Source organism: Pyrus communis, chromosome 15 (genome assembly GCF_963583255.1).
Source record: "Pyrus communis chromosome 15, drPyrComm1.1, whole genome shotgun sequence".
Classification (NCBI taxonomy): Eukaryota; Viridiplantae; Streptophyta; class Magnoliopsida; order Rosales; family Rosaceae; genus Pyrus; species Pyrus communis.
Window position 1 is genome coordinate 81,581 of NC_084817.1, and position 114,570 is coordinate 196,150.

The 114,570-nt window shown below is 38.1% G+C and overlaps 10 protein-coding genes and 2 pseudogenes across 16 annotated transcripts; 9 read left to right on the top strand and 3 right to left on the bottom strand.

Annotated features, from left to right (window-relative positions):
- Positions 1-21,239: 21,239 nt before the first annotated feature.
- Positions 21,240-29,538, top strand: LOC137717769 (WAT1-related protein At4g19185-like). The gene is made up of 7 exons (XM_068457246.1): positions 21,240-21,722; positions 22,098-22,160; positions 22,265-22,381; positions 22,528-22,813; positions 27,330-27,485; positions 28,742-28,893; positions 29,082-29,538. Exons 1-7 carry the CDS (start codon positions 21,517-21,519, stop codon positions 29,293-29,295), a joined length of 1,194 nt encoding a protein of 397 aa, XP_068313347.1. The 5' UTR covers positions 21,240-21,516; the 3' UTR covers positions 29,296-29,538.
- Positions 29,539-38,209: 8,671 nt separating this feature from the next.
- Positions 38,210-41,188, top strand: LOC137718380 (ABC transporter G family member 14). Of its 2 annotated transcripts, none has more exons than XM_068457918.1 (5): positions 38,210-38,501; positions 38,640-39,444; positions 39,573-39,812; positions 39,887-40,059; positions 40,167-41,188. In XM_068457918.1, the coding sequence occupies exons 1-5, from the start codon at positions 38,322-38,324 to the stop codon at positions 40,821-40,823; spliced, it is 2,055 nt and encodes a 684-aa protein (XP_068314019.1). In that variant the 5' UTR covers positions 38,210-38,321; the 3' UTR covers positions 40,824-41,188. The 2 variants fall into 2 exon arrangements, with proteins under 2 accessions (XP_068314019.1, XP_068314020.1); XM_068457919.1 differs by having other exon boundaries at positions 39,573-39,764.
- A 1,793-nt stretch (positions 41,189-42,981) lies between these two features.
- LOC137717631 (uncharacterized zinc finger CCHC domain-containing protein At4g19190) lies at positions 42,982-47,004 on the top strand. The gene is made up of 7 exons (XM_068457052.1): positions 42,982-43,268; positions 43,397-43,459; positions 43,591-43,742; positions 43,840-43,962; positions 44,530-44,731; positions 45,549-45,666; positions 45,759-47,004. Exons 1-7 carry the CDS (start codon positions 43,032-43,034, stop codon positions 46,565-46,567), a joined length of 1,704 nt encoding a protein of 567 aa, XP_068313153.1. The 5' UTR covers positions 42,982-43,031; the 3' UTR covers positions 46,568-47,004.
- Positions 47,005-50,316: 3,312 nt separating this feature from the next.
- LOC137718004 (uncharacterized) lies at positions 50,317-50,781 on the top strand. The gene has a single exon (XM_068457529.1). The coding sequence runs from the start codon at positions 50,317-50,319 to the stop codon at positions 50,779-50,781; it is 465 nt and encodes a 154-aa protein (XP_068313630.1).
- A 1,121-nt stretch (positions 50,782-51,902) lies between these two features.
- LOC137718558 (uncharacterized) lies at positions 51,903-53,351 on the top strand. Its single transcript, XM_068458110.1, has 2 exons — positions 51,903-52,259; positions 52,674-53,351. Exons 1-2 carry the CDS (start codon positions 52,059-52,061, stop codon positions 52,902-52,904), a joined length of 432 nt encoding a protein of 143 aa, XP_068314211.1. The 5' UTR covers positions 51,903-52,058; the 3' UTR covers positions 52,905-53,351.
- Positions 53,352-57,332: 3,981 nt separating this feature from the next.
- Positions 57,333-64,521, top strand: LOC137718007 (F-box protein SKIP31-like; annotated as a pseudogene).
- A 10,061-nt stretch (positions 64,522-74,582) lies between these two features.
- On the top strand, positions 74,583-82,731 carry LOC137717764 (ABC transporter E family member 2-like). 5 transcript variants are annotated; one of them, XM_068457235.1, is made up of 13 exons: positions 74,583-74,709; positions 75,189-75,305; positions 75,911-75,996; positions 76,090-76,187; positions 76,269-76,386; positions 76,499-76,588; positions 76,931-77,235; positions 77,349-77,544; positions 77,622-77,807; positions 77,904-78,173; positions 78,898-79,143; positions 79,239-79,371; positions 82,372-82,731. In XM_068457235.1, exons 2-12 carry the CDS (start codon positions 75,203-75,205, stop codon positions 79,356-79,358), a joined length of 1,818 nt encoding a protein of 605 aa, XP_068313336.1. In that variant the 5' UTR covers positions 74,583-74,709; positions 75,189-75,202; the 3' UTR covers positions 79,359-79,371; positions 82,372-82,731. The 5 variants fall into 5 exon arrangements, with proteins under 5 accessions (XP_068313336.1, XP_068313332.1, XP_068313334.1 ...); XM_068457231.1 differs by lacking the exon at positions 82,372-82,731 and adding an exon at positions 79,447-79,792; XM_068457233.1 differs by lacking the exon at positions 82,372-82,731 and adding an exon at positions 79,447-79,792 and having other exon boundaries at positions 74,608-74,709; positions 75,156-75,305.
- LOC137718011 (U-box domain-containing protein 15-like) lies at positions 80,133-82,454 on the bottom strand (annotated as a pseudogene).
- Positions 82,732-83,760: 1,029 nt separating the features above from the next.
- LOC137717293 (BTB/POZ domain-containing protein At2g30600) lies at positions 83,761-89,760 on the top strand. 2 transcript variants are annotated; one of them, XM_068456600.1, is made up of 13 exons: positions 83,761-83,990; positions 84,719-85,619; positions 86,041-86,370; positions 86,600-86,830; positions 87,178-87,339; positions 87,901-88,113; positions 88,196-88,243; positions 88,328-88,386; positions 88,483-88,615; positions 88,708-88,782; positions 88,879-88,935; positions 89,178-89,246; positions 89,399-89,760. In XM_068456600.1, the coding sequence occupies exons 2-13, from the start codon at positions 84,822-84,824 to the stop codon at positions 89,615-89,617; spliced, it is 2,394 nt and encodes a 797-aa protein (XP_068312701.1). In that variant the 5' UTR covers positions 83,761-83,990; positions 84,719-84,821; the 3' UTR covers positions 89,618-89,760. The 2 variants fall into 2 exon arrangements, with proteins under 2 accessions (XP_068312701.1, XP_068312700.1); XM_068456599.1 differs by having other exon boundaries at positions 83,762-83,990; positions 88,855-88,935.
- A 191-nt stretch (positions 89,761-89,951) lies between these two features.
- LOC137717294 (small nuclear ribonucleoprotein SmD3b) lies at positions 89,952-91,801 on the bottom strand. Its single transcript, XM_068456601.1, has 5 exons — positions 91,600-91,801; positions 90,905-90,957; positions 90,725-90,791; positions 90,581-90,637; positions 89,952-90,241 (listed from the first exon to the last, which is right to left on the bottom strand). Exons 1-5 carry the CDS (start codon positions 91,756-91,758, stop codon positions 90,182-90,184), a joined length of 396 nt encoding a protein of 131 aa, XP_068312702.1. The 5' UTR covers positions 91,759-91,801; the 3' UTR covers positions 89,952-90,181.
- Positions 91,802-92,257: 456 nt separating this feature from the next.
- On the top strand, positions 92,258-98,349 carry LOC137717482 (1,4-alpha-glucan-branching enzyme 1, chloroplastic/amyloplastic-like). The gene is made up of 14 exons (XM_068456864.1): positions 92,258-92,683; positions 92,869-92,979; positions 93,341-93,551; positions 93,666-93,735; positions 93,835-94,104; positions 94,276-95,182; positions 95,322-95,438; positions 95,812-95,874; positions 96,324-96,431; positions 96,984-97,085; positions 97,306-97,373; positions 97,460-97,541; positions 97,692-97,808; positions 98,009-98,349. The coding sequence occupies exons 1-14, from the start codon at positions 92,567-92,569 to the stop codon at positions 98,177-98,179; spliced, it is 2,514 nt and encodes an 837-aa protein (XP_068312965.1). The 5' UTR covers positions 92,258-92,566; the 3' UTR covers positions 98,180-98,349.
- A 1,620-nt stretch (positions 98,350-99,969) lies between these two features.
- Positions 99,970-101,357, bottom strand: LOC137718717 (uncharacterized). Its single transcript, XM_068458260.1, has 2 exons — positions 101,086-101,357; positions 99,970-100,974 (listed from the first exon to the last, which is right to left on the bottom strand). Exons 1-2 carry the CDS (start codon positions 101,240-101,242, stop codon positions 100,238-100,240), a joined length of 894 nt encoding a protein of 297 aa, XP_068314361.1. The 5' UTR covers positions 101,243-101,357; the 3' UTR covers positions 99,970-100,237.
- Between the last annotated feature and the right edge of the window lie 13,213 nt (positions 101,358-114,570).

Here is a 114,570-nt window from a genome sequence, read left to right on the forward strand (position 1 = left end):
ACACTTGTTTCTTTAGGAGCGAGTTAGAAACAATGAAGGACGAGAAAAGTATTCTCTAGTCAAAATTCGATTGGATTTATAAACTTCGGAATTGTACTCATTCATGGACGTAATCATGGTGTGCTTTAGGCAGTATCTTTCATGATTAGACGGTCCATAAAAGCGAGCCAAAGATCCATGGAATCCTCGTTCATGAGGTACTTCCCTTGGTAATGCTTCAGGCATAAGTCTTCGAATGAAGATCATGGCAGAGGCTTATTCAGCTCTTCCATGCCATTATTAGCTACAATGGTTTCTCAGCTTCTTGATAATCAAGTAGAGATTCACGTCTTGTACCCCACATAAAGTGGTTTATATTAAAAGCATCCAAATCAGGAAAATTAACTTGTGACGGTTCGACAATCCACTAAATTGGTGGGAACAAGATTGTGATTGGTGCTATGAGAATGAATCATCCATAAGCATCAAAGTTAGAACATTCGGGTTCTAAGACATGGTTTTCATGAAAAACGTCAGGTTTTCATGGGTGTATTGTTTTATGAAAACTTCGGGTTTCAAAGGCATTAAATTTGAAATTACAGGTTCAATTTAGTTTATGAACATTTAGTTCATAAAATAGAGATTCCTGGAAGAACAAAGAATGCAATATGCTGATTTAAGTGTAGTGGATTTGAGTTGCTTCGGGAACTCAAGTGTGAGCGCACCGGAACCAAGAAAGTGAGTCAACTGTTCAAAGAAGAGAAATAAAATATTTAATCGTTAATGTCCAAAAGTGATCTTCAGGTCAATAATTTTGGATTCATTATCATATTAATGAACTGCATGTCACTTTTAATTAATTCAATAGTTCGGGACCATTCAAGGTTGATTGTAGAAGCAAAATAATACAAAGTTTCAAGCCATATTTTGGGTTAGATGGATGCGGGCCATTCGAAAGAAGAAAAAAAAAACCCAAAAAAATGATTAGGGCTGTGAAATTGGGTACCAAAAATAAAAATTTATGGGTCCGGGCTAAAAAAAAAAAAAAGAAGCCAAAAATTGGCTTTGGGCCGAGAAACAAGGGTAGCCCAGCATTGAAATTGGGCTTGAGTTCCATGCACAGAAAAAAGCCCAAAAAAAAGGGCTGATGTCTTGGCTTGGCTTCAGGCCAACTGGGCGCGACTTGGCTTACAGTTTTGGTGCGGCTTACCAAGTTTTCCTTTTTTTTTTCAAATTTTTAGGGTTTTCAGAACCCAAGAAAAAAATCATGCTTCTATTTTCTTTTGATTTTTTTACTCACAAATTCCACATAGCATAATTGCGTATTGCATAAACAAATATATATGTTGACAAATATATGAACATAAACAATATATATATTGGAAGGAAAATATAAACATAGGGGGGTTCATGCATCATGGGGAATGTTTTCATGCTTCAAGATCGTTTCAAATATCTTACTTTATTTTAAGCATAGCTGATTGACAGAAAACAATAAAAGCCTTTGAATTTGTAGAAGATCCTTCTTGGAAAGCCGGAATTGCATCTTCAATGCGTTGTGTCACGTTCAACAAATAAAATTAAATTGAATCAATAGCATGCAGATCAATTCAATAAAATAATAAATTAACCATAAGAAGAATGATTAAAACATAGTACTCCCCTAATTGAAGATCAAACTCCCTTTAGCGTAGCTTCAAGAGCGTGTTGATAACGTGTTGTAGGCATAATTTAATGAACAATTATGGAGGTTATAGAGAGAGGGTGCGGCAATAGTAGAAAGAAAGAAAAAGATGTGTAATTGTGGGATGTGTTTTATTCCACCTCATTGTGCCTTTATTTATAGTAGTAGGGAAGGTTAATTCCTTACCCTTTTAGAATTACAACTCTAATAGGAATTAGACTACTAAAGGGAATTAGACTAATCTAATAGGATTGCAACAAATGGTAAATTATGAATAAATAAAAGATTTATATATATGTATATATGGCCTTCTATGACTAGATTTGGTTTCAATCGGTTTGGTTTTTTCTAAAATCGACAACCAAACTAAAACTACTATTTAATTCATTTTTTACAGGGTTTTTTCCTTAGTTCCTTTTTGGTTTGGTTTTTTTTTTTGGTCTTAGTTTGGTTTTTTTTTTTTTTAAAACCTAATATTCGAAATTGGAAGAAGTTAAAAAAAAATTCCTGCGAGATTGACATTAATATTCGATATATAGATATTGAAGTTGAAAAAAATTTCTCTGCAAAATTTTTCTAGAGATCAATTTTCATCGGACGATCTGCTCATCCACATATTAGAAGACAATTAAAGTAAAATCTTTATTCTAAAGTCCTAAAAATTGCAAAATGGACAAATGTTTTTACAGTCGCAAGAAGTAATAAAAAAATATACAAGAGAAATCAACCAAGCATTCCAGTTGGTACAGAGGAAGAAGATGGGAGAGGAGAGAGAGAGAGATAAAAACAATGTTAGGCGGCAGGGGGATAAAAAGCGAACATGGAAAGATAGGTTAGGGTTTCTCAAGGCTTTGACTGTTTAAGAAGTTTGGACTGAAGTTTTGAGTTTATGAAGGCTTTTTCAATTTCCATTTGGTTTTTTTTATTTTTTTATTTTTTTGTTCAATTCTTTTGTAGTTTCGGTTTGGTGCACGGTTCTCTTTTTCTTTATTTTTGGTTTTTCGAGCCCACTTCTATGTAGAATACATGTGATTCAGTATTCTAGATCCCTTTCCCCAAATTAATATAACATTTTCCAATCTCCCTCTCCTTTTTAATAATATTTTAAGTTTTTTTAATTGACATCCCACATTTTGGTGAAATTTTTCTAGGTGCCCAGTGCACCAAACAATTGGTGTTCCCTACAAAAGAACACCTGACACTTCGCTTGGGTTCCATCTTTTTGACATGTTGTCGTTTGCCGTTTGAGTTATCATCTTCCCGTTTAATTCGTAAAATTTCTGGAAAATAAATTCAAATAAAAACCAAAAAAAGTTAATTAAAAAAATTGAACCAAGATTTTCTTTTGGAGTCTCCGACTTCCGGCCCTACCCCAACCCATCTCTACCTTTCCCTCAATCCTTTCTCTTTCTATCTCATTCTCCCTCCCTATTTTCGTTCTTACCCTCCCTTACATCGGAGAAGAACACTATAAATTGTCGTCGACCACCCAGGGGCTTTGATCGGAGTCAACGATAGTAGATTTGAAAGTTGGAGTTGTCATTGATCATCCTCGAGCTCCATTACGAGGTAAGAAGGGAAGAAGAGAAAGTGAAGAGTATGAGGGAGAGAATTAATGGGGTGTCACCGGTGAAATTATCACTGTCGATGGAGGTGGGTCGTTGCCGAAAGTTCATGGTGGTGCTTAGTGGGTGTTTGTCGTGAGTTATTGGCAGGGGTGGATGATATTTCCGAGTTTCTGTTTCACTTTCGGGCATTGTAATCGACAAATTGGGTTTATTTTTGTTTAATTAATTTTCTTAAAAACTAAATCAGATAGATTCTTTAATGGGAAACGTGGCACCTTCCGATTGGATGGGTACACCAACTGTCCATGGTGATGTGGGATTCCCGTCACCCCAAAAAATATCTCCACATTTTGTTGACTACATCCCACATAAAATTTAATATTAAGTAATTCATATATCTTAATACAAAATGACTATTTAAGCCCTAAATAGTACACTCCCTTGTAAGAATTGCAGAACCCTTAAAGATGAAGAAGGAAGAAAGAACGCAGGAAAAAGAAGAAGAAACGAGAAAGAGAGACTTAGGAGGGAAAACAGATTTTAGAGAGAAGAAAAGACTTGTTTATTTTTCACTCACTCTACAGTTTACACAAGGACTGTTATATGTAGTTACAACACTTTCTTACTAAGCTTAGGACCAACTGCTATCTAACAACCTTATAACAAACTATGTAGGATCTTGACAAGTGTCATTCATTTCTGCCATAGATTCATCTTTCACTTGGAGGTTGGTATTTCTTACTTCACTATTCTTACAACCCCCCTCAAGCTCATGCGTGTAGGAGCTGAGCATGAGATTGCCACAATGCAACTGGAATAATGGCGCAGATAGACCCTTAGTCAAAATGTCAGCTGACTGATCAGATGAAGAAACATGTTGAATGTGGAGATCTCCTCGTGTGACACGTTCTCGCACAAAGTGGTAATCGATTTCAATGTATTTGGACTTAGCATGAAACACGGGATTAGTGGATAGAGCTATGGTAGAAACATTGTCACAATGTATCATCGGAGGCAAGAGCAAAGGAATGTGAAGATCACAGAACAATTGGCGTATCCAGGCAAGCTCAGCTGCAGTGATGGCAAGAGCTCGATATTCAGCCTCTGTGGAAGATCGAGAAACAGTATGTTGCTTCTTTGAAGCCCAAGAAATTGGATTAGAGCCAAGAAAGACAATGAAACCAGATGTAGATCTTCGATCGTTGGGGTCGCCAGCCCAATCTGCATCACTATAGGATTGCAGATGGAGTGGTCCTGATTGAAATCGAATCTCATACCCTGAAGTACCTTTGAGATATCGAATTATTCGTTTGACTGCAACTACATGGGATTCTATAGGATTTTGCATAAACTGGCAAGCTTGATTAACTGAAAACGCTATATCAGGTCAAGTAAACGTGAGGTATTGCAGTGCACCTACAATACTTCAATATTGGTCAGGACTGTGATAAGGTTTCCCATCATCTTTGATCAGTATGTGATAGGGAAGACAAGGAGTAGCACAAGGTTTACAATCTTGAAGGTCAACCTTGTCAATCAACTCCTTGGTGTATTTGGATTGAGAAACAAAGAGACCATCAGAAGTGTATTGAATCTGAAGCCCTAAGAAATAGTGCAGAACTCCCAAATCCTTCATATCAAATTCCATAGTGAGAGCTGAAATAACATTGGAAACCAACTGGGAATCACTCCCTGTGAGAATCATATCATCCACATAAAGCAAGAGAACAACCGTGCCCTCTGATGTATGTTTAACAAACAAAGAAGGATCGGCTGGAGATTGTCGAAACCCCAATCCAGGCAAAAAACTTGTAAACCGTTCATTCCAGGCTCGAGGGGCCTGTTTTAGACCATAAAGAGATTTTTGAAGCTTGCATACATAGGTGGAGGGATGACTAGAACTGTAAAAGCCTGGAGGTTGTTCCATATACACCTCTTCATTGAGGAAACCATGTAAGAATGCATTTTTAACATCCAGTTGGCGAAGAGGCCAATGAAACTGTGCTGCCAATGCTAGGATTAATCGAATGGTTGTAGGTTTAACCACTGGACTGAACGTCTCACCATAATCAATGCCTTCCTCCTGACTGTACCCCTTTGCAACAAGCCTGGCTTTGTATCGGGAGATGAAGCCATCTGCATTTCGTTTGATTCTGTACACCCACTTACACCCAACAAGATTTTTATGGGGTGGAAGAGGAACAAGGGACCATGTTTGCTGAGAATTTAAAGCAGCAATTTCCTCTTGCATAGCAGACTGCCACTCTTTCACTTTTGCAGCTGCTTTGAATGTTTTGGGTTCCAAAAGTGGTGAGGGGAGAGCCACTGATGCAGAATAAGCCTTGCGTTTGACAATGCCACTTTTGGAACGAGTCTGCATTGGATGCAGATTCATATGGATTGGAAGATCAACAATTAGATGATCTTGTTGGAAATCAGGATCATCAGGGATAGGGAACTGTGTAACAGCCTGAGGGCTAGACACTATGGGTGAAGAGGGTGACAGTGACATGGGATGATGCAGTGAAGATGGTTGAATAGATGCTGAAACTGTACATGATTGTGGTTGAAAACACTCTAAGGCTGTAGATGCAGACAAGGAATCTGTGGCACTAGATGAAATTGGACTCGAGGACTCTGAGGTTTGAGATGAAGATGAATGATGATGTGATGATGGTAAAGTGACATGATTATGCAATGAAACTGATGGTATGAGTGGTGCAGATGAAGGAATTAAGGACTTGGATGTGGATGAAGGCATAGAAGATATAGCAGATAATTTGGTGGAGTATGGAAACAGTGATTCATCAAAGAAGACATGTCTAGAAATATAGATTTTGTTTGTGATTCCATCTAGACAGATAAAACCTTTGTAGTTGGCTGGATATCCCAAAAATGTACAGGTTGTGGTTTTAGGTTGGAGTTTGGATGTGTTATAAGGTTTTAAGAGAGGGTAACAAGCACACACAAATACTTTGAGGTGTGTAAGAGGTGGAGAGTGACCAAATAATAACTGGTAAGGAGATTGCATTTTTAAGGAAGTACAAGGCATTCGATTTATCAGATAAAAGGCTGTGGAACAAGCAAAGAACCAGAATTTGGAAGGAAGTGTAGCTGTTTGCAATAAAGTGATGGTAGTTTCCAGAATATGTATGTGCTTCCTTTCTGCCAATCCATTTTGCTCTGGAGTGTAGGGGCAAGATTTTTGATGCAAAATACCTTTGGTTGTGAGAAAATGTTGAAATTGATGACTTATGAATTCACCACCACCATCACTTTGGAAGATTTTAATATGTGCAGAAAACTGGGTATGTAAGTAGGCATGAAACTTAACAAAGATTTGAAAAACTTCTGCTTTATTGCTTAATGGAAAAATCCATGTATATCGAGTACATTCATCCACAAAACTAACATAGTACCTATACCCTTCAAATGACAACACTGGGGCAGGGCCCCATACATCACTATAAATAACCTCTAATGGAGTTACAGACTTAGTTGCAGGAAAAGAAAAAGACAACTTTGTAAATTTGCCTTCCAAACAAGGAGTACAAATGCTGTGACAGGTATCTGTGAATGCAGAAGGATTGAGGTGTTGAAGCATTGCAGAGGTGACTTTATTGGAGGGATGCCCTAATCGTTGATGCCATAAGCTTGTAGTAACTGGTTTGGCTAGATAACATACATGTAATGTGGATGATGCAGGTGATTTCTGCTGTGGAGACTTAAACGGGATGGGGTAATAGCCAGCTTTACACAGCCCCTTGAGAAGAATTTTCCCTGTGATTTTGTCCTGAACCCAAAAGGAAATATCATCACATATGAATCTACACTGGTTATCCTTGCAGAGTTGATATATGGACAATAAGTGTTGTGAAAGTTTAGGAACGTGCAACACATTGTTCAGTGTAAAGATGTGGTTGGGAGCTTGCAGTGTAGATGTACCAATATTAGAAATTGTCAAACCTGCACCACTGGCAGTGGTTATTGTATCTGTGCCTTGGTAATGAGTAGCCATGTCAAGATTCACAAGTTCTGAAGTCATATGAGATGTGGCACCAGTATCTGCAACCCAGAACTGTTCAAATGATGAATAAGGATTGTGACTTGCTTGCATCGCAGTGAGATTAACTGAGGGTGGTCTCCCTTGATATGCAAAGTTGTTTTTGTGATAACATTGAGTAGCAGAGTGTCCAAACTTCCAACAAATTTGACATTGAATAGTTGCTCCATGTCCAGCAGGTGATGTATTGTGCCTTTGAAAACAATCTGCAGCCACATGACCTTTCTTGTTACAGATTTGACAAGTGGGAATCGCATTTGGATGATCAGGACAGGTGTGTTGAAAAACCTTGGGGGCACCAAGAATTCCAGGACTCGAATTGTATGGTGGAGAATGAAATCTAGGACCATTGTTATACTGGAATCTGCCTCTTCCTTTACCTCTGTAATGTGTCCCCTTGTATCCCCCAGAAGACATGGTATTGCCATAACTGCCATTAATATGTTCAGAGCCATTTGAAGAAGATGACCCTTGTCCAGAGTGAAATCCATTAGAAGTAGATCCACTATTAAAACTGTAGTCTTGACTTGAACTGTGATCAAGACTAAGAGCTTTACCTTTTTCAGATTGAGTGCTTGCAACCATTGCAGTTCCAAAAGACAAGGAAGATTCACAAGACTGTCCAATTATAGCTTCTTCAGCAAGAAGCTGTGATCGAAATTCTTTCAGAGAAATCTCATTCTCTCGGCCTCTAATAACACACCTAAATGTATTATAATCAGCAGACAACCCTTTTAGAGCAAGGATGATTATATCATCATCATCAAATCGAACACCGGCTGCAGCAAGATGATCTCTGGCATCTTTGATCCTTTGCAGATAGACAGACACTGAATCGGACCCTTTCTGTATGTTCTGAAGCTCTGTCTTCATCTGAAAGATGGTTGTTTTTGTAACTGTAGAAAACCTTTCTTTGAGATTTATCCACATGGCATGAGAAGTTGTACTGCCAAGCACACAGGAGATCGCAGTGGAGGACAATGTAGCGATGAGAAGCTGCATAAGAGCCCGATCATGCATTTTCCAAACCTGATAGGCATCAGTTTCAACCCCTTCAATATTCGCTTCATCAAGAAACCTTGGTGGACATTGCTTGGACCCATCAGCAAACCCAAGAATTCCATGACTGTCAAGCAGAAGATTAATCTGAAAACTCCATACAAGATAGTTTGAATCATCCAACTTGACTGTAACAGAAGACGACACTGTAGAGATGAGACTTGTAATGGGTGATTGCACAATATGCAATTGCGCTGTGGTAACCATTGGTGAAACAACAAGAGAGTATTTGACTTGGAACTTTTATCGAACAGTTGGTGAGCAACTGTATCGGAGACGAGGATCTTGAGTATCGGGACTTTGATGAGCCCAGAAATCTCAGAAAAGTTTACAAATTAGAGGGTTGAGAGAAAGAAATATATGTATCAGATACTATGTGGAAGCTTTGGATCGACCTTCGGCGAGGATACCATGTAAGAATTGCATAACCCTTAAAGATGAAGAAGGAAGAAAGAACGCAGGAAAAAGAAGAAGAAACGAGAAAGAGAGAGTTAGGAGGGAAAACAGATTTTAGAGAGAAGAAAAGACTTGTTTATTTTTCACTCACTCTACAGTTTACACAAAGACTGTTATATGTAGTTACAACACTTTCTTACTAAGCTTAGGACCAACTGCTATCTAACAACCCTATAACAAACTATGTAGGATCTTGACAAGTGTCATTCATTTCTGCCATAGATTCATCTTTCACTTGGAGGTTGGTATTTCTTACTTCACTATTCTTACATCCCTAAGTTCTTTTAACAGCAAAACCTAATAATAATTCAAGAACATGTTGAGATTTTTTTTGTTTTCGAGTTGCAGTCTAAAAGTTCAAACTTGAAAACATTTTTTGTAAATTCTGATATCACTAGTTTAAAGAAAATTTTCATAAGCTGGGGATGTAATTGCGATTGCAATCGCAATCGCTAATGTTGCAAGGAACCATGAGATTTTCCGTAAAGGAAATATATTGATGTTGATACATGCATAATCATTAATTATGAATCAGAAACTGATTCCATTAGGCAATTAATAATGTCTAGAAGAGAGAGTTGCATTTCTCTTTCTTTTCTTTTTTTCAGTTGAAAGAAGAGACTTCAAGAAGAGAAAAGCTAGTTGAAGTTTGAAATCTCAAAGCAAAATAGGATAACAATGTAAGAGGTCAAGCAATAACCAAATAGAAACAACTAAATTATACAAATAGCAGTACACTAGAAGCCTCGTATTTTATTTCCTGGAATTCGACAAACAGAAGCAATTCTTTCTAAGACTGGATAAATCTCTCACCAAGGCAGCAACGACCTTTATTTCCTTATGTGGGGTGTAAGGGTAGTGTAGGAAATTAAATGGGATGTATTAAGATAATTTTTAATTTAAAAAATAAATGTGGGGTGTTTTCAGTACATGGGGTGTAGTCAACAAAATATGATGTGTTAATAAAACAACCCTAATATTTTTTTCTTTTGAAAAAATGAGGCTAAATCTGAAAAACAACTTTAACTTTAAGGTTCAGCTATAACTACCTTAACAATAAAATCATTCAACAACTAACCAATTCATTTGTCCCACCCACTATTTTAAAAAACTCCTCCTAGGCGCTAGATGGCTGGCACCATCTCCATTAATCTCTAGGCATTTGAAAATTAAGAAGAACTATACAAGCTTAGGCGCTCGCCTAGCCCGTCTAGACTCGACTAGGCACTCGACTAGGTCACGTATCTCACTTAGACAACAAATAAATAACTTTCATTTGCTTTTTTTTTTTAATAAATTGTAAAAAATTTGTTAAATACTTAGATGAACACACATTATATGTTTGTTCCCCCATGTTTTCATTACCTTCTAATACTTTATAATCTATAAGTCATTTTATTTAGCGATTTATTTATCTCAATGAAATTATGTATTTTTTTAAGTATAGGCAGACACTTATTTATACGATTATATAATGAATTTATTTAAATCCACTTAGTCCGCTTAGGCGCTAACCCCAAATTGTCGCATGACTAGCGTCTAACGTCTTTTAGAACTTTGGTCTCACCCCACCCCCACCGCCACCACCTATCACCAACAACAGTTTCAACGCCAAATCGATGCCCACTCCAAGTCCATGCCGCACCATCGATCATCGACCATCGACCATCCCCTAATTATATTTAATTATCTTCGTTCTTCATCTATCTCTTCCTCATTGTGGAGCCAAACATAATCACAAGGCGACACGTGGATTTTTGGATAGAAGAGGACAAAAATACCCTTGAGGCATACCAAGATTCATACGCACAAGTAGCGGGCAATCATCCCTCAACCAAGTCAAAGGTGCCCAAAATAGGTAACAAATTCAAAACTATTTCATCCACCCTCATCCTATATTCTCCACAAGGTAATTATTCCATAACCCCCAAAACATTTCTTTTAAATTATGTTAACTAGTCAATTAATAGATTTATTACCTAATTAATCTATTAGTGACTAATTAACTACAAATTACACCCAAAAAATACCACAATGGCCGGTCCCTATTCTCCTAATAGGGCCGGCAATATCCCTATAAATAGCTCTCTATTCTCTCCAAAAATGATGTCCAAGTCTCTTGCAAAACTCTACAAAATTCTCCAAACAATCTTCCCTCAAAATTCTAACTTTGGCATTAGAGGTTTTTCGGCCAAAGCACCCCCCCCCCCAAATTCATCATGAGCGCTGAGGCTTTTTGGCCTTGACCAAATGTGTGATTTGTTTTGTAGGTGCAATTTTGTCCAAGAAGGAGAATGCGGAAATTTGCATCCATAAATTGGTGCTTTCATTGAGAGTTGAGTCCCACACTCGTAGAAGACTCTCGCATCCAAGGTTTTCTATTTTCTTGTCCATTTGTAGATTTCTCGTACGTTCTTATTATTAGAATTTTTATTTGCAAAAATTCTTTGATAAAACGTAAAAGAGAAGTACAATGGTTAGAAATTAAGAAAATTCAACAAATGAAAATTTCAACACACAAGAGATGGGACCACGGCGATCCATGAGGCTAAATGTGACAATAGGTGGAGCAATACCACTACCCTTAGTTTCCACCACGAGAACCACTGCGGTGGCTACCACGGTAGCCACTCGTGGCGAGGTTTATAATGTCACCACCACGGGCTGAGCCGTGCCATCCAAGGCGGCTCACAGCACTAAGGCCACGGCCTAAGCCATGTCATTCTACGCCCAATGCGTTGCCAAGCCGAGCCCAAGCCTCGCACCCTCGTGCATTATACGCCGAGCGGCCCACTCCCCGTGGCCTAACCTGCATACGCCAAGCAGCCCACTCTCGTGGCACAACCTGCTTCCGTTGAGCAACTTGCTCTTGTGGCCCAGCCTTCTCCCGCCGAGCAGCCCACTCTCATGGCCTAGCCTGCTCCCTTCGAGCGCCCACTCTCATGGCCCAGCCTGCTCCCGCGACATTCTAAGCAGCCCAAATCGGCCCAAGACTATCTCAACCATTCAGACCAACCATCAAGCCAGGGGCATTTTCACCACGTTTCTCCGCAGATTTAACATTTTCCAATTCAAATCTCATGCCCGGAACCTACCACACTTCCACTGCTTAAGGAGGCATATTCCTTCCAAGCTCTTCCAATCCAAATGGCGAACAACACTTGTCTCGACAAGTCATAAAGTTGACGAGCGCCCTTGCACAGCAGACAACCTTGGTGAATCAACTCTTGCAATGCACAGAGATCCAACGTGCCCCAGACGAGGTGTCCCAAAGAATGACAAAGGCAGAGGAACTTCTCCACTAATGTTCCGACAAGCAGCCACTTGACCAGTCTCGAACCGAGCGTTCTAATATAGTACACTCCTGACTGGACCCCCGAGATAGCGTATACTCCTGTCTTAGTGCGTAAAGGAGCGTACATTCTCAGTTAGGCCTACGGATAAACATACACTGACAGTTAGGGCCACACTCCGATAATCAACATGAGCAACCTTCTAGGTGAAGTGTTCATTCGCGGCAAGGCCCGCAAAGAACATCATCCACCTCACATCAGAGTAAGCAGCACAGCGAACGGAGAGAAGCAGTCACTCAATTTGGCTGAAGTTCAACCAGCAACCTACTAGTTACTCGCTCACCTGTTAGGAACATACCACACCCACTGCGGACGTGACATAAATGAGCCGAACACATGGAAGAGTAGCCTAGACCAGTAGGTCACGACCAGGGGCAGCCGAGAGTTATGCCACCCCCAACAAAGGCAAATTCAGGAAGAAGTAGAAAGGTTCCTGACTGAGCGATTGTGCAATTTTCAGCACAACGAAGCTATTGACAAGGGGCTCCGATGAGACATAACCAACATAAACGAGTCATCTTTCAATGACAAAATCGAGCAGACGTGACTACCCCATATAGATTGTTGGATATAAAAACTACTTATGTTCCGACAAATGTAGTAGCTCAACTTAATGGCACACCGGGGGCAGACGAGTACTAGAAGGACACACCAGCCCAACTACCAAGAACCAGTGGCAGGCTAAGGATTATTTCGATTGTCCCAGCAATCCAGCTTTCCTCAGCTGCACTCTAACAATGATTTACATGCTCTCCAGTGCGAGAGGATAAACTAATTGCTCTCCAGGGTAAGCTCTCCAGTGCGGGAATGCCACATAGCTTAAAAGATCGAATGCTTGAAGATCAACTAGGTAATAAATGGTTATGGGGCAGCAACCACTTTTACACTTAACAGTTCGCTCATCCGACACTTCATCTTCACCAACTCCGATCTTGGTAGCTCCATCCTTGACTGTTCCATCTACGACAGCTAAGAAATCAAACTCAAGTAGTTTCCTCATTTTTGCCAAGCAGCCCAGACGTGGCAGCCCAAACTGTAGCTTATGCCACGCAACTTCCTCGGCCCATGCCAAGCCAATCCTTGGCTTCAATCAAGCCGAGCAGCACAAGCAATGGCCCCTGCCAAACCACCTCTTTGGCCCATGCCAAGCTGACTCCTGGCCCCTGCCAGCCGACGTGTCACACCACCCTGACGGCTGCCCCGCGACAGCACTATCGACGAAGAAAACAAGAAAAATGAAATTTTTATTACATCAGTGCGGCATGGAGAAAATGAAGAAAGCAACGAAAGACGGTCCTTTCCACGGGCAAGATGTAGAAGATTGCTAGAGGAATGGGAACAAATATCCTTTAAGCTCTCTCTTGTAGGGTAGAATAAATCGCTCTTCAAAGTTGATTTAATCACCCACTTAAGGTGGACTTAAATAGACTTTGAGAGAAATTTAAATCTCTTTCCTAGAAGGATCTAATTTCCTATTAAAGAGGGAATCTACATCAAAATAGGAAGCGGTCCAAAGTTTCTTAAAGCAAGAAAATCTCTACACCTGTTGCCATTTTCTTTGAGCAACCAAACAGGTGTGGGGGCATTTGTGGAGCCAAAAATAATCATAAGGCGACAGATCGATTTTTGGATAGAAAATGACAAAAATACCCTTGAGACATACCGAGATTCCTACGCGCAAGCAGCGGGCAATCATCCCTCAACCAAGTCAAAAGTGCCCAAAATAGGTAACAAATTCAAAACTATTTCATCCACCCTTATCCTATATTCTCCACAAGGTAATTATTCCATAACCCACAAAATATTTCTTTTAAATTATGTTAATTAGTCAATTAACGGATTTATCACCTAATTAATCTATTAATGACTAATTAACTACAAATTACACCCAAAAAATACCACAAATGGCCGGTCCCTATTCTCATAATAAGGCCGGCCATATCCCTATAAATAGCTCTCCATTCTCTCCAAAAACGACGTCCAAGTCTCTTGCAAAACTCTACAAAATTCTCCAAACACTCTTCCCTCAAAATTCTAACTTTGGCATCTACGGTTATTCGACCAAAGCCCCCCACCCCAATTCATCATGGGCGCGTGAGGCTTTTTGGCCTTGACCAAATGTGTGATTTGTTTTGTAGATGCAATTTTGTCCAAGAAGGAGAAGTCGGAAATTTGCATCCACACTCATCATCTTTCTCCTCTATCTATTTTTAAATCTTTATGGTCCGATGTTGATGACACTTGCATGTAATTATATCTTGTTGTAGGCAAATGTGGCCAGCGTCAAAATGATAACCAACATAAAAATTCAAAGATTGAAAAAAGAGATGAGAGACAAGAGTGGCCATCACCAGTGTCGTAAGTAAACGACAGTGTGATCATCACCAGAGTTGGACCTCGACGCCAATTAATGTGGAAATGGGTTTGTGGATTTGTCGTTTGGGGTAGAGTGGGATGTTCAGATTGGTTTTCTTTTTGGGGTGTGATATAGACACACGCCTTTTTACTTCTTACACATTCTTTTAATTTTCAGCCGTCGGATTGGATGAATTGAAGAAAATCAAATGAAAGAAATTAACAAATATATGTAAGAAATAAAAAGGGGTGCATAGATAACACACATCTTCTATTTTAGTCCATGTTGCAACTGGAATTGGCTTGTGTCATCAATCACCTTGCAAATTTGGTATGCTAAGTGGTGTATCGATTACTAAAGAGAATCTTTCTACCCCACAAGTAGCCTGATAGCGTCCATAACCATGTGTGTCAATTGAAGAAAGACATGTTGGTAAGTATATGAGTAATTCAAAGTCCTTCTAATGTTTTTCAACTTTTGCAACGAACGTATGTGCGTGTGCTTACTGAATTTACAATAATACTAGTTGAACGCACACAACTAATTGGGTTAGATAACTAGTTGTTAGGGGGGGGAGAATGGTGAGGATTGAACAAACATCAGGTGCATAAACATGATTGTTTTCTGCTATTGCGGTAAAGCACCATATGCATATAATAAATCAAAGGGTTACACCATACATCTACTTTTTAAATTAAAATTTATCTTAATACACTCACGTACTTTCCAATACTGTCCTCAGACCCCACACTCTACATTTTTTTTCTCCATTTTTATTTATTTATTATTATTAAGGAGAGAGGAAGATTCAAAACTATTACAATAATTTAGAAAATGAAGAGTTTCAAATATGTGACGTGTGATAGAAACCCAACACCTTATCCATTAGAATATTGGATCATGTCAAACTCTTCATATGATTTTCTCATATACTCTATTCAACTTTATGCACATCTAATTTTATGTCCATTTGAGGGTTTAGTAAGTTGAAAATAAAGGGTTTAGGATAAATTTACACAATGAGGTACTTATAAGATTACAAATGAGCAATACTAGGAAATAATACAATTCTTTGTCTACAAGACAAGAAAACCTAGACCAAATCAAATCATATTAAAATTCTAATTAAATCATATCAAATCACTAATTAAATCAAATCTCTAAAACACTTTCCTTTTATTTTCCAACACCCTCTCAAACTCATGATGTGAAATCGTAAGTTTGTCTAAAAGAAAATAAGATCTAATTTGAAACTTTGTCAACACCATTTTCCCGTTGGACCACACATAAAGTAAGCCAAACGTGAACTAATGTTTTTTTTTTTTTTTTTTTAATTCCTATAAATAAATCTCTCGACAAATTCTATCAATTTTTCAGATTTTTGTCATTACAGATTTTAGATTTCGTATGTATACAATGGCAGAGCCACCTAAAACCTGGCCACTTTGCACTTTTGCATGGTTTTGAACTTTTGAATCAGTATGTATTGGAAGAAGTGCCATAAATCAAGGATTTGCTTTTCCATGTTTTCTGATTCCATGTTTGATGCTGCTTTCTTTTTCTTATTCTGTTGCTTTTTTTCTTCCGCTCATTTATATGAGCTCCTTGTACTTTGTTTTCACATATACAAAAATAGACATTCAAAAATTCAATATGGTATCAGAGCAGTGACCCTAACCGGCCTGTCTCTGTGGTGTTCTCTTGAGAGATTTGTGAGCTTCTTGTCCTTCAATCATGGCTGAAGAAAGCTTAGTAAATTTGGAAGGAAACGGCTTTCATGCTACTCCACCATCACCACACTCAGATATTGATATCAACCCAAATCAATGTCTTAGTTCTGTCTTGCTAAATGAGTTTAACTATCTTCCATGGGAGAGAGCAGTTTCTCTTGCTCTGGGAGGACGATCAAAGCTTGGTTATGTTAATGGTGCTATTCCAATGCCTGAGACTACCTCACCGGAGTATGATGCTTGGCTATGCAAAGACCAGTTGGTCATGTCGTGGCTACTCAATTCCATGGATCGTAAGATTGCAGAAATTTTTAGCTATGCTGAATCCTCCATGACTCTTTGGAAAAATCTCAAGGAAATGTATGGAAATCAGAACAATGCGGCTAGAGTGTTTCAGTTAAAGAAGGACATTGCTGGTTTGCAACAGGAAGGGAAGCCATTTGTGCAACATCTTGGAAAGCTCACCACTATGTGGAACGAGCTGAATGTGTATCGACCACACACCATCGACGCTGCTGTGCTAACTAAAAGAGCCGAGGAAGACAAAATATTCCAACTCCTAGCAAGCCTGAGCCCTGAATTCGAAGATCTTCGAAGCCATATCCTCATGAATCCCGAATTGCCTTCTTTTTCAAGTGTGTGTGCCACAATTCAAAGAGAAGAGGTTCGAAGGAAAGTCATGACCTTGGACATGAAGGCAAATATACCAGAAGCTAGGGCTTACTTCTCTAACCAAAAACTTGGTGAGGAGAGAGGCTACAAAGGAAAGAAAACTGGCTTAAAATGTAGCCATTGTGATGCTGGTGGGCACTCAAGAGACCGATGCTGGATTCTTCATCCAGAGTTAAAACCAAAGTTTCCTAGGGATAACAAAGGTGTCTCGAAAGGCTCGTACAACCCTTCTTACAAGGCAAATCATGTTGCCACAACTTCTTCTGATGGAGCACTGAAGTTCACCACTAATCCAGCTGCACTGATCAACGAGTTTGCTATGTTTCTTCACAAGAAACAAGGTCTTGGAGATAGTGAAGGACCACTAAATCAGTGTGACAACAATCAAACTGCACTACTAGGACAGTTTGCTGGCTTCCTGGCTGGAAATGAAGGCGTGGTACAAAGGGACATCCCAGGTATCTTACACTCCTTCTCAACTGCTCTCAGCATTGGTAATGTGCATGATTATTGGATTATAGATTCTGGAGCCACTGATCATATGACTAACCAGTCTACAAACTTGCATAAATTTGAAAAATTTTCTATTCCATCCCAAGTGTCAGTTGCCAATGGAAAAAATGCTATGGTTGTGGGAAAAGGAAAAATACATTTGATCTCAAGTGATGTCGAGTCTGAGGCTCTTTATGTTCCCTCATTCCCTTTTCAACTTTTATCTGTTAGCAAGATCACAAACTCATTAAATTGTCTTGCCATTTTCTCTCCCAAAAATGTGATCTTTCAGGATGTAGTCACCAAGAAGACGATTGGTGAAGGATTTTTCTTAAATGGTCTCTACTATCTTTCCAAGCATATTCAAGTTCCCAAGGTTTTTCAAGTCACTTCAAGCTTAGCTCAAGAACAACAACTTTGGCACCAACGTCTAGCACATCCTTCTGAAAAAGTTCTATCCATCTTGTTCCCAAATATGTGCAAAGTTACAAGTCCTTGTGATGTTTGTCATTTTTCTAAGTTTACTAGATTACCATTTACTTCCTCTTTGTCTAGGGCTAGTAACCCTTTTGAAATTGTGCATTCTGATGTTTGGGGACCAACTATAGAGTCTTTTGATGGATATAAATATTTTGTAACTTTTGTGGATGATTTCACAAGGATTACTTGGTTGTATCTTTTGAAATTTAAAAGTGAAGTGATGGAAGTTTTTCAAGATTTTCATAGACTTGTGGCCACCCAATTTGCTTCAAAAATTCATATTTTACGATCAGATAACGGCACAGAATATATGTCTCATAACATGTCACACTACTTGAGCATGCATGGTATATTACACCAAACAAGCTGTGTTGGAACACCTCAACAAAATGGGGTGGCCGAGAGGAAGAATAGAGATCTACTTGAGAAGACTAGAGCTCTTATGTTTCACATGAATGTGCCTAAGAAGTTTTGGTCTCAAGGAGTTCTTACTGCGGCATATCTCATCAATAGATTGCCTAGTAAAGTGTTGAATTTTAAATCACCTTATGAGGTCTTGAAAAATAGAAAGATCAATTTTTCCCATTTGAGAGTCTTTGGGTGTACATGCTTTGTTCACATTCAAACTCAAAATCGTGACAAGCTAGACCCAATGGCTGCCAAATGTGTCTTTCTAGGTTATTCATCTACCCAAAAAGGTTACAAGTGCTATAATTCAACAACTAGAAAAATGGTTGTTTCAAGGGATGTTAAATTTGAAGAACATGTTCCTTACTTCTCACAATCACTGGATTACTCTAGACAGGGGGAGCATTTGATGGACTTATTTCCTTTTCCATGTCCAAACGGAGAAGATGCAACATGCATTCCTAGTGATCATGTGCCGGATGATGTTAACCTTCACTCGGTGGAACATCTTGAAGATGAAAACCCTTCCTCATCAGAGATTCACAATGCACCCTCCAGTGATCCTTCCAACCATGATGTTGTTCAAATACCTGTAGTTCAATCTCCTACAGTTCGTCGCAATCCTACACGAGAGAGGAAACTTCCATCCAAGTTGCATGATTATGTGACCTACACTGCCAGGTATCCCGTGACTGATGTTATTGATTATAGCAAAGTTTCATCTTCTTTTGCTACATTCCTAAGTGCCATTAATGAAGCTCGAGAACCTCAAAGTTTTCAAGAAGCCAATCTTTACAGTGAGTGGAGAAATGCTATGGCAGAGGAGCTTCAAGCCCTCCATGAAAATAACACATGGACTATAGTGAAACTTCCAAAAGGAAAGAAGGCAGTGGGGAGTCGTTGGGTGTACAAAACTAAGTTTCATTCAGATGGCACAATCGAAAGGAATAAGGCTCGCTTGGTTGCTCGAGGTTTTACACAAACCTATGGCGTCGATTATAAAGAGACATTTGCTCTAATGGCAAAAATGAACACTGTTAGAGTATTGTTGTCGGTTGCAATTAACAATGCATGGCCTCTCTTTCAAATGGATGTTAAAAATGCTTTCCTGCATGGTGAACTTGAAGAAGAGGTTTACATGAAGCTACCCCCAGGTCATCCTCAATCAAACGATCCAGAAATGGTGTGCAAACTCCATAAATCCATTTATGGTCTCAAGCAAAGTCCATGTGCATGGTATGCCAAGCTCAGTCATGTTCTGGAAAGGGTTGGTTTTTGTCGAAGTATTGCGGATTCTTCCCTATTTGTTCGTTCCAACTTAGTGGGTAAACTAGTTGTGCTCATTTATGTTGATGATCTAATTGTGACAGGTGATAATATGTCAGAGATTAATGCTCTTAAACAGTATCTCAACAACAAGTTTGCTATCAAGGATCTTGGCACTCTCAAATACTTTCTGGGCATCGAGATGGCACACTCTCACAAGGGTTTCTTCCTCAACCAACGTAAGTATGTCATGGATTTTCTTCACGAAGCAAAAATGACAGATTGCAAGCCTGCTCGTACCCCCTTGGATAGCAACTTGAAGCTAAAAACTCACGGTGATCCAGTTCCCAATTTAAGTTACTATCAAATAATGGTTGGCAAACTCATTTATCTGACTATCACACGTCCTGATATATCATATGCTGTCAGCATTATTAGTCAGTTCATGCATGCTCCAAACACAGATCACATGAAGATTGTTCACCGTGTGCTTCGCTATCTGAAGGGTTCCATTGGTAGAGGGATCCTCATGCGCAATAATGGTCATACTCAGATCTCGGGATATACAGATGCAGATTGGGCAGGGAACTCTCTCGATCGCAAGTCTATCACTGGTTTTTGCACATTCGTAGGGGGTAATCTTGTCACCTGGAAGAGCAAGAAACAAAGTGTGGTTGCACGCTCAAGTGCAGAGGCAGAATATCGTGCTATGGCATCAACGGCATGTGAACTCACTTGGCTCAAAACTCTACTCTCGGATCTAGGGTTTCCTCACCCGCAACCTATGTCCCTTCACTGTGACAATCAAGCAGCAATGCACATCGCATCAAATCCTGTCTTTCATGAGCGAACTAAACACATTGAAGTTGATTGTCATTATGTTCGGAATCAAGTGCAGTCCAAGGTAATTGCTACACACTTCATTCGCAGTCATGACCAGCTAGCAGATATCTTCACCAAAGGACTGGCATTTACTACTTTTCATCATCTGCTATCCAAGCTCGGATCAATTGATCCCTTTGATCCAGCTTGAGGGGGAGTATTGGAAGAAGTGCCATAAATCAAGGATTTGCTTTTCCATGTTTTCTGATTCCATGTTTGCTGCTGCTTTCTTTTTCTTGTTCTGTTGCTTTTTTTCTTCCGCTCATTTATATGAGCTCCTTGTACTATGTTTTCACATATACAAAAATAGATATTCAAAAATTCAATAGTATTCCTTGTATATGGTTTTATAATTTAGCACAAAAATAATTATTGGCAGAAACATGAATGTCTTCAGATGTATGCCAGCGTCAAACTTAATTGAATCAACTGCAATTCAAATGCTTTCTCCCATTTAAAAAGCAAGTTAATTTTTGCATATCGTATTCTCATACTTCCTCACTTTCTTTTTTAAAATTTTGTGAGGCTAAATAGTCTTTTAGTATATAAGTAATTTAACAATAAGTTTTTTGTGTGTATTCAATAATAATATTTAGGGTGTTAATGAAAAAATGTAAATAAAATGTAGTATAATAAATTTGAAAACATAGGAAATAGAGTTGAATGGCCAAAGTGGGAAAAAACACATAATTTAGGGGTAAATATAAATTGATTCATTGAACCTAACTTTTGGGAATTTGGAGAGGGTAACAGGTCAGTCGTGACTTGTTCTTGACGTGAAATTGGTTTGAAGGCGGAAGATGAATTCCAATTAAAATAAAATGAAGAAAAAATACAAATATAAATGTCGTTGTTTTCACTGTATGGAAAGGGAATCTCGAAAACCAGCAAACAGCCTTGAAGACTAAGGATAAGGGCTTGTCTGTCCACAATCCACACACCGATTGAGTTTGATTCACACAAAACAAAATCCAACCACTTGTATCTCTCTGAACCCCCAACCAATTAACCCAATCTCTCCCCCGCTCCCCCTCTCCACCACTGGCTTAGGGAGAGAAAGAGAGAAAGATGGCAGCGGCGGCAGGGGTTGGAGTTGGTGGAGGTGATGTTTGGAGGGCACATGCGGCCATGGCAGCGGTTCAGCTCTTCAACGGAGGGTATCATGTAATTACCAAAGTAGCCCTCAATGTTGGCGTCAACCAGCTTGTATTCTGCGTATACCGGGACCTCCTTGCACTCGCCATCCTCGCTCCCATCGCCTATGTCCGTGAAAAGTAGGCTTTTCTCTTTCATCTAATCTATCTAATTTTATCAATTTCCTCACATTTGCATCATTCATTTCATACTCATATGCTCATATACGCATCGTGTGGTGTGGGTTGGTGTATTGGATGCTCAGACCATGACCATGAGCGCGACCATGATTTGATTATACTCCCAAGACTGTTATTTAGCTTGATTTTGTCTAATAATCTATTATCTATATCGACTGTAGTCCTTGTTTCTTGCATAGAGTTAATCTGTCATCTTGGAAATTAATTATGCAATTGAATTAATCTTCTCCATCCCTCCCCTGTCCTGTGCACATGGATCACGATGTTCACAATATCCTCTAACATTTCTCTTCTCTTGTATGCATTGCATTGCAGAAGGATACGACAACCAATGAATAGACGCATCTTCATGTCCTTCTTCTTTCTTGGGTTAACTGGGTAACATAAGATACTACTTATGGCCACATTCTGATTACTTATAATCTACTGCTACAATTGATGCATCACCCCCTTGACATTTGCTGCTTCTTTATATGAAATAGGATCTTTGGCAACCAGCTTTTGTTTCTTATTGGTCTTGGCTACACAAATCCAACATATGCTGCAGCCATACAGCCTGCTATCCCAGTTTTCACGTTTATCCTCGCTGTTTTAATGGGGTCAGTTTGAATTTTTTCAATTTAATCTACTTAGGTTGGTTCTATGTGCCTGTATATTTCTCTACACTTAGGGATACACGCATTTGCATGTTTAACTTGTACAAGATATTACTTGTTCAATATCATATGTGAACTTGTTCATGCAGTACAGAAAGAGTTAACTTGCTTAGAACTGAAGGGCAGGCCAAGGTTGGTGGTACACTTTTATGTGTTTCTGGGGCCATATTAATGGTCTTATTTCGTGGACCTCCTTTGATTGGATATACAGAACCAGACTTTGCAGCACATAGCGAAATAAGTGCCAAAGGTCAACCAGAGCCAGCTGGATGGTTGATGTCCAGTTTTCTAGAGTTTGGGCTAGATCACTTTCATCTTGGAGTTTTATGCTTATTAGGGAACTGTATGTGCATGGCCGCTTTTTTAGCCATTCAGGTGCATCACTATATACTTTTAACTTTATTTGTCGAATATAATTATGTCATTTATTTGTGAAGTGTGTTTTTTCTTCTTTTGAAGCGCTACTGGAGCTTGTTTGGTGCTATTGTCTTTAGTTTAGTGAGGGAGTTATGTATGTAACTTTGTCATCATGCGTTTCTCATTCTTGTGTCTCCCTCTCCCATTTTATTCTTCTTCTCCCTTTGTCTGTCGATAGAAAATCCTTCTCCCATTTTATTCTTCTTCTCCCTTTGTCTGTTGATAGAAAACAAGAAATTTAATTTATGAAAAAAAGTTAGAAATGATGGACAAGAATCCCATGAAAACTAACCTGAGGAGTACCGAAAGTTATCTTAACAGAAAGACAGTCCAACGAAGCCAAAACTGCACATTGCCAGAGTAGTAGCTTCTTAGCGCCAACTCCCTAAAATTACCCCGACAAGAGAAACTGTTTCTCAGACAAACCCACTGCGAAGAGAATGAAGCATAAACTCTCTTTTGAAGCATAAATTATCTTTTGAAGCATACCGCAACCGAGCAAGAAATTGTAGAATTATATTTGGACTTTAGTGGTACAACTTGTCTTGTACCAACTATATCTTGTCTTGTACCAACTATATTTCTTATAGACATAGGAAAAAGTTTGTTACAACAACAACAACAAAAAGCTTTATTCACTAAGTGGGGTCGATGTATGAATCCTAGAACGCCACTACGATCGGTTTTGCACCAAGTCTTTAGTTAGCTCCAAATACTCCATGTGGAGTCTTTTCAAGTCTTCCAGGTCTTCCTCTACCTCTTGTGCCTTGAACCTTTGTCTCATAATCGCATCTTCTAATCAGAGCATGTCTTTAGTTCACATGTAAAAACCACCTTAACCGATTTTCTCTCATCTTATTTTCAATTGCGGCCACTCCTATTGTACCCGGACATCCTCGTTCTTTATCTTGTCCTTTGCCCACATATCCAACGAAGCATTCTCATCTCCGATACACTTATTTTTTGCACGTGTTGATGTTTGATCGCCCTACATGTTGTGCCATAAAGCATTGCTGACCTTATTGTCATCCTATAAAAAAAATTCTTGAGCTTTAGTGGCATATGTCGGTCACACAACACACTCGATGCACTCTTCCATTTTATCCATCCAACTTGTATTTTATGGTTGAGATCTCCATCCAATTCTCTATTCTTTTGCAAGATAAATCCAAGATAACGAAAGAGCTTGCTCTTTGGTACTTTCTGATCTCCAATCCTCACCTTTATCTCATCATCTAGAACCCCATTCCTACTGAACTTGCACTCCATATACTCTGTCCTTGACCTACTTAGACGAAGACCTTTAGATTCTAACACTTTTAGCCAAAGGTTAAGCTTTATATTTACTCCCTCCTCCATTTCATCTATCAACACTATGTTATTTGCGAAAAAAAAACACTAAGGGATATCATCTTGGATGTCCCGTTAACTCATCCATTACCAATGCAAAAAGGTAAGGACTTAAAATCATATGGATATGGGAAAAATTTTAGTTTGTCCTTAATGAGTTCTTACTGTAGTCCTTGCCCCATCATACATATCCTTTATTGCATGGATGTATGCTGTTTGTACTCCTTTGTTCTCTAGAATCCTTCAAAGAATTTCTCTTGGGACCATATCATATGTTTTTTCCAAATATATAAAGACCATGTGCAAATCTTGTTGCATATTTCTATATCGTTCCATCGATCTCTTTAATAAATAGATTGCCCCCATAGTCGAGCACCCCAGCATGAACCCGGATTGATTGTCTAAGACCCGTGTCTCTTGTAGATAAGCACCAAAGTGCTTTTTCGCCACTCATTTGGCATTTTCGTTTTTCGAAATCTTATTGAAAAGGTTTTTGAGCCATGCTATACCCGTTTCTGTCAAGACCTCCACATTTTGATTCGTATATCGTCGGGACCCACTGCTTTTCTATGATTCATCTTTTTCAAAGTTATAACAACTTCCTCTTTCCTGATTCAATGGTAGAAGGAGTAATTTCTACACTCTTCCGAGTTACTCAACTCTCCCAAAGAAGTACTCTTTTCGTGTCCTTTATTGAAAAGATTATGAAAATTAGCTCTCCATCTGTCTTTATTCGCATTCTTCGTAGCTAGAACATTTTCATTCTCATCCTAGATGCACCTTACTTGCCTTTTTTTCCCTTACTTTAGCCAATTTATAGATATCCAACTCTCCTTCTTTGGTATCTATCTTCGCTTCTCTCACAGCTTTCTTCGCCTCCTTCGTAAATTTATACCTCTCACGGTTTTCATCGGTGCTATCCTTGTATAAGGATTTACATCATTCCTTCTTAGCCTTAACTTTTTCCAGTACCTCATCCTTCCACCACCAAGGTTCCTTTTGATGTGGAGCAAAACCACTTTATAGATACAACTAGCAATCAAATCCCACATTTGACTAATGTTCCCTCTGTATCCCAAACGCATTGGACACTTCAGGTCTTGTTCTTTTTTCTCTCTTTTGATATATGCATCTATCACCAACAAGCGATGTTGGTTAGCCATGCTTTCTTCTTGTATAACTTTGCAATCCTTACAAATTATATGATCCCCCTTCCTCATTTTTGATGACCCACTCTTGTAGGTGATCACATGGTCTTCTCTGTTTGTAAAGAAGGTATTGGATAGAAAGAGATCCATTGCAAAATCCACAATGGTTTCGCCTTCCTCGTTTCTCTCCAAAATCATGGCCATCATGGAAACCTCTGTAGTTGCTTGTCTCTTTGCCCATAATGTTCATTGATTAATTTTTTCGTCTGAGAGATTCCTTGAACCAATTCTCCTAAGATCTTCCCAAAATTTATCCTTTCAGACTCTTATCCAACCTAAGTTGAGGTGCATGCACACTAATCACATTGATATGCTCTAGTCCCTTCACAATCTTGATTGCTATAATTCTATCCCCGACCATCCTAACATCTACAATATATTTTGTTAAAGTCCTATCCGCGATGATGCCAACATTGTTTCTTGATTTGTTTGTGCTTGAATACCAAAGATTAAAACTTGAGTTTTCGAGATCGTTTACCCTAAGACCAACCCCTTAGTTTCCTACATAATACTTATCTTTCTCTTCAACTTAACTTTTACTCTCTTGAACCCCGCTCTCATGTCCTTGCTTCTTTGACCTCACCCATCTAGTAAGGTCAATATACTTCTTTTGCATCTGTTGACCCAAACAACTTTGAGTGGAGTTGTTCAAAAAGAAGTTTCTACAGCACCATTGCTCGTTTAACACTGCATAGGCAAAAGTTTGTTAAACTATGTAAATCTCAAGCAGACAATTCCTTGTGAATTGTTGCATGGTGTGTTTTCTCATGACAGTAAGATTTCAGTTTGCACCTGCAAAACATTACCCATCACTGTGTACTCTACTTAAAATGATAGAGCGCCATAGTAAGTCCAGCTCTTGAGGGTAACTCCACAAGCATTTTCCTAACGAGGCCTTGGTTCTTTTTTCACGACTTTGCAATAGCAAACTCTCGTCTGTACACAACTACTTTCCTGATGAGTCCTTTTCGTTTTGATGAATTTCCAATAGCTAACCCAAATCTATCTTTTGATCTCTATGCAACATCTCAGCTCAATAAAAGATCCTTCTTCCGCAGTTGCTCCTTTCTCAGAGGAAATCCCTGCTCAACTTTCTAACCTTCACCATCTTACTTGATAATTTTGAAATAGAAATGAAGAAGGAAGGAGGGCTACTCAAGATAAACTTATTCCAGTTTATGTGTGCATATGTAGTGTGCTTGGAAGTGTGCTTTGATAATCTCTATATCTTATCATATTTGGGCAAATTAGGATCAGGGTTGCAGAAATTGGGAGTTTGTGAAGTTAGGGTTCTAGAATTAAGGGAAAGGTTAAATCAAATTTCATTGTTAGGTCGGATCAGGGTTACATTGACTAGCAGCTCTGCACCAATAGGTAGGATCGGATTTAACTGTGTATTAAGTACTTGCTTCTTTGACATGCCTACTCATTTGCTGATTTTTTGTTGGAATTTTGGGACGCCTTCGTGTTATGTGTATTTTACATATCTGTTCTCCCCAATTCCTTAAGCCATCGTTTGAATTAGCCATTGGTCAAAGTTGGTGCATACTATTGTACTGAGAGGGTTTGACCTTCAATTCAGTTTGTTGAAAATGGTTGTCGAACTTGTGTTTGCTTTCATTTTTTTGAATTATTACATTAGTTGAGGGGGAGGGGATTCTTAACATTATTTGAAGGGAAATTCTTCCATTGACATATGACAATTCAAATACATATTGTAGCAACTCTGGCAATCGATGTAATATGAACTTTTGGTTTATTTTATTGAGAGGGGGCGGTGTAAATTTGAATCACTTCGAGAGGGTGGTAGATGACCTTTTATTAGTGCATTAATTTTTACTCAACCGCTAGGATACATACATACATAATTATAATAACATGCCTTTCAATTTCTGATAACATGTCATAACTTTCAGGCTCCACTTTTGAAAAGATATACTGCCAACCTGTCAGTTACAGCATATTCATACTTCTTCGGTGCGCTATTGATGGTGGTTACTGCATTATTTATGACAAACGAGTCAACAGACTGGAGCTTGACACACTCTGAGCTTTTTGCAGTTATTTACGCTGTAAGTTACAAATTATTGATATATATAGCCCAATCTTTTGTTATCTATGCAAAATTTCATCATCTCTCTTAATTCGTTCTGCCTACAAAGAAGGTTGACTGACTATATGTAACATGGTTTCATACTTGATGTACTAGTGATTTAAAAGATTAGAAACCATACATTTTGATAACAATCCTATGCGTCACATTCAACAGATAAGATGGTGTGCTTCTCATAAAATTCTAGAAAGATCATGTCATCTTGATGATAATGATGTGGAGTGGGCCCTACAAGGGTGTCCCTCGATAAGCTTATTTGAGGGATCCTGCTCCTTCTCTTAAAGAATATATACTCTAAAGTGGTTTTCTTTTCTTCTGTAGCATTAGACTTTGAAGCTCTGTTAAGTTTTTTCTTATTCTAAATAAGCAAACTAACATTGCTTTGGTTGGATTATTTTCCTGGTACAAGATAGAGGGGAAGATGTTGGGAAAGGGAGGAATGGAGCTGAGAGAAGAAAAAGATGGAGAAATGATGGAGAATACTTGAAGCTAAAATTTAAATAAAAATTATGTAGAAGTTGTAATTGGTTTTTACTAAGAACCATATTATATATGTTCTCATCTCTCCCTCTCTCATTTAGCATCACTCTCTTGACTCTGCCTTTTCTCTCTAAGTTATTTTGTTTGATTTTTAACCCTAAAAAAATGCGTCAAACCTTTCTACCCTTTTCCCTCTCTTCTTTCTGTAACACACACCAGAACCCCTGCAAGACCATTTTTCATCTTCAACATCAATGACCCAAATTAGTTCAACCAGAGAGGCCTAGGTATGTTGCATACTCCACCTTAACTTCCATTTCACTGAAAACTGCCACAACCAGCCATGTAAATCACATAGGATAATCAGCCACATATTCTTTTGACTCTGATTATATGAGTGTATTTTTGGTTAATCACTCATTAACTCTGATTGCATAACTAGGTCTCGTATCTGAGGTTCCAGAAAACTTTTATAACTCATGGTGATTATATCTATTGGCTCTTTGTGCTCCAGAAAATCCTCTACGTACAAGTTACATATCATGTAAATTTGCTGAAATTATTGTATCAGACAGTCGATAATAATGCTATTAACATTTCCTTTGAGTTCTCTGTGATATGATTTTTCTAGTATATCTAATGTGAATAAATATGAAGATGGGCACATTTAATATGGCCAGTTCAAAGCGGTTTCAATTGTTAGAATTTGTTAAATTATAACCCTTTGGTTTTCAGGGAACTGTTGCATCTGCCCTTAATTATGGACTGCTGACGTGGAGCAATAAGATTTTGGGGCCTGCTATGGTTGCTCTTTACAATCCACTTCAACCTGCAGCTTCGGCGTTTTTGTCAAGAATTTTCCTTGGAAGCCCTATTTATTTGGGAAGGTTTGCTCACATCAGATACTTGTGTGGAAAAATCCTTTTGGTCGTTGGCCATATATGTACTGTTATGCATTATGTTTAGTCAGCTATGATGTTTATTTTCTGTGGTATTATTCACTTGATTAATTATGGCCGAGCTGGCGTTTTGTACGAGTGCTGCTTATTTGGTCTCCTTTTTACATGTGAAACAGTGTCTTAGGAGGAATACTAATTATTGCTGGTCTGTATGTGGTAACTTGGGCGTCTTTGAGAGAAAGACAAGCAGCTTTGGATGCTGTTATACCTCACGTTGCTCGGAGCTCGGAACCTCTCATCCAGAAAGATGCAACGCTTAACAAGATACCATTCCAGAGAGGACTCATTTTCTCAGTGCCTTCCAGTTCAATACCAAAGTCGTCAGATTAAGAAAACATGCGATGGGTATTGACCAAAAAAAAAAAAAAAAACGTTTCTAGTTCAATACCAAAGTCGTCAGATTAAGAAAACATGTGATGGGTATTGACCAAACAGAAAACGTGTGATGGGTTGTGATGGGAATTTGGAGAGTAAACCAATTGAGGAGAATTGCTCAAATATCCATGTTTCTTTTATTTGTGGTCCGAATTTTTTTTCCCTTATGCATGCGTATGATTTAGCCGTGTTCTTTTATTATTATTTTTTTTATTACGTATTTTTATGAATAGGGAAAGACCGAAAGAGGGACGAGGTATAACACGAGCAATAGATACCAGAAGATAGATGGTGGATGGTGGATGGTGGAGGGTGGAGGGAATCGTGTTCTGGTGGTTCAGTTGTTAGTATAGTGGTCATGCTTACGTAGTACTATGCAATGCGCGTGCTCTCATCCCATCCCATGCTTATGAAGTTATGATAAATAATACTAATGCGAATATGTTTGGATTGGACTGGTTTGATTTTCAGGTCTCACAATGATTCATTCCAATTATCAGATAAAATCCCACTTACAACTGCGACCTTCTATTCCTATACCTATAAATAATAAAGGTATTTGCAGATTTTTCTTCTGATTTTGTAAAGAACTGTCAATTTTTTCTTGAAATTTAATTTTAGTCGATTAGCCTCGTGAGCTTTCATAATTGGCCAATTTACCCTCTAAGCTTTAATTTTAGTCGATTATCCCTTCTGAACGTTTATAATTCGTTAGTTTTCAATAATGAATTTGTTGGATTGAGCAATTACTTTTCTTATTAGAATTTACTCGTAGATCAAGTCATTAGGAAGGCTATTGAAATAGCATTACAACTCCAACATGTTGAAAAAGTGGACCATGGGGAAGATTCATAGTTGGCCACATTAGGGATATAATTCAAACAAAAAATGTATGGAGTAAACTAGCGGAGAAGAAGAAAAAAAAAATATGTTGTCCACATTAGGAGTAAATTACCTTTTTGTCTTCAAACAATTGCCAAGTATTGCACATGTGACTAAGATGGATGAAAATTTTCAAAATCTAATGTCGATGGGGAAATTAGCAAATTATAAAAGTTCAGGAGGGTAATCAGCTAAAATTAAAATCCAAGGAGAAAATTGGGCAATTATAAAAGTTTATACCGTAATTGGTTAAAATTAAAGTTCAGGAGGAAACTGACAGTTCATTACAAGTTCGGGAAGAAAATTAACAAATACCTCTAAATATTAACATCATCTGCATATTTTTTTGTTTTTCAAAATTTATTTGTATATACAGAGTCTTTAAGAGAAGGATTCCCATTTTTACCAAAAAATGGGGTTAGTTGTGGGGTCCTTCCCATTTTTTTAAAAGATGGGGATTAGTTGTGGGATCCGAACAGACTATTTTTCAAGTTGCATCCCATAGATCATCGTTGCAATATATTAGCCAATTAGGAAACACTTGAAGCATCTAATTGAGTTCAAAGAAATTGACGAACATTATGTTCTAAGAAACGTTGAAATCTTATCGTGACAATTACATGGGCAAATGTTTTCGGATTGAATTGAATTTTTACATAGATGATTTATGAATCGAGACTTATAAAATAGACAATTCGGATCGTTGAAGTTCAATGTAGACTGAGTCTCACAACTAATTCTCATTTTTTGAAAATAAAAAATAAGGAAAATTAATGAAAATGACTTGAAAACTTTGAGTTTTAATCAAAATGACAAAAATGTGTTGTAAGTGAATAGTACTAGAAGTAACTTTTTAAAGTAAAAATATAATTTTCGTTAAAAATGAATTATACCTAAAATGTTTTGTTAAAACTTCCTAGAAAATAAGATTCCTTCCCTCACTTGTATGCGTAGCAGCCTAGTCATTATGCCCCATTAGCTCGTTCTACATAATTATACACGTAGCAGCCTAGAACATATGAGTTGAAGTGGGTGTACTCAGCTAAAGCCAAAAGAAATAATCAAATATGAATCAAGTAACCACGAGTGAGAGAGGGACGCACACGCGTGGTTCTCTGCTGTCTACGTGTATAAAACATATATGGCTACCCTTTCCTTTGGCCCTCACATAACTTTGCTTACGTGTCAACCTCCTACTAAATGATTCTATCTCTCTGATTTGGACCCTTGGTTTGGTAGCCTGAGAGCAATTTTGAACGGTTCCGGTTAACTTTTTATCCAAAATGAGAACTAGCATAGTGTCGATGAAACTAAATAAAGGTTCTCTAATTTTGTGAGTTGCATACTTATGCATGGACATGTGCAACATGTATTATATATGTTGATTTTATGTCGTGCAATACATGTACATAGAGTAACTCTCGATATAGCACTAAAAGCAAGATATATAGACATCAATACTCCTCCAATTTTCATTGAAAGGAGATCCACACAAAATCGAAATTAAGTTGTGATTTAGTAGAACAGACATGTGGAATGATGCCCATGAACTTTCAACTTGCGCATTACATAGCCCAGCATCTAGCTCCTTCCGATAACGTGAAGGTATTCCATTCTACGCGCACATTAGTAAAGAGTAATTGTGTAAAGTAATTTGTACAACACCAAAATCAAAAGGGCACTGAAAAAAAAAAGAAGAAACACCCACAATATCCTACCCTACTGGTCCCTACCCATACATAAATCAAAAGGGCCAAGTACCCAATCCCAATCGCTGCTTTTTAAGTTTTGGCAGATCATCAGATCTCTCTTGCATTCTTTTTCACCGGACACCAATAATGTTGTCGTCCTCATGTGATCATTAAGATTTAAGATAATGGTAGTGTTATTTACACGTTATTTATTTATTTTATACGTTTTTTTTTATTTTTAATCATTAGATCGAATAAATTAAAAAATATCAAAGAATACAAATTCACTCAAAATGTGTAGAATGTAAAAGTAGATACATAAAAGATAAAAAGAATATGTAAATATCATTATTCTTATAGCAATAACTATACTCTCTCTTGTGCTTTAAATGACATCATATATGCTAATCATAAAATCAACTAAATCAAATAGTGATCTAGCTAACTCAAAAAAATCATTTCCATTTATTGGACTAATTATGTACCAGTCAACATTCAGGAGTGCTTAAGGGTTTAACATTTTGCAAAATAATTTTTCATTCTACATGATATATGAAAACGGTGAAAATTTTGTTTAACAAATTATTTTATAAAGATAACTCATAAAATGGAAAACGCATAAAACAATATTTAGTATAAGCTATGTAGAACATCACATTGATGTTTTCTTAGTTTTTCAAGAATAAATTTTTAAATATGGCATAAATGATAAATTGTAAATAGTCAAAAATCTTAAGAAAAAATAAAATCAGGTATGCTACCACCATCACTTTTTTCATCACCACCACAACATTCTCAATGCCATCACTCGTACAACCTCCACCATCTCACATTCTCACTCTCAAGTCCACCACCACCACCTCCCACCATCGCCACAGCCACCACATCTTCCACTGCCGTTATCCATGCAACCATGGCTACTATTACCGACATAGTCTCACCATAAACACCATCACATGCACCTCTGTCGCCACCACCATTAACAGCATCACTATCATCATATTATCGATTGTCTTGCATTCTCACCATTACTACCATCATCCAGCCACTATTGCTACTAACAGCACTCTCGTTGCAACCACCACCACTTCTACTGGACACATTTTCAAATCATAAAATTACAAAATTCTATTTATCATTTTCGTGGTACAAAAAAAGTCACTTCAAAATATGTTTGCAAAGCGTTACTGGACGAATCCTAATTAAAGCAACACATTATTTTTGTATTGTATAGTAACTCTCTATATGTAGCACGCGAAGCATATAATGATAAGATAATCATCACAATTAAGAATATCACCCAAATAACAATACAAAACAAAACAAACAAAAATAATCATCACAATTCACAAGAATTACCTACTTAATAATTACATCGATCATATGATAATCACCCCCATAAGCTACTGGACAATATAATAATGATGCATACATATGTACATAATAATGTAATTAAAGATAACATAAAATATGTGGGTTACCAAGGCCGCAATCAGTTGGCCGGTCATGTCCATCAAAGTCTTCCACACCACTGAGCTGATTCCCACGACACGCATCCCATCATACATACATGTATGTGATATCTATGTATATACATGTACGATGGGATACAAGCTAACACTTTCTCTACGCGTGTGTTAAACAAAGTATATATGGACGCGCACTGCAAAATACTTGTATATGTGCCAATATCCAACCACCATTTTCTGCGTTTATTTTATGTCCAGTGCTGCTCTTAGGGCAAATCCTTTTGATTCTTCACGGTTGGTTAACAAGTGGCGATTTTAAAATTATCGACAATCCACGTAAAGTTTATATATATATATATATATATTTTTTTTTTTTTAATTACAAACTACATTTACCACTTCAATTTATATTAAAGAGAGGAGAATAGTTTAAACTTTAAAAGCAGTGAAACGTCTTTAAGCACTAAAATAATTCATCACTAGGGATAATTTTACATTGTGAAAAAAAAAAAATATATATATATATATATAGGTGAATAAAATATTTATATTTTCAGCCAAAGTTTTCATTTGTACTATGGGATAATGGGTAGAACTAGAATGATTCTTAAAAATAAAGGAAGAAGGAGCACTGAGCATATATATAATCTGGCGGGGGCACCCCCACGAGTCCTCCACCAAATGATTTGCATTATGTATGTCATAGCTGCTAGGTAGGATCACATTGACACATTCGCATGTGTAAGCATTATACAAGCTTAAAGCTTTCCACTTCCACTTTCCACTTTCCCACCCAAAAACAAACAAATTAAGACTATTATAAAAATGAATCCCCACTCCATTATCATAATAAACTGGGTTGCATGACACGTGTGGATTTCCGAACTTCATTGCCCGAGCACACCTGACGAACAATATTGTTCCAAAACAAAACCCAGTCTAATAATTTATGAGAACTTGAGAAGGGGAGAGTAGTAGTGTAGATTATCATTTTGGACACTTGCATGCACATCTTTCTCTTTTACTTTTCTTATTGTGATATTTGGATCAGAAATATTGAGATAAAGATACGTGCAAAAGAAAGTTGTTAAAAGTGAAACTGTGTAAGTATATATATTATCGAAAACGAAAAGAATCCTTTCTGTCATCCACAAGATATAAAATTTCAATTAATTGCATGCTTTATGTAAAGTCAATAATAGTTTACAAGTTTAAGGCAATGTCATAATTAATTCATAAGCAACGAATACAGTTACCTAAAACTTTTATCTCTCCCACAACTTGTCAACTAAACTTGCGTCCGTCCCTTGCACCGATCATGTCTCTATATATATTTTTTCTTCCAAAACAATTAGTTCTATTATTTCATTACTAGCTAGAGGCTAGAGCATCGCAAATACTTTGGCAAAATGGAGCTCTTCATGTTATATTAGTAACTCCCTCACATGCTATTCATGTGGTTGATAAAGTTATTGCAGTGGAAGTTACTAATTTTTTTAACACACGATATTATCTACACTAATTTTTTTAACACACGATATTATCTATATATTAGTAACTCCCTCACAATGGGCTAGCAATAATGTGATTCAAATTCGCCTTTGGCGAGAATCAAACCTAAAACCTCTCATTTACACGTGAAGAAGAATACCACCAAACCGTAATAAGTGGCACTATTTCATTTTATTTATGAAAATTAATATAAACTCACTTAAGTAAAAAGGATCATGATCATATTACCCTCCTTTAAAAAGAATAAAATGACCATCATGTCGCTTTTGGTTTAGAAATTATCACATGATGGTCATTTTATCCAATTTGTTCATATTTTTCGACAAGTATCTACTGAATTTAAAAAGGTAAAATGACTGAATTTGTTCATATTTTTCGACAGGTAGAATTCGGTATGCCTTTGCTAAAAATTTACGTGGTCTCTGTTGGAATTGATTTTGGTGTGGAATGTGTGTGTGGTGTGAGGGTGATTTAGTAAGTAAGTAGAGTGTATTAAGAGATTTTAAAAGTTAAAAAGTAGGTGCGAGGTATTTTTAGTGTGTGAGTGTGTGGAACAATATGTGGGATGCTAATAAAACAATCCTATATAGGTATAAGTATACAATACTAGCAAGGGAGACGTGAGTTGTTAATAATCATTTTGTTTGGGTTTATTTGCATCATTTTTATTAAAAATAAGAAAATTGTTTATTAGTAACCGTTTTGATTTTTAAAAAAAAAATGAAAAGTGAAAAGTACATTTTTTTAATTTCTAAAACTTGCGTTGTTTTTGGATAACTAAACTACAAGTCCAAAAGATAAAAGAGAAAAATTTATATACAATTTCATAACACGGGGGCATTGTCGTATATTCTGTGCCATACAATTTTTTTTTATTTTTAAATATGGAATATATAGGGAAGGTATATATATATGTATATATATCAAAACGCAAGGGCATACTCGAGTGGAAGAAAAACTCGATGTCATTGTCATGGACAAATATATGAAATTTATATTCATACTCATGCACAGGTTGGGAGAGAAAGACAATGCTCTAAAATATGATGCTCGCGCCACCCAGCGTCAAATAGCCAATACTTTTGCAAATCTCTGAAATGAGAAAGGGCAGGCTAGGCTCCACCACGCAACCGGATCCCATTTACTCTTATCTCTCAGACTAATCTGATCAGTAGTGCTCTCTCAAAAGAAACTTCATTATTTTATTTTTATGGACACAACTTGGAATCTGATTGATGGCTTCTTCCTTTAATCATTCTTTGATTGATCTCTCTTATTCAGTTGATTATATTGGAGAGATTAAATTTGTAGACTAAATGACATGAAAGTTGATAATTGAATTATTACTTAAACGTTATTAAGCGTAATCATTCTTATTGATGATACATCATTTAATTTGTAATTTTATATACAAATTTAATCTTCCTAACATTAAGCGAAGTTTAAAAAGCAAAACAAAAGTGCGTACGTATGTGCGTGCGAGAGGAGATAAATTATCTCTTGTAACTTAAAACATCATATTATAATATTTATTAAGCTAACGGTATACTGTTTAAACACGGGAATGATTATTTAATAACCGGTGATATTATCAAGCCTAATTCTTTCTTGCGTGAAAATTTGTTTTGTGTGTATGAGAGGGAGAGAGGACTTTGTTTAGCATCTAACTTGAAAACTTTTCCCACCTTTTAAAATGAATATTATTGATATAAGATACCATGCAACCATAAAATACATCAGTCATAGCGAATTTCAGAGATACGAATGTTGAAAACTACAGACCCAAATCAATTACTATTTATTTAAAAAAAAATGGGGAAGGGAATATAGGAATATATTGATTAATTATTTACAAGGAAAAGCGGCATTACTGTGTCTCTTTAGTTTACTTAGAAATTCTTTTAGGGCAATTCAATTCACCATAGCTTTCTCTCGTAATCCCACAACTCTTCTTTTCCCTCCCAGCTTTTTCTTTTCAACTTATTCTTGCTGTTGAGAAAAAGTAAATTCTACAAATAGAGGCATGAATTTCTTATGCTTTATACGCTGACAAATAGAGGCTAATGATTTTCCAAAAACACAAAAAGAAAAATTAAAATGAACCGTCTTGACATGTTGATAAGCCTAAAAAAAAGGATGCCGGAATGAAGAGGAATGTGCTTTAGCTACTATGCATGAACGAGGTGATAGTCCCAAACCCCGGATCATTTCTTTGGCATTATCCCCCAATGAACTTGTTTAACAAAATCTAACATGACCGCACGGCCATACTGATTTTGTTAAACAAGATCACCATACTGTACCCAAATTAGTTGTTTGAATAAAAGGATAGACTAAGTTCAACTTGTGACAAGCTAGTTAAACCCAGTACCTAATTAGTCTAAACAACTTTAATGACGTGACAAACGGGGCCTTATTGATAATAATAATAATTGCATTCCCCTCTTCGAGTATGAGGTTGTTCATCCACTTGCAAATAACGTATTTTCAACGTAGAAATTTTATAATCGGAACCACTCAATCTCTTAATCTTCATTTGAAGATCATCTATATAAAAATTATTTGAATGGGTGATTGTTTAGTCATCTAAATGTATTGAATAAATCAATGGAGAAGATACCAAGTAACATAATCATGATGAACAGCTGATTTACATGATACATTTGGATGCCTAAATGATTCACTGATTTAAATAATTTTTTGTGGGGTTGATCTTCAAATGAAGATTAAGAGATTGAAAGATTCCAATTAAGAAATTTTTACAGTGAAAATACGTTATTTGCAAGTAATTAAGGGAATAAACTCATCCCCAAGGGGAAAATGTAAAGCATTCCTAAACAAAATTTTGCCACTCAGAAAAAAGTTTTTCAGCACCCCTCATTAGCGTATTATTGTTTCCAAATATAGAAAATTCTTAAGATGCAGATGTAATCGATAATTTTAACTATTTGAGTTACAAACTGCTTGCTTTTCAAATAAACTTACATATATATTTGATTTCTACGTACATCCACGATGACCATAATACTAATCAAGAATAGACAGAAAAGATGCCAATAAAGGGGACTAGCTTAGCTATATATAGGATGAGATTAGTACTAAGATTAATGGCTAATAGTTAGTGTTCGAATAAATTAATAGAAAAGGTGCGATTCCCACCATCGCCACATGGAATGGAGGTCTACATGACCATGGATGCGAGCACACAAGAGGACATCTTCCATCCTTCGTGTGTGACTCTGTGTGTGTATATATATATATGCATATCGAAAAGCTATATATTTATGTGCTCCCAGGCTCGTTCGCTTTGGGACACCAACTTAAATCAAGCCAACTCAAGTACGCCTACGTACTTGTGCCCTTCCCCAACCATCGCACGCAACAAAATTATCGAAAAAAGGATAAAATACAAACATTCAACTTTGCAATGTCTCTCAGCAGCATAGTGCCAAAACCAGCAGAATATGGCGGCAGCGACAGTACTTGTGCTACTGCTGTTGAAGGTTCGCCGGAGATGCCTGCTGGAACCCAGAACAAGGCAGCGCCCGCCACCCAAGTTAATTCGCAAGCTTTCCTACAACTGACGTTGTACCCTATAACTTTAAAGGTCTCTCATCATCATCTCTCTCTCTCTCTCTCTCTCTCTCTCTCTCTCTCTCTCTCTCTCTCTCTCTCTCATCGACGTATGTAAAAGTGACAATCCTGCTAAAATTAAGTAATTAATTTATTAGTAACTAAATTGCAGTTTGAGGAGGTGTTTTACAAAGTGAAAGTGGACCAGAAAGGGAGTAGGGATAGCAGCAGATCTAGAGAAAAAAGTATACTGAGTGGGATAACAGGTATGGTATGTCCGGGAGAGATACTAGCCATGTTAGGGCCATCTGGAAGTGGGAAGACGACCCTCCTTACTGCCCTGGGAGGGCGCCTCAATCATCAGAATAACAGCAAGTTCATGTCAGGCAATATCAGCTACAACGGCCAGTCATTCTGCGGCGCCATCAAACGACGAACGGGATTCGTTGCCCAAGACGACGTTCTGTACCCGCATCTCACCGTGACTGAGACTCTTGTGTTCACGGCTATGCTGAGGCTGCCCAACAGCCTAAGCCGGGACGAGAAAGTGCAGCACGTGGAGCACGTTATCAGCGAGCTGGGCTTGACTCGGTGCCGGAGCAGCATGATAGGGGGCCCACTGTTTAGAGGGATATCAGGGGGTGAGAAGAAGAGGGTGAGTATAGGTCAAGAGATGCTGATTAACCCGAGCTTACTTTTGCTGGATGAGCCCACCTCAGGGTTGGACTCCACTACAGCTCAGCGGATCCTGACCACACTCAAAAGGCTTGCTAGTGGGGGCCGAACCCTTGTCACCACCATCCACCAGCCCTCCAGCCGCATCTACCACATGTTTGATAAGCTCGTCCTGCTTTCCGAGGGCTCACCCATTTATTATGGCCCTGCTTCTGCGGCCCTAGATTATTTTTCCTCCATCGGTTTCTCCACGTCCTTGCCTAGTGTTAATCCTGCTGATCTTTTGCTGGATCTTGCTAACGGTATGTATGCATGTATGAACTAATTATTATATGCATGCATGCGTATATATGCGTATGTTAAAATGGTCAATCGATCCACCATCTCCATCGGATTGTTTATTCAAACTAATTACGTACGTTACGTCCAGGAATCGCCCCTGATTCCAAACATGCATGTGAGCAGCGCGAGAATACGAACACGGAACAGGAGCAACAGATGGTGAGAAAAGCTCTCATTTCTGCCTACGATAAGAACATTTATGCAAAGTTGAAAGATGAGCTCTGTGCTGGTTTGGAGGTCAACAACTACAACAATTACATGAAAGAAGCTGCTTCTGCAAGTAATTCCTTAAGCATATCCTCTCTCGCTCTCATTTTCCTAGCCCCTGGTTCGTTTAATTTTTATTTTCAATTAATAATAGTGGCTTTTGTAGTGCATTAGCTGATCATGCGATACCTGCAGAGCAATATTGGTGTACAAGCTGGTGGCACCAGTTCAAGGTGCTGCTTCAGAGGGGGTTAAGGGAGCGAAGGTACGAAGCCTTCAACAGGCTAAGGATTTTCCAAGTAATAAGTGTGGCCACGCTTGGTGGACTCCTCTGGTGGCGCACACCCACTTCTCACATTGAAGACCGTGTAAGCTACAATTCCTTTCTTTAATTTATAATGCATAACTCCATATAGGGTTTAGTGTGGCCACGTATTAATAATTTTTTAGTGTGTATATGGTTGGTTGGTTGCAGATCGCTTTGCTCTTCTTCTTCTCAGTGTTCTGGGGGTTCTACCCACTGTACAATGCAGTGTTCACATTTCCCCAGGAGAGAAGGATGCTGATAAAAGAACGATCATCGGGAATGTACCGGCTTTCATCGTACTTCCTTGCAAGAACAGTTGGAGACCTGCCGCTGGAGCTGGCACTGCCAACGGCATTTGTGTTGATAATCTATTGGATGGGAGGGCTTAAACCGGACCCCTTTACATTCATCCTGTCCCTGCTCGTGGTTCTGTACAACGTGCTGGTCTCCCAAAGCCTAGGGTTAGCCATTGGTGCCATTCTGATGGACATAAAGCAAGCCACCACTTTGGCCTCGGTTACAACACTTGTCTTCCTCATCGCCGGGGGTTACTACATTCAACAGATTCCCCCCTTCATCGTGTGGCTCAAGTACTTGAGTTATAGCTACTACTGTTACAAGCTTCTTCTTGGGGTCCAATACGATGAGGACGACTTTTATGAGTGCTCCAAGGGTGTCTTGTGCCGAGTCGGAGATTTGCCCGCCATCAAATCCATGGGCGGTCTCGAACACTTGTGGCTCGATGTCTCCATTCTCGCCTTAATGTTACTGGGTTACCGCCTTCTTGCTTATCTTGCACTCCATCGAGTGCGCTTGAGGAGATAATTAATCATTAACTTCATCGATCAATCATCCGAAGATTTTTCTCCTTCTTCAACTGATCGATCGTGCATCGAGGAGGAACGTAGCTGAAAATCATCAAATTATGTGGTGGAAATTTGAGTTGGAATTAATTAAAATCCTATATGCTGTAGCCAGCTTAATTTAATCGGCTTGATCGATATTAGTTACTGACTTGTAGAAGATCATTCTAATTTCAAAATAAGACATTGATTATGCTCAATCAGTTATAATAAAGAGAAAGAGAACATATGCTCTTCAATTTCTAGGTGGAAGCACACCCAACTGCCGGATCATTCAAAGAATGGTCGTCCTTGTAGTATAATATTATTGTCAATCAAATCTGAACAATATCCTCCTTCGTTAATTAGTGTAATAAAGATAATGTTATGGATGTCAAATTTTTAAACCAAATTTGCAAATCAAATTATGTGCCACCAATAGAAAATAAGCATATTAAACAAAGTAATAATCCAATCATTAGCATCCACATCATTGATTTAAAAATTAATCTTCCTAGCATTACACATTTTTACTTTTAAAAAATAATAAAAACATATGTTAAATTATCATTGGGTCAAAAAACACAAGGTACTCACTGTGAGACCTAAGTATTATGCTAATAATTATAGGGTTGGGCTATCCACACACCCTATCTACATGAGTATTTTTGTTCACCATCATAAACTTTGATGTATGCTCACTATATACCTAATCATCTATCACGTGTCCATTCACTTAACTTTGGTTAATTTTTTATAAAATTAAAAAAAAGTAACATTTAATATGAAAGTTAACTAAAGTTAGTTGAAATGACACAAGACAAATAATTAGGTGTATGGTGAGCATACACCATAGTTATGTTGGTGAGCAAAAAATGCTCCCCCTATTTACCTCCCAAATGACACACCCCTCTCAATTTCCAGCAGTCATATTGAATTAATTGAAGAATATCAAATGATATAAATTAACAAGGGGTATGTAAGAGGTAAAAATGGTATGTGGATAGTACAGTCCTAATTATAAGATAAGATGACTACTTATACTCAAGATGTATACAAGCGGATTATATATATAACTAATAAAAAGGGTTTCAAAACTTTAAATCTTAACCAAAACCATTCAAACAACTTTATTTAATATTTATGTAAAAAATAATAAGATATATATATATATATATATATATATATATAATTAGTCTGTCGCGTATCCCCCACTTTAGGCATGGGTGTAGAGCGGATTAATCAACTTGGACCATATTTGTTAATCTGACAACTATTTAATACATAAGACTACAAACGCTCGATTCATATTAAATACTCCTATCCGATGTCTTATACAAGATGCCAAACGAGGCACGAATGACTAAATAGTCTCCAATTTGATTTATATTTTGTAAAGTTAATGATAGGTAGGCTAAATTTGCAGACTAAATGATGTGTCACTAATAAGAAATAAGCATGTTAATCAACACTTAAGTAATAATTCAATCATCAACTTCCATATAATTTAGTTTACAAAATTTAATCTCCCTCGCATTATCTTTTTGTAAATATAATATTTAAAAGGATTATTGGCACTTTAAAAAATTAAGTTTTTTTAATTATAAAAAATTTAGAGCGCACAATTATATTGTTTGGGTGGCAATAACAATTTTTCTATTTGAAGAGAAATTGATAAAATAAACGGTATTGATTATCACATGAGCAAGTAACCGTATAAGGGCTCGTTTGAATGTGCTTTTAAAATGACTGAAACCGCTTTTGGTGAAAATGTTTTTGAAACTAATTCTTAGTAAAAATCCAAGTGAATCCTAGAAAGCACTTAAGTGCTTCCTAGAAGAAGCACGTATTTGGTGCTTCTTCCAAAAAGCACTAAATGCTTTTGGAACACAAAATCAATTTCACCAAAACCATTTCTAATCATTTTAAAATCACTTCCAAACGAGTCATAAATCTATTGATCAAGAAGCACTAAAGCCCAATAAGCTAAATCCGTATTTTAGGGCGCAGAGAATGGGCCTAGCCTATAGAATGCCGAAATTATTTGAGTTTCAATCGACCGATAGCGATTGGGGATCGGGCATCGAGATCGTGTACCAAAAGCATCAACAATCTAAAGGAAGAATACCCAGATTCTAATTCTATTAGGGGAAGAAATACAGAGAGTTAGAACTGACAAGAGGAAGGAGGGATGGAAGGTGAAGAGGAAGGAGGGATAAGGCTGAGTAAGAGATTTGCGGACAAAGGAGGAGGAGGAGGAGGAGGTGGGGAGGTTGATTACAAGAATAAGTCAGGCACGGCGTGGAGCCACTCGTACCTGAATCAGAAGCCATGGCACCCTCTCTCTTACCCCAATCAGCGCCGTAAGTGGATCGCAGAGCAGATCCAGGCCCAGCGTCAGCGTCGTACCGAGGAGGTCTCCCGCGAGGCACGGATTGCACTACCAAGTTCCAACCTTTTTTATTTCTTTATTTACTTTTGATTGTTTGTTGACTAAATTCAATTCTCTCTCTCTTATCTAATACCAATTACCAATTCTGTCATTCATTGGTGCAGTATGCACAAGAGCAGGAATTCTTTCGGCAGGCTGCTCTCGTCTCCAAGAAAGACAAGGAAAAGGTTCTCTTTTCTTCCCTTCTCTTATCTTTGTGTTTTCTCTTTTAATTTAACAACCGAATAAAATTCATACCTTCCCAATGCAAGGCAAAAGCAACATTTTTTAAGTTGATGGATGTATTGCATTGGTGTAGATTGAGACTATGAAAGCTGTTAGCTTTATGTATGTTCGACCGCCTGGTTACAATGCCGAAAGTGCAAAAGCTGCAGAGATTGCTGATGAGAGTGCAAGAGAGCACCCACAAACACAAGCTCTAACAGATGCTACTGCTACTTCCACTTCAAGGTACCATTTGCATTATATTCTGCCTTCCTATTTGATTGCAATATGTATTTTCTTTCAATTCATCTTTGTTAGGCCTAATTGTCTATTCTCTCGTTAGCCAACGCCCACCCGAGTCTTTGCCTCCCACTGCTGAACATGCCAAGAAATCAAGGCCTAAAGATGTGTTTGGCCGTCCTTTACCAACAGAACAAGAATTTGAAGTTTTGAAAAATGCTCCAAGGTGTGCCTGTTGCTGCCTTTTCAGTAAGATGCAATGTTTTTATCTTACTTTATAGTTTCTTAATTGACGTGCATTAAGATAATAACATGTTTTATAACTTGATAACGAGATTCATAGATTGTTTCTTCAGTGCAGCAGACATTTTCATTGTTTTACACACTTCCTTTCTGGACAGTTTAAACTATAAAGTCAATGGGTTGTTATTCTAGAAATGCATAAAAGAAGCTGTTACATCGCATTTGTCAGAATATGCAACTTTTTGAGTCAAGCATATCTATGACTGATACAATTTACAATTAAAATGGTGCTGAGGTATCGAACTGAGATTTCTGTTTCCTCACTGTTTAATGATGTTGAGGTACACCACATGAAATTGCTTTCACACAGCTAAAGATGTCAATGCCCCTCTCTTTAAATCATGTTTGAGTTTGTCTTGTTCGTCTTTTGCTATTCAAAGTGACTGAGGTTCACAGTTGGTGCATGTAAGGGTACTACTCTATTGTTTTCCTGATGATAACAAGGATAATGATAATAATAATAGTAATATTCATAATAATTCCTTTTAAGGCTGGAGACTGGTGTTCCTACGAGGGCAAAACCATTTGGAGTTGAAGTGCGCAATGTAAAGTGCGTAAGGTGTGGAACTTTTGGTCACCAAAGTGGCGACCGTGAATGTCCGTTGAAGGATGTCATAATGCCCAACGAAGAGAGCCGTTTGAAAAGGGACGACCCTTTGACTGCTATTCTTGCCCACACAGATCCTAGCGAGGTTAGTCTTTCGATGGCTATCTTGAAACCTACTAGGAAGGCTGCTATTATCCCTTGCTTACAAAATTATTTTCTCTCTTTCAAATGGGTGAATCTTTGAGGTAAGGTGCTGACGCCTTGCATGGCTAGGCTGGCATAAGCCTCAAAGCATGGGGCATCGCCTTTTAATTGTTTCATTTTATTTTGTTTGAATGAAGAAGCGCATATTGTATTTCCTACCAAATAAAATGAAGCATGAATTGTATTGCCGTCCAAGGTTGTTTAGATCCTCTGAAAAAGAAATAAGCTCACTAAGATTATTCTGTGAGAACTCTTCTACTACCTACCTTAGCATCTTTGGCCAAGTGAGTTGGGAATTCCAATAGGGATTTCTGCATGGATGGAAGGTTAAATTTATGAGTAAAATATCTAGATTAAAAGGATATGTTTGTAAGTAAAATATCTAGATTAAACCATCCAAAACGGTAAAAGTCTGCATCACACCTCGTAAGTCAAGTTGTAATAGGTTCAACTTGCAAGAGTCAAACATTTGTTTTAATAGTTAACTTGCTTGAAATTAAACCTCTGTTGCTCAGAATGCAGTTTATTATGGCTTGAGAACTGGAAACTTGGTATACTACCGTCAGGTAGAATATAAATGCAACTAATGTTGATTCCTAAGTTAGGAGCGTCTAGTGACTCTCAAATATTTCAACTATAACCAACTTCAATTTTATCCTTGACACTGCTGATGACAGATGCATTCTCAAATCATATATCATGCTAAAAACTGGGATCCTATGTTACTTGTATATAATTTTTATTTGCTTATTTTGCAGCCTTTAAAGTGGGAACTCAAGCAAAAACCAGGAATTAGTCCTCCACGTGGAGGGTTTAAACCAGATGATCCCAACCAACAAATAGTTGCTGAGGACACCATATTTGATGAATATGGAGGTATTTAGTTTTTGATTCCAGAATATGCATGACAACTTTTATCTTTTATCTGTGTTGCCTGTGAGATAACTGCAACTATATACATTTTGTAGGGTTTCTCAGCGGGAATGCCATCCCTGAGTTGCTGACCAACTTCTCAAGCAAACCCAGGTTCAAGTCCACAAAGAAGAACAAGCACAAAAAAAAGCAGTCATCACCAGTTAGTGGGGAAGATGGGTTTTCATCTTCTTATGAGGATGATAAGAAGTCAAAGAAGAAGATGAGCAAGGTAAATAAGAAGAAGCACAGCCATTCTGAATCAAGCTCATCAGAGATTCTGGAATTTGATAGGCATAAAGTAAAGCGTAGAGTCAAGCATTGTTATTCATGTGAGAAATCAAATCATGAAAAGCATCACAAAAGTATAAAGAACAGAAAGAAGCATTCTGATTCATCTGAAAATTCCGAGATTTATAGGCATTACAGCAGAAGGGACAACAGCAGTGTCAGGTGTACTGTTTCATCTGAAGATTCTGAGGCTCTGAAGCACCATAGAGATGTCCAGCGCAGACGCAAGCACTCTTTTTCATTTGAGGAATCGGATCATGAAAAACATCGTAGAAGTAGAATGATCAGACAGAAGCATTCTCATTCATATGAAGATTCCAAGATTGATAGGCATTGCGGAAGGGACGTGAGCAGGGACAGGTTAAATAATTCATCTAAAGGCTCTGAGTCTGATAGACCCCTTAAAAGTGTCAAAAGCAGACACCGGCATTCTAATTCATCTGAAGATTCTGACACAGAGAAGGAAAATAGACATAGAAAGAGCAGGGATAGGTACTCTTACTCATATGGTGAAACCGAAAATGAGAAGCATCATAAAAGTACTAACAGAAAACACAAGCGCTTTTGTACTTGAAGTTTTGGCTATAGAAGGATGGTAGAAAGGGTGTACAGTAGACACCCATATTGTTGTCGTCATCGTCACCGTCACCTCAATGCTTAGCAAGTGTAACAGCCATATTGTCGTTGTCATCTACACCATCACCTCTATGCTTGGCAAGTGTCCTGGTGGAAATGAGCTACTAATTACAAGCCAACTGATCTATCAGTCTCACGTTCCCGGTTCTGCCTCAGCTATGATGTTGCCGAAAAACAGGTTTTCTTGAAACCTCGAACAAGTGGACATTTCATATCGTTGTATTCATAGACATGGCTGTGATTCTCTTCTAAAGGATATGCATTTTGGATAATATGTTGATGTGATTTCAACTTGAGAGATGAGTGTTTCTTTTTCCTAAAAAACTTGAACGTAAGCGACAGTATGCAATCATGTACGGTTTCTTTTACTTTTGATATTTTCCTTGTTATGAGCAATATTGGTCCCTGTTCTTTAAAATGATAAAATTGGAGTATTGGGTTTTCTTTTTCAATTGGAGTTTCGGCCAGAGAACACGTATTAGGCCCCGTTTGGCATTTTATTTAATAAAAAAATGGTTTACTTTATGATTAAACAATAAAAAGCGATTGATAAAAATTAGATATTCCATTTATTTCTAAAGCAATGACAGCAACTCTTAAAGCCAACATATATGTTTTTAAAAGCTGGTTTTATAAAAAAACAGAATTAAGTTTTTAATGAATATTTTTAATTTCTGTATCACATTTATTATCTTTTAAAATCATATTATTTATTCTTCCATAAACATTTTCTCTTTTAAAGAATAAATTGGCCACCACCTCATACCATTACAACAATTAATCTTACATGATACATCAGTACCGTCATTACCACTACCGTTGTCCCCACTGCTGCCACCACAATCATCGTCGCCGTTGCCTCCACCACTACCACAATAACAACTGCCACTGACTCTAGCACCACTGATAACTCTAGACCCCAACCACCACACCCTATTATTGGCACCAACGCCATACTCTCACTATTGCAATAGCCATCACCACCACTGCCCCAACACCGTTGTCGTCGTCACCAGCCATTAGTATGTCCATTTTTTCATTATATATAAATATAATTACTTTTGTATTCATATTTACCAAACGGTTTTACACTTCTTTTCACACTCACAATACTCTAAAAATCCAGTTTGTTTATCAAACTCTCAACTACTTTATTATACATCTAATTATCGCAAACTGGCACATAGTCTATGAATTCATTACAATGTACACGACTTAGGGCCCATCTAGCGGGCAAGGCATACCACAAGCTTCTATGAGGACTTACAATGGGGGTTTTAGCTCTTTTTTTGTTTTTACAGATTTCCCGTCAAGAAGGATTGCCGACAGCGAGATTCGAATCTAGACCTAGGTCTAGCAAAGAGAACTATCCTTACTAACTCAACCAACCCTCGTTGGCATATGGTTAGAATTTTCGTTTAAATAAAAGAAAGGAAAAAGATAAGGAGATACTCATCTTTTATACCATATATATATGTAAATTACATGATGTGACAACTGATAACTGAATACCATTATTAATGGTTTAAAGAAGGAATTCAATTATTGACTGCTACATCATGATTCATGTGGCATCTAGGAGATATTATTTCACATTAAGACAAATTTAAGAACAGTACTTGATTTTTTGTTTAAAAAGTTGTGACTTCAACACACTATTTTTTATTTGTGCACATTTTCTATTAAAGTTGACATTTAATTTTCTAGAGGGATGTGTGAAATGAAACATGTTATTTGTGCAAAATTTTTGTAAATGTTGACATTTAATTTTGGGTAAATTACATTTTATCCCCTTAAGTTTGGGCGAAATTACAACCTCATACAAAATTTTAAAAACATTTCAATTCCATACATTTACTACCATTTAATTTCAACATCATACGTTCCATTAAAAAATCTGTTAACTTAACCGTTAAGTGATGATGTGGCACATATGAATTCACATTTGTGCTTATGTGGCTAAACAAACAAATAAAAATCAATTAATTAATAATAAACATAGTTGGCCCACCACCTAAATTAAAAAACAAATTATAAATATATAAAACACATCTCTCTTTCCCATCAACCTACCACCACCACTCATGCCAACTTATGTTGCATCCCACCTCCGACACCAACGCCATCCACGTTCCATCTATCCTAGCTATTCCAACTCTTGCTCTGCGAGTCCAATGACTCTTCCCCATATCCGAACCGAACCACCCTTTAAACCCATCAGTGCTCAGTTTGACTCGACCCACAAACCCCCTTTGCGACAAGGCTCCAATCCACTCCCAGATCTTACTGCCTTGAGCAACGCGGAGCACTCAAGCCTGATGACCGAGCTTCCCATGTTGCTCAGTACGAGAATGGAAGAGTGATTACTACAATTTGGGTTTTTACAATCTTAAATCGCATAGAGAGAATATTAAGGTTTTTACAAGCTTGAATCGCAGAGAAAGAAGATTGCATTGCATAGAATTAGGTGTGATTTTGGGGTTTTGGATTAGAGGACAAGGGTGCATATGTGGTTTTGGGGGTGAAGGCTGAGGGACGGATGGAAGAGGAAGGAATTAGGGTACAAATGTGGTTTTGGTGGTGAAGGGAGGGGACGAACTGAAGGGGAACAAATAGAGGGGGAAATTGAGGTATTGGTGGTGAAGGGAGGGGACAAACGGAGGGGACGAACATAGGGGAATGATTCAAGGTGTGGATGGATGGGTGGTGGGGCCCACTATGTTTTTTTATTAATTATTATTATTATTATTATTTTAGCCACATATGCACAAATGTGAATCCATATGTGACACGTCATCACTTAACGGTAAGTTAACAGATTTTTTAACATAACATATGATATTGAAATTAAATGATAGTAAATGTACGGAATTGAAATGTTTTAAAGATGTTGTATGAGGTTGTAATTTCGTTCAAACTTGAGAATGTAAAATATAATTTACCTTTAATTTTCTAGAAAAGCATGTGAAATGAAAGATGACGTGTGAAAAAGCACTACCCAAGTCGTAATTAGTAGATCAAAATTTAGTATCAATCAATGCCCCATTTTCTCTAAAATTTCAACCTAAGGCTGGCCAGAGGGCTCGTTTTAGCCCTCTAGCCTTCCAAGAAATTAATATTTTAATGAACAGTACATGACCATATTTCTTACCATCTCTAACCGAGGGCCAAAGGGTTCGTTTTAGCCCTATCACAAAAAATTATCTCCAACCGAAGGCCAAACATAATTTATTATTTAAAAACTACAACTTAAATTCAAAACCAACGGCTAAGTGACGTAAGTATGATGTCAACTAGTCATTGCACGCTGACATCATGCTGACATCAACTAGCCGTTGAATTTGTATTTTTTTGGGCTATAAATAGGGTGGATATTGGGTTATAATTCACACACCTTTGAATTCAATCTATTTCAATTCACTCTTTTTCAATTCAAGTTTGCAATGAATTCCAACTTTGGATCATTTTCGGATTCCAACTGGGGGTCTTCATCCAATTTTAAATTGGAAGAAAAATGGGCGCAGATGAGACGAGAAGATGAGGAGCCTGATGAAGAAGATGAAGCATGGCGCAACACACAATATGTGGCAGCCATGGCTGCGGCCATGGTGTGTCTGCCAACTGAGGAACAAACCTCAATAGGGTGGCTCTGTTGCTGGTCGATCTTACAAACCATGAAACAAAGTGATGACGCATGCCAATCTAATGAACAACTACTTCAACCTTAACTCGGTGCACACAGAAGAGGATTTTAGACGTCGCTTCCAAATGAGGGGTCATGTCTTCAAGCATTTACTTGATGATGTCCAGCAGGTCAATCTATACTTTCGACAGAAGCGGGATAGAGTAGGGCGCCCTGGTTTTTCACCTCATCTAAAGGTTGTTGTTGCACTACGAATGATGGCCTATGCCTCCTCAGCTGATTCACTGGATGAAACACATGGTATATCTAAGTTTACATGTCTTGATACTCTTACTGAATTCTGTAACACAATTGTTCAGCTTTACAAGGAGGAGTACCTCCGTGAGCCAAATCATGAAGATCTGAATCGGCTCATTCGCAAAGCTGAAGACTGTGGGTTTCCGAGCATGATAGGATCATTAGACTACATGCATTGGGATTGGAAGACCTGTCCCACCAGATGGCAATGAGGCTTCAGTGGAAAGTTGAGAAAGCCAACTGTTGTGTTAGAAGCGGTTGCCTCGTATGACACGTGGATCTGACATGCTTTCTTTGGAGTCCTTGGATCCCAAAATGACATTACAGTTCTTGGGTGTTCACCCATCTTCAAAAGCCTGACGGAAGGTAAAACACCTCAACTTGACAACTACATCAACGACCGTCAGTACAATATGGGGTATTACTTGGCAGATAACATCTACCCAAAGTGGGCGACACTTGTCTAAGCAATTTCAAACCCTGCGAATGACACCGAAAAATTGTTTACCTTACACCAAGAGGCATACCAGAAAGATGTTGAGAGAGCTTTCGGTATTCTACAAGCACGGTGGAAGATCATCAGCGAACCAGCAAGAGGGTAGAGTCGAGAAAATTTGGACTCCATCATGATGTCTTGCATCATATTACACAACATGATTGTAAAGGATGAGCAAGATGGGTATATTGATGGAGAGTTTGATGACGACCAAGACGATCTAAATAGGTCAAGAAGGGCTCGTGCAAAAATATATGATGGGCCTTATTTGCCTTTCAATCCAAGAATTGGTAGTATCTCTTTAAATGAGTATATGAGGCGCTATAGAATGATAAGTTTTCATGCCACAAACAAGTACCTACAACAGGATCTTATTGCACATCTTTGAGCCAAAAGAACCATGGAGTAGGTGCTTTAAGTTTTATGTTGTTAAATGTTTTTAAAAATGTTGTTTAAGTTTCATGTTGTTAAATGTTTTATTTTTATGTTGTTTAATGTTATTTAATGTTGTTTAATATTGTTTAATATTGTTTAGTATTGTTTCATGTTACTTAATATTATGTAATGCTTAATAGTTTAGGAAGTTATAGAGAAAAAAATAAAAATTTACAATTTTTAAAACAAATTTTGTAAAAAAATTAAAAAATAACAGCTAGCCGACGTCAGCTAGTTACCGTTGGTTTTCAAATTCTAGCCTGGTTCCGGGCCGGCCGGTTGGCCCTTTGGCCTTTTTTTTTCAGTGGGGCCCATGAGGCCTTTAGCCTGTTCATCGGTTGAAGATAATTTTCGTGCTATTTTTGGCCTTTTAGACCCTTCGTTGGAGATGATCAAGTAGGTAGTCGATAAGAGTCCAGGAAAATAAAGAGAGCCCGGCGGGCGGAGACAAGCGGAAGAGTAGAAACGCAACGCATCAAGAGAGAGAAGCAGCATAGATAGATTCGTAGGGTTTGATAAAGCAGGAGCAGTTTAGAGCTTTAGGTAGACTGAGTTTAGATGGCGGGTGGTAGCGGTGCCGCTAGGGCAAGCCGGTCGCTAATGGCGGGTGGCGGTTTCTCAGAGGCGAAAGTAATAGCAGCGAAAGTGAAGACGAAAACTTCAAAGTCAGAGTTGTGCAAGTTTCTGGGGATCCCAGAGCGCTCTCGCTCTCCCACTGCACTCTTAATTTCCAAGTTCATTGGCCTCTACAACCATCAGGTACTCAGGTTAGGTTAGGACTTGCTAGGGATTTCATTTCGATTCCCCTTTTTTATTGTATGCTATGATATGAAATTTTCTATCAATTTATGTTTAAAATTTATGGGTTTTGATTTTGTGCCCCCTAGTCATTTTTGTTTGTGCGGTATTCCTTATATATATATATATATCTTGCAATCATAGCATTAGCATAATACATTTGTTTGTTTGTTTGTCCGATTTATGAGTGTTGTTATTTCACTTGCACCACCGTAACAGTACCAGTACCATTAATATGTATTGTTATATGGGTATCTAAACCCTAGTGATCGGTGATTTTCCCTTGTTTCTCATTTTCAACTTGGATAATCTCCACTCCAGTCATATGCTTCCGAATGAATTATTGAATTTGGATGGTGTCGGGGAATGGTGCAGAGTCCCGGTATCAAGGACCGTAATTGGGAGGAGAACTTGAAGACGTTATTACATGGAAAATCGAGGGTTGGGGTCGCTGAAATCACCCGATTGCTCTCCCAAGAATTCACCTATTCTCGCATCAAAAGCACTGCCACATCCTCCGCCACCCCCACGCATTTGGCTGACCAGAAACTACAAGATTCCAATAAATCCAAGAAGACCAAAGGCAAGGCCTCCAAAAACAAGTAGCAACAAGATTCTACCCTGCTTGTCTATTGCAGCATTTTACAAGTACTTTTGATTCTTCTTCACCTTCAGGACACCTCTGTTTATCTGATTCCCTCCTTAAACAGATTTGGCACATCCACTCAACCTTTTCCTTCACTTGGAATAAATGTCACTGTATTTTTCAAGACAGAGACACAATCCATATTTAGTTTTAAGATCATGCATTTTACTTGAAAGCTCGAATTTCATGACCATTCAACTTACATTGCATCCGTCACAGAGTTAGTTTTTCCCTTTCCATCCCTAAGTCGTCTCAATGCAATATTATTTAAGTGAAATTCAGTGATTAATCTTTCTTGATTATGTATTGTATCTCTTGGATTAAGTTTTGTTCTTCTATTGTTTATCCTTCAGTTTGCTGTAAGATGTTACAACAGTTATGTAATGTTCTCTTTTAGTAGTATATCATATTCGTGTTTGCCAAACGATTGAATTATTGCATTAAGTAAGATCACATGAAAGTAATTGTTAAGAGGCCGCTTGAAGACCATTTCAATTTTAGTTTTTAGTTTTAATTTTTTTTTTGCTAGACACATAAGAAAAGTACTTGGGATAAATGCGGAAAAGTGAATTTATTTTTTTCCCCAATACAAAGTACGATCCAGTTGTGGAGCTTGCTGGGCACAGGCAGCGAGTGAGTTTACCAGAATGCAATACGAGGTCTTTTGATGATCCAAATTAGCCAAGGCAACCGCGATAAAATGTAGCCCTTCTCAGAATGTGAAGGGTTCAGGGTTTCGCATAAGCTGCTGAGGAGTTAATCAACGATCTGCCAGATTTTAGTTTAACAACATGGGCAGGTGGCGGTTCCAACTAATTCAAAATCGGCAGAGGACTGCTACTTGAACTATTTTCAGCTCTCCTAGAGGAGTGCTGCTGCTGCCAATGAGACCAGAATGTCTCCATTTTGACAACTTTGAAAGGTTGAGGCACCACATTTCGGAAAACCAAGTGGTTCCTTCAAAGTCCAAATCCGCCAGCAGACAATTAAAAGCTTGCAATGGAGGGTATCGGAATCAGTATAAGTATCAATAGGAATACTCCACAAGGCCGAGGAGACCCAATCAATAAAGCTCATATCAGATGACGGGGACAGGCTAGAGGAAAAATGAAGGGTTGAATGAATGACATTGGAGGAAATGTCTATGAAATAAAACTCAAAACTAAAAACAAGTTTACAATTTTAGTTGTTTCCAACTTTAATGCTGTTAAGAAAATTTTATTTGAACCCATTTATTTTAACTGTACACCCAACTAAAAAGTTGTATCCACTATACTTTCAAGTTTACCTTTAAATAAATAAATAAGAAAATGAAAAATTAGAATTAGATGCATTGTTTTAGACATTTATAGATTAAACATCTATTACTTTCCAACTTTTGATTAAAGTGTTTTCACCTTTGATTGAACTCTATATTTCATATATATTCTTGAGTTAAATGTTTTTTAAAGGAAAAATATAGAGTATACTTTTAATACCTAATTTTATATTGAGACAACATTTTTTAAACATTTTAAAAAGAGACAAAAGTAAAGACATCTGAAAAATGATATCATTAGCTTATTTATTCCTAGAGCGTAGGTTACCAAAATACCATTCATAGGGTATTTTTTTTCACACTACTGTTATCTCCTTCGCTCTCTTCTGTGTGTTTCTCTCATAACTACCATCACCGGCTTTGTGATTTAGCCAGTTTCTGCCAAACCGTACCACAAACACATACCCTCTGAGACATTCATAGCACTTTCCCTGTAAATTAATCGCCGACCGTTCCCCAATTGCTCCATCAATTTCTTCGATAAGAGATTTTATGGCTTCATATGATTTTTCTCTCTCTAACAAGCAAAAGCCGAAAGCAATGCAATATGCAATTTAACCAACAGCCAAAAGCAACGCAATGCAATCTGCAATTTAACCAACCAAAAGCCCAATGCAATCTGCAATTTCTCTCTCTCTCTCTCTCTCTCTCTCATAATAAAAATCATACGATCGTCGCCAATAACCTAATGCAATATGCAATTTAACCAACAGCTAAAAGCAAAAGCCACCGATTTTTTTGGAATCCTGCCAATGCAGAGATGCTCCAGATTTTGATTAGTCAACGCCATATGTTTCTCCAATTATTAGATTTGGAATTAGGGATCCGTGTATGAGTTGAGCTCCAACGGACCCAACAGTGATGACGCCCTCTACCTCTGCTTCTGCTTTTTGGCTTCTTTGACCTCCATAAGCTTGCTGCCAACGTCGAAGGTCTGTCTGTGTCTGTGTGTTATTGAATTCGGGTTTGTTTGGTTGTGGGAACTGGAATGAGCTAATGAATGAATTAATGACTGATTGGATTTGACAGATGACACATTGAATGCGTTGAAGTCCAATCTAGCTGATCCAAACAATACTCTGCAGAGTTGGAATCCAACTCTCGCCAATCCCTGCACCTGGTTTCATGTCACTTGTAATATCTAAGGCAGCCTTATTTGAATGAATGCAAACTCGCATGTTCTACTAACTTAGTGGCAGCATCACGATTCATACTTCTAAATGAAGTTGCATATTTTTTGTTTTTTTTAAAGTACCAAAGTCAATCAAGTTTCATAATTGAAGCCTCCCACTTCGGAGTATTTGACTAATTTATTAAAATTTAATGATAATTCTTGGCTCAAGGAGTCATGTATTTGAAATTATACAAGACTGATCATGCAAAAATAATCGAGGAGGGGTTGGACTGATGGCATGTATATAGTTTTGTTGAAAATATACAAATTGATTCTACTAAAACTATACAAAATGATTCTACTAGAAAAAATATACAAAACTGATTCTACATGTTTTTTAAACTGATTTTGCAAAAATAATCGATGATGGATTGAACTATTTTTGCAAAAATGGTCAATGACTAATTGAACTGATTCTGCAAAAATGGTCAAAGACAAGTTGAGCTAATTCTGCAACAATGGTCGAGGACGGGTTGATTCTGCAACAATGGTCAATGACTGGTTGGACTGATTCTGCAAAGATGGTTAAGGACTGATTGAACTGATTCTGCAAAATAGTCAATGACAGGTTGAATTGATTCAGCAAAAATGGTTGAGGATGAGTTGAACTGATTTTGCAAAAATGATCGAAGATGCATTGAACTGATTTTGCAAAAATGATCTAAGATGGGTTGAAATGGTTTTACAAAAACGATCGATAACTCATTCTGTAAAAAATGTCAAAGACGGGTTGAACTGATTCTACAAAAATGATCGATGATGGGTTGAATTGATTATGCAAAAACGGTCGATGACGAGTTGAACTGATCCTACAAAAATGATCAAGGACAGGTTGAACTGATTTTGCAAAAATGGTGGATGACTGATTGAACTAATTCTGCAAAAATTGTCTAGGACGAGTTGAACTGATTTTGCAAAAACAGTCGAATACGAGTTGAACTGATTCTGCAAAAATAGTCGACGACGGGTTGAACTGATTCTAGTACTAAAGAATACAAACAGCTGGCGTTGACCAATCAAAATCTGGCGCATCTCTGCATTGACTGGATTCCAGAAAATTTGGTGGCTTTTGCTTTTAGCTGTTGGTTAAATTGTATATTGCATTAGGCTATTAGGGACGATCGTATGATTTGTATTATGAGAGAGAGAAATTACATATTGTATTGGGCTTGTGGTTGTTGGTTAAATTGCAGATTGCATTGCATTGCTTTTGGCTGTTAGTTAAATTGCATATTGCATTGCATTGCTTTTGGCTTTTGCCTGTTAGATAGAGAAAAATCATATGAAGTCATAAAATCTCTTATCGAAGAAATTGATGGAGCAACTGGGGAATATCGACGATTAATTTACAGGGAAAGTGTTATGAATGCCTCAGAGGGGCTACGTTTGTGGTACGGTTTGGCAGAAACTGGCAAAGGAAACTACAACCACAGAGCCAATGATGGTAGTTATGAGAGAAACACAGAGAAGAAAGCGAAGGAGATAACATAAGTGTGAAAAAATACACTATAAAGGGTATTTTGGTAACTTAAACTCTAGGAATTAAAAAGCTAATGATATCATCTTTCAGATGTCTTAACTTTTGTCTTTGTTTAAAATATTTAAAATGTGTTGTCTTAATATAAAATTAAGTATTACTGTATTAAAAGTATGTTTTCCAAAAAAATACATATCCCTTTTTTTCCGTTCTCCCCTAGTATCCCACCTCGACCTTCTCCTCCATCGGACTCTAGCAAATTAGCAATAGCTTAGCATCGGGGATCCTCCCGAAAGACAGAAAGCAACCAAAAACGTTGATAATCTGCAAGTTTTCAAGCTTTCAAAGCTATTTTCCTGCTTCCATAAGAAATTGTCCGTTGAAATTCCACCATTTCCTTGTCTCCTTCCGCCGCCAACATGACTATATCAGAGGATGAGGACGAGAGTTTGGCTCGTTTCCTTGAATCGGAGGTGCTCCCTGAGGTTTTAAGAAGACAAGGTTTCTGCAACCATGTTCTGTCCTTCCGATTCGGTTTGATAATCCATTTGTCTTTAAACAGATTTTAATATGACAACGCTTTCTTTCATTTCAAAAATGTGATCTTTGCTTGCTATGGCTCAGTTTACTCTTAAAGATATTCAATTTTGCGGAGTTAATTTTTTAATTTTATTTTATTTTTGGAAATGTGAATGATATGATTTTTACCACCTGCAAAAGTAAAGATAAAAATACTTAAAAATACTTGCAAGAGTACAATGTTATCGTAGTATAACAGCTCAAGTAATGTCATTTTCATAAGGATTGATTAAATAATTTGTATTTAAACTAATTCTTAATTAACTATTTAAAACAAAGTTTCGGAAAGGTTGATTTTATGATCTAGAGTATTAAAAACGAATTTTAAATTAAAATAATTAAAGAAACCAATTTAAAAGAGAACAATCTTAGAAAATAATGATAAAATGACACTAGGTTCCACTATCACCTTAACAATATTATGTAGTTTTACCAATTACTTATGAATTACACATGCAACTTTGATGGTTAGGTTTTCCTGATGAATATTCTACTTGTGGCATTCAAGTTAGAACGTGTATCAAACATGCAATCTGTATGTGGCATTCAAATCAAATGTAAACATGCATGATTCATTACGCTTTGTGAGAATCTTTTGAAAAACCATGTAACCCCTAAAACGTGGCATTTACCCTAGGTGAACTTACAACTATCAATCAGAAGAAGCAATACTCAATTCTCCGATGACATTCCGATAGAATTGCATCCGATTACTTATCTAAACATCATAATGGTAACTAAGCTTTAAGATATAGAGACAGTTTAAACACATTGATTAATAATTCAAAGTATGCATGCATAATATCATAAGCAATTAAATAAAAACTACATATTCATGCTAAGGCTCAAGTCATTGCCCAAGCAAACGAAAATTAGTTATGAACAACCATAAAAGAAAATATTATTAAGAAAATAGATAGAAAACACCTTGTAAGTAAAAAGTCTGAAATTCTCCAAAATAGTGTGTTCCCTCCTCTCTAATGGCTAAAAAGCTTATTTATACTACTACAAAATAAAATCCTACCTAGAAAAGGTTTTCAAAAAACTAGGAAACATAATAGAATAAGATAACTAGGGAATAAAAGATTTCCTATTTAAACTGAAATTAGGACTTCTCAAAAAATCAGACTTTTGACTAACGAAATCAACTCTAATTTGGTCCCAAAATATCTCTTTTGAAAGCTGAAGACGTCTCCTACAAATCATCAGAAGTAATCTTCCTCGAAATATAACATCTTGACCTCCAAAATGCCTTAAACGTCGAGAAACATCAATCTGAAAAAGTTGCGCGCTGGGTTTTTATTTCATTGCCACGGTCAAACGGATTAGTAGAAAAATTTAGAATTTTGACACAATCATCTTGAAAGACTCACAAACATCTTTCAATTGGCATCACTCCAAAATTCATCCATTTGATAATTTTTTGCTTCAAAGGAAGTCGAATGTCCTACATTGAAATTACATAACCAAGTATCAAAATTCTACTAAAATAACCAATAAACTGTAACAAAGAATAGAATAAAATATATGGTATAATATGGAATTATTAGGAAGTACAATGGCTTGAAGCAATAAGTAACCGATGTTGTTTGGTTTTTGATTGCATGGTAGGAGGAGGAGGAGGAGATGGATGAGGATGAGGTTGAGGAGGAGGCAACAGAGGAGCTCAAAGCAAAGAAAATGCGACTAGTAGAGGATACGGCTGAGAAAGACCCTCAATTTCAGAAAAGCGCATCTTTTTCAGGGTTTTTTCAGTCAAAAAACGCCATTGGCTGCAGTAGTAATAGCGGGAACACGTTCGTGAGGATTGAGACTGGCATTTTTAGCAAAATCCTGTTGTGCCTTGGCTGATTATCTTCACCAACATACAAACCCACAGTTGAATAGTTTAAAATACAAGAAATAAAGACACCGAGAAATTTACGAGGTTCGGCAAAAACCTGTCTACGTCCTCGGAGAGATATTGCTCTTCACTATGAGAAAAACAGTACAAGTTACACATGAGTTAAATCGTTATAACCCAATCCCATATCCCTTGTACACCCACTCACAGAATTTTCCCAAGAGCCTCACTCTACCCCAAGAGTTCTTTCACAAGAGACCTTTCACTCTAGCTCTCTTGATTTCTCTCTGCAACTCTCTCTACCACCATAAGGCATAACAAATGCCTTAATATATAATGTTCAACTTTTCCCATGGGAGAGCCGAATACTTTCCCCTTGGATGCTTCTTTATGCTTTCTCATCATGATGCTTACTCATCATGATGTTCCTTCATTATTTTCTTATTTCTTGCTTTCGGCTTCTTTAACAAATGCTCCCAATTAAAACAATAGGAAAACCACCCCGTGGCTTTCACATGGACCAAATAATTATGGCTTTGAAAAAGCCACAAAACAAGGAACAATAATCCTCATCATGATGTTCCCTAGCCTAATTTGGCCACTATCCAACAATCTCCACCTTGGCCAAATTCGAAAACATCACAGAGACTCGAATCAACACTCACCATAAGCACCCAAAGTACAAACTAAGGACAACGGTAACTAAATCAAATTCCCTAAACTTTCTGGTACTCATAATGATCTCCACCTCGACTCAAACTGTACCAAAGTCCATTGGCCTTACGTACCAGCATGCACACTCTGAATCAACCTCGTTGGTCCTGTTCCGATTCAGTCACTGCCAATGCATGTGCAGCTGCTGCAAGAAAAAAAAAACATTTAGCTTCAGACAGGATCTCGACACATCCTCGTCTCCTCCAGCAGGTTTTCCTCCTCTTCGTTGTCTGCAACTTGGAAACTTGTCAGTGCACCCATTTCCAGCAACACCCGTCGAGTCAGACAAACATTCCTCACACTTCTCATTCTTCAGGACCATCTCATCACCTGTGAATCCCATAGCTCCACCTGCTGCAAAACCCCTGCAACACTTGAGACTATACATCACTAGGAGATGTGTTGCTTCTAGTACCTAAATGGCATACTCGAAGTCTTCCGCCACAAAATTGCTGTTACCTGGACCAAGATCATCCTTTCTTTTTCTCAAAGGACAATTTATCCTTTTATGCCCAAATTCTTTGCAGTCATAGCATTGTGGTCCCTTGCCTTTGGAGCTTGATTTGAACCTGCTGTCTCTCTCAAATCCTCCTCCCAATTTTCTTCCATGATTCCAACCTTGAACAGCTAAAGCAGTCTCGTGCCCACCATCAACAATGGTCTTCCTTTTTTGTGTATCATAAGACACCAAAGAAGCCTGCACCTGCTCCAAACTTACTGTATCTTTTCCATGCAATAAGGTTGTCACAAGATTCTCATACGAATCTGGAAGTGAGTTAAGAAGTAAGAGAGCTTTATCTTCTTCCTCAACCTTAACATCAATTTTCCTCAATTGATCCAAATATCCATTGAACACATTCATGTGGTCCATGAGACTCCCGCCTTCATCCATCTTCAGCTTGTACAGCTTCCTCTTCAGATGTAACTTGTTGGTCAAATTCTTAGCAATATAGAGTTTTTCCAACTTCTCCCACAGTGCAGGCGCAGAATCTTCATCCATAACATTGTTGATAATGTTATCAGCTATGCAGTGTCGAATCGTGCTAACACAACGCGACTCCAGCTCCTCCCAATGGTCATCTGTCATTTCTTTAGGCTTCCCATCTTTTCCCTTCAAAGCTCTAACCAAGCCTTGTTGAGTCAAGACATCCTTTACTCTCATCTGCCAGAGAGTAAAACTGCCATTCCCATTAAACTTCTCAACTGAAAACGACATGTTTGTAGTCATCATGGTGAATAATAAATCTGAACCTTCAATGAACCAAAGCTTCCAACAAAGCTCTGATACCAATTGTTGTGCCTTGGCTGATTATCTTCACCAACATACAAACTCACAGTTGAATAGTTTAAAATAGAAGAAATAAAGACACCGAGAAATTTACGAGGTTCGGCAAAAACCTGCCTACGTCCTCGGAGAGATATTGCTCTTCACTATGAGAAAAACAATACAAGTTACACATGAGTTAAATCGTCATAACCCAATCCCATATCCCTTGTACACCCACTCACAGAATTTTCCCAAGAGCCTCACTCTACCCCAAGAGTTCTTTCACAATAGACCTTTCACTCTAACTCTCTTGATTTCTCTCTGCAACTCTCTCTACCACCATAAGGCATAACAAATGCCTTAATATATAATGTTCAACTTTTCCCATGGGAGAGCCGAATGCTCTCCCCTTGGATACTTCTTTATGCTTTCTCATCATGATGCTTCCTCATCAGGATGTTCCTTCATTATTTTCTTATTTCTTGCTTTCGGCTTCTTTAACAAATGCTCCCAATTAAAACAATAGGAAAACCACCCCATGGCTTTCACATGGACCAAATAATTATGGCTTTGAAAAAGCCACAAAACAAGGAAGAATAATCCTCATCATGATATTCCCTAGCCTAATTTGGCCACTATCCAACAAATCCCTCCTGAACTCTTCCCTCACATCCTCAAGTTCCTCTCTTCTGAAGATCCTATTGCTTGCTCTCTCGTCTGTAGATTTCTAAGTTAGGTCGCATCCGATGAATCCTTATGGCGCCGCCTGTAAGTAACACTTACATGTCTTTGTACAACTAGTTGTATTTTCCTATGTTATCTTCCCAATTCAATTAATTTACCGCAATGCAATAATTGGCTGATCTATTAGCAACACCCGTTTGCATTTTTAAGAGCTATACATAACTGTTATTTAACATATTCATTCCCTAGTGTGCCCTTGTTGATTCTTCAACGATGATAAACGCACTGTATTTACTTCATCCTTTTGCGAATAATGTGTTTGTGCGGCTATGTGCAGGTACTGCGCGATGGGGTTATTTGCCCCCCTAGTAGAAAGCTGCGTGAATGTCCTTGGAAAAAACATTATATTCAGGTACTTCTATCTTTTTTATTTACTATTGATTTAGTCAGCCATAATAATTAGGTCTCGAACTAGCCATCCCTGTGAGTGGAACACGATTCCTCCCACTTACAAGTCTGGGAATACCACCAGGCCGTAGTGAATCTAGTGATAGTGATGTTTTTTTTTTTTTTTTTTTTTTTCTTTTTGGGTAGTTGCTGCTGCAGTCATCATCGGCATTCATAAAAAGTACTTAATTTGTAGTTTGGACTTGAAAAACTGAACTTTTCATACTGCGTGCACTTACATGAAACCTGAAGCTGCTTTGCAGCAGCAACCTAGATAAGTGATATTAGCCTGAACAAAATTCTTTCTCTTTTCCAGCGTGATGAGGAGGATACGGTGCCTTGACCTGTGTGGTGTTGCTTCACAGGTAACTCGAGCTACCTTTGCCTTAACCTGTGTGGTGTTGCTTTGTGTGAGGTTATGAGAAGAGCCTGCTCTTATGCCTTGACCTATGCGGTGCCTTGGCTTTTATGCTTCTTGAAACCTTATGCATAATTGTTTTGTCTTGGTAGACTTACTTTATGAGACATTGGGTCTTAAAGCCTTCAGCGTTTTGCTTTTCTCTTGGGTTAACTTCAAGATCTTTTTGTCTTATTTTCTCAGTAGTTTTCTAGTGCTGAATATGTCGTGCTTGACCTTTACTTTACATTCAGTTGTAACATGTGGGACTCTCTCTATCTCCTTCTACTTGTATACCTTTATTGGTTTAACTTTCATATTTGCTTGTGAAGGTAAATGATGACGGGATAATTCTTGACACAACAGTAGCTGATCAAGTGTCTATGTGGAAAAGTAGTAGAGGCCTAACTGATAAGGTGGAAGCTGATCATGCTTGTTCTGGTGAAAAGTGCACTTACTTCCAAATTGGAGACGTATTTGTTTGTGAGAAGACTGGCCAGGTTCATGGTAGGTATCAATGAATTTCATGCACCTTGTGTGTTCATGTGTGAATTTTATGCAGGACTGAAGTCTCATCCAATTATTTTTCATGTTCTCTTCTTCAGTATGTGATGATAATAGCAGAGAAGTTGTTATGGATCCGGCCAATGAGCTTTGGGTCTGCACAATATCTGGGCACTGTTTCGATGGGTTTCTATCACCGGAAGAAATGGAGTCAGATGCTGTGAGTGGACATCTCCTCTGCCTTGCAATTTGTCGTCATTATACAACAATTTGTCATCAAGTTGCCCCTCAAATTCTTCCTCATGAGATATTTTCTGGTTAATGTAAATAGTTAAAACTTAATTGTGTTAGGCTTAATTATTGATAATTTGGTATGCCCCTTGAAACTCACTTTTAGTCTCACTTTACCCCATTAATCTGAAAATGTGCTACTTAACCCCTCAAACATCAACTAGTTGTCAATTCCGTTATCTCATTTCTTGTAAAAAATTTCAAATGCAATAGGTGATTTGGCTAGTTGTTAGCCATGTAGTGAACAATTTGTCTCATTCTGTTTATATAGTTGCTAATGCTTGGTCATTTCCTTTAAAAAAATAGATTCAGGAGCAGCAGCAAGGAACTGTGACAGACGAGGCAGAACCATTCCTGGGATCTGGGCGCTTTGGTAATCAAGTTGCCTTTTTGTTTTTGTTTTAGAGAAGTGGAATGTCCTTAATAATTTTCTGTTTTTGTGGCAGCAAGAGCTTATATGATGGGATATAATTGTGTTGATGAGAAAGAGCTAGAGGATGCTTTGAGGTTTGCTTGAACAGAATAAAGTCCCGGTCCCATATAGGTTGGAGTGAAATTCTTGGGTCAGGCACATGGACCGCATTACTCATGTCGCTGGCACACTAAGAAAAAATAGCAGGCCCCTTGCATTTGGCCCAACCCACCCCAAGACTAGGAGAGAAACATGGCCCAGTATATCAATGTCGAAATACAAGTGGTTAGATACTTAAAATTTTTTCTCCAATCACTTGTATTATGACACTTGGTGCACCGAATCGTGTCCAATATACTGGGCCGTGTATATCAGTGTCGTAATACAAGTGGTTGGATACTGAAATTTTTTTTTCTAACCACTTATATTATGACACTTGATGCACCGGATCATGTTCCCATCATATTGAAAAATTTCTCCCAAAAGTCACTACTGACTGACTGAGTGTGGAAAGCCAGCCGCAACACTAGGTGGGTTGTCTTTATTCTCTTGTATTAAAATAAAAAATATGCTTCATTAAAGGAAAAAAAAATGGTCAATGCTCAACGTTGTATGCATATTACAGTAGGTATACTGTTGTATTATTATTATCATCATTATCAGTGCCGTGAGACAGATAGAGATGCATGGTGGTTGCTGTTGCTGTATATTTGGAATTGCAGTTAAATTAGCGTTAGCTTTGCTGTTCCTTTCTTTTCTTTTGGGGTGTGATTCCATTCCTTTATACATCTGTGTAATCTGATATTTTCTCTTTTTATTTTTTTGAAAATTAGAAATATATCATTACCAGGGCAAAGATTCCAGAAGTACATAATGAAAGGTTACAACGAGGCAAGCAACATTACAACAGACCGGGTAGTGCAAGGGGATAAGATGAAACCAGACTCAAAAGAGCTGGAAAAGCCTCCCACCTGCCATTTGATATCTCACCCTTAAGGCAAGAAATTGATTCAAGGGAATCAGATTCGACTACCACAAAATTCATACCTATAGCAATGCCCATCTCGCAGCCACGTCGAATTGCAAATGCTTCTGCCACAAAATTACCAAAAGAATTTGATTCTGCATGTCGAATAGCAATGCCCATCTCGCAGCCATGTCGAATTGATTCTGCATCTGCGCGCTGCAACAAAATTACCAAAAGAATTCCACGCAACCACCCCAGCATATCCCACATTCGTATTACCCACCCAACTAGCGTCGACATTTAATTTGACATACTGAGGAGGCGGTGGAACCCAACGGATCTGCACAAGGGAATCGGGTCTGACGTGGACAACAGTTTCAGCCGAGACCCTGGAGGCCTCCTAAAAAGCACAGAAATTCGTAGGAATGGCAGCAAGCACTTGTCGCGGAATAATAGGGTGTTGTTGGAAAAGGAAACTGCATCTAGCCTTCCAAATTTGCCAACACGTGAATGCAACATAGGACAACATTCTTTCCAAATCAGCCTTTGAATTTCTAAAAGAGTTGATTAGTGCCGTGATCCAATTCACCCAAGTTGTGATCTGATTCCGGTTAACTCTGTAGTTAAGCAAGCCACCAAACCACATTGGTTCCACCCCACGGGCAAAGAAGAAAGAGGTGCTCAATTGTTTCCTCATGAGATTTACAAAGTGGGCACATAGGTGAAGGAGCAGATCTCCTCCTAAAGAGTGTCGCCATTATTGCCAGGGGCATTATGCATTGTCTTCCAAATGAAGCATCAGATCTTTGGAGGGGTATGAAGCTTCCACACAACTTTCCAAATAGATCCCGGTATTGACAAAGAGGAGGAAGATCCAGGATTAACCCTCGGGATGACCCGCTCATAAGCGCGATGGTATCCCGATTCAACGGAATAGACCCCACGCTTATCAAGTGGCCACACCAGTCTATCCCATATACTCGGATCACCTAACTCAGTTTCCAAAATTGCATCATATTCAACCGTTGAAATGAAGGGTTTTAAAAAGTCAATATCCCATTCTCCATTTGCAGGGCTAATTAACAACTCTACCCTAGTGTTTCGACTAACCTAAATAGAACCACTAGGGAAATAGTGTCCGTCCGGTAGGGTGAAGAGCCATCTGTCTAACCAAACCCGGGCTTCCTTCCCATTCATTACCTGCCAATGTGCATCCTTCAACAATAGATCCCTACCCGAGAGCAGGCTTGACCAAGCCCAAGAAGCTCTTCCACCACACTTGGCATCGAGGGAAGAGCAGTGTGGGAAATAGCGGGCTTTCAGAACCCTCGCCCATAATGAGTTAGGATTTTGAATCAACCGCCAACATTGTTTAGCAAGGAGGGCTTCATTAAAATCCATGAAACTTCTCAGCCCAAGTCCTCCCACCGCCTTTGGGAGACCCAATGTATCCCTAGAGATCCAATGTATATGGCGTTCCTTTCCTTTGTGCCCCCACCAAAATTTAAAAGTAAGAGAATCCAAATCATTACAAACGTTGGCAGGGAATTTACAAATGTTCATCAGGTAGGTTGGAATAGCCTGAGCAACCGCTTTAATCAAGACCTCCCTTCCCGCCTGAGAAAAGGTTGACTGCTTCCATCCTTGAATTTTTCCCAAGACCTTCTCTTTGACATATGACAACCCCCTTTTCTTAGATCTTCCCCAGATGGCGAGCATGCCGAGATAAATACCAGGGTCCTCCACCGCTGTCATCCCCAAAATACCCCCCAAGTTCTTACGTGAGAGCCACTGGAATATTTGCACCAAAAAACACACTGGACTTAAGCAGATTTACTTGCTGCCCAGAAGTCGCACAATAATCTTTAATCAAATTCACCATGTTGGTGCAATTCACCTTGTCAGCCTTTTGAAAAATTAAAGCATGTGAGAGATAACCGGCCTAAGAGGGCTAACTTGAACCCCAGTGATCTTCTTTGTGTCACTTGCCCGTTGGATGAACGATGAAAGGACTTCACTTACAAAAAGAAACAAGGGGATAAAGGGTCACCTTGGCGGAGGCCACGTGAGGGAGCAAACTTCGACCCAGGCTGCCCATTGAGCATGATAGCAAAGTTAACAGTGGATATGCACCCATGACTAGACTACACCATTTAGAGTCAAACCCCATTTTCTCCATAATTGCCAACAAAAAATCCCACTCCACCCTATCATAAGCCTTGTGCATGTCTAGTTTAATTCCAAGTGCTTTTTGCATTTTTAGGAAATGGAAAAGCTCATGTGCAATACCAACATTATTATGGATTTGTCTTCCAGCTACGAAAGCGTTCTGAGATGGGAACTTCCCCCATGTTTAGTGTTTACTAATATATTGAATCATGAAGCAATTATCGTCAAATCCTTGTTGATTGATTAGCCCTCACTTTAAGCCTTGACATTTCCTTGTCGGCAATCCCAGATCCAAGAAAATGGTCACGACTCACTGTTAGCGTGAGTCAATATTAGGAAAAATAGGGAATGTAAATAATAGGAGTCCTTTATTAAGTAGGTTTGTGTATATGTTATTTGTTTCCTTGTAAAACTATAATAGTACTGATGTATATATATTTCTAAACAAGTAATAGAAGAAAAGTAATTCCGTAAAAGTTCTATTTGGTATCAAGAGCCAAAACCCTAGTTTTCTTTTCCGTTGTGCTTGGTTGACCTTATTTCTGCAAATCTTCTGCATAAAACAGGGTTGCCGTGTGGGTGTGGTACTGCTGTGTGTGCAGTCTGCTGCTATGTATTGCTGTGCAGTGCTGTGTATTGCTGCCGTGAGGGTTGCTGTGTATTGCTGTGCAGTGCTGTGTATTGCTGTGTAGTGCTGTGCAGTGCTGTGTATTGCTGCCGTGTGTTCTCAAATCAGACGTGGGGCTGGTTGTTTTTTCTGCAATTGTACCGTGGGTTCTCAAATCAGACGTGGGGCTGGTTGTTTTTTCTGCAATTGTACCGTGTCTGTTGCTGCTGCCGTGTGTGTGTGTTGAAGCCAAGACTATTGCCCTTGTGTGCTGTATCATTACTGTCGAAGGGGAACAAAAGTCACAACAGGTCTTCAGTTGGTGTCGCTGCATCCCTGCAGCAAACCTGATTGCGTGTTGTGTACGTGTGTGTATTGTGTTGTGCCGAGAAGGGTAACTACTGGTATCATCATACCGTGCTCTGCTGCTTATTGCAGCGCTGTCAATTGTGCTATTTAGTACTATATTCGAGCCGTGTTAATCAAAAAAAGGAAAAAAAAGGATTGGCTGCTGCTTGAATTGCATTGTGCGGTCCAACTTTTTTGTCTTTGAAGTGCTGCTGCTTGTTTTTTCCTTGCAGCGTGTGGTTTTGTAATTGGTGTGGTGCTGTGATTGCCGTGTACTTGTGATTGTCATTTTGCGTATTATTAAATGGCAAATACAGGTTGGATTTTAGATTCTGGTGCAACGGATCATATGACATATGATAAAAATATGTTTCAATACATGACCACATCTCACAGGAAAAATATATCAACTGCCAATGGTACTTTGGCACCCGTGTGTGGTGCCGGCACTGTGCATCTTACCCCTACACTTCCCCTACATCATTGCTTGCTTGTTCCTTCTTTATCCCATCATCTGTTATCCATACCACAGGTTACTGAACAATTGGATTGTGTTGTTCTAATGTATCCATCATTTTGTCTCCTTCAGGATATTCAGACCAAGGAGATAATTGGGCGTGGCACTAAGAGAGAGGGGTTGTACTATGTGGACGACGTCGTTTCTGGCAGAGCTAATGCGGTTCGAGTGTCCCGGTCTAGTAATTTACAAGAAGTGTGGTTGTTGCATCGTCGGTTAGGGCATGCATCTTTTGGGTATTTACGGCATATGTTACCTAGTCTATTTAGTGGAATAAATGAATCAGACTTACATTGTGAAGTATGTATTCTTGCTAAAAGCCATCGGGCTTCGTTTCCTCCTAGTATGAATAAAAGAGCTTTACCGTTTGAACTTGTGCACTCTGATGTTTGGGGACCATCTCCTGTTGTTACTTCTTCTGGGATTAAGTGGTTTGTTACGTTTGTTGATGATTGCACTCGTATGACGTGGTTATATGTGGTGAAAAATAAGAGTGATGTTGGTATGGTATTCCGAACCTTTTCTCAAATGATTCGGACACAATACTTATCTGTAATTAAAGTTCTTCGTTCTGATAATGGTGGTGAGTATCTTAATTGTGAGTTGTCGGAGTTTCTTTGTGATCAAGGCATTCTCCATGAAACAACCTGTCCCTATACTCCACAGCAAAATGGAGTGGCTGAACGGAAAAATCGCCATATCTTAGAAACGGCACGTGCTCTACTTCTGGGCGCGTCTGTTCCTAAGATTTTTTGGCCTGAAGCAGTTACTTATGCGGTCTACGTGATTAATCGTATGCCCTCTCGGGTGATTGACTTTCGAACTCTTCTTCAAGTTCTCACTCAACATGTTCAGGTGATGTCTACTCATACTCTCAAGCCCCGGGTATTTGGTTGTGTGGCTTATGTGCATATTCCGAAAATTCATCGCACTAAGTTGGATCCGTGTGCCCTTCGATGTGTGTTTGTTGGTTTCTCATCTCACCAAAAAGGATATAAATGTTATCACCCTGAGACTCGGCATATGTATGTTACTATGGATGTGACCTTTTCTGAATCGGAGTTTTTTTATGCCCCCGTATCTTCATCTTCAGATCACCAGGGGGAGAGCTCTAGTGGTGATCTGGAATGGTTGGACTTGGGAGAAAATATTGTGGTTGATGTTGAGGCCGTGCATGCTGATGCCGTGCCTAATACGGCAGTGATCATACATGCCGTGCCAGAAGTTGCTGCCGAGAGCAGCATGCAGTCAGAAGCAAAAGATGCCGAGAGTGATCCGCAGTCAGGACAGTTCATTGTCGAGCCTACTTGTGTAACCCCCTCTCTCTCTAGCTCCATGGTGATGCCCAATGATTCTTCTCTGAATAAACCTGAGGTAAGTATTGTGGATGATTATGTAACTAATGCAAGTACTGATGTAAATACATATAAGCTGCCACCGAGACAAAATCGAGGTGTGCCACCTGACAGGTTTTCTCCGGAAGGCAAAGTAAAGTATCCGATAGCCAACTATGTCTCATGCAATGGTCTTGCACCAGAGCGTAAGACCTTGATAGACAATATGGAGGCTATTCGAGTACCAACTCGTGTGGATGAGGCTCTAAAGGATCCAAAGTGGGCAAATGCAATGGATGAAGAAATGTTGGCGTTACAGAAGAATAATACCTGGGAGGTGACGTCCTTGCCGGAGGAAAAAAAAAACAGTTGGATGCCGGTGGGTGTTTACCGTCAAATACAAAGCCGATGTATCAATAGACAGGTACAAAGCAAGATTGGTAGCTAAAGGATACACCCAAACATATGGTGTAGATTATCAAGAGACGTTCTCTCCGGTTGCCAAGATGAATACGGTACGTGTTATGATTTCTTTAGCTGCTAATATGGACTGGCCATTAAAACAGTTTGATGTGAAAAACGCTTTTCTCCATGGGAACTTGGAGGAAGAAGTATATATGGATTTTCCTCCTGGGTACAGTGCTGGTAGAAGTACCGAAGTATGCCGGTTGCGTAAGTCTCTTTATGAGCTGAAGCAATCGCCTCGTGCATGGTTTGATAGGTTTACTCAAGTTATGAAAAAGATTGGGTATTATCAGAGTCATTCTGATCATACATTGTTCGTTAAACGGAGACAGAAAAAAGTGACAGCTTTAATCATCTATGTAGATGACATGATTATTACTGGAGATGATTGTGATGAGATTTCAAGATTACAGAAGAATCTTGCGGCTGAGTTTGAAATGAAGAACCTGGGGGATTTGAAATATTTTCTTGGAGTTGAAGTTGCTCGATCTTCGAAAGGTATTTTCTTGTCACAACGTAAGTATGTTTTGGATTTGCTAAAAGAAACTGGTATGCTGGGATGCAAGCCAGTAGATACACCTATTGTTGAAAAACATCATCTATGTGTGGATCCGAATCAGAAATCAGTTGATAAGGGGAGATATCAGAGACTTGTAGGGAGACTAATTTATTTGGCTCATACACGGCCTGATATTGCCTATGCAGTAAGTGTAGTAAGTCAATTTATGCATTCACCAAGTCTAGATCATATGGCTGCTGTTATGCGTATCTTAGCATATTTAAAGTCTGCACCTGGGAAAGGAGTTCTATATCGGAAGTATGGACATTTGAGAATTGAGGGGTTCACAGATGCTGATTGGGCAGGAAGTGTAGGTGACAGACGGTCTACTTCGGGATACTTTATGTTTGTAGGAGGAAATTTGGTTACATGGAGAAGTAAGAAACAGAAGGTAGTATCAAGATCCTCGGCTGAGGCCGAGTATCGAGGGATGGCTCACGGCATTTGTGAGATTCTCTGGCTTCGAAAGCTTCTTGAGGGGCTTGGGTTCAAGCCAAAGGAAACCATGAGACTATACTGTGATAATAAGTCAGCAAGAGATATAGCTGATAATCCGATACAGCATGATAGGACAAAATATGTGGAAGTTGATCGACATTTTATTAAAGAGAAGCTTGAAAGGAAGATTGTGTCAATACCTTTTGTGAAGTCAGAGGAGCAACTTGCAGACGTTCTAACTCATGCAGTATGTAGTCGAAGGTTTGATGACTCACTTGTCAAGTTGGGCATGTGTGATATCTATGCATCAACTTGAGGGGGAGTGTTAGCGTGAGTCAATATTAGGAAAAATAGGGAATGTAAATAATAGGAGTCCTTTATTAAGTAGGTTTGTGTATATGTTATTTGTTTCCTTGTAAAACTATAATAGTACTGATGTATATATATTTCTAAACAAGTAATAGAAGAAAAGTAATTTCGTAAAAGTTCTATTCTCACGACCTTCCCGAGTTCACCCTTCTCAGTTCAAAACCAATCTACAGTATATACTGGTCGCCTATCTTTAGCCTGGTTTGGTACTAAGGTGATTCTGAAAAAAGCTGGGAGCTGTTTTTGTGTTTGGTAAACATTCAACTTCAGCTTTTTTTTCACACTTTTGGGTGAAAAAAGCCAAAAACAAGAAGCTGCAAAACCCAGCTTTGAAAAACCGGTTTTTTTTCACATTTGTTTTACATAAAAGTTTACCAAACACTATAATACTGTTTTTTTTGTTTTTTTTTTTAATTTTAAAAAAGCATTTTTACAAAAAAGTTTACCAAACACTCTACTGCTTTATTTCACAGCTGCTTATTCTCACAGCACAACAAAATCAGTTTTTTTTCAAAGTACAACAATACCAAACTAGCCTTGTATGGTTCCCCATTAATCACCCAAATTGAACCAACTAGATTGAATTGTCACAAGCAAATCAGTCATCGGATTCAGGCTTGGTTTGGTATTGCTGTGCTTTGAAAAAAAGCTGCTGTGAGAATAAGCGGCTGTGCTGTGAGAATAAGCGGCTGTGAAATAAAGCCAGCAAAGTGTTTGGTAAACTTTTTTGTAAAAGTGCTTTTGAAAAAAAAAACAGTATCATAGTGTTTGGTAAACTTTTTTGTAAAACAGCTGTGACTGTGTGAAATGACCAAAAAGGGTATATTACTAGATGTGCTATTAATTTAATTTTCTTAACAAATAAAAGTGAATTACTAAATATATTTTATTTTAAAAAAAAAAATATTTATAAACTTTATCTTAAATATTAATTAGTATACATATATATATATATATATATATATATATATATATATATATATATATATATTAAAACACGAACAAATGATATTGTAATATAACCAAGAAATAACCGATAAATGATCCACATACAACTACAAATACATTACATCACAAATTGGGTTCACAGTTTGAATATATACATACATATAAATACACACATATATATATATAAATATATCAAGAAATAACCTATAAATATCTTCTTATCTTGGATCCTAGAGGCTGCTAGGCCAAATCCAAATGGTTTGCGTCAGCACTCTAACTAGTGGACCCAACCAATTTTCGGACCGGTTAAAAGACCCAACCGGTATCCAAAAGCTTCAGGCGTGCGCCTGTCTCCAGTGCGTTTCCAGTACTACCATGGCTTCTTCTATTACCTCTACCCCGCGCGAAGGAGATTCGGTGAACCAATTTTCTGTTCTATTCATGCCCTTTACTATACATATATACATATATGTGTATATGTCTATATTTCTTCTGTTTTAATTCAATCCCTATTATTTTCTGTTTGGCTTCTGGGAAAACTAGGAATGCAGCATCGAACATCTTAAAATTTGTATTTCCAATGGTTAAATTCTAATTTTTTATTGTTTTCCTGAATTGGGTCGGAAATAGTTATTGTAGAAATGTGGATTATGTGAAAATATAGTACGTTTGATTTCAATTCTTGCCTAGTATTTGTCTGAAGCCTTATGTTTTGTTCATGTTATCTGATAGGTTCTGGTACAGAAGAATTTTTTCCACAAACCATATCACCTTCCCCAATTAATTTTTCCCCACCCTCCATCCCCAATTGTTTTTCCCGACACCCATACCCTCATCCCTTTGCTCTTCCCACCCCTCTTTCCCTAATCTCCCCATCCCTAATTTGAAAAATCCAAACAAATAAATGAGAAGCTTACCTGGAGAAACCTGGAGAACGAGAGAACGAGTTCGCTAGTTTTTGGAACGAAAGAACGAGAGAACGAGAGAACGAGAGAGACCTCAGAGCTTGCGAGAGAGCTCTGGAAAGGTGAGAGCGTAGGTGAAGGGAAAGGGAGGGCAGTTTTGGGTTATTCATATTTCATTAAATTTGTACACTGTTCACCCGTGTGTGGGTGAAAATAAGCTGCTTTTGGAAGCTGCAAATTGCAGCTTCTTGTCATCTCCTGGTTTTGGGCTTTTTTTCACCCTCAACTTTGAAACAAAGTTGTTTTTCAAAGTTTACCAAATACCAAAAATTTTCATAGCTTTTTTTTCATAATAGCTTTTTTTTTAATCACCTCACTCCCAAACAGGCCCTCAATCATGTCGATGTAGATTTTTATTTAGGAAGCAATCCAAGGATACCTAAATTATCCAAAGCTGATTGAAATTGAACTGAATCGGTCAATATAAGGGATTGAATTTGTCGAATACTCGATTGAATTGTACTTCAGTTTAATATGTCAAATTTGAAACTTATACCAACTTTGGCATGAAAATACCACTTTACTAGTTGGTAAAATGATGTAAATAACATTTTTATCATCCTTTCCTTGCAAAAGAGTTTTGTTTAAAAAAAAAAAACATTGATAATAAAAAAGCAATACAGGAAACGTCTATATCTATCTAATAATCACCAACTTTTTGTTTGTTAATTTCAAATTTTTTTTACTGTAACGCACGCCTCTAATACCTAGACTAACCCCGTCAGTCTCTTTTGGTTTTAAAAACCCTAATATCACGCGGGGGAGAGGACAAAGAGACAGCTCTCCCTCCCCTGGTACGCCACACGCCACACTACCCACCTCCCCCACCCCCCACCCCCCACCCCCCACCCCCCACATCCATCCCTCACCACCTCCCCACCCCTTCGTATACTTAGCAGCCAGTCTGCCCTCCGTCGCCACCGCCAGTCTCCCCTCCGTCGCCACCGCCATCTCATCTGCTTCGTTTTTTTCGTAAGTATTTGGTGTATTTTCGTCCTGTGTATCTGGGTGCCGGAAAACAAAGATTAAGAGAGAATTGTTTGATTATTATTGGAAAATCAGTGGGCATATTATTTTCCTCTGATTGTTAGTATTGATTGAAATTTGACAAAGTAATTAGTAGCTGGTGTGTTGGGCGATTTGGATACAGTTGTAGCTGAGGACTCTTCTCTTGAAGCCTTTGGGGATTAATGAAATTGACCAAGTCCTCCACTTACATCCACTTATATCAAATTTTTACAGATGTATATTTCAATTTCATACCCAAGTACTTGCCTTTCAAATCTGTTTCTTGTGTAATTATTTTTTTTATGCAATCCAATCCAGCCTTTGTTTGATCATGCGCACCGCATGTTCTACCAAATATAGACAAAGAAAAGGGCGTATGTCTCTAAATCTCTTGCACTCTCCGTGTGTAGCTTAATCTGATTTTGTTGATTTATTGGGGATAGAATAATATTAGGAAATGGCAGACCGGTTGACCCGTATAGCAATCGTGAGCTCCGACAGATGCAAGCCAAAGAAGTGCCGCCAGGAATGCAAGAAGAGCTGTCCTGTTGTCAAGACTGGTATATTACAGTATCCCTTCTTAATTTTATTATTTCCATTGTTTCTATTCATAAGGGAAATAGCATATCAGGATTGATGAATCACTCAAGATAATGGTTTCTTTTATTTTCACAAAAACTTGCAAATATTTTCTTGTTTCTTGAATTATGAGCTTGATATATGCTTCTTGAGGGTATAATGATGCACAATTCTTGATCACTTAGATTCAGTAACTGATTGTTTAGCATGTGAACTGTTATTTATCAAGAAGCATATTATCTGTGTTCAATTACTTGATAATTAAAAGGAAATAAAGGTAATAGATTGCCTCTTGCAAGTTGAATTACCCATAAACTTTATTAAGCTCTAACTAGATGGTACATGAAAGCAGGGAAAGATTCTACTAATGGCTACTTACAGGCATGAGCTCCAGTATATAGTGTGGTGGCTCCAAATAGATTTGATATTTCAGTACTGGCAGAGTTCCTGTATTGCATTCTAATATGTGCTAGGTTTACTTCTCTGTATAAAGCTGATTTTCTAGTGTTGAACACGTTTATTAATATACTGTTGTCTTATAGTGCTACAAATATACACCGTCTTTGCCTAACTAATCAATCTACAGGTAAACTATGTATTGAGGTTACCCCTGCATCGAAGATTGCTTTTATCTCGGAAGAATTGTGCATTGGGTGTGGTATCTGTGTTAAGGTCTGTAAACATTGTTGTTACTGTTCTTTTTTGTTGCCTACATCTGTTGGTTCTAAAGACATTCATTGGACTATGTTCCATCTCATGATGTAGAAATGCCCATTTGAAGCAATCCAAATCATCAACTTACCAAAGGATTTAGACAAAGATACGACCCATCGTTATGGGCCTAACACTTTCAAACTACACAGGTTAGCTCCTTACCACATTATTGGGAAGTGATGACTGACTATGTTATCATTTATGTGGCTAACAGAAACTCACAATTTCAGGTTACCAGTCCCAAGGCCAGGTCAAGTTCTTGGTTTGGTTGGAACAAATGGCATTGGGAAGTCGACTGCCCTCAAAGTTTTGGCTGGAAAGTTGAAACCAAATTTAGGCCGTTTCAAGGTAATACTCCTTACGAAATTCCTTTCTCTGATATGTATAAAATATTATTCAAACTCATTTAGCTGTATTCTCTGATTAACTTATCTTCATTTTTTTATTTTTTATTTTTTAGAATCCTCCAGATTGGCAGGAAATCTTGACCTACTTCCGGGGATCTGAGCTGCAGAATTATTTTACCCGTATTCTGGAAGATAATTTGAAGGTACCTTTTGGTGCTCATAACCTTTATTATCGAATTTGAATAATTTAGACGAATAGAAATTTGTCTGTTCTGTCCAAGGTATTTTTGAGCTGCAGTGCCTTTCTTATGCTGCTTCCGATACTAGGTGGGTGCTCTTAGTCTCATAAATAGGATGGTCAACATACCTTTATACCGTCTTTACTGTATCCTGATGAATTCCAAGTTTAGTGGTTCTTCTGGCCTAGTCTGTAGAAACAAAATGCATGCGTTTCAAATTTGTTTGTTTTTGTAACTATTATACTGTTTTATTTAATTTTTTTGCTTCATGCTGATTGCATAATTATATTTTTCTTTCCTTCACAGGCCATTATAAAGCCCCAGTATGTTGATCACATTCCAAAAGCAGTTCAAGGAAATGTTGGGGAGGTGCTCAACCAGAAAGATGAGAGGGATATGAAGGAAGAACTGTGTGCTGATCTTGAGCTGAACCAGGTTATAGAACGTAATGTAGGGGATTTATCAGGTGGGGAGCTTCAAAGATTTGCCATTGCCGTTGTCGCCATACAGAATGCAGAGATATATATGTTTGACGAACCTTCAAGTTATCTTGATGTGAAACAGAGGCTTAAAGCTGCCCAAGTTGTCCGATCTTTGCTTAGGGCTAATAGGTCTATTTTTATATATTTATATTTCTAAAATTTTCATTGCATGTGCTTGCTGGATTCTTTTTCTTGATTGTCTTCCTTCATGTAGCTGATCGGATATTTCCTTGTGTTTTCAGCTATGTAATTGTTGTGGAGCATGATCTTAGTGTCTTGGATTACTTATCAGACTTCATTTGCTGTTTATATGGGAAACCGGGTGCGTATGGAGTTGTGACACTTCCGTTCTCAGTTAGAGAAGGAATCAACATCTTCTTGGCCGGATTTGTCCCTACAGAAAATCTTAGGTTCCGAGATGAATCTCTGACATTCAAGGCAAGATTATAAATTTTGTCCATGATTGGTCTTCTGACTTATCAGTACTTTGTGATTTACTTGGTTGCCTGTATTAGGTTGCTGAGACACCACAGGAAAGTGCTGAGGAAATTGAGACATATGCACGATATAGATACCCATCAATGAGTAAAACTCAGGGAAACTTCAGGCTTCGTGTGGTTGAGGGTGAATTTACTGATTCTCAAATTATTGTGATGCTGGGTGAGAATGGAACGGGGAAGACAACATTTATTCGTATGCTGGTATTTTTAGTTTCTTTTTGCCATTTTCTTGTTCTTCTTTAACAATAGCTTTGCAGTTTGAGATGTTGATTTAACGTATATTCATCCGATTTTCAGGCGGGTCTATTGAAACCTGATTCTGTAGAAAATTCAGATGTGGAGATACCTGAATTCAATGTTTCTTACAAGCCCCAGAAAATCAGTCCAAAGTTTCAATCCACTGTCAGACACTTGTTACATTCAAGAATTCGTGATTCATATACTCATCCACAATTCATGTCAGATGTGATGAAGCCTCTTCTAATTGAACAATTAATGGATCAAGAAGTCGTGAATCTCTCTGGCGGAGAGTTGCAGAGGGTTGCATTATGCCTATGCCTTGGGAAGGTAAATTTTTTGTATTTGCTTTTGTGTAGGACACTTTGTATCTTGGGATGCATTCATTTGAACACTTTGTGGTATTCTTTCTATTTGTTGCCTTGGCTGCATCTGAGTGGGTGGAATTTCATGTCCGTGTTTGGAAGTTGGAAATGGATCCAAGGTGTTGTTTTTTGAAACACAGACAATCCCACCCACTCCTTGGTCCCAGTTTTAAGGTGGATGCATGGTTACAAGACCTGCTGTCATGGGTCAGGTTCCGTGCCTTTGTGGAAGCTTGCTTGCAAGATCTGGCATTCTAGGGGATACAACTATATTGTGATCCCTAGGAGTTAGCCAACCTCTAGGCATTGTCTTTTTATATTGACTCGAGTGGTTTATAGTTGTATATGTTTCTTTCCTCTGAGTTTGCGAATGAAATTTTTCTTATGCCACTATTAAAGATACAAGTTTTTCTTGTGAGATCGGAAACATGTTAGGTTTGCGCCCAAATAATTGAGGAATAAGAATGTGTCAGTTCTCGGTACACAATTCATTTATCTACCAATGTGTTAAGTAGGTTTCTCTTGTGGCAATCTTGCTGTGCTCTGCTGCATAATAAACGATGTAAATATAATGATTAGATGTTCATAAAAACAGATTCACTTATTTTTTTTTAATTGTTTGATGCCGGTAAGGTTCTGCATTATAGTTTGCGTACACTCTAATGTCCGCTTCTATTTACTGAATACAGCCTGCAGATATTTATCTGATAGATGAACCAAGTGCTTATCTTGATTCTGAGCAGCGTATTGTTGCTTCCAAAGTCATAAAGAGGTTTATCCTTCATGCTAAGAAAACTGCTTTCGTGGTTGAACATGATTTTATTATGGCTACCTACTTGGCGGATAGAGTTACAGTCTATGAGGGGAGGCCGTCAATTGATTGTATTGCAAATTGTCCCCAGTCATTGTTGACTGGGATGAATCTATTCTTATCTGTAAGTGTTGCAATTAATGTCATTGCTCTCTTCCTACCTCGCTGTGCACAAGTGACTTCCATTGATATTTTTTTTTGTTTGTTTAAATCGTGCAGCATCTTGATATCACATTTAGGCGTGACCCCACTAACTATCGCCCAAGAATCAACAAATTGGATTCAACGAAGGATAGGGAACAAAAAGCTGCTGGGTCTTACTATTACCTGGATGATTGATATAGTCGTGATGGTATGTTTCATTCTTTACTCTGTTTTTCATGTTTTTGTTTTGTCAGTTTGATATTCCAAGGTGTTCCACTTGCAGTTTTGGCAAATTTGGAGGGCGTTAATATGATCTTAAAAATGGAATCACAGCTGAGTCATGACGTTCTGACAAATGATTGGAGGTCCTTTGTTCACCAGAGGCGAATGAGTTTTATGCAGTTATGGTAAATTAGTCTGTCATTGGGCGGTAGGCAATCTAGATGTACAATTTATGGTCTCATAGTATCAGTGATTGCATTTAACTTTATGTTTGAGGAAAGGATGTCTTTTTGTGGTCCTTGTGGTGAGATGAGGTTCCTTGATAGATGTTTAACTCTTGTGCTTTCTGGGTTTATGTGACGGTGATTTCATCTCTGGTGATAAATTTTGCTTTTTACCAACAGAAATTTAATTGGCGTCAATCTTGTTCATTCTTGTTCGTTCTATTTGCAGTCAACTCATCACAACTCGGCGTCTCTACTCCAATAATAACAAGAAGCTCTAATTGGCGAGATATGTGTGCTAAAAAATTAATAATTTAAAAAATAAAATTTCTCACTACCATTTGTGTTCCCGTCACAATGAAATTTTTTTCTAGCAATAGCACCTGCCTCCCCTCAACAACCTAACAATTTTGGGAGACGTTATAAGCCAATTGGGTAAAGGTAAGAAATAGAAAATGGCGTCGTAGCATTTTTATCGACGTTGTGCAGACTGATTAATGCTCGCTCTCGATCGTCGTGCGCACAAAGGCTAAAATCAAATCAAAGCAACAAAATTGAGGAAAATAAATATATTCTACACAAAAGTTAATTAGTTGTTCAAGGAATTTGTTCACTTTTGCTTGTGAGTTGCAGAAGTGCATTTGCCTTCCTTTGAGCTCTACTGGTTCCACTCCTTGTGATCTCTACCAAATGCTCATACACTCCAAACTGCAGTGCGGCGAGTAAGAAAGAGTAATTGCTTGACCCCAACTCGAGAAGAACTGACGTTGCACATTCCTTGTTCTTGGGCGTCCTTCCCCGATAAATTCCACTAGAGTTTCAATGAATGAAAGCTGTCCAATCTCTTGTCGTCCATCTGCATGTGATGCAAGAAGTAAGAAGATGGAGAGCGCTTCATAGACCATGCCCAAGTTTCGGTCCTCCCTTTGTTTGCCTCTAATCGTCCCGTCCTGCAACAAGTCTACTAATGGCGGAATGCCATTTGATTCCCCCACAATTACTTTGTTCTCATCAATCATCGACAAGCTAAATAAAGCTGCTGCAGAGTTCTCTCTAGCTTCTGTGCTTCCATTCTGCAAGACTTCTATAATAGCAGGAATGGCTTCTTCTCTGGTTATCAGTTTCTTGTTTGTTTTGTCAATCGATAAATTCAAAAGAGCCGTTACTGCATGCTGTTGAATTTTAGAACCTGGATAGGAAAGAAGTTGCACCAGTGGCGGGATTCCTCCACTTTTGGCAATCAAAATTCTGTTCTCTGGATTCTCTTTAGAGATCAAACGAATCTTCATGGCAGCATTTCTTTGCACTTCTAAGTGACTTGAGCGCGGCTGATCAACCAATGATGAGATCTCCTCTTTGTGTTCGGTGGAGGAGTTTTCCTGGCCCGTGGAAGTTTCTTTTTTCGGGAGCTGGAAGTTGTTCTTCTCACACCACTGCATGATTAGATTTTTGAGAGCGTAAATTGGTGCCGGTGACAGGTGAGCCAGAGTCTGCCTGGTCTTGGGACATGTCCTGTGATTGGTGTCCAGCCACTTTTGTACGCTTTCTCTGTTATACGTCTTCAATGAAATAACCAAACCCAAGAAAGAGGAAAAACTAATCAGTTTCCATTCTGTTAATATAACATTTTTAAATGTAGACTGTGCACAAGTTTACTTTCTCTACGGAAGATATGCTCCAACTCACGTGACACGAGTAGAAGGAAGAAGAAAATATACCAGGGAAACCTAGTTAGTGCCTATTTCATGTAAGCGAATCACCTGTCCACTTGCAACAATAACAGGATCCGTCATTGTTTCTAGAATGATTGGATAGAGGAATTCATGAGGGATCATCAAAGACGGGCACTTCTTGAGCATTTTAGGCATAACAGGGTCGTCAAGGACATTGGTCGCTTCCATTCCTGCGATTTGTCTGAATTTGTTTAGAAGATCAATGATTTGCTGCGTAGTCTCTGCACTTGGCCCTCCTCTCTCTCTCTATCATTACCAGATTCCTCACAGCTATTGTTTCTATCTTAAGGTCCTCAGATTTTTGCAGGTCTAGCTTTTGGGCCAGCCTCTCTATAATGGCACCATCAGCATTTCTATCTTCTTTTTTGGACAAAACCACCATAATATCCATTGCGAGTTCTATGTCCTGCGCGTCCGTTCGCTTCCTCGCTCGTCTAAGTTAAGTTTTTGATACACAAACTTATATCAAACACGTGCAGCAAAGTGAGATTAGTTTGAATGGATGAAGATCTGCGTATGAAAAACGAAATAACACATGGGAAGCATTATCGTTAGCTTTGAAACGAAAAAAAGGCAACATATATGTACCTGTTCCTTAACTTCATCTGAGATGCTAAGTTCATCAGGCAAACCTTCTAAATCCTGACCGAGTCTTTCATGAACCACATGAAATCTAACCATGATTGCCTCGATTTCAAATGCCTAAATTACCACAACAACAAATAACTTAAATAATTCACAGCTTTTCGTGGGCTTTTCGGGTCTGTGGCTTGTTAAATTGGAAAATACACTGAACCTAAAATAGAACGCTACTTGAAAGTTGGCTAGTTAATGACTAACTACTTTTGGGCCTCCCTTGCGGTAAATTGCCAATTGCCGCACTACTCACACAGCATTAGCATTAGTATTACACTCACTCTCTCTCTCTCTCTCTCTCTAACACACATATAAGTTATATTTAGAAATACTTTTTATTTAAACACTATAAGATAGTACAAATAATAGCTTAAAATGTACAATTGTTTTCAGATTGTTCGCCATTGAACATGCTCGCCATCGCCAACGTCGTGGATCTTCATCCACATCCCTCGGTCATCGGAGCTTATCGCCATCGTCCAACCTGACACAAAGGAAAAGCATTGAGAGCAAAGGAGCCTCATGTTGGTCCGGCCAACCGTATGTCAAAATTCTTAACTAAATAATACCACTTATATTTAAGTGACTTTGTATAATTAGACCTGTCAATGAATCAGCTTTTGATACAAATTTAATCTGAATTTGATGTAACTATTAGGATTTGGATCACGGCCAATTATCCGAATAGATTTGATTTCGATATTCCAACTACATTGAAACCAGATATAGGTCAAGAGTGATCCAATCCGACTTAATATAACAAATTATTTGACTTCTATATTATTTATCACACACAATAGTGTAATGGTAATTCAGGTTTTTATGCAATAAAAATACATATATTTATTATTTTCTTATGATGGAACATGAAACTTATATATATATATATATATATATATATATATAACAAAAGAATAAGGTTACAGATGGATCCGAAGACGGATCAAGGGTGATTCTATCCGACTTCTACCAGTTTACATGTGTGTGTAATCTCAATGTGTGGTAATGTGTAACAAAAATAACTGATAAAGCTGACTAGTAGAGTAATAGTTATGGTATTCTTATTTTAATTTTAGGAATTGTTATTAGTACTTCAAAAATCTTATTCTATATTTCAAACTTTATATATTAGAAAAGAAAAATACACTTGTAAGGGGTGTAGAATGAGATTTTTAGAATGTCAATAACACTTCCCTAATTTTTTTCAAAAACAAAGATTAACAGTAATAGTTAATAGTAGAGGGAAAGGGATATCTCCGGATCCCTTCTACCTAATTCATCAAGTTTGGGAATCTGAGTTATTGAAATTTAATCCAACGGCTAAAATTATTATAACTTTTAAAATAGGCTCTTACTTGTAACCGTTGGATCAAATTTCAATAGTCTAGATCTCCGAATTTAGTGGATTAGGAGTAATAGCAATAGTTATAGTATTCTCTTCTTACTTTTGAACCTTTGGTAAAAGTTCAGGTTTTCTTTGTGAGGATTTCAGAAATTCATAAATTGTATTTAATTTAAAAATAAACAGAAACATAAAAAACTGATCGCATAATTTACAATAAACGAACTGAATTCACGAAGATACTCCAAAAGAAGATGGGAAGAATCCTGATGGCAAGGCAATGAAATTATGATGGTGATGTGTGTGCTCCTGCTGATTCGGCCAAGAAAAGCATGAACAGCTGCCACGTACCCACCATAAAAAGAAAATAAATAAATAAAGAATTGTGAAAAAGACAAGACGACGGGCAACCCATCAAGTTCAGAATATATCTCTCTGTGAAAATTGAAAAAGGAAAGGGCAATTTATCTACCAATCGTTTTCAAATCAGATGAATCGGATTTGTTGAAATTTCCTTGGTTTTGTTTGTTTAAATGTCTATGCGTGTTGATGAAAGTTGAAATTGCCTTTCAATAGTTGTTGGTCACGGTCAGTCAGTCGGGAGGAGCCATGAACGATTTGCTTCGATGAGATGAAGAAGCAGCTCAAGAAATATTTTCAGAGTTCTGAGGTGGGTTATTTGATTTTTTTAATTTTTCTTAGGGATTTGTTGTTATCGTTCATTTTCGTTATGCATGCATACATACAAAAATACATACATACAATAAATACACACATACATACATACATGATGCACAAACAATTACTTCACCCCCATATAGATAGATAGTCATGGCCTTCATTTGTCGTTTCTGGGGATATTTCTGAGCTGAGATGCGCTTGCCCGAATGCAGATATATTTTGTTTTTGTATTTTGTTTTCGTTTTTGGATTGATTTGATGATCCTATTCTTCATGTTCGTGTGTTTGGATAAGGATTGATAGACAGCGATGTGTGAATTGTGATTGATGATGATGTTTTGGACTTTAGTGTTTGGGTTCAGATATTTTGTGGCAACTTGACTTGAGAGGATGGAATTGGTCGGAACTTGGATTATTGGAGGAGGCTCTTGTTCTTGTACCAATTTTTCAACTGACTTACGCCCTCTTTAAGAGTTAGGATTTATTTCAGAGTTGTGTTGGTACTTCCAAAATCAAGTTGCGAATTTTAGCACAAGGTCGATCAGTTCATCCACTCTGGTCACGTGCTTTTGATTCATTGAAAATTTGATACTGAATTCACTCGTCCGATTATAATAGCCAGTCAGTCAGTCAGTCAGTCAGTCAGTCATATTTTAAAATCTAACATGGATGTTTGTGTTGTTGCCTAAATCACACTCTGTCTGTCCTTATTTTCCAGATGGTCAGTCAGTCAGTCCGTTAGTCAGTCAGGGCTCTAGGTACAAGACTGTCCAGCCCATGATCCATCTCTGCGATTGAATGGTATTCTGTAATAAGAATTGATGATGGATAAGAAAGAGAAAGAGTTCCTCACAGTGGCCCCCTTTGAGTGTGCTTGGCGAAAGGATTTAAAATTCCGGGAAGCCGGGCGGGGTTGCGTGGCTTTTGAAGCTTTTGCTCACAATGATGTAACACTGGTGTTTCGGGAGAATGTAGGAAGCCAGCACTATCATTACAAAAGAGATAATAGTCCTCACTACACTGTTATACTGGGCAGTCATAGGAATAGGCGGTTGAAAATTGAGGTAGATGGGAATACTGTGGTGGATGTGGAGGGTGTTGGTCTTTGTTCTTCTTCTGCGTTTCAGAGCTACTGGATCAGCATCTGTGATGGTTTGATCAGTATTGGTAAGGGAAAATACCCTTTTCAGAATCTAGTCTTTCAGTGGCTAGATTCACATCCAAATTGTGCTGTTCGTTATATCGGGCTTAGTAGCTGGGATAAACATGTTGGTTATAGGAATATCAGTGTATTGCCATTAACTCGCAACCATATATCCTTGTGGAAGCATGTGGACTGTGGCGAGTACATATGTGAGGATGATGATGAAGAGGAGCTGGAGGATGAACGAACGGCTTATGAGAAATGGGGGATTGAAGATTTTCTTGAAAGTTGGGAGTTATCTGATGTTCTTTTCATCGTTGGTACTGAAGAAAGGCCTGTACCAGCTCACAAGTCTATTTTGGTAGCAACTGGTAATTTCCCGTTGACTTCTTCAGAAGATATTCTCCGCCTAAAGGGGGTAGCTTATCCGGTTCTACATGCACTACTTCAATATATTTACACAGGCCGAACACAGGTACATATAGCTTAAATTATGGGGAAATCAGAAATGCATATCTGTTGACATATCAGAAACATATCTAGCATGTTAACGTAAAGAAATTACAAATATATGTTATTTTATGCCACAGATGCCCCTGCATCCCTGACAAGCAGGTATATTACATGAAGAACCTTTCGCTTATTATTTTTTTTGCATGAGATTCGTCTCTCTCTCTCTCTCTCTCTCTCTCTCTCTCTCTCGCATGTGCGCGCGCACACACACATATATATATATGTATATATAAAAGAAAAGATCACGTGGGTGATTTGTAAGCCAACTTAATCATCCTTATTATTTGATAAAGACTAGTATTCTAAATATTCTTCCTTTCTCACTTCTAATTTTGTTACAGAGATTGCAATTCTAATAGGTATTATGGCTCTGTTTGATATAGATTCCAGAACCACAACTTGGTTCCTTGAGGGCTCTAGGCTTACAATTTGAAGTGATTCAACTAGTGAAGCAATGTGAGGAAGCCATGGAACGGTGGAAACTAAATAAAAAGTTGTTTGACTTTGGAAAAAGTGTGGAATTGTCATATCCATACACTCGACCGAATTGTTGCACAGCCTTCCCATTTGGAGTTCCTGTTGATATACCGCGGCTGAAACAATTGTATTTAACAAGCAAGTACAGTGATGTAAATATCTACATTGAGGGTCATGGACTTATTGCCCGATCACATAAAATTATTCTTAGTTTATGGAGTCTCCCATTCGCAAAGGTGAGCCAATTAATCATCATTCTGCTCCATTTTATTCTATTTTATGTAAACCCTTATGCTTCTCAGATAAATCACATAAGCACATAATTGTTGTAGAGAGGAAATGCATTGCTATACGAGCATAATGTTGGTTTAAATGTGATCTAGGGGTGCATTCTTCTCTGTCCATGCTAATTTGTTTTCTTAAGTCTCACAGATGACTTTTCTATTCAAATGTTTCATTGTGCAGATGTTTACAAATGGAATGAGTGAAACAATATCCCCGGAAGTTATTTTAAGAGACATATCACCTGAAGCATTCAAAGGTTTGCTTGAGTTCATGTATAGTGGGGAACTCAGTTTAGAAGCTACTGTTGATTCTGGTGCCTTATTACTCCAACTCTTTCTGTTGGCCGATCAATTCGGAGTTACTCTCCTTCATCAGGAATGCTGCAAAAAACTTTTAGAATACCTCTCAGAGGTAGTTTGATAATCCTTATCTTACAACATAGTTTAATTCATCTATAGTGGTTCATATCGTGCCTATTTTGTCAGTTTTACAGAATGTCACTTGCATGACTAGAATAAAAGAACGGGGAAGTGACTTGCGGTTTCGGACTTCTGAAAAGAACAGAAGAGCTTTTAAAAATGAATTATAGAGATTTTGATACATCTCATGTGCATATTATATGCAGGGATGGAGTTCTAGTGGAAGAAGTCATACAACAAGAATTTTACTAATATCAAGTTTAATGGACGTGGAAGCAGACTGTTTGGGAAAAATAATTACATTGTTGCTTTGAAGCTAACTGTTGATGTTTGTTGCAGGACTCAGTATGTCTGGTCCTTCAAGTAGTTTCGTCGATTCCATCATGCAAACTTATTCAAGAAACCTGTGAGATGAACTTTTCAATGCACTTTGACTACTGTACAACCGCAAGCATTGACTTCGTTTTGTTAGATGAGACAACCTTTCGCAATATCATTCAGGTAGGAGTCACTGTTTAAGTCACTAGTATCAATATTGATGGATAGCTTAGGGCTCAGGATTAATACATCAGGTCATGTATACAAAAGGACTGACGTAAGAGACCAGTGCGGTTGAAGTTGGAAAGGCGTCCTGTGGGAGGGAGTAAGTTAACCGGCTTAGTGAGAGACCAGTGAGGTTTACCTTGTGGCAGGTGTAGCTGCGATTTTAACTTTAAAGGGGACAAAATATAAAGCAAAATTAAAAATGTTACTCGTACTTGTAATGAGTATTATTGATTAAAATACAACTTGACAAGATTATAAACCCATTACCTTTCTACACAAGATTTGAGATAACAAGAGGTCTTGAGCTGTTACTTTTGCAAATCTTAATAGAAGAATATTGGAGGCTCTACTTCTAACTCTTTTATCCTATCACGTGCATAATTTATTGGGAAGGATTACACTGCTTAAATGTAAATATGTTTCTTTATTACTTTTGTATTATTGTCTATATAACAAGGGGTCTTTGAAAATCCCACCCGCAACCTTAGAATAGCTCTGGCCCTGCCTTGATTGCAGCACCCAGATTTGACTGTAACATCTGAAGAAAAGGTTCTCAATGCAATCTTAATGTGGGGTGTGAAAGCAAAGGAAGAGTATGGGTGGGAGATGATAGATGAAATGATGATATACTGCACCCCGGAACTTCTTTTTGGGGATAGGCTGCAGACAGTTAATCACCTTCTGTCCTTCGTTCGATTTCGGTTACTAGCCTTGCCCTTGCTTGAGAAGGTATGTGGACCCTGGGTATAGAGATGGATCACTATTCTACTGAAGACTAGAATTTTTTTGTCTGACTATAATAATTTTGCAGTTGGGGAAGAGCAACATTGCCAGGCATAGTTCTACTTTCAGTAATCTTGTGAGTTGGGCTTTCTGTGTTTTCTTATTTCTCTGTAAAAATGATAATTGTTCCTAGATAAATTTTTTTATGCTGATATCACAGGTCATGGAGGCCATCAATTGTATTAAGCATGGACTGGCAAGGCCAGAAAATGAGCATAAGTGAGTATTGAGTATTGGAGTTAACATCGTTGACAAAAGGTGTATGGTGTTCATGCTCTGGTTATTTAGTAAGCTAACATAGTCTTCTTTTTGTAGTCTCAGAATCCAACATAGACGATCTAGTTATAAGGAACTCCAGTACATATGCGACGGGGACAGCAATGGAGTTCTGTACTTTGCAGGGACTTCATATGGGGAACATCAATGGGTTAATCCTGTTCTGGCTAAAGTATATTCTTATATCTTTGTTTCATTTTTATGACTTCTTAAGTGTAATCATTTTTAACACAGCTGCCCGTTCTTTATAAATGCATGTTCCAGAGAATTACTATTACAGCAAGCAGTCCCCCTTCCAGGTTCACTGATCCCAAGGCTTTGGTCTCAAGAACTTACAGGGTACGGTAAATATAAATATCAAATATGGTATGTGAGGAATCGAAATAATATGACAATGTATGGCCACATCAGGGAACATCTTTTGCTGGGCCACAGATAGAAGATGGACACAAAAGCACGTGGTGGACGGTTGATATTGGTGCAGATCATCAGGTATATCTCTGTATGTTCAATCTGCTTCAGTTAAAAAGTACCATGGACGTGCTTTTGGCATATAAACATTGTCATATGCTCCATTCTGGTAGAAAACAGGGATCAAATAAAGTTGACGAATTCAAAGCCTATACAGTGTGCCAAATTTTATTCATATGTGGACTACCTTCCTGTCTAGTACGTAGGTGTTGTAATTTCCTCTTGATCGGCATTCTGATGAATGAAAGTTGGCTGATTTTCAGCTTATTTGCAATTACTACACCTTGAGGCAAGATGGGTCTAGGGCCTACATGAGATATTGGAATTTCCAGGTAAAGACTTGGAAACGTGACACATTGCAGCGTTTTTATTTTCATTTTCAGTCATGCTTATTCATCGTTTTGGGGGTGTTTACGAATATTGTGGGACACGGAGGTAAGAGTATGGAGTAATCCTGTTGTTGAATGTGTTACTATTCTTATAGGGATCTCTGGATGGGAAGACATGGACAAATCTGAGAGTGCACGAGAATGACCAAACTATATGCAAGCCTGGGCAGTTTGCATCATGGCCCGTTATTGGACAGAACGCTCTTCTTCCGTTCAGATTCTTTAGGGTTGTTCTGACAGGTCCTACAGCAGATGCTTCCAACCCTTGGAATTTCTGCATTTGCTTCTTAGAACTATATGGTTACTTCCACTAATTTTTAATATTATGTGTTGGTGTTTCCTCAATTTCTGTAAATTTCTTCGACCAGATTTATGTCATGCATGCATATCCATTATCCATGTGTATGTTACTTAAAACTGTTGGAATAAAAATGGCAAGGGAGGAAAAGCCTTCTTTTCTTTCAGTTGATTGTGATTCACTATTACGGGGATACTTGTCACGTTAATCTGGTTTTGAGCATGTCGAAAAGTGCCACAGCTACTCGAAAAATGAAATGTTTATGGTACGCAGCAAGACTGGCCGCCTTCCCTTCCCTTCGGGTTTTCCTTCTCTCTTTTTTTAACTTGTGAGAAAATAAACAGAACAAATGCTACCAACTCTGACGATTTAGATTGAAATGACGCTATTACATCAAGAATATCAACTACATGGAAATCGAGTACATGTAAGAGTCGAAAGATGTAGCATCCAAAACATAAAATGCATACAAAACGAGAACAGCCTGTCAAGAAACCCTTTCTCCGATTTCTCTCATCTCCCACACAATGTCTATTCTTTTACACCGAGGACTCTGAAGGGTAGCACAACGGGCGGCCGATTACCTCCGAACAGGTGGTACAACACCCCTACCGGCTGTCCCACGGCCTGCAGCTTGAGCCTGCACAACAAAATATATTTTATTCAAACTCAAATCCATTTCTCCTTTTCTTTTCTATAAATGAGTTGCTCAATATTTTCAGAGTTTAGTATCCCTAAGCCTGAGCTACAAGACTAAATCAAGGAACTCTATTTCTCACTACGCAATCTTCTGTGTTGTCTCCACATTTCTCACACATGAATGTTCAAATGTAAGGCATCAAGCTTTCGTTATTAAACTCAAATAGAAGACTAAAAGATTCCATATTATTACGCTTTTATTATAGACCCACCATCTGAAAACGTTCCATGGACAAAAGAGAAACTGCATTAAGATTCAGTAAAAATGAGAGGAGCTTACCTTAGCCCGCATTGAAACAGCTCTACCTCTGCCAACTCCTAGTGAAGCACCCTTGCCCTACCAGATTCAAAAATCAAAATGTCAGTAAAAAACAAAATTCATCACAATGGCAAACTCGATGATCATTTAGATATGGAATGATACCTTGATTCTAGCATCCAGGCGCTTGAACATTGGAGCATTCTTCAGCATGTCCGGTATGACCATAAACCTATTAAAATTTCAAATGAATATCAGTGAACAAATTGGAAGTAGCAAAGCAACACAACTAGACCAAATTATGAATGGGTGCTGTCAAACAAAAAGTGATCCGTTATTATATACCTTACTTTGCTCCCTCGGATAAATACATGCTCAAGCTGTGAAACTTTTCCGTCCTGTAGATGAGTCTACTAATGTCAGAAACTAAATGAAACAAAGATAAACTAATTGTCCAAGCTTTGAAAATAAGAGCAGCTTAGTAACATCCAACATAGGATATTTTTCCATCAATTTCCGTTTCTCTTATTTTCAAAATTGATCATCAGGATGTATAGCTAGAAAAAAAAACACATTAAGTGCTTGGTTCAAGTAAACTTTTTAACTTTTAGAGATATCATGGAGACCAAACACCAGTTGAAATAAAACCAATTGTTCAAATTGTAGTGTGTGCACCAACAGTGATAGAGACTTGTAAAACCATTGCGAGTTTAAACCTTACTGAACCTACTCCAACATTTTGAAACTCGGAAACTGGGAAACCGGACCATCTCTTAAGATTCTCCACCACCACCACCACCACTTTCCGAATCCTAGAAAATGGAAACAATCATTCAGCTTCATCTAGGGAAATTTTCCTAACAGGGTGACGTCAGATTCACTAAGAGAGAGATGCAGTATCAGTGAAGCGCTTGAAATCTAGGGTTTTAATTTAAAAGATGGCAGCGGAGATCGCAGTCTTGGAAAAGAAGGCAAAAATAACAGCACATTGAAGAAACTATAAACGAAGAAGAAACGATAGATGATAGAGACTGGAGTACCTTGGCGGTGTAGGTGATGTTCTCGAGCTGACAGTTCCAGTTGTCCTCGCACTCGACCATGCTTCCTCTGTAAAGCTCACCGCTCTTGAGCTCCACCGTCACCACGTGCCCTGACGCCTCGTGAAGAAGCTTCACCGGAATTCCCAAACTTCTGCTCATGATTCTGACTGATTGACTGTCTTCCTCTTCTTCTTTTCGTTCTGCAAAACCCTAACTTCCCCCAATTTATAGTCGCACTCGCACACATTGCGTCAGTCGTACACGACATGTCGTTAGTGTAAAACTTATGAAGGATTTTGGACTCTCCTCCTCGTCATCCTCGTCCCAGTGTTGTTGCAAACTTTATGGGGCCGAACTGGTGAGGATGTTATTTGGGCCTTGGCCCAATACTCCTTTTTAGAAGAAAAGAAAAAATATTTTAAAATCACAGTAGGGTAGAGAAAAGGAAAGAAAATAGAACTGACGGGCAGCGCGCAGTCACGTGGATGCTATTCTTTGTTTCCAGCGGAAAGTAATCAGCAATCGCAATCGCAATCGCAATCGCAACCGCAATCAAATAGGTTGGCAGGTGCAATCAATGATTTTTTTTAGTTGAGTGTGGATCCCACTTGGCACAAAGGTCGTAACCATTAACCAAATACAAACCGTCCGTTGAGAAAAGGCATTTCACCGATTGAATAAGAAGCGGAGTGGAGTGGATGAGCAAGTACAGTACCATTGAATCAGGCTATCAGGCTATTAGCAGAGCATTAGGAAGAAATGAATCCGAGCTGGAGTGGGCGCTGGCGTGGGCTTTAGCTTGCATTTGCTGTGAGTAATAAGTTATAATTAATTAATAATAGGACTAATACTAATACAAGCAGGGAGGGTGAAAAGGAAAACGAATGGGAGATGGCCGATCATTGAACAAGACAGGCTGAGTCGGTGACTCGGGGAAGAGGAAAAAGGAAGAAAGAAGAAGAAGAAGATGATGATGTTGGCACCGACTGGTTTGGTTCCTCGTCATCCCACTCTCACTCCTCTATCATTTACCTTTACGAGCACCAACGACGAGTACCCATCCAGAATCGGGCTTGGACTCAGGGTTCGTCACCTTCACTCACTCAACCAAAACCAAAATCTTTCCTACTTTTACTTTCCTTAATTAATCACTTAATATATATGTATTGTTAATCTTAGTTAGTTATTTAAAACGTGCGTGGCGGTACTTGCAGAATATTCGTTTTTTGTTTTGAGTCTTAGAAATTTGCAACATATTTGGATCTGCAGGGCAAAGAGCAGCAAGCAGTGCGGTTGTTGAGGTTCGGAACATCTCAAAACTCATCATCGCATCTTCGCAGACGAGGTTCCCCCTCAACAACAACAAGTAGATGTTCCAAGGTGCGTGCTACTGCTTGCTCACATCAATTTACTTTCATCATTCATTTTCTCTCTTAAATCTTAATTACATTTACTCTAGACAGTGAACAGACAGGCAGACAGGCTAGAAGATGAATAATTAATTAATTTCACATTGTTATATTATGATTGACTATTTGGTCCTTGCTTGTTGATATATCTTCATTGCATTCTGCTGCTGCCTGCTGCCTGCTGCCATGTAAAATTAATATGCTTCTTCAATACTAGTTTCACTCTAACAAGGGGAAGGGGATACTAACTGATTTCACATTCTTCATTTCATTTCCCCACTACTTTCGACTTTCACTGATAAACTAGTTGCAATCCGCACTTTCTTTCTCAGGCAGAGCCTACTTCCAAAAGTAAAGCTGTTTTCATAGACGACAGCCCCATAATAACAGACACCGACCAAGGCATGGAAAGCCTTGGAATCTTGAGCATCGATCAATCCTTGCAACCACACAAGGACCACTTCAACTATAGAATCAACAGATACCTGGATCAGAGAAGGCTTATTGAGACGTACGAAGGAGGTCTACAGGAATTTGCTCAAGGTCACTTTTATTTTATGCAATGGATTTCTTCTCTTAAATTTCCTTTCTTTAGAGATACTATCGTATCATTTTCCTTAAAACAGATTGTTTAACACCTTTTTGCTTCATCTCTAGGTTATTTGAAATTTGGATTTAACAGAGAAGAAGGTGGAATTGTGTACCGTGAATGGGCCCCTGCTGCTCAGTGAGTTCATTAGCTTCTCAACTACAATTCCATAACTTTCTGAGGCATACGATATGTCTTAATTGCTTTAATACATGTTATGTTTCTTAAATAACTTAGGGAGGCACAACTTATTGGGGACTTTAATGGATGGGATGGCTCCAAACACAAGATGGACAAGAACCAATTTGGGGTTTGGAGTATCAAGATACCCGATTCTGGTGGAAATTCAGCCATTCCTCACAATTCAAGGGTTAAATTCCGGTTCAAGCATGGAGATGGAGTTTGGGTTGATCGCATCCCTGCTTGGATTCAATATGCCACCGTGGACCCAGCAAGGTTTGCAGCACCTTATGATGGTGTCTACTGGGATCCACCACCATCAGAAAGGTACCATTTATTCATAATTCCACCTTCATAGATAACTGAAATGATATGCAGAGTTTCTAGGGAACTTAAATTCTTGCATCTAATTCCAAAAGCTAGAAACATGTTTCATGTTGGTACTTCTACTTTGGATTGGCTCATTCATGCTAACTAGGGAGTGTTTTGACCATGCAGGTTTCAGTTCAAGTATCCTCGTCCTCCAAAACCCAAGGCTCCACGAGTATATGAGGCACATGTTGGAATGAGTAGCTCAGAACCCCGCATCAGTTCATATAGAGAATTTGCTGATGACGTTTTACCGCGTATCCAAGCAAATAACTATAACACAGTCCAGTTGATGGCCGTGATGGAGCATTCCTATTATGCATCATTCGGTTATCATGTGACAAACTTCTTTGCCGTCAGCAGTAGATCTGGAACACCCGAAGACCTTAAATATCTAGTTGACAAAGCCCATTCCCTAGGTTTGCGGGTATTGATGGATGTTGTTCACAGCCATGCAAGTAACAACATTACTGATGGCCTCAATGGCTTTGAAGTTGGTCAAAGCTCACAAGAGTCCTACTTCCACACAGGAGATAGAGGCTATCATAAGTTATGGGATAGCCGACTTTTCAACTATGCTAATTGGGAAGTTCTCCGCTTCCTTTTATCCAACTTGAGGTGGTGGCTGGAGGAGTTTAAATTTGATGGGTTTCGATTTGATGGAGTAACTTCAATGTTATATCATCACCACGGGATAAACATGGCATTTTCAGGGGATTATCATGAGTATTTTAGTGAGGCAACAGATGTTGATGCTGTTGTTTATTTGATGCTTGCCAACCATCTGATCCATAAAGTTTTGCCAGATGCAACTGTAATTGCCGAAGATGTTTCTGGTATGCCCGGACTTGGTCGGCCTGTCTCTGAAGGTGGCATTGGCTTTGATTACCGGCTGGCAATGGCCATCCCTGACAAATGGATTGACTATGTGAAAAACAAGAGTGACGAAGAGTGGTCAATGAAGGAAATTTCATGGAACTTGACAAATAGGAGGTACACTGAGAAGTGTATCTCCTACGCTGAAAGTCACGATCAGGTATCAGTTTTTTTTTTTTTTTTTTTCTTTTTTCTTGTGTTTTATGGATGAAGAAAGAGACAAAACAGGATAAGGGACCTCAAATTTGATCATAGTGAACATTCTCTGGCAAACTATAATACCAATTCTTTTGTTTCAGGCAATTGTGGGTGACAAGACAATTGCATTCTTTTTGATGGATAGAGAAATGTATTCTGGCATGTCTTGTTTAGTTGATGCTTCTCCTACCATTGAGCGAGGGGTTGCGCTTCACAAGGTTTTTCTGCTAACTCTGTGCAAGAAGCATCTGTTTACATGTTGGGTTTATGTTCTTAGCTGTCTATCTGAACAGTCTCTATCTTTTTTTTTTTTTTTTTTTTTTTGGTTAAACGTATATATAGCAGACTATATTAACAAAGACCATAACTATCAAATTTCACAAATCCTGTTCACTACCTATATGACTGACAAAGTTGCTATGTTATTAGTCTTTTTAACAATGATTGTGGGGCGACTTGAGTTTTAGATCTGGAGAGCTTAACCACTATCAGATTTTGTTAGCAGATTCATCTCTTAAACGCTCTTAAATCTTCAGTTCATTCTTCTTTTTTTTCTTTTTCTTTTTTGTCATTTTTGCCCCCTTTTTGCAGATGATACATTTCTTGACTATGGCATTAGGTGGCGAGGGGTATCTCAATTTTATGGGAAATGAGGTAAGCACATTGGCCAAAGTTTCTGCCTGCCAAACTATTGGTGTCACTGTATAGCCGGACTTGGATAAATTTCAATAGAATGGTTATGGAAGTGCCATTATTTTTTATTGGGGAGGAAACGTAGAACATATGAAAAATTTACTGTTCGAAACCCTGTAGAAGGGTTGGTTTCTTTATCACTCTTAAAAATGTATGTAGCACATAGAACTGGGATAACAAGTTAAGGCATCAGCTTGTATTCTTTACCTAACTGCCTTTTGTCCAAGTATGAGGAGTGATACTAAGGGGTTACTAAACAATTTAGAAGACTTGACTGGCTCTTCCTCATCATAAATTATGTAAAACCCACCTTCCTAATCAGTCAAATTGTACGTCCCCATAATTCCTTCTGTTAGTGTTGCAATTTCAAGATTTCTGTTGAAGATTTTCTTACTGAGTGATTTCTGTAGTTTGGCCATCCTGAATGGATTGACTTTCCAAGAGAAGGCAACGGGTGGAGTTATGAGAAGTGCAGACGCCAGTGGAACCTGGTGGATACAGATCATTTGAGATATAAGGTTAGGAAACAATTTTTTAGTGTTTTTATTTTTAGAATTTTGCTGTTATTTGCATGCTTGATTATGCTTTTTGTGAATGGCTGCTCCTACTACACTTCTAATCATTACGGGATAAATTGATGACTTGCCCCATAACATCAACACAAAAATTCATTTACATTGCTTGCATGTATGCATATAGGTTCACAAAATTAGATAGATAATTGGGCCGCCATAGTTATCTATTATCATTCCCTGTATTTAAAAGCAGCTCTTGTCAACGGTCACACTTAATGTAAGTTTGCAACTGAGGGCCATAAAATTTCTTTGACCATGTGATCAATATTCCAGATTTGATGTTCTAGATTATGTTCCAATGGAATTGTGGTAGGACATTATTGATGAGCTTTGCCACTTCCATCTCTGTATCATGCAAAAAGCACCCATTTGATGTGTACCATGTATGTTTTAGGGATCTCAATGTACGATTTCATGTTGCAATGTTGATTTTTCTGCTTCTTTTTGCATTAGTACGTGCCGATTCTTACATCCTTATGCTTGGAACTTGTCCAGTTTATGAATGCCTTTGACAAAGCTATGAATTTGCTTGATGAGAAGTTTTCATTCCTTTCGTCAACAAAGCAGATAGTGAGCAGCACAAATGAAGAAGACAAGGTTAGATAATCTTCTCTTATCCCACAAACATCAGTGGAAAGATAGTTGGTTCTCGTTCTTTACTCAAATGTTTGTGATCCATTGTTTAGCACACCAGCCAACCTGCCTGGCTTCTTACAGTTTTATGGTTACCAATTAGAGAATAGAGATAAACCAGTAAGTGATAATGTAAACAAGGTGATGGATTTTAGAAATATTGACTACTTGTTGGATGTTACAGGTTATTGTCTTTGAGCGCGGGGATTTAGTTTTTGTGTTCAATTTTCATCCAAAAAACACATACGAAGGGTACGTCAGTTTTTACATTTTGGTAAAAGTATATTGTGCACAAATAACGTTGTTTATTTGAGTGACCTGTGTTATGAAACATACAGGTATAAAGTTGGGTGTGACTTACCTGGGAAGTACAGAGTTGCACTAGACAGTGATGCTTGGGAGTTTGGTGGCCATGGAAGAGTAAGGGATTCCTATTCCTAGTGGGGTGAATGAGAGTGAGAGTATTTGAGGATAATGCAATTAAAAGAAACAAAAACAAAATGCATGTCGTGTCTCTTTAAGATCAGGTGTAGACCTTTTGATATGTTGATTTCACTACTCTGCTGGCAGGTGGGCCATGATGTAGACCACTTCACATTCCCAGAAGGAATACCGGGGGTTCCTGAAACAAATTTCAACAACCGTCCCAACTCCTTCAAAATACTCTCACCGGCTCAAACATGTGTGGTATGAATTGATCATCTTTCCTTGATGGTGTTGTTTTATGGTTTTGATGAACATTGTGTTATTGTGTTTGATTTCTGGTTTCAGTGCAAATAGATACATGATTCTAAACGCTGTGTGGTGATTTGAATGTCACATCTTGTTTAAACTAAAACTTGAGTAATGGAATATATGGCTTAATTGTTTCTTTGCAAAATTATAAGGTTTATTATCGAGTGGATGAAAGTGAGGAGGCAGATGCGGAGGAGACATCAATAGAAGAGGAAGTTGGGGTTGGGCAGGAGAACTTTGAAGAACAAACTGGTCCCATAAATGATGACAATGCTGTTGGTCCAAGAGCACAAGAGAGTGACCAAGGGTCATCGTCGGACTGACATTTTTTGCTCTTTGTAGATATAATCTGTGGCCTGTGCCTGCCTGTGGGTGTGAACAATAAAAATAATGAGTGTTAAACGCTCTCTAGAAGTTTGTACAACTTGCATAATGCAGATGAAGTTGCAGACTAGAATGTGTATATATACATGAAAATAAACAAATTTCCATATACTGCGTTACTCGTCACATATGATTTCAAGATTAATTGGATACACGATTCACACGACAAAGCAAATTTCACTCGAGCTCGAGTCTCGGTTCACAATCACAGGGATGGCACTATCAATAAAATGACCCAAAATAAGCTCCAACTATAGTCGGAGACCTTGTGTAAGCTTTTGCCTCGTCAGAGAGCAAAAAGGACATTTGATCAAGTGAGTAGTGCCCAAAGCGAAGTTTTTGAATTATCCCTTTTCAAGTTGTATTGAGCTGCTAACCCTGAAGCTTAAAGCGATCCAGTACTTGTTTGGTTTTTTCCCAGCGTTGTACCAAAGTTGAGAAACAGGTCTTTGTATGGGAAGCCTTTGTAAAGTTGGGGATTGCTTGCATTGATAAGAGCTGCAGCAGGTTCTACAAGGGAATCATGGGAAGGCATCACGAAACCCAGCTGAAATCCAAGCTGCATTTGAATTTGTCAATACCCGGTGTTCAGCACTATTGAACTTCTCATTGTTGATAACCTACAATATCCCAATAACAAGTTTGCAACCGTGTATAATTTGTAAATGGTCATGCATGGCAAAGCAAAAAAGGTGACCGGTGAGGAACATCCTTGGTAGGGAGGAAGGGTGGACCTGTAATTGATAACCGACATTAACCAGAAGTGCATTTTGAAGAGCAACAACAGAAATCCATTCCCCATCCTTGAGAACTTGAAGACCATTGACAAGATCATCCCCCTGGAGTAAAATGGTTATAAGGTTTGGATCACCGTGTTTAGGTAATCCTAGTGTTAAACTTGGTTCCGGGCTCGGTGGGTGATAATTTGCTGACAGTAACATTTCCAAGCCAGTTTCCTCACTTGTGTGGAGCATTCCTGACAACATCTCTGAATTCAAATCTCATCAACAAACCCTTTTGATTAACTACTAGCTGTCTGCAGCACTAGTACTAATAACTTACAAGCTACCTACATAATTACAGATGGAAGAAATTGAATGACCCGAAAAAATCCAAATTCTTGGCTAGCCTTGAGTATTTGGTCAGCTATATCACAAGCTTGAGCTGCTCCTTCACCATCCCCAAATCAATGACTGGAATGTTGTTGTTGTTGTTGCATAGAGGAACGACGGTAAGCTTCCCGGGCGTTACATCGGGTGGGAATATGTAAACCTCAGCTCAGGCATAGGTCTTTCTTTGTACCTTCTTGATATAAGCTTCTTCATTCTTCCCTTTCAACCTGAATATGATTTCAAAAAAGTCAGTCACTGCTTTGCATCTCTTATCTTTTGTTTACTGTTCCTTTTTATTTTCGAGGATCAATTAGTTGTATAAAGATAAAGTCTTCCTTTACAGTCTTGCCATACGGCCTAAGCTTTACTGTTCATTTACCCCCCGAAACAAACCTCGGGTCTCACTTTGCCTCTTAAAACTGAAAAATTGTCACTTGACCTATGTGCTTCAATCCAAGGATAGATGCCAAGAGAAATGTCAGCAACCTTGCACCACCCTTTGCATTTGGACCTTCTCATCTTTACGAAAAGCGTTAAAAGGTTTATTTTTGTGTGTACAAAATGACACGACATGTTATAAAATGAGAATGTTGGAATACAAAGGTTGCTAGCACCACCGTAGATACCAAAAGCTACTATTGAGAGTTGAGGGTGAGATGAGTTGATAAAGAGAGAATGTGTAGTATTAGAGCAGGCACCAACCAACATTCACACTATCATTATATAAGTTTGAGAGAGCTTCAGAAACAGAGAAAACAGAGGCAGGGCAACCCAAACTCTGCCGGATTGATCGAGTGAGAGTCCAACTCCCCAACTAAAACAACCAATTTCCAAACAAACATGATAAAATCAATCAATCTTCTCTAATCTAATGTGATCTAGTGATTAATAACCCCCAACGACTCTTGATGGAGTTGAACATGGAGCTCCGCTTTTGCGTCCCCCACGGATGGCAGATGCCTTAGGATTATTATGAGAAGGCTGCTGAGGCAGAGGAGGCAGCTTCATATTCTCTTTGTTCGTCATGCTCCTCAGCATGTACCTCGGAGTTGGAGTTGGAATTAGAGTCGGAGGAGCCTGTTTCTCGCACTGACTACTCGTGCTCTTCCGCTGAATTGGAGTTGGAGTTGGAATTGGAGTCTCCACCACGGCAGAGACCACCGATTTCCTCAAGCTGCTTTGAAGCTTCCTGCTGCTGCTACTGGTAGTACTGGTAAAACTGCTTCTTTTGGCAGACTCTACCGTAACACCCAGCTTATTATTATAGCTTTTAAATTTAGACACAGACGCGGTTGTTGACGAAAAAGAATTTGTTTGAGCCTCTTTGATCTTGTTCTTCCTATTGAGCCGCTCGTTCCTTCTGGCAGAGTACTGCTCGTAAAATCTACCCCTTTCGAACAAAGGGCTCGAAACCAACGAATTCCCACCACCACAATTCATCTTCATATCACTATCCATATCAGCAGCATCACAATTTTCCTTGCCCAATTCGTCACCAACCATCTTGGCTAAAGCCCTCAGTTCCCACGAAATCGACTGGTATTCGGGTCGAAGATCCGCTTCTTCCATCTCCCATGTGCCGCTTGTGCCCCTTGCTTTCTCCGATCTTCTCAAAGACCCTCCTGAACCAATTCATGCAAATTAAAATATCCCCATATTTTATAAAATCATTATCAATTCAAGTTTATTGTGATTAGAACCGCACATATTCAAAAACAAAAAACGCATCAGACCTGTTAAAATTGGATCGGCTTGCTGCTGGAACCGGATCTCAGACCGTCCGGATGGGGTTTGCATAACGTTTAAGTTTGATCCGAGGACCCGACGGGGTCGAAGCCTAATTGGTGATTTAGCCAGCGGAGGCTTGCGATCCGGCTTCACCCTTGACATTGATTGATTGTAATAAAACTTGAGAGCAAATTGCCAAATACCTACAGAGAGAGAGAGAGAGAGAGAGAGAGAGAGAGAGAGGGAGAGAGGAGGTTAACTGTATATATCCTTGGTATCTGTGTTGCTTGGTTTTATTGTGTGAGATGACTTGTCGCTTTAAATTTAAACGATTCGGCTCCCGCAACGGTCATATATTTGATCGGACGGTGCAGCAATATTTGAATATTTTAAAACAGTCGCAATTTTTTAATATTATAAAACAGTAGGTAGACCGTGTAGATGTTCTTTCCATTAATTCCTGCATTTTCCGTTTATTTGTGGGGATATGATATATTATTGGTTTTTCTCATTTTTTCATAATGAGGGTTGCCAATATGGTAACCGTTTTATTATTTGAGGAATTGTCAACTAAAACGCTCATCCGTACAAGGTATAAGTTTTTCATAATTTGGTAATATTTTTTAAACTCTTCATACCTCCCCAGTGGTTCTGGTAAGTGCAATGACGGAGGCAGGGTGGTGGCAATACATGCCTTTGACCCAACAAGATGTCTTTACTAGATCATCTCCAATGGAGATGGCTATAGGGCCATAAACCAATTTTTAGCTCCTTTTTAACAAAACCCAACTCCAATTAGAGCCTTTTGGCCATCGGGTTGGGCATGTTGAGCCAGCTTGACAATCCGTTTGTTGGGTTTTTTTTTTTTTTCTCAAGGTTGAAATTAAAAAAAAAAATATCTAAACCATTTGTACAACATTTCTCACATCATTTTTACCATTCCATATTATTTTACCTCATTTTCGTCCAATTCTTCACATTTAGGGTATTAGTTAGAGTATTTGATATGTAACTCCAATAAAATAACATACATGTTTTGTTCATACAAACAATAGTACCCGCGCAATGCTGCAATTTACAACTCTATTACACATATATTTACAATCATATTTACAATGCTATTTACACATATGCTAATCAGCATTTCGAACTTCTTTGATCGACTTCAGAGTTTTTTTCCCTCATATGTATGCTTCTCTATTACAAATTGAAATAGAAGTTGTTAATGCAAATCTATGACATTTTTAGTGAAGATAAGGCAACGAAAGTTTAATTATTGAGGAGAGAGCAATTTTCTTAATTGCCAAAAAAATTGAATACTTTCTTCAATCAGCTATCAAATGCATTTAATAATATACGTTAAAAGCAAACGTATGTTGATCTATGAATTTAACTGTATCATGAAAAGAAAAATAAAATTCAATTGCTCATCAATAATAAAAATTGACATGTTAAAGCATACATATGAGAAAAAAGTAGACTTTTCGAACTGCTTATCTCACATTTCCACTAAGCTGATCACAAACTCTTCTAACACAATTCTCAACATGCAAGTACGAATAAAGGATGACTAATGTGATTATTTTCATCCTATTGTAAACGAAAATATAAACCTTCATTCTGCTGAATTGTAAATTGAGAGGAAAAATGCATAATACGAAAAGATTTATAAGATCTTATAAAGTGCATAAAAAATGAGTAGCTATGCATGCATAGCGAATTTTCTTGAAATGATTGAATTCTAAGTCAAAAAATATAAACTTTATTGGCTTATTATATTAACATTCTACATATTGTTGAATAAACCTCACATACTTAATACATCACACGTTTGCTTTTCTAATTAGACATTATATTAATACACTCCACATACTTCCCCTAATACCCTCATACTGTACATTCTCAACATACACTTACATTTTTTCTACATACACTCCACATTTTCTATATATCCCACACTTTTCACATCTTACAATACTCATTTTTAATTTTTATGTAAGGATCAGTAAAATCCTAACATCCTATGGTTGATGTGGAGACAAATGAAAACAGTAAGTGCATAATGGATATATGCCTCTGGCTGTCAATTACTAAAAGGACCGTAGAATCGGTACATGGTTAGAAGTTAAACATGATAGCACAAAGAAAAAATAATGCATATTAACTTTTACAGAAGTTCCTAAGAGAGATGCATTTGGATAATAAGTCTATCACTACCATTTTGTGCAAATGTAATGCTGAAAATTATTTAAAAGTGTTGATTAGTAGCAGTAGTGGTATTGGGATTGGGTACTATGTGTTCTGGGAATTGTAAATAAACATTAGACTTAAGTCAATAATAGGCTTAAGTAAATATTGGCTAGTATGGTTTCTTGGGGAAGAGAGGATCCTCGTCGAATTCTCTTTGTGAGAATCTTGGAGATCCTTTAATCACATCCGTTTATCATACAACATGCGTTATTGGGCAGTATAGTTTTCAGCATTATTGGGTAGTATGGTTTCCAAAATACCCTGCGTACAATAAAAAACCAAAATACTTTGCGTACATTAGTAAAACAAGTAGGTATTTGGGAAATCGCAACCAGGGTTATCATAACCCATAAATATCCACAAGTACATTAGAAAGGCTTAAATAACATAGGGTTATAAAGGATGAAAAATGTGACATTCCACATCGCCTAGGGGAGTGATCCTTATATGTATATTCACATCCCTACCTAGCACGAGGCCTTTTGGGAGCTCACTGGCTTCAGGTTCCATGGGAGCTCCGAAGTTAAGCGAGTAGCGCACGAGAGCATTCCCAGGATAGGTGACCCATCGGGAAGTTCTTGTGTGAGTTCCCAAAAACAAAACCATGAGGGCGTGGTCGAGGTCCAAAGCGGACAATATTGTACTACGGTGGAGTCGGGCCCAGGAAGTGGTCATGCCCGGGCCGGGATGTGACAATCTGGTATCAAAGCTTAACCCTGGTCGCGTGTGTGCCGACGAGGACGTCGGGCCCCTAAGGGGGGTGGATTGTGACATCCCACATCGCCTAAGGGAGTGATCCTTATATGTATATTCGCATCCCTACCTAGCACGAGGCATTTTGGGAGCTCACTGACTTCGGGTTCCATGGGAACTCCGAAGTTAAGCGAGTAGCGCGCGAGAGCATTCCCAGGATGGGTGACCCATTGGGAAGTTCTCGTGTGAGTTCCCAAAAACAAAATCGTGAGGGCGTGGTCGAGGCCCAAAGCGGACAATATCGTGTTACGGTGGAGTAAGGCCAGGGAAATGGTCCCGCCAGGGCCGAGATATGACAATTTGGTATCAGAGCCTAACCCTGGTCGCGTGTGTGCCGACGAGGATGTCGGGCCCCTAAGGGGGGTGGATTGTGACATCCCACATCGCCCAGGAGAGTGATCCTTATATGTATATTCTCATCCTTACCTAGCACGAGGCCTTTTGGGAGCTCATTGGCTTTGGGTTCCATGGAAACTTCAAAGTTAAGCGAGTAGAGCGCGAGAGCATTCCTAAGATGGGTGACCCATCGGGAAGTTCTCGTGTGAGTTCCCAAAAACAAAACCATGAGGGCGTGGTTGGGGCCCAAAACGGACAATATCGTGCTACGGTGGAGTCAGGCCCGGGAAGTGGTCCCGCCCGGGCCGGGATGTGACAAAAAATATGAAATCTCAACCTCATGTGAAGCTTTCGAAACATTGGTTTCATGTTTCTTTCTTTAAAAATAATTTTTCTCAATCAACCTGTTAATAGTTTGACTTGTGATAAGCTTATATTTATATATATTTTATATCAAATTCACTTGTCTTTTCTTAGTTAGTTCCTTATATTTTTGAGCCATTTACTTTGTTTTTGTGTTTTGTATGATTTGTCAAGTAAAGAAAAGAAAAATAACACAAGTGGAATTTTAAGTAACAAATTCGTCAAAACTGCCTGTGCAGGTCAGCTGACTTTGGAAGCAAGGTGCGGACAGCTCAGAATGAATTAGAGAATGAGCTTTATATGCTTGGAAAGCTACGGATGTCTATTTTCTGGAGCATTTTACGGATTGTTAATATCATTTTTCTAGAAGAAGTTATGGCTGTTTTAACACTAAAAGATTCCCAAGAGGCTGAGCAGTTTGTAACTGACAAGAAAGCATTGAAAGCAATAAATCCAATAAAACCAACAGCCAAAACTGATGCAGCCAAGGACAAGCCAGCTAACACCTATTCAAATATCAAAGGAAATGGAAAATTAAGTGAGAGTAATGGGCATAAAGGCTGCTCAAAGAGTTACAATTGTTTTAGCATTTCCTCTCACTTATTGTCATCACTAAATGGTTGTTAATGGGGTGAGTTATGGAGAAAAAACTGTGGCAGCAGAAAGAAGAAAAGGGGCTGCAGGTTGCAGCGGCAAAGTGTGGAAAAAAAGTGTGAAAACAAGAAAGAAAAAAAAAAAGGAAAGCAAGGAAAAAAGGCAAGGTTGCTGCATTGGGGAAGGAAGGAAAGGAAGGAGGAAATCTTGGCATTGTTTTCTCTCGGTTTTATCTTCTCAAACTCATGTTCTTCTTTTGGTTTAATTTGAGAATTATGTGTAACTAATTTTTAGTAGTTAGGGGCTGTTTTGAAGGCCCTAATATGATTACAAGTTTGTTATGACTTTTCGTTTGAATTACTTTTACGAATGGATGAAAATTGGTTCACTACTTGTCTCATTGATGAATTCTTTGTGTTTTCTATGGATGCATACTTAGTAAGCATATCTAGGATTTTAATGCTATGAATATGTGTGTGTCTGCCCTTGTCGAATGAGGACCTACATATGTTCTAGAGTAGTACTTGTTAATTGTGATTAACATGTGAACCAATTTCTAGGATTAGTAAGACAACACTAGTACTTATGATGCCTTGTGATGACTCAAACTCTTTTCGTTCTTAATGATTTCTACTTGTTAAATCTATGAACACACCATTCGAGATTGCATGTTAGGGACTAAGTTAAGTTGAAAACGCCATTCTCTTAACATACTACATAAGAAGGAGTAATAGGTTGAGTTCTAACATTGAGCCAACTTGAGCATCTTCATCCAAAAATGAAAGGAATTTGAATGAAACATAACATGTTTGCATGATTATTTGGTGGTGGATAGCAATTCCCCTAACTCGTTTTTCTTAATTTGTGAACTACTTAAAAATATGTCTCTGTCTTGTTTTTGTTTGATTTAATTTAAATATCAAATCAACTCCAAAAATCCCAAAAATTTGTGTGAGTATAGCTCTGTGTGTCTAGTATATGCATATAAAATTTCGTAGACTTTAGATAAGTGTAAGTCGGTCTAATAATTATTTTTCGGTGGCTGGTCAGTAGGGACAACAGCCCAATTTTTGTGACATTCTAAGTAGTTAGATAAAACAATCTTCTACGGGCAAGACCCTTATTTGCATATGCTACAATTGATAAATCTTATTGTTAATAAGAAAAATTACTAGGACATTTGTGTGCTACTTTGTGGTGTGTTTTAATCCTATCAACTTGTTAGTGTTTACTTAACAAGGGTGAAAGGGGTTTTGAGAGGTTGAAGAAGACAAAATATATTAAAAGTGATTTGGATCTATTTAGAAATTTCTTAATTTTTTTAAAAACCTAATAAGGTCAAAATTGTTATTGCATAATAAGGAACATATGTCATTTAATATTAAATTTGAATATGGGATGCATTTAATATTACATGGAGTGTGCTAATAAAAAAAAACCACTTCATTTTGTGAGCAGTAGATGCAGATTCTGGATTTGCAAATTTAAACCCCAAGTAACATATTCATAGATGGGAAGAAAGTTAAAACATGCATATAAGATGAAGCGGAGAGTTTTGAGGGCAGTGAAGACTTGAGAGTTAAGAGGAGTGAGGACGAATGCAAAAAATCAAAGAAAAGGAAGGAAAAGAAGTTGACTGCACAATAATACGGGGATAATTTCGTCCTTTCCCTGTTTTTGACTTAGAAAGAAGGCTATGGAGCACCAAGAACTTAGTTTTCCATTAATAAGGTCTAGATTCGAATGCGAGACCTCTTTCAACGTTAAACATTGAATAAAGAAATATTGGAAGATCTTAGATATATAAGAAATTGAATTTTAGACGTAACTAGACATGTGTAAGGCCAAAAGCATATGTGACCAACCAATATTTGAGAACTTCTTTGTCACGCCTCATTGCCATAAAATTATGGCTACGTCATTGGGTGCGTGTGATATTTATACATAGAAACCAGACATCATTAGTTTGATTTTTATAACACTATTGCTACACTAATGTAAGTTTAATATCTTGGTGCCACACTCATGAATTTGATACATTGAACTCATGAGTTCAATAAATTAATTTCACACTCAAATTGTCCAGCACACTATACAAGTATGATTCCTATATGAGTTCACTATGTTGGTATGACAATCACTTTTTTTCTGTTGTGTAAGGCCTTACATGCTTGCCAAAAAACATTGTTATGCTCAAAACTTGTTTAATTTATCTTAGCTAAATTGGTTTGGCTACATCAGTGTACTTCACTTTGTGCACTCAAGTTCAAATTGCACAAGATGGGCTCCTAAGAGACTTGTATTTAAGTAGTTTAGAAAGTTCACTTATGCATTGCTTAAAAATTGCAGATGGTGTATTATCGAAGTGACGAAAAACAATTATATCTATGCACCCTGATGTGAGTTTAATATACACCGACTCACGTCCTCTTAAAAACTAACTATCTAACCAACTAAGGTTGTCGCTTTACTTTAAAAAAAAAAGAAAAAAAAAAGGGGTTTGGATCAAATGAGCATTCATTTTGGATGGGCTTTAGCTTTCGTTTATGGCATCGTATGATGCATATAAGAATAGAAACTGGTGGATTGGATTTTGTTACGTTTTGAACATTTTGTATAGTTATTAGTTAGCAAAGTGAATCTCTTTTGTTTGTTAGGAGAGCCACATTGTTGACAAAGAAATTTCTGATTGATCTACCATATATTGTAAATTGATATGCAATTATTTACTTCCTTATTTAGTCTTTGTTCCAGCCTTGATTATAGGCAATAGAATAGGAATGTGTTGACCGATATGTGTATATACGAATGTAAACCTAGTTGGATGAATATATACAAGCAAATACAATTCCAGTACAACTCGTTTTCTTAAATGGTACTAGAGAATTGATCTGGGAAAAACGCAAACCACAGTTTCAAAACAAACACGATCATAGGCGACAAGCCAGACTTGAGGTCAACCTGTTTAGGCATGACTTCTTATTCAAAATGGGAAAATCACAATCTTCCACTTTTTCTTCATCACTCGGACCAACCTAGTGCAATCATCATGCCATAGCCATTGGTGGAAGACAACTACAGCACATGGGTTCAATCCATGAGTATGGCCTTAAAGGTAAAGAACAAACTCGGTTTTGTTGATGGGACAATCACGAAATCAAGTGAAAACAATCCTAAGGAGTTGCAGCAATGGAATCGTTGCAACAACTTGGTCAAGACATGGCTGCTAGATTCCATGTCGAAAGAGATTTCAGGGAGCGTCATCAACTACAAAGACGCTTGACAGATGTGGACCGATTTGCAAGAAAGGTTCTCACATGTGAATATAGTTAAATTATTCCATGTTAAGAATGAGATTCATGATTGCGTCCAAGGCAACATGAGTGTAAGTTCTTACTTTACTAAACTTAAGAGTTTATGGGATGAACGTAATACTTTGTGTTCCATTCCAACATGCAGTTGTGGAACAAAGACGGCGATGACTTCATATGTTAAGACTCAGAAAACCATGAAGTTTCTTATGGGACTAAACGAATCGTATGCTACGGTTTGAAGCAATACTCTTCTCCTCAAACCACTGCCTACGGTAAACAAGGCATATGTGTTGGTCATTCAACATGAATGCCAGGCAAAGGTTTCCAATGGGAAGAATACACAACCGGAGGTTGCTGTTTTTGCAGTGAAGAACTCGTTGCTAGAACCTACACTGAATGATAATGAGGCGCGATGTAGAAAGTGTAACAAAACTAATCACACCACCAAAAATTGTTGTGCACATCTTAAGTGCACTTTTTGTGGATAGAAATGCCACATTTCCGAATTCCATCGAAAACAGAAGGCAACTGCTAAGACTGAATCCAATTGCCCCTTTTCTTCAAAAGGGAATCAAGTTTCCCAACATGACAAGCAGGAGACCATGCGTAGTTTCCCATTCTCTTAGGAGGATTGCAAGAAAATCGTTCAGATGTTGAACAAGAACAAGTCATCATTTATCAATCAAGTCGGTAATCCTTCTAGTCATGAAGAACTTTCAAGTAAAGCCTTCTCTTGTCCATATACAGGCACCAAAAGCATTTGGATCCTGGATAGTGGTGTCACGGATCACATAGTTTGTAGCCCTAGTTTTCTTACAAACTCATGAGCAGTTGACAATCATACCGTTAAACAACCAAATGGTTCTGTTGCCAAAGTCATTCATGTTGGACAAGTTGTTTTCTCTCCTTACCTTATCCTTGATAATGTCATATGTATGCCATTATTTAGAGTCAATCTCATATCCATCACTAAACTAGCCTATCATTCCTTATATGTCACAATCTTCTTAACCCGTTTTTGTGTCATCCAGGTTCGATCGGGGAAGATGATTGGGACAGGAATTGAAAAGGAGGGACTCTACTACCTCGATCCATCAAAGAAAGGAACACGCAACAATAGCCACATTGTCTCACCAAAGCTTTGGCACCAACACCTGGGACACCCATCTTATAAAGCCTCTTTGTTATTCCCATATTTAAATAATAAGACTTATGATTCAGACAAATGTTTAATTTGCCCATTGGCCAAACAAACAAGATTGCCCTTTCCATTAAGTTCGATTTCTACCACATCTTGTTTTGAATTATTGCATATTGATATTTAGGGTAGTTATCAGGTTGCTTATCTTTCAGGTGCCAAATATTTTCTTACCATCGTAGATAACCACATTAGAAGCACTCGGGTTTATTTGATGAAGCACAAACCTAACACAAAAGACATCTTAGTTAAATTCATTCAAATGGTTGAGACTCAATTCAATACTAAAGTTCAAATCATACGAAGTGACAATGGTCCTGAGTTCAAATTTGAGCAATTTTATGCCCTCAAATGCATTATACATCAATCTAGTTGTGTTAACACACCACAACAAAATGGTGTTGCTAAACGTAAACATTGACATTTGCTCAATATTTCTTTGGCTTTTCTCTTTTAAGCTTGTCTGCAAAAACGTTTTTGGGGGGATGCAATTTTAACTTCGGCCTATCTCATCAATAGAACACCTACTTCACTTCTCCAAGGTAAAACACCCTACGAAAAACGATTTCACAAAGCACCTAACTATTCCCATTTAAAGGTTTTTAGTAGCCTATGTTTTGCTTCTACACACGCCCAAATGCCCTCTAAATTTGATCCTTGGGCAACACCATGCATTTTTCTTGGCTATCTTTATGGTCAAAAAGGTTATAGATTGTTCGATCTCAAACAAAATAAAACATTTGTTTCTAGGGATGTTGTGTTTTTTTAGGACCATTTTCCATTCCAAAACTCTCATCCACATCAGACACTACAACCCCACTTATCCAGTTTGATTTGGACTCGTCACTTGAGTCATATCATCCAAGCCTTTGCTCGAGAAACATTTTAGATAACAACTCTTCCCCACCCCAACTTCACCATGAATTACCTTACCAACCTCACCTTTATCACCAGATATCTTACCAACTTCCCTAACTCCAACAACACATTCACCACCAGACCAACCCCTTACACCCCGTCACTGCACCAGACCAACTTCCCTAACTCCAACAACACATTCACCACCAGACCAACCCCTTACACCCCGTCACTGCACCAGACCAACCAAACCTTTCACATTTTTACAAGACTTTCACATCGAGGTGGCCCTCTCATCTTGTGTTGCTCCTACATCTTCCACCAACATGGTCCAATCGTCAGGTATGCCCCACACTCTCTCTCGTTACTTATCCTATGACAGTCTATCCTCCCCTCACAAAACTTTTTTCGCCAACCTCAACATTATCAAAGAACCCACCAGTTTTTTGCAGGCTATCTAGGATCCCCAATGGCATGCTGCCATACAACAAAAGATTGCTGCCTTCCAGGACAATCACACTTGGACTCTGTTGCCTTTGCCTCCTCACAAACGTCTCATTGGTTGCTCCCGTTACAAAGCTCACCACCTTCTGTGTCCTCCTCAGTGTTGCCTCCCTTTGTGGTTGGAATCTTCATCAACTTGATGTGAACAACGCATTTTTGCTTGGTGACTTATACGAGGATGTTTATATGTCTCTGCCTCCTGGTTTCAGATGAAAAAGGGAGACTCAAGTATGCAATTGAAAGAATCTCTTTACGGCAGGCCTCGAGACAGTGGTTTATCAAGCTGTCTAGTGCTCTCAAGGCTGCTGGTTTTCATCAATCATGGTTAAATTACTCATTATTCGTCTGAAACCATCAAGGTAGTTTCATGGCATTACTTGTCTATGTTGATAACGTGATACTTGCAGGAGACAATTTGAGAGAAATTGAAGAGACTAAACTCTTTCTTTCCTGACATTTTAAGCAAGATTTGGGAAAACTTAAATATGTTATGGGGATAGAAATTGCAAGATCAAAACAGGGGATTGCCTTGTGCCAACGTAAATATGCATTGGAAATACTAGAAGATGCAGGGTTCCTTAGTGCGAAGCCCTCACGATTCCCAGTAGAACCAAACTTGTCCCTCACGCAAACGGATGAAATGCTCCTTCATGACCCTTCTTCTTACAGGCAACTCGTAGGGAGGCTGATTTACTTAACCATCACAAGGCTTGATCTCACTTATGTGGTTAATATGTTGACCCAATTCATGGACAAGCCACGACAACCACACCTTGAAGTAGTTCATAAGGTTCTCAGGTATATCAAACAATCTCCTGGACAAGGAATTTTCTTACCTTCTACAGGTTCATTACAGTTGCAAGCCTTTTGTGATGCTGATTGGGCTTGGTGTAAAGACACTAGAAGATCGATAATTGGTTATTATATCTTTCTTTGTCAAGCATTGATCTCTTGGAAAAAGAAGAAGCAAAGCACTGTATCCAGTTCTAGTGCAGAGGTAGAATATCATTCTATGGCTACTACATGTTGTGAAGTTATATGGCTAAAGAACATTTTGAAGGACTTGCAAGTAAACCATGCACAACCTGTCACACTATTTTGTGATAATCAAGCTGCCATGCACATTACTTCGAATCCAGTATTTCATGAACGAACAAAGCATATAGAGATATACTGCAACTTAGTGCGTGAGAAGATTCAAACAGGAATGGTGAAAACAGCTTACATACGGACCTCGAATAAACTTGCAGATTTGTTCACCAAACCACTAAGCTCGACGCTGTTTGAAGTTTTGCTTGGCAAGTTGGGTGTCATTAACATACACTCCAACTTGAGGGGGAGTGTTGAGAAAGAAGTTTATGATTGATCTACCATATATTGTAAATTGATATGTAGTTATTTACTTCCTTATTTAGTCTTTGTTCCAACCTTGATTATAGGCAATAGAATAGGAATGTGTTGACTGATATGTGTATCTAAGAATATAAAACTAGTTGGATGAATATAAACAAGGAAATACAATTCCAGTACAACTCGTTTTCTTAGACGCATGGTTAAAGGTTAGGAGTAGTTATTTAGGGGTTGGGACAAACAATAAGCTGCAATATTGCATGCTGGCTATGTATATTACACACTAGTACTGGCGGAGCGTAGTAAGATTATTGGATCCATCTGAAAAAAAAAGCGCTTTATCTTCAATTTTTTGTTGTGCGAGCCATGCATGATGACGACCCTAACCACTACTGTAGGCAACGGTTTGTAGTCATGCACATGAAACAATAGCATGCATGATGACGACGATGTTAAAGTGTTTATATCATGATTTAAGAGCTATAATATTTATATAGCAAAAATAGAAAGATTAACAAACTAGGTTAAGTGAGTATACGTATCTAGCTAGCGAAGCGTAAAGGGGGAGGATCCTCTCCGGACCCTTCCCTCCGGATCCTCCTTCATCTTCTGTTTTCTCTATACTTTTTCTTCTGCTTCCTCGTCTCCTTCAATTCTTCTTCTTCAAGAATCCTTTCTTCTTCAATTCTGAGTCTTCTTCTTCACCATTTTTGTTTATTTTTCGGAAAACTTTAGAACCACAAGTCGTCAACGATTATTACGATGTTATTAATAACTAGCTCCGGAAAGGTCACGGTGCCAACTCCGGACCGACGCTGACGCTGACTCCGGAGAAGTATCAAGTTGATCGACAATGATTTTATTAAGTAATATATCTAGCTAGCTAAGCAGGTATCAAATTGATCGGCAATGATATTATTAAGTATTATCGTATATATATTAAGTGTTTTACACAACATTATAGTACTAAGAATAAGTAATAACTTATTAGTCGCTGGCTCGATTCTAGCTCAAAGTGTATCTATCATGTTTCTTGATTATGTCAACTCTCATCATTTTAAATATAATTTTTCATGTATATATTTTTAAGGTTGCGAATGGGACATATATTTTTTAGAACATACTTTGTAATGTATTTCAACGATCTAAACATCAGACTTTTTAGTTTACAAAAAATTACTTAAATTCAAAACCGACCGTTCAATTAAATGATAGTCATTTTAATGTTTCTTTACAAAATCATATTTATTCATTTTCTTCACCACAAATAAATATCTTAATAATTTTAAATTTATTTAACTTTTGTACTGAAAATTTATGAATGATGAATTGAAATATAGATGGTTTAAATTCTTCAAAAAAGTTACAAAGTAAGTATCATCTGATCTTTAACCCATATACATATATATATATATATATATATATGTATGTATATACACACATAACTAGCTACCTACTTGCTAGTTTAAATTAACATGATATTGTTAGTAAATTGATGGTCATTATCAAGCATGCATATATATGAATGCACGCCTCGGTCTGATAAACATCAGAAAGAGAGAGTATATCTTAGAGAGCTTTAACGAAAAACTCTTGGTACTATTTATTTTAATAAAAAAAACCATATTTTTACTCTAAAAAGTCAATCCTAGTACTATGTACTTACAACACATTTTTGTTATTTTCTTTAGAACTCAAAGTTTTCAAGTCATTTTCATTAGTTTTCTTATATTAAAACTAGAGTGGGCCGCTAGATGCCTAGTTAGAAAAAAGATAATGTTAGGGAGATCAAAATTTTAAATTAAATTTGCAATGCTCTACTTTTGGATCGGTTTTGGATATTCTCCAAGATTTACATGGGGAGGATCTCAAGGAAACCGTGAGGGTGGCCGGAGATGAAGAGGACTTCGCTGGAGTTATGAAGCTGAGGGTGGCGTCTGGTGTGGAAGTGCGAATGCATTGTGGTGATG

Coding starts and splice junctions, on each gene's coding strand:
- LOC137717769 (XM_068457246.1), top strand. CDS start 21,517: ATGGCAGCGGCGGCAGGGGTTGGAGTTGGTGGAGGTGATGTTTGGAGG. Junction 21,723..22,097: donor ATCGCCTATGTCCGTGAAAA/GTAGGCTTTTCT, acceptor ATTGCATTGCAG/AAGGATACGACAACCAATGA. Junction 22,382..22,527: donor ATCCTCGCTGTTTTAATGGG/GTCAGTTTGAAT, acceptor TTGTTCATGCAG/TACAGAAAGAGTTAACTTGC.
- LOC137718380 (XM_068457918.1), top strand. CDS start 38,322: ATGTCTCTCAGCAGCATAGTGCCAAAACCAGCAGAATATGGCGGCAGC. Junction 39,813..39,886: donor TCTCATTTTCCTAGCCCCTG/GTTCGTTTAATT, acceptor CGATACCTGCAG/AGCAATATTGGTGTACAAGC. Junction 40,060..40,166: donor CTTCTCACATTGAAGACCGT/GTAAGCTACAAT, acceptor GGTTGGTTGCAG/ATCGCTTTGCTCTTCTTCTT.
- LOC137717631 (XM_068457052.1), top strand. CDS start 43,032: ATGGAAGGTGAAGAGGAAGGAGGGATAAGGCTGAGTAAGAGATTTGCG. Junction 43,963..44,529: donor GTTTTGAAAAATGCTCCAAG/GTGTGCCTGTTG, acceptor ATTCCTTTTAAG/GCTGGAGACTGGTGTTCCTA. Junction 44,732..45,548: donor CCCACACAGATCCTAGCGAG/GTTAGTCTTTCG, acceptor CTTATTTTGCAG/CCTTTAAAGTGGGAACTCAA.
- LOC137718004 (XM_068457529.1), top strand. CDS start 50,317: ATGACGCATGCCAATCTAATGAACAACTACTTCAACCTTAACTCGGTG.
- LOC137718558 (XM_068458110.1), top strand. CDS start 52,059: ATGGCGGGTGGTAGCGGTGCCGCTAGGGCAAGCCGGTCGCTAATGGCG. Junction 52,260..52,673: donor TTGGCCTCTACAACCATCAG/GTACTCAGGTTA, acceptor GGAATGGTGCAG/AGTCCCGGTATCAAGGACCG.
- LOC137717764 (XM_068457235.1), top strand. CDS start 75,203: ATGGCAGACCGGTTGACCCGTATAGCAATCGTGAGCTCCGACAGATGC. Junction 75,997..76,089: donor GGTGTGGTATCTGTGTTAAG/GTCTGTAAACAT, acceptor CTCATGATGTAG/AAATGCCCATTTGAAGCAAT. Junction 77,236..77,348: donor TCTTTGCTTAGGGCTAATAG/GTCTATTTTTAT, acceptor TTGTGTTTTCAG/CTATGTAATTGTTGTGGAGC.
- LOC137717293 (XM_068456599.1), top strand. CDS start 84,822: ATGATGGATAAGAAAGAGAAAGAGTTCCTCACAGTGGCCCCCTTTGAG. Junction 87,340..87,900: donor CCTTTCGCAATATCATTCAG/GTAGGAGTCACT, acceptor CCTTGATTGCAG/CACCCAGATTTGACTGTAAC. Junction 88,244..88,327: donor GTTCTACTTTCAGTAATCTT/GTGAGTTGGGCT, acceptor CTGATATCACAG/GTCATGGAGGCCATCAATTG.
- LOC137717294 (XM_068456601.1), bottom strand. CDS start 91,758: ATGAGCAGAAGTTTGGGAATTCCGGTGAAGCTTCTTCACGAGGCGTCA. Junction 90,792..90,904: donor ATCCGAGGGAGCAAAGTAAG/GTATATAATAAC, acceptor AAATTTTAATAG/GTTTATGGTCATACCGGACA. Junction 90,242..90,580: donor CTGTTTCAATGCGGGCTAAG/GTAAGCTCCTCT, acceptor TTTGTTGTGCAG/GCTCAAGCTGCAGGCCGTGG.
- LOC137717482 (XM_068456864.1), top strand. CDS start 92,567: ATGATGATGTTGGCACCGACTGGTTTGGTTCCTCGTCATCCCACTCTC. Junction 95,439..95,811: donor GAGGGGTTGCGCTTCACAAG/GTTTTTCTGCTA, acceptor CCCTTTTTGCAG/ATGATACATTTCTTGACTAT. Junction 97,086..97,305: donor GCACAAATGAAGAAGACAAG/GTTAGATAATCT, acceptor TGGATGTTACAG/GTTATTGTCTTTGAGCGCGG.
- LOC137718717 (XM_068458260.1), bottom strand. CDS start 101,242: ATGTCAAGGGTGAAGCCGGATCGCAAGCCTCCGCTGGCTAAATCACCA. Junction 100,975..101,085: donor AGCCGATCCAATTTTAACAG/GTCTGATGCGTT, acceptor GAATTGGTTCAG/GAGGGTCTTTGAGAAGATCG.